Source organism: Podarcis cretensis (assembly GCF_951804945.1).
Source record: "Podarcis cretensis genome assembly, chromosome: 9".
Classification (NCBI taxonomy): Eukaryota; Metazoa; Chordata; class Lepidosauria; order Squamata; family Lacertidae; genus Podarcis; species Podarcis cretensis.
In genome coordinates, this window is record NC_137178.1 from 16,413,791 (window position 1) to 16,535,686 (window position 121,896).

Consider the following 121,896-nt stretch of genomic DNA (forward strand, 5'->3'; position numbering starts at 1 on the left):
TGCATCGATACCCCACCCTTGATCCAAAAAAAGCTTTCAGAGCAGCTTACAAAGATCTGTATTAAGATGACCCTCAGGCTTACATTCTAAAAAGGCACAAGGAAAAAGGAATGGGAGGGAGGAGAACAAGGCAACCTCAGTTGCAAGTTCTTAAGTCACAGTTCTAACAGCCAAGTTAAGAGCAGCAACTCCTCACCAATGTCAGTGGTCATTCTGGGTGTCTTGCCAGTGTGGTGTAGCGGTTAAGAGCGGTAGACTCGTAATCTGGTGAACCGGGTTCGCATCTCTGCTCCTCCACATGCAGCTGCTGGGTGACCTTGGGCTAGTCACACTTATTTGAAGTCTCTCAGCCCCATTCACTTCACAGAGTGTTTGTTGTGGGGGAGGAAGGGAAAGGAGAATGTTAGCTGCTTTGAGACTCCTTCGGGTAGTGATAAAGCGGGATATCAAATCCAAACTCTTCTTCTTCTTTGATAAAGAGTGGTCCCCACTTGAAACGTTCCACCCGCCTCCAGAGCAGATCTCAGAGAAGATCCAGGAGCAACATCAAGTCCAAGAGGACAGGACAGCTCTTCTCTCACACAGCTGACTTGAGGTGGCTTGGAGTGAGAGCAGCGTTGCAATTGTCAGCCAGCCTTGTGTCCCATGCAATGGGGAAAAGTCACTTTGCAGCACCATTCCCCTTCGGCTATTGTACAGGGAACAATGTGGTGCTGATTGCAGCTCCACAACAGTTGTTGCCCACCAAACTAAATGAAATCAACCTTCTCCCTCTCAAAATGCCTCTGCTATTCAGCAGCCATGTGCCAGCCCCATAGCCCATGGAATTAAACAAAAATCGCTCAAATACTCTGGCTAATTGAACTAATTTCAAACCTGGGAATGCAGCAAGCCCCATCTGGTGGGGAAAGCCAGCAATGGGCTTGAAAGTGATATTCTGTGCTGTTGACTTCAAACTTGTATACAGGTGACTCCCCACTTACGCTGGGGTTATGTTGTGGGCATGAAATCGTGTAAAGCGGGGAGCAGCCTTTAAACACCCTCTCTGCTGCTTTCTCTTCAATCCATACCCAAAGTACTGTATCCAAAAATATCCACAACTAGACTATCTCTATATATATGGTGTGTGTTGCTTTGTCTGATTTTGTGATAAAATGCTCCCTGGCCCATTTTGCAAGTACAGTCTGTACTCCTTAAGCTCAGCTGAGAGCTAAGAAGGCGGGGGAACAAGTTTCTATATTTAGGTACATGTGAGGGGGAGACTTAATATATATGTGAGAGCTTTTTAAAGATTCCTTTACTTCCCCCTCCCTGCCACTGAGTTAAAAATTAAAGTGCGTAAACCCAGATGTTCTTCTGATCAGTTTTCCACCTGCATCAGATGGGGAAATGAGAAGGGACTGTGGCTCAGTGGGCAACTTCAGAAGATGGCTTTTCAGGGCTACAGCAGTGGAGGAAATGTTTAAATTCACCCTCTCACCTCCTGTAGGCCTGATAATCATTACACACACTACCCAAACTGATGCTATGTCTTTCTTTCTTTTTTAAAAACACTGCACGGTAGGAACGTTGGTCAATGTAGTTTGGTACTGTCTATTCTGACTGGCAGAGAATCTCCAGGATTTCAGATGGGGTCTGTCCCAGGTCCAGCCCTACCTAGAGATGTTGGGGGTTGGACCTAGGACTCTCTGCAGCATGCAAAGCAGATGCTCTACCATGGAGCTATGAACCCTTGCCCTGAGCTAAATGGCCTTCCAAACATTAAAATCAAATACACTTTTTTTTGCCTTCAGCATCTCACCTAGTATGGAACTTTGTCATTATGCCTAGATCTATATTATATTATGGGACGCAGGTGGCGCTGTAGGTTAAACCACAGAGCCTAGGACTTGCTGATCAGAAGATTGGCGGTTTGAATCCCCACGACGGGGTGAGCTCCCGTTGCTCCTGCCAACCTAGCAATTCGAAAGCACGTCAAAGTGCAAGTAGAAAAATAAGTACCGCTCCGGCAGGAAGGTAAATGGCGTTTCCGTGCGCTGCTCTGGTTCACCAGAAGCGGCTTAGACATGCTGGCCACATGACCCGGAAGCTGTACGCCAGCTCCCTCGGCCAGTAAAGCGAGATGAGCGCCGCAACCCCCGAGTCGGCCACGACTGGACCTAATGGTCAGGGGTCCCTTTACCTTTATATTATATTAGCAGGGAGTGCCTGGCACTGCCCGGGAATTTGTAGAAACCAAAAAGCACTTTTTACATGGATAGTGTAATATCTCAAGAGGCGGCCTCACCTATGGCCAAAAAAATAGGCAAAGTCAGACCAAAGGCACATTTCAGTCTGCCATCTTGATTTAAAATGGTGGTGCGTGTCCAAATGTTTAAAACGACCACGCACCCCAACTCAGGAACCCCCATGCTGAGTTTGGCGAGAGGTGGCCAAACCTATGGACAGCAGATGGGCAGATGGACAAACCACTTATCAAAATATATATATTAGATGAGCCACTGTACCAAGTTATATGAGAGCTATAGAGACAACAGGATCAATTGAATCTTTCACTCAGCCATGATGCTTACAAGCGGACCTTAAGACTATTGCCATCTCTCAGTCCCTCCTACCTTACAGGGTTGTTGTGAAAAAATGAGGAAAGAAAAGACTATTGTATGCCACCATGAGATGCCCTGAAGAAGTGTGGGTTGTTTTTTTTTTTAAAAAAAAAATGTAATCAGTACACTGTGAATACATTGCACTACACTGTACAGCCCTCTTATTTCATCCTCCATATGGGATCCAAAATCCGTCCTCCCTTTTCTGCACCGAAACCAAATGCCAATGAATGATTACCTTGTCCTTTTAATGAACCACTCATGCGCACAGAAAGAAGCACACCAAACATATCTTCATCCATGAGAAATCTAAGAGCAATTATCAGTTGATCTCTGAAGAGAGAACTGTTTTTCCTCTTCCACACAGTTTGCAAAAGACAACATGCCCCTCACAATCTCCTACATGGGCTGAATGAAATACTCTGTGCCCCTTAAATCCTCCCACCCGAGACGAAAAAACGAGCACTGAACACAAATGCTTGATCATTATAAGGAACACTTCAACCAGTAGCTTTTGAATGGTGAGGGGGGGAGATGTGGTGATAAGAAAGCTAATGGTCTCCCCCCCTTTTGACTTCATGGGTGACAACTGGTGGGTTGATTTCTTGGGAAGGGTTTAAATGCCAGGGGGCTGGTGCCATCCAGCAGCTGCAGAAGAAAGGAAGAGACTGAATAAGCCAAGATTGCTCCAAGCTCCACTCTCAGATGTAAGTAAATTTTGGAATGACTGCTCTTAGACGAATCTGTCAGTTTTGGCTTCTCTAAATTTCTCATTTTCCACATCCATTTATAGATATATATTTTCAAAAGTCCTCATGAGAATTCATCAGCATTTTAGAGTGAATTCCTTCTAATACAGTGGTACCTCTGGTTACAAACTTATTTCGTTCCAGAGGTCCGTTCTTAACCTGAAACCGTTCTTAACCTGAGGTACCACTTTAGCTAATGGGGCCTCCCGCTGCTGCTGCCGCCGTGCAATTTCTGTTCTCATCCTGAGGTAAAGTTCTTAACCTGAGGTACTACTTGCGGGTTAGTGGAGTCTGTAACCCGAAGTGTTTGTAACCTGAGGTGTTTGTAACCCGAGGTACCACTATATACATATTTATATGTCATTTCCCATACATTTTTGCACAGCAATTTTCTCTAACACAATGCATTTTTGGAGGCCATTTCCACCAATATCTGTGTTTCTATATGCACACTTTACCAGAGTATATGCATTTTTGTACACATTACTCGTTTGAAGAACTGCATTACAAAATTCAGGAAAATATGTGGTTTTTCTCAGGATAGATGAGTTTCAGTTCATGTATTGTTTTGGGAAATGCAAATGACGTAAGTTTTCCTTTAAAGGCAAATTGAATTGAATTTCTCTGACATCCTTAGTCTACACACAAACAAGCATTTATTTTGTCCTGCTATTATTTCAGATTAATCAAGTTTTGTAGGTTGTTGAAGTGCTACTTACCCACACATCACCTGCAGCAAAACTGATTTACCAGGGGCAATAAAGGAACAAATGTAAATGTCATAGTGGGCAATGCTGTCACACTCACCTGCTTTCAAGGTACCACTCTCAGGAAGCTACCTTGTGCCTCTTTGCTTCAGTCTATCCACTGTTCCCTTGCATTGATGATGGTTCGACACTGATGAGCAGTGTGCAGTGGGAATGTAGACCACAAAGTGAAAGAGCGTGATCATGTTGCCACTTAGAAAAGTTCTAGCAAGTTTGCAATCAGCTCTTCAGCTTTTCTTCTTTTATACATGTAACCTATCAACTGACCATTAGAACATCTTCTTCAGGGGATCTTTCACAATGAAGACTGCTGTGATCTGCTGGTGCCTTTTCAGCATTGCCTTGGCTTTGCCAGTAAGTACATTTGCAAAAAAGCAAAAAGCCAAGAATTGTAAATTTGTCTTAATGGCTTGACAGCAAGAGATCCAGCCCCATCATCTCTTTTTTCTACTTTCTCTCCTTCCAAGATTCACCATGAAAAAGATGGCCATGTTGAGAGGGACTGGGAAATAAAGAAGGTACGTAATGCATCCCCTCATTTGCCTCCTGTGGAAAATGAAGCACAGGCCAGGTGTATGATCACCCTAATCCAGTAGATCCAGTTTAGCAACACTAAGGCAAAGCATTAATAACAATATAAATATCTGAATAGCATTTTCGGGAGTTCAAAGTGCTTAACATACACTTTGTAGTTGTAATCCATATAACAACCCTATGATGAAAATCAGTGTTATCAGATGTGGTGGGAACTGATGCCCACAGACAACAGCCTAAGGCAACATAGGGAGATGTTGATGGAGATGTTGTTCAAATCAGGGACTTCCTGATTCATAGCCTGATCTCTTAGACACTATGCTGCACCAGCACATTGTAGTTTTTACTGCTTCTAAAGGAGCCTCTGGCACACCAGAAAGACTCACATCCCTATGCTACTTCTTGGCAAACCTTTCATTACGGCCTCCATCTTTGATAATCCACTGATCTACAGAATCAGTCCATAAGAACTCAGTGGCACATAGAGCCCATACAGTGAGGGACACAGGAGTGGCGCTCAGGCTCACACATGCCCACCACATGTGCAGAATGCTCGACACATGCTAGTACCTGCCCTTTAGATCCATCCCTGTTGCGTGTAAGATGAATTGCACACACAGGCAAATAACACACAGCACCCTGTGTAAAATTTAGCTTTGCCCCTTTTTCTGTGTGTGGAGACTGTGTAAAGCAGCCATGTTGCAGCTTAAGGTAAGGTGTTTCTTACTTCTTGGTAGACACAATTTCCACATTGTGTGAGTGGCAGTTCCTGTTCTGTTGATTTTGTGAGCAGTTCTACAACCCAAGGAAAAGTTACTGATAGAACAAAATAATGCAGCCAGCTCAGTGGAAACTGCCGTTGCTGTGAGGACATTAATCTATTCAAAAGGAACTCTGTAATTAAGAACATCCCATGCTGATAAGGTTTCATTTTTTTATTATTACTGGTATTGATTTTATCACATAAGGATTATATTTTAGAAGTATTTTGGAGGTCAGTCTTCTCATTGAAAACCCAGAACTTTAGGCACTTAAGAGGCTGGTGCGAAACATGTCCCATCCACTGATGGAAAACTGAACTTGTGTGTATGTAAACATCACCAAACAATCCACAGGTTTTAGTTATGCTCACTGATAACATGAAGATTACTCGCCTCAGGCATATCGTAAGTGTCAAATGGAATACTCATATTAGTACCTTTTCTGTGTTTTAAGAGTGCTGAGGTTAATTCTGATCACCCCGGCAAAGAAGCTGAGGCAGCCAAAGAAAAAACTGAAAAGGTATGTAAAGCTTGGTGCTGAACAAATATGGGAAAGACAACGTCATATTGTGAGATTTATTTTTATTTGCACATTAATATTTGGTATTTGATTTCAGGAACATTGGTTTCTAGAAGGAAGCGATAAAACTAAGGAAGGAAAGGTAAAACCCTAAAAGGACCCTGTTGCACACATTCTGGTCTCCTTAACAAAGGAACTGCTTTAACAGGTTTTGCTCTACTAGATTCTAAACCTCACAAGCACAGGATCACAGTTTTGGAAGGGATCCACAGGTATAATACAGACTGACACATGCACCCCATCCCCAAACACATTGAGTAGTTATGGGAAAGACAATGTCAGTGTGTGTGTGTGTGTGTGTGTGTGTCTATATATATCACATTAATACTTGATATTTGTTTTCAGGACCATTCATCTCCTGCAGAAAGCGATAAAACCAAGGACGAAAAGGTAGGAAATCCTGTTGCACACACCCAAGTCTCCAAGCAGCAAGACATTCCAAGGAAGCCTGTGCTTACTCAATGTTCAGATCCCTTGGAGTGAAGGTCAATGCAGACTGTGGTGTCATATGCACATATATACAACCTGAGCATAAGATTCAGGGGTTCACAGCATTAACACCCCCAACAGCTCTTCTTTCCCCATTACGTTTTAAGAAAAGTCCCAAGTCACCATTTTAGGTACAACACCCCTTCTTCTTCTTCTTCTTCTTCTTCTTCTTCTTCTGCAATCACTTGTAGACGAGTAAGACTGTCTTCTATAAACATGTCCTCTGTCGTCCCCTTCTCCTTATGCCCTCTATCTTTCCCACAATCAGGGTCTTTTCCAGGGAGTCTTCTCTTCTCATGAGGTGGCCAAAGTATTGGAGCCTCAGCTTCAGGATCTGTCCTTCCAGTGAGCACTTAGGGCTGATTTCCTTCAGAATGGATAGGTTTGATCTTCTTACAGTCCATGGGACTCTCAAGAGTCTCCTCCAGCACCATAATTCAAAATTCTAGTAGGTTTATTCTACTAGATTCTAAACCTCACAAACACAGGATCACAGGTTTGGAGGGCACCCACAGGGAGAATCCAAACTAACCCCCACATCCCCAAACACATTGAGTAGTTATGGGAAAGACAATGTCAGTGTGTGTGTGTGTGTGTGTGTGTGTGTGTGTCTATATATCACATTTATATTTGATATTTTTTTTCAGGACCATTCATCTCCAGCAGATAGCGATAAAACCAAGGAAGAAAAGGTAGGAAATCCTGTAGCGCACACCCCAGTCTCCAAACACACTGAACAGTTATGGGAAAGACGACATCATAATTTGAGACACAATTTCCCTCCCCCCCCCCCACTACTTGTGTTTGGTATTTATTTTCAGGAGCATTCTTCTGAATCTGAAAGCGACAAAGCCAAGAAAGAAAAGGTAAGAAACCAAAAACAGCTACTATTTCACAACAGTTGGGAAGAAAAAAGTTAAAAAGAAGTTTGCAAGTGTGAAACTCGCCTTTGTCCCTTTCTCTGTGTTTTAAGCAGGCTGAGATTCATAACGATAACCAGGAGAGAGACACTCAAGCGACGGAAGAGGTATGTAAAATTTATTCCCCGCTGAACTGAGAAGGGAAAGACAACATCATATAGAAAGGGAGGGAAATGGTTTTCCATGCACTAACATTTGATATTTGTTTGCAGGACGATGTTTCTTCAGATGAAAGTGAAAAGATTGATAAACAAGAGGTAAAAAGGACTTTGCACTAACCAGTTTGTAACTGTAATTTTTTTTCAAAAGGCTTTAGCTGGCCCAGTTATACATCCCTGTCTTTGGATCCCCGGTTGCGCAGGTGTGGGGATGGCCTAAAGTTCAGAGACAGCAGTTTGCCTAAGGTCACTGTCATGGGGAGTCTAGGGCAGAAGCAGGAACCAAAGCAGAGAATTCCTGATTTGTAACTAATGTGTTAACAGCTTTAATTTCTACTGCAAATAAAGGAGCATCTTTTATTTGACACGACAGGAAGTGTCATTCAGTTCTATCCTACTTCTCTGGCAATCTGCTCTTTAAAAACACATGGCCTCAAGATCAGCCATCCATTGATTTGTTATTGAATCATGCCTTAAGAACTCCCAGTACCAGTTCACAGAGTTCCCCATGACATGGGGTGCTGGTGTGGCACTAGGGCTGAGATGTGTCTAGTTCAATTGAAAAATGCTCAATAAAGGTAAAGGTAAAGTTAAAGGGATGCCTGACCATTAGGTCTAGTTGTGGCCAACTCTGGGGTTGTGGCGCTCATCTCGCTTTATTGGCTGAGGGTGCCAGCATACAGCTTCCGGGTCATGTGGCCAGCATGACTAAGCCACTTCTGGTGAACCAGAGCAGCGCATCGAAACGCCATTTACCTTCCCCACCGGAGCAGTACCTATTTATCTACTTGCACTTTGACATGCTTTCAAACTGCTAGGTTGGCAGGAGCAGGGACCAAGCAATGGGAGCTCACCCCGTCACGGGGATTTCAACTGCCAGCCTTCTGATCAGCAAGTCCTAGGCTCTGTGGTTTAACCCACAGCGCCACTGACGTCCCTCTTAGTACACACATGCAAATGCCCTGAATAAACACCCACCCATCCTTGTTTTATGGCAGATAGGTTGCGCATACAAATAACACGTGGCAGCTTACATAAAAAATTGTTCATGCCCCACAACCTATGCCGAGTCTATACATTCAAGCCTGTGTAAAACAGCCCTCTGTGTAGTGACTTAAATAAGTAAAAGGTAAAGGTAAAGGTACCCCTGCCCGTACGGGCCAGTCTTGACAGACTCTGGGGTTGTGCGCCCATCTCACTTAGGAGGCCAGGGGCCAGCGCTGTCCGGAGACACTTCCGGGTCACGTGGCCAGCGTGACATCGCTGCTCTGGCCAGAGCCAGAGCCAGAGCCGCACACGGAAACGCCGTTTAGGTAAGCGGTCCCTATTTATCTACTTGCACCCGGAGGTGCTTTCGAACTGCTAGGTTGGCAGGCGCTGGGACCGAGCAGCGGGAGCGCACCCCGCCGCAGGGATTCGAACCGCCGACCTTTCGATCGGCAAGCCCTAGGCGCTGAGGCTTTAACCCACAGTGCCACCTGCATCCCGACTTAAAGAAAGACCTCCCTTATTTCTTAGTGCTGATATTGCCACACTGGGTGTGCAAAAATTCCTGCTTTATTGATTTGGAGAGCAGTTCTGCAGTTCAATGATAAGTCCCTGATAGAATGGAGTGGTATAAAACACAATATTCAGTGGAGCCTGTCTTTCCCATGATGACATTAAATCACACACAAAAAAATTATGTAATGCAAAATAACTTGCTATGCCTCCAAACCTCCTTTTGTTAACCAAGTCCCATCTTTCACCAGGAGAAAGAAGTTAAAGCAGAAAAAGGAAAAACTGAAAAGGTATGCAAAGTTTCCTTTCTGCTGAATAGATCTGGGAAAGACAACATCCTATTGTGAGATGTGATTTATTTACAGTGGTACCTTGGTTCTCAAACTTAATCCATTCCGGAAGTCCGTTCCAAAAGCAAAGCGTTCCAAAACCAAGGCACGCTTTTCCATAGCAAGTAATGCAAACTGGATTAATCCGTTCCAGACTTTTTAAAAAGAACAACCCCAAAACAGCAATTTAACATGAATTTTCCTATCTAACAAGACCACTGATCCATAAAATGAAAGCAATAAACAATGTACTGCAGTCACACAATCAATCAGTAGCTGAACTGAGTTCCACACAGTCACACACCAAAAAAAAAAAAAAACAGCCACAAAAAACACAAAATAAATAGCAAAAACAGACATTCCTCAGAGTAACACTCTAAACGGAAGTGTGGTGCTCGAAACAGAAGTGTGGCACTCAAATCGGAAGTGTAACACTCAAAAAGGAGCACGTTCGACTTCCAAAAAAAGTTTGCAAACCAGAACACTTACTTCCAGGTTTGCAGAGTTTGGGTTCCTAGTTGTTTGAGAACCAAGGCGTTTGAGAACCAAGGTACGACTGTATTTTTTACATGTTAATATTTGGTATTTGTTTTCAGGACCATTTGACTTCAGCTGTAAGTGACAAAGCTGAAGAAGAAAAGGTAAGGAACCTAAAAGGACCACGTGGCACACACCCCAGTCTCCAAGCAGCAAGAGATTGCATGGGACCCTGCACATACCCAAGGTTCCTATCTCTTGGAGCGAAGGTCAGCAGAGACTGTGGTGTCCTTAGGGCATATGGTTTCATATATACACATATATACAACCTGAGCGTAAAATGGAAGGGCTCACAGCATTAACACTTCAACAGATCTTCCTTCCCCAGTTGGTTTGCAGGGAAGTCCCAAGCCACCATATTAGGTCCAGCACAGATCAGCCATGTTTCAGCTTCCGGCATCAGCCAAAACTCTCATACATAGGCTTCCCTCGCCACCAGTCTATTGTTCTCTATTCTAAAATGCTTTGGCATCCAGACGGTTGAAGTGTGAAAATGCCCACCCATTTGTCTCCTTAGCCCTTGTAGAGTTTACATGCTGAGACTGTGAAAAGCAGCCTCCTTTGTAGTACGAAAAGGCATTTCCTGTTTTTTGGTACCAATAATTCAAACCTTAAACACACAGGATCACAGGTTTGGAAGGAACGCAAGGGTATAATGCAGACTGATCCCTCCGGTTCCCCAAACCCATCAGTTATCTGAAAGACGACGTCGTATTGTGAGATGCATCTTCCTCCCCACACACTAGTGTCTGATTTTTATTTTCAGGAGCATTCTTCTAAAGCTGAAAGCGACAAACCCAAAGAAGAAAAGGTAAGGAACCAAGAGAGTTACTATTTCACAAAGGAACTGCTTTAACAGGTTTCTTCTACTAGATGCTAAACTCACAAATACAGGGTCACAGGTTAGGAACAGACCCACAGCTATCATTCAGAGTGTCTCCCCCAAACCTATAACACACTGAACTAATATGGGAAAGAAAACATCATATTGTGTGATACGATTTTTCACATACTGTACTAGTTTTTGATATTTGTTTTCAGGACCATCCTTCTAATGTTGGGAGCGGGAAAACCAAGGAAGATAAGGCAAGAAAATGAAAAGGATTCTATTTCACGACAACTGGGACATTCCTCCTCTAAGCGGTTTATAACTGCAATATTTCAGAATGGTTTCATGAGCTCAGTTACAGATCCTCCTTTCATTGTTAATGTTCTGATAGAGCCCATTTAATTGTTCAGCTTTGGGTTTTAAAGATGTGGATCAGATATAATGCCATACCACTGCTTGGTACTTCATACACGAGTCTTGAGTCGATGTGCTTCTCCCTGTACTCTCTCAAGCTCCAAGCTCCCGGCACTTCATAATTAGTCCAAAGCAGGCTAATGATAGTTACTGCAACCTATATTTTGCCCAGTTTCCATTTGCATTCAGGATCTCAGGAGCTAATGGGAGAGAAAGGCATATGGTTTGGTCCCCAACAGTGGCGTAGCGTGGGTTGTCAGCACCCGGGGCAAGGCAAGTAATTTGCGCCCCCTAACCCATGGATTTGCGCCCCCTAACCCTAACCCCCAGATGTTGCGCCCGGTGCGGCCGCCCCCCCCTGCACCCCCCACGCTACGCCACTGGTCCCCAAGCAGCCAACTATGAATTGGTGTTTGGTATGGGCCACCCCAGCCTTTGAAATTAGCAAACTGAACAGGCCTATTATCAATAAAACAGGCGTTTCAGCTACCAAATCATTTATGTTTCCACCAAAAGGCTTTTTACTAAAACACAGCAGTGTGTTGTGCACAGAGCCGGATTGACGTATAAGCTAAATAAGCTATAGCTTAGGGTCCCACTCTTTTGGGGGGTCCCCCCCAAAATTTCACTATTAATATACTTCTTAATTGTATTTCAGTTCAACAAGTACTTTGATAAAGTTCATATTTTGTTATGTGCAAATGGCTTTAGATACCTATTAGGTCCATAAATTACCATATAGCATATATTCAACACAAAAAACAGTGACAATTTCTTGTTGACAAAGGACAGCAGGACATATAAAGAGCCTCAATACGTTCAGTAGCTTAGGGCTTCATCAAACCTAAATCTGTCCCTGGTTGTGAATGAAATATTAGGGTATGGCAGTTTCATTTTTAAGTATTGCTGATATTTGTTCTTTTTTCTCTGGTTGAAGGATTCTGAAGATAAACCTCCTTCCAAGAACACTCGGGCGCTGAAAACACCGGTGTGTGAAACATCCTCTCCACTGAAACAGAGACATTTCCCACTTTCCCTCTCATTCACACAAGTACTGGAAATGCAGGTGGTAGACTCAGGATGGTCAAAACAAAGTTCTGTGCACTGCACAGAACAAGCATATGAAATGAGCTATATCAGGTGGGTCGCTGGCTTAGAACAGGGGTGGAGAATCTGTGTCCAGCCACGTGCTGTTGGGAGCTGAGTTCCTACGCAGCACAGCCAAAATGGCCAGCAGCTAGGCATGATGGGAGTTGCAGTGCAACAATATCTGGTAGGCCAGGGCTGAGGGCCTTCTGGCGGTTCCCTGACTGCGGGAAGTGAAGCTACAGGGAACCAGGCAGAGGGCCTTCTCGGTAGTGGCGCCCGCCCTGTGGAACGCCCTCCCATCAGATGTCAAGGAAATAAACAACTGTCTGACTTTTAGAAGACATCTGAAGGCAGCCCTGTTTAGGGAAGTTTTTAATGACTGATGTTTTAATGTTTTTTTTAATATTTTGTCGGAAGCCGCCCAGAGTGGCTGGGGAAACCCAGCCAGATGGGCAGGGTATAAATAATAATAATAATAATAATAATAATAATAATAATAATTATTAAGGCCACAGGTTCCCTACCACTGGCTTAGATATTGTTAAATGAGGATAAATCAATGGTGGGTCAGCCATGACAGCTAAATGGCAGCTCTATATTGTGCCAGTTGCTAAGGGGTAAACAATCAAGGTGAGCTCTTGCCTTTGAGCCCTGCATGTTGGCCTCCTGGAAGCATCTAACTGGCCAATTTAAGGCTGGATCTACATTGATCTTCTAAACGCTATTAAATGTAACTTTTATACCGCTTAATGGCAGTTTTCCATCGCCGGTGGCTCGCTGCTCTGCAGTGCCCCTCTGGTGTCACATTTTAATAACACACTTTTAATGTTATAAAAGGGATGCAGGTGGCGCTGTGGGTTAAAACACAGAGCCTAGGACTTGCCGATCAGAAGGTCGGCAGTTCGAATCCCCGCGATGGGGTGAGCTCCCGTTGCTCGGTCCCTGCTCCTGCCAACCTAGCAGTTCAAAAGCACGTCAAAGTGCATGTAGATAAATAGGTACCACTCCAGCGGGAAGGTAAACGGTGTTTCCGTGCACTGCTCTGGTTCGTCATGCTGGCCACATGACCCGGAAGCTGTACGCCAGCTCCCTCAGCCAGTAAAGCGAAATGAACGCCACAACCCCAGAGTCGGCCACGACTGGACCTATTGGTCAGGGGTCCCTTTACCTTTACCTTTAACATTATAAACGACAAGTGTAGATCCGCCCTAAGACTCTTGATTTGACTCAGAAGGTCTCTTTATATTTAATACCATGGAATTCATGGAATATAATATCCCGCCCCAAACTAAATGTTTAAAACAACTGAACTCCTTATCAGTTCTATCAAAAGCATATTTAACTATGTTTTAATTAGCCAAATTTTAGTCTTTTGACTCTATCTCTATTTTCTGACCAAAGTAATTTGTTCAATGAACTACTGAGATTTATCCCTACATTCAGCAGTATAATGCAGAACCTCAAAGCATGCACTGTAAAATGGCATAGAACCCTTTCTCCCTGGTGAACTACAGTGGGAAATACAACCTTCTGCAGAAAAGATAAATTATGACTGGGAGAGCCCTTTGTTTCCGTAATGAAGTTACAGTCTTGTGTGGTGGAGAGAGCTTTAACAGCTGAAAAGTTTGATTTTTGAATACTGATTTTGGTTCTCTTTCTGTGGCTCAGGATGCTGAAAATCAACCTGCTTTCAAGAATCTGGAAAAAGTTGGTCTGGTATGTAAAGCATCATGGTCATTGAACTGCCCAAAGAAATGTAGCAGGAAAGTGCCATTATTGGTGGAATTATGAATTCTAACTTGATAACAAAACAAATATTATTTGGAACAATCACTTGACCGACAATCTAAGGAATTATGGCTAGACTTTTCCTTGCTATGGATACGATTTTATTGTTGATGTGGGCCATATGTGATAGCTATTAACACTGCAACCCAGACCCCACTTACTTGTGGAATCTTTCACCACCTAAGCAGTGATGCAGAAAACTAAGAGCAATCAGTCCAAACAGGGGCCCATCAATAATGTTCCAATGAAAATATCGTGCTTTCAACAGGAGATATATGACTTTCCGCATTCTTGATTTTCAGAAGTCATTTGCTTTGGACGTGAGAGAAGATGACCAGGAGGTGAGATGGAAGAATTCAATAAAGTCAAATGTTTGTCTTTTCTTGTTTAACTATTACAGTAGCAGCTTTCATTATGCATTCATCAGTTTTAGGTCGGATACCCCTTTCAATATTACCATTTACCGTATTTTTTGCACTATAGGACGCACCCGACCATAAGACGCACCTAGTTTTAGAGGAGGAGAACAAGAAAAAAAATATTCTCTCCCTCTCTGTGCAGCACCTCTCCAGCGAAGTGAAGTCAGAACAGCAAGAGGGATCGCTGCTTTCACGATCCCTCTTGCTGTTCTGGCTTCTGGGATAGCTGCGCAGCCTGCATTCGCACCATAAGACTCACACACATTTCCCCTTACTTTTAAGGAGGGGGAAAGGTGTGTCTTATAGAGCGAAAAATACGGTATGTTTCTTCTAATTTTTTTTCCCTTTGCATTTTTTGAAGTAGAATAGTTCCTATCTGTGTTGTAAGCATGTTCCCCGCAGAGCAGGAATAGGAACCTGACGTCCTCCAGATGTTGTTGGATAAATCATGACCCTCTGTTGCTTTTATTAAGTTCCACTCTTATGTGGCGGAGAGAACATTATGAATGGGAAAGTTTCATTCTGAATACAGTTTCTGGTTCTTTTTTTTAGGCTCAGGATGCTGAAAACCATCCTGCTGCCAGACAACTTCAAGCTCTATTAGAAGATTTTCAGGTATGTAAAGTATCTTTGATGTTGAATTCTCCAGAGAAATATAGCAGGAAAGTATCCACAAGGTTCAGGGTCAGGAATTATGACTCCTAACATGATAACAAAAAATATAATAAAATTGGAGCAATAACTTGACCATTAATATGAGGAAATATAGCCAGATTTTTCCTTGCTATAGGTAAAGGTAAAGGTACCCCTGCCCGTATGGGCCAGTCTTGCCAGACTCTAGGGTTGTGCGCTCATCTCACTCTATAGGCCGGGAGCCAGCGCTGTCCGCAGACACTTCCGGGTCATGTGGCCAGTGTGACAAGCTGCATCTGGCGAGCCAGCGCAGCACACGGAACGCCGTTTACCTTCCCGCTGGTAAGCGGTCCCTATTTATCTACTTGCACCCAGGGGTGCTTTCGAACTGCTAGGTTGGCAGGCTTCCTTGCTATAGGTAGGATTTAATTGCTGGTGTGGCCCATATGTGACAACTACGAAGGCTCCAATCCTGACACCATTAACCTGGGATTAAGTTACACTGCATTCAGTAGAGCTTACTTCTGAGTGCGCAGTCTTAGAATTGTGCTGTTTGTTACTATATTACATTCTGAACTAAAAGTGTAGACACTCCTGCCCTCTCGCACCACCTAAGCACTGATGCAGAAATCTAAAGGTTGTTGTTGTTTAGTTGTTTAGTCGTGTCCGACTCTTCGTGACCCCATGGACCAGAGCGCACCAGGCACTCCTGTCTTCCACTGCCTCCTGCAGTTTGGTCAAACCCATGCTGGTAGCTTCGAGAAACACTGTCCAACCATCTCATCCTCTGTCGTCCCCTTCTCCTTGTACCCTCAGTCTTTCCCAACATCAGGGTCTTTTCCAGGGAGTCTTCTCTTCTCATCAGGTAGCCAAAGTATTGGAGCCTCAGCTTCACGATCTGGCTTTCCAGTGAGCACTCAGGGCTGATTTCCTTAAGAATGGATAGGTTTCAGTCCAAATGGAGCCCTTTTCACATAAATCATTTTCAATCAGACAATTGTGCCATTGTCAGGAGAAATAAGACTTTCCATGCTACAGGTTTTCTCTGTATTTTTGGTTCTTTTTATGTGCTCAGGATGCTGAAAACCGTCCTGCTGTCAAACAACTGCAAGCTCCAACGAAACATTCTCAGGTATGTAAAGTTTCTTTGCTGTTGAACTCTCTGGAGAAATATAGTAAGGAAGTATCCACAAGGTTCAGGGTCATCATTGATAGAATTATGACGAAAACCAGGGCCAGATTTAGACAAAGAGGGGCCCTAGGCTACTCTACTTGTGATGCCCCTCCCAATCCCCTACCCTCACGACTAGAAGAAAATGGAAGAGTGCTATAAACAAAATTGATTGAAGCCAAGGATGTGAGGGGTATTTCTCCTCTAAAGGACATAAGATACTATTGTTAAATACCATGGTGGTTTTGGTTTTAAAAAATGCATAAATGTTAAAATTAACACTGAAAAACTATTGCAGCAGCTGAACTTTGTAAACCTTTTATGGAATAAGCATTATTTTTTAGGAAAATGAAGTTGTAATGTTATTCTTTAAAAAAAAAATCCTTGAGTTTACATATTATATTGCCTGGGAAGTGTAAATACCATATTTTCCCATGTATAACACGTGTATAAGATGACCCCTTATTTTAAACTTCAAAAATTTAGGAAAAAATATAGTCTTATACACAGAAAAATACAGTAATATGATCATGGTTACCTGAGAGTGTGGCACTTTTAGAATCTACTTTATGTTTTCATTAAACAGTCAGTTTTAAAATACATATTAAGAAGTAAACTACAACCATCAAATACAGTAAGACTAAAAATGTTTTTTTCTAGCCTTCCTCATAGCAAAATCATCCAAAACTTCATCAAAATTTGTTTGTCTAAGTTTGTCACTTTCAATGTACAAAATGCTCAGTGCAGACAACCTCTCTTGAGACATTGTGGCCCTTAATTCATTTTTAATTCTTTTGCGTCTTGAAGAACTCCACTCTCCTGAGCAGTTAGAAATAGCCGCAAGATTGTTTCCACATTAGCAAAGGCCAGCTGAATTTTTTCCTTGTTTATAATTTGAGAAAGGTCTGTATGAGACAGAGAGTGCTCTGCTGTAAGCCCATGGCTTTGTCTCACTTACAGGTGAAAGTGCAAGAGTTCATCAAGAAGTTTCAGGTCGGTATCTTCTGGGTATGCTTCCATTAACAGTTCAACACCTTGCTCAATTTCTTGCTTAGATGCTGTCAGATTAGCAAGAATGGAAAACAATTGTGCAACATCACTGTACACAGTACTTCTTATTTTAAATTGGCTTCAAGCGCATCTAATATAGGAATTAAGGATTTTATCCTAAACTTATCTCTTTTTTTATATATATAAATATTTATTAGGTTTTTCCAGGTTAATACAAAACACAAACAAAAAACAAAAATGCACAAAGAATAACAAAAATACAGAAAAACAAAACAAATGTAATTTTCATTACTTATTCCATTAACTTATTTCCCGGACCTCCTCTCACCTCCCCCTTTTGTATTCCAGTTCGAGTTCTTAACTCAGCAAATCCTTGTTATAACTTGTTATAACTTATTTTAACTTAATACTCAACCTTTACATTACAGCTGGTAACCACTTAATTTCTGTCCAATATCAATCTAGCATTCATTAATTTTACAATATTTCTGCAAATAGTCTTTAAATTTCTTCCAATCTTCTTCCGCCGACTCCTTTCCCTGGTCTTGGATTCTGCCGGTCATTTCTGCCAGTCCCATATAGTCGATCATCTTCATCTGCCATTCTTCCAGAGAGGGTAGATCTTGTGTCTTCCAGTATTTTGCAATCAGTATTCTTGCTGCTGTTGTAGCATACATAAAAAAAGTTCTGTCCTTCTTTAGCACCAATTGGCCAACCATGCCCAGGAGAAAGGCCTCTGGTTTCTTCAAGAAGGTATATTTAAATACCTTTTTCATTTCATTATAAATCATTTCCCAGAAAGCCTTAATCCTTGGGCACGTCCACCAAAGGTGAAAGAATGTACCTTCAGTTTCTTTACATTTCCAACATTTATTATCGGGCAAATGGTAGATTTTTGCAAGCTTGACTGGGGTCATGTACCACCTATACATCATTTTCATAATATTCTCTCTTAGGGCATTACATGCCGTAAATTTCAAACTGGTGGTCCATAACTGTTCCCAGTCAGCAAACATAATATTATGTCCAACATCCTGTGCCCATTTAATCATAACAGACTTCACCGTTTCATCCTGCGTATTCCATTTCAGCAGCAAGTTGTACATCTTTGACAAAATCTTAGTTTTAGGTTCTAACAATTCTGTTTCTAGTTTCGATTTTTCCACCTGGAAACCAATTTTCTTATCTAATTTAAAAGCCTCCATTATCTGATGATAATGAAGCCAGTCTCGCACTTTATCTTTTAATTTTTCAAAACTCTGCAGCTAAACTTATCTCTTGAAGAAAGTGCATCTTAAGGCATCAGGTGCACTTTTTTTTTTGCCATTTCCTCACTCTTTGTCTCCTTGTTTTGTAGTTAACATTTGGCAAGGTGGCTTTTGCTTGTTTCTCAAGCTCATCAAAATCTTCTCTAATTTTCCTTATAAAATCCAGAATTGAACTGTACAAATTTGCACAAGAACTCATTAACAGGTCTGATTTCTGAAGAGCTTTGCTGACCTTGTGAAAATGACCTAGCACACGGGCCCAAAAATGCAGCATAAACACAAATTCCATTTCTTCCATCTTCTGCAAAAGATTATTAGCTTGAAGCCTGGTCTCCCCCTTCCCTTTAACGTCAGAGTACAAATGACTGAGGGCATTAGTGATAGCACTGTAACGTTCCAAAACAGCTGTGGATTTTGCGTGTGCGTCCCACCTGGTGTCTGACAAATATTTAGGCACTTTAGACTCAGGTCTGCGCATCTCTTTGTGGAGGATGAAAAGAAGGTGTAAATTTCATTGATAATGGCAAAACAGTTCACTGCATCAAGGCAGGAATCCACAGCTGAACGGTAAAAATGTGACTTTCCACACTCTCTTGATTTTCAGAACTCACCTGCTTTTGACTTGACAGAGGCTGACCAAGAGGTAGGATGGCAACATTTAATAAAGTTGAAACTTTCCCCTTTCATAGTTAATTATAAGCAGCTTCCATTATGTTTTGATTGTTTTTAGGTAAGACCCTCTTCCAATAAATTATTTATGTTTCTTCTAAGGGTGGCACTGTGGGTTAAACCACAGAGCCTAGGATTTGCCAATCAGAAGCTTGGCGGTTCGAATCCCCACGGCGGGGTGAGCTCCGGTTGCTCAGTCCCAGCTCCTGCCAACCTAGCAGTTCGAAAGCACGTCAAAGTGCAAGTAGATAAATAGGTACCGCTCTGGTGGGAAGGTAAACGCCGTTTCCGTGCCGTTCTGGTTCACCAGAAGCGGCTTAGTCAGGCTGGCCATATGACCTGGAAGCTGTACGCCAGCTCCCTCGGCCAGTAAAGCGAGATGAGTGCCGCAACCCCAGAGTCGGTCACGGCTGGATCTAATGGTCAGGGGTCCCTTTACCTTTACATTTCCTCTGATGGTCTTTTTTAATCACATTTTTGAATTTTAAATGTTTGGTCATGAGTTGTCAGAATGTTTTCATCTATGGCAGGGATGAGAACCTGTTGCCCTCATGCTGTGATTGGACCACAATTCCCATCATCCTTCACCATTGGGCCTGATGGGAGTTGAAATCCAACAACATCTGGAGAGCCACAGGTTCCCCATTCCTTATCTAGAGTCCAGAATAGCTAATACGCCAATCTTTTGAGACAGTTCACACTTTACATGAGGACAAGTATAAGATAAAACACATTATGAGTGGGACAGCTCTCTGTTGCTTTTATGAAGTTGCCCATTTGTGTGGTGGGGAGAACATTACAAATGGAAAACTTTCATTTTGAATATGGATTTTTGTTCCTTTTTTTTCTTTGGCTCAGGATGCTGAAAGTCAACCAGTTTTCAAACAACTGCAGTCTCCTGCAGAAGCTTCTCAGGTATGTAAAGTTTCTTTGCCAGTGAACTATCCGGAGAAATGCAGCAGGAAAGTGTTATGTACTGAGTTGAATAGGATCCATAATGCAGCAGTCTGATTGGTCCTAGAACAATAGGATTCAGAATGCAGCAGTCTGATTGGTCCTAGAACAATGCAGCAGTATGATTGGTCTGCAGGAGCCACCCAATCCGGCTCCAGATGGAAGTGAATCCACAACCTGATTGGCCTACAGGAGAATTCCGGAATTAGCCAATCACGGGCAGCCCATTGTGTAAATAATGTATATAAAGTAGATGCTTTGAGGGGACTTTCATTCCTCCTCACCACGATGAGCTGAATAAAGAGCATGAAATCCACTCTCGACTCTGAGTATATTTCAGAAAGTAACCACAAAGTCTTCAAGGTCATCAGTGGTGGAGTTATGACTTCTAACATGATAACAAACAAACAAACAAAAGGGGGCCACTAGGGGGCGCATTGGAAGATGGCCAACAATACCATCTCTCCAACCCACATGGGGTAATTAAGAGGCTGTTATGGGAGTAGGCAGCCTGCCTTGTTGCCCCAAGGAAATGGGGAACACTGCCCTTGCCTGCTGTGCCCATAAATCACCCCCTAATTCGAAAGAAGGGGGTGAGGGCCCTAGGCAGAATGCCCCCGTGTGGACCTCGGCTCTCCTGGACGCTGTCTCTGATCGCGCACTAGTTGCAGCAATTTGGAATAATTAATTACAAAAGAAGCAAATGCACATATTTCAAGTGAAGAAGGGGAGTGAAGTCTGCTAATTTAAGTGACCTCTGCAAAAGAAGACGACGGGCTGGAGAAACAGGAATATTTTATGATGAAGATACACCAAAGGCGGGGGGCTGAATGGGGGGGGAACCTTTTTTACTTTCCTTCTATGTGATTTACAAGTACCCCTCCTCATTAGAACCATCGGTTGAACTGACCCAAGCAGGATGATTAAGGTCTGTGTGGAGATAAACTTTAACCAAAAGTATGCTTTATGGAGATCGAGAAGCAATAAGACCTTTTGGGAATGGCGCAGCAATTAATTCAGAGTCGCCATCTTGCCAAAGGATTTATAGCCGGGAGGAAGAATGGACTTGGTTTTCAGACTGCATTCCTAGTGAATCTCCTCAGAGGTTTTGAGAAAGGAGGCAGATTGGTGAAGATTAATGACGCTAAGACTGTTTTGATGTATGGAAGTGATGTTATATGGAAAATGTCTGGATATGGCTACTGGATAAAATAATAATAATAATCACGCAGGATTACAAACTGTTCTAACCAGCTTGCGGAGACTGGCAGAGGTCACAAAGAGAAAGGAAAAATATATGAAAATAACAACAAGAGATGTGGAAAAATAATAAGAAAGGACTGGATAGTACTGTGAACATCATAAGGTTAGATTTGTGGACATTAAAACAGCAGTAAGAAGCAAGAAGTTGATTGGATCCCTTCGGAACTTGAAATATGGGTACCCCCAACAAAAATTTAAAATTCGGCTGTGTAATTTGGAATTTATGTAATTTGGTTTGATTTGATGTGATTGGTCGGTTAATAAAAATTATTCTTAAATAAACAAACAAACAAATATTTGAAGCAATAGCTATGGCAAGACTTTTCCTTGCTGTGATCTTATGACTCGCTGATGTGGGCCATATCTAAGCAGTGATGCAGAAATCTAAGAGAAATCAGTGCAAATGGGGGCCCTTTTCACATAAATCTTTTTTAATCAGAAAATTGTGTACTTGTCAGGAGAAATATGACTTTCCACACTCTTCATTTTCAGAACTCACCTGCTTCAGACTTGACAGAGGTTGACCAAGAGGTATGATGGCAGCATTTAATAAATTTGGAACGTTCCCCTTTCATGGTTAATTAGATGCAGCTTCCATTATGTTTTGATTGTCTTTAGGCGGGACACTACTTTCAGTATTTTCATTTACATTTCTTCCAGCACCTTATTAAATAAATATTTTTTTGCAGTAAAATAGTTGTAGGAATGTTTCCATCTAGAGCCAGGATGGGAAATCTGTGGTCCTCCTGCTGCTGTTGGACTACAATTTCCATCATCCTTGACCATCGACCTTGTTGTTGGGTCTGATGGGAATTGGAATCCAACAACTTCTGGAAGGCCACACGTTCCCCCTTATCAAGAATTTACAACATCTAATAGATCAGCCTTATGGACCACTTCATGCATGATGACAAATGAAGATTTTGGCACTTCACAGGAAGTCTTATAGGATTGTGCTGTTTGTTACTACACTACACACTGAACTAGACGTATGGACACATTTGTCATCTAAGCAGTGATGCAATCAATCAAAATAGGGGCCTTTTCCACATAAATCATTTTTAATCAGAAAATTGTGCCTTTGCGAGGAGAAACTGACTTTCTTCTGCACTCCTGATTTTCAGAATTCACCTGCTTCGGACACCAGAGAGGATGACCAAGAGGTAAAATGGCAGCATTTAATAAAGTTGAAACTTTCCCTTTCCTTATATATTAGCAGCTTTAATTATGCTTTCATTGGTTTTAGGTTGGATACCCCATTAAATACTGCCATTTATGTTTCTTCTAATGATGTCCTTTATCACATTTTTTGAAGTAAAAAGGTTCCTAAGTAAGTTGTAAGCAGGGGTTTTTTCCAGCCAGAATTCACTGGCACAGAGTTCTCTGGTGGCCACAATTGCCCTTGTAAGATAACAAGGGAGGCATTCATGGTGAATTCCGGCACCCCTTTTTCTAGAAAAATGGCACTGGTTGTAAGAATGGTTCCCCGCAGAGCAGGGACAGGAACCTGTGCTCTCACAGCTGTGGTTAGATAAACCATGACCCTCTGTTGTGTTTATTAAGTTCCGTACTGATGTGGTGGAAAAAATACAGGTTTTGGTTCTTTTTCTATGCCCAGGATGCTGAAAACCATCCTGCTGTCAAACAACTGCAAGCTCCAGCAGAAGATTATCAGGTATGTAAAGTTTCTTTGCTGTTGAACTCTCCGGAGAAATATAGCAAAAAAGTATCCACAAGGTTCAGGGCCATCATTGGTAGAATTATGACTTCTAACATGATACAAAGCATATATATATTGGGAGCAATAACATGACCAGCGATATGAGGAAATATGGCAATACCTTTCTTTGCTATGGATAGGAGTTATTTGCTGGTGTGATAGCTACAAAGGCTGCAGTTCTGACCCCATTGACCTGGGAGTAAGCCATACAAATCATTTTTAACAAGACAATTGTGCTGTTAAAATCCACTCTCTTGATTTTCTGAACTCATCTGCTTTGGACTTGACAGAAGTTGACAAAGAGGTAATACGGCAACATTTAATAAGGTTGGGACTTTCCCTTTTTGTATTCAATTATAAGAAGCTTGCATTATGCTTAGATTGGTTTTAGGCGAGACACTGCTTTCAGTATTATCATTTAAGGTAAAGGTAAAGGTACCCCTGCCCGTACGGGCCAGTCGTGTCCGACTCTAGGGTTGTGCGCCCATCTCACTTAAGAGGCCAGGGGCCAGCGCTGTCCGGAGACACTTCAGGGTCACTTTTCCAAACACTTCTTCTCCTTCCATTTTTTGAAGTAAAATGGCAGTAGGAATGCTTCCATCTAGATCAGGGATGGGGAGTTTTTCGCCCCCCAGCTGTTGTTGGACTACAGTTCCCATCTGCCTTGACCATTGATGGTGATGCTTCTCCTGATGTCAGTTGGAATCTAACATCTTATCTAGTAACTTATCACACTGGGTTTTTACAGAATGGACTATGGTTAAGTTGCTTCAATTAACGACTACAAACAATCAACTTGACATGAACACATTTTTGTTCAAAGGTTTTATTATGTTTCTATCAGTGAATATACGATGCCACACATACAAGAATGTATTTTTTTTTATTTCAGAGTTCTCGCTTTGATGTCAGGGCTGGCACCCATGCACAAATGTAACATTCAGTATACAGTCGTACCTTGGAAGTCAAACGGAATCCGTTCCGGAAGTCCATTCGATTTCCAAAATGTTCAAAAACCAAAGTGCGGCTTCTGATTGGCTGCAGGGGCTTCGTGCAGCCAATGGGAAGCCCCATCAAATATTCAGCTTCCAAAAATAGTTCGCAAACCGAAACATTCACTTCCGGGTTTGCGGTGTTTGGGAGCCAAAACATTCGACTCACCAGGTGTTAGTCAACCAAGGTACGACTGTATTTGGGTTTTTCCAACTTAACCAATGTATTGTTTGACCTTTTCACTATGTTTCAGGCAGCCTTGTCATAGACATAGCTTTTGACATTATCCATTTTGCTTTTTCAGAGTGCTCCTTCTTCGGATGAAGCTATAGAGAAGATTGAACCACAAGTAAGCTTTCCTATAGAGAATTGTACAGTGAGTGTGTGATGCTATGAATAACTTGTTCATGAGTAACTTACAGGATTAGTTGTCAAGGTCTTTAGCAGATACAAAACAGAGCAGACCATGGTTTACAAATTGGGAACTAACCTTGTGCATGTGCACTCCTTTTTCTCTCCTTCCCCTCTAAATAAAAATTCCCTTCCTTGCCTTTGCTGATTACTGCTGGTGCACCAATGCTAACCAGGTTTAACGCTAACCATGGTTCCCTTAGAAACACATAAGCACATGCACACACAGAGAATTTGGAGCCCAGAAAGTTGCTTTGTACAGTGTCAGATCATTGGTCAACCTAGCACACTATTGTCTACAATGACTAGTAGTGGCTCTCCAAAATTTTGGATAGCTCTTTCTCCCAGCCCTACCTGGAGATGCCTAGAACTTGTGGAGAAATCCAATCACATTCACATTTAAAGGCAAGCCTCCTTAATTCATACTTTCCAACACAATCTTTTGAAATTCACACTTCTCTGAATTTTGTGACCCCAGCCAACTAAGGTGTATAAAAATGCATATACAGTGTGCTTAAAAATGCATATATTCGGTGCTTTTTTCTAAAAATAAAATGCTTAGGGGTACTCTCATTTTCCTACTCATATTAAAATATTGCCCCTCAATGAGGCCAAACTTAGATTCACAAAATGTTTAGGGGTATGCGTACCCCTGCATCCCCCTATGCAAAACCAGTAGTCTACTAATGAACTCCAGTCCTTCCCTAATGGTTTGAAATTAGTTTGCAACCGTGATTACAACGAAAAGCGATTCACATTAACTATAGTGTCCTTGGAACTCTAAACCACCTTTAACCCTCTTTCCTGACAAGAAAAAGGGAGTTGCTTTAAAAAGGGCAGCACCAAAGTTTTGCATCTGGCAGAACTCTACAGATATAACAGTAATATACTGGGTTGTTGTTGTTTCGTTACAGGTATCCTTTTTAACAGAAGAAAACAATAACGTTGCTGAGCAACCGGTAAAAATTACAACATAGAAATCTAACTCTGCTTCAGTTAGTTCATTATAAGCATCACTTTGGCATTGGCTGTGAGAATGCCAATAGTCAGTATGGCTAAAGTTTAGCCCTCTGCTGGTTTTAGTTTTTTGAGATAAAGTATTATTACCTATAGAAGCACAAATTTAAGTATCCTAAGATTTTAAATGACTGCTTTAATCATACACACACACTGGGTAGCTCAGTGATAACTGCTATAACAAATAAGGCAAATTTAGAAATTCTAGGCAATAGAATATTCTTAGCTTACTTTCCTCCAGAGGTGCACCTTAATGATCACAACTACAGGTAGACTTTAGCCCATCAGGCTTCAACTGGTGGGTCACGGCTTCTAAGTCGTCACGCTCTTCATGTTAACTGTTTAATTTATTAGCAGTAAATGCATTCTAGTAGTTCAACCTTTGGTTTTAGGAGAGATGCTCATTTCTTGCCTTGTGTGCCATCACAGCAGTTTTTATTGATTGCATGATTGTATGTGTAAGTCACTATTTGATGATTTCATAGAATAATAGAATTCTATAAATTCTTTAACTTTTCAGTCAGAATTTTTTTTGGGGGGGGGGAGTGCAGTTTATATTCAGGCCAATACTGTAATTTTATTACATTTTTGACAGGTCTTTGATGAAAGTGAACCATCAGCAGATGTCCTCGGGGATTTCCAGGACAGTGAGGAAGCTGAAGTTTGAAGTGTAGAAGTCTAATATGAAACCTGTGCCTCTAAAATAACTACAATCATCAGAGGTCCTTGAAACTGCCTAGAAATTTCTGCTTTCAAAGCAAGGAAGATTAACGTTAAAATGTGGACACAAATCAGTAATATTCTTTTTCTCAGCTAGGCAGATGGGAAACTTGTTTTCATGTCAACATTTATTTTCAAGAATGAGTTTCATTTCAGTTAGTAAAGATCCAAATACAACAGGCTTTGTTATATAAACAAATTGAAGCCTTTAGTTCTCATTTCCACTAAAGCAATGCAAGCCTTTCTGTATAGCTCATTCTCATTTTCATCATGAAAAGTAAAAGAAAAACCCAGAGAGTCTTCTATGTGATTCACGTTTAATGATTTTAACACTTGAAATAAATGTTGTCTAAATGAGCAGTGTTGTCTATTTTCCAAAGTACACCAAAACATACTCAGGCATGTTGATCTGTTTAAAAACACAAAAGCACCAACCAGCAGGCCAACAACCATCTATTGAAACTGGGGACCAAAGAATGTGAGACTTGCCACTAACGGAAAACATCGCTGTCAGGGACTCAGCGGGAGCGCAGGGAGGAGAGGAGATGGAGAGCGAGGGGGAGCAATCCGAGGGCAGCGTAGGAGAAGATGACAGCAGCCCGATAGATTCCATGAGCCTCTCCAGCGAATCGGAAGATTCACAGAAGGGGGCGCCGATGGGCAGGGCAAGGGGGGACCCAAGGGGGACACCCCAGAAGCAAGGGGCCAGCGGGGACTCCCAGAGCAGCAGTTGGAAATCAGGACCAGCTTCCCCACCAGAGCGTAGTGGGGGGGGAGGAGTCCCAGGTATCAGAGCCCACATATTCACCACCAGCGAGAGAAGATGAGTCAGGGTTGGCCACGCCTCCATCGGAGAGCGAGGGAACGGTCAAGAGGAAAGTTGCAGGCTGGGCGCGCGCGCCAAGTTCAAATGTACAGGCGAGCGGCAAAGAAGGTAGCCCGGATAGGGAACCAGGTCCTAAAGCCCGCCGGAAGGAGGGGGAAGAATCATCAGGGTCAGCGTCAGAGGAGTCCAGAAAGGATGAAACCCTAGCGGGCAGGAGGGCCCAGAGGAGAAAGGAACTTAGGAAGAGGTGGAGCAAGGCGAGAGTCTTAAACTGGTGTGGAAGGGGCGGAGACTCAGACGGGACTTCGCCGGTCTAGGGTTGAGACGTAGAGCTGCGCGCTGCGGCTTTAAAATGGAAACTGAACTTCAATAAAGACTTTTGTACATAACGACAGCCTAGCGTTGGTCCTCTGTGAGCTGGGACCTAGAGGCAGCTCAGACAATCGCACATAAGAAACATGAAAGGAAGTTAGTTAAATTGGACCCTTTTTTATTAACAGTCTATCTCTCAGGAGGTTGTGGACTCTCCTTTGGAGGATTTAAAGCAGAGGTTGGGTAGCCATCTGCTATGGATGCTTTAGCTGAGATCCCCGCATTGCAGGGGTTGGACTTGATATAGAAAAAATAGGGATGGTCGGCTTTTGCTGCCCAACTCCCCAAGGGACTGAGTCCCCTACGTCCATGATCGGTCAGAGATGAATGGATGGAGGCAGGATGCAGGGAAAGCAAGGCAGATCTTTATTTTTCTGTTGCGACAGAGTTTCCTCCCCTCCTAGGAAGGAGGCATGAGAGACCCAGAACCAAGAAGAAGCATCTTTTTTAAGGGTTTGTGTTTTGGCATGGAGAAGAAGGACACCCCCTGTACTGTACAGTCAGAAATTATATCACACGTAAGGTGGGGTTACTGTGGCTCAGGCAGGCCAAGATGTGATATTCCTGAGGATTTAACAAGCTTTACATAGTTCCAGACACAGTTTACACAAAACATTAGCATTTGATAAGATAATCAGGAGGCCTGTCAGACATCCCTCAGTGCAGAGCATCTGGGCAAACAATGACAATTCGTACAAAGGAGCTTCATAGATATAAGAGAGGAATAACCTTCAGGAACTTCCCTGATTGCTATCTGCCTACCTGTTCTCTGGCAAGGGGGATTAAGAAGGCAGAGGAAATATTGAGAGTGTGGTTTCCAACATGGGGCACACACCCCACAGAGGAGCAATTCGATTTTTAAGGGGGACAATTCAAGAATGAATTATTAACAGTTAATGGCCTTTTAGGCTTCCTCCACGTGAACAGGAGTTCACTTTTTGAATAATAAGAATTATATGCCACAGATGGGGACACCAGGATTTTAGAGATGCTTAGGTGGGGCACAGCCAAAGAAAGGTTGGGAACCACTGATTTAGAGTCTTTAGGGAGAGCCAAGATGGCTTTTGAATTGCTCTCCTGTACTGTTTTAATGTGGTTTATATACCTATGTGTGTGTGTTCACATTGTGCAATTATCAAAACTTAATTCTGTATCTGATAATTCTATAACAGACTAGAGCAGGGATGTCCAGCAGCTCTATTGCGATCTACCGGTTGATTGTGGGGCGTCCCTGGTCGACCGTGTGATCCTGATCGGTCACCCCAAAAAAACAAAGCAAAAACTCAACAACTTTGGGTCTTCCTCTCAGAAAAAAATCTCAACAACTTTGGTCTATACAATGGGTAGATCACTGCCAGTTGCTGTTTTTTAGTAGGAGTAGATCGCAGTCTCTTGGAAATTGAAAAATCCCTGGACTAGAGGAACCTTGGAAAGGGATCCCCCGGGGTAATCCTAATCGGGGGCGAGGACGGGGCTGTGTCAGCAGCTCAAATTGCAGAAAAAGAGAGACAAAAACAAAACTCTGATTAGATTCGGAAGGAGCCGCAGGAACTCCGGGCTGTCTGGGGAGCGCGGCTCTTCCCCTCCCCGCAGCTTCCCGGCCAAGAGACACACGCAGCCCGGCCTGCCCGCTTCCCCCGGCGAGGCGGCGCGCTGTGGGCGGGGATGGGGGGCTGGAAGGCGGGCGGTGGAGAAGGCGAAGGCGCTCCCTTCCCGCGCCGTTACTCGGTTGGCCTCAGAGAAAATTTCTGAGGCGGAGGCGGCGGCCTTCGTCCAGGGTCGGGGGGCCATGGCGGGACTTTGCCCTCCCGGCGGCCTGGAGCACCTGGAGCTGGGGCGGCTGCGGGACCCGCCGGGCGGCGGCGGAGTCGTCGTCGTCGGCGCTGCTTCTCCTTCGCCTCCTCCTTCTTCTTGCTCGCCGTCGCCGCCGCTCTCGTCTTGCTCGAGGCAGGCCTGGAGCCGGGACAACCCGGGCTTCGAGCCCGAGGAGGAGGCGGGCGAAGCGGCCAGGGCGGCTGGCGGGAGCGCGGCGGTGGCGGCGGGGCCCGTGCTGCAGATGGGCGTGGTGGAGTGGGGCCGAGGAGGGGCGCCTTCGCCCTCGGAGCCCGGCGCCCGGCGCCCGGGAGGGCCCGCCGAGAGCGGGAGGCAGCGGAGGCGCAGGCGGCGCGGAGAAGAGGAGGAGGAGGGCGGAGGGGAAGGCGAAGGCCAGCGGCCTTGCTCCGCCGGAGGCGCCCGGACGCCGACGCCGCGTTTCCCTCACGAGGAGGCGGGCGAGGAGGTCGCCGAGCAGCCGCCGCCGCCGCCGCCTCGCCGCCTCGCCTGGGCCAAAGGGATGGCGCACCGCCTGCGAGGTGAGTGGCCGCCCGGCCGGGCCCTTCTGTCGCCCTTCCCGGCTCGCATCTCTCCTGCCTCACCTTATTCATTTTATGTTTCTCGCGAGTCAAATAATAATCCATTCAGCTCCTCTGCAATCTCCTTGCACGCCTTTAGCACACCTTTGATTCCCTTTACAGATAGGTAGCCGTGTTGGTCTGCCATAGTCAAAACAAAAAAAATTCCTTCCAGTAGCACCTTAAAGACCAACTAAGTTAGTTCTTGGTATGAGCTTTCGTGTGCGTGCACACTTCTTCAGATACACACTGTGTATCTGAAGAAGTGTGCATGCACACGAAAGCTCATACCAAGAACTAACTTAGTTGGTCTTTAAGGTGCTACTGGAAGGAATTTTTTTTGCTTTGATTCCCTTGTTGGCCAAAGGCTCTACCACAGGCATGCAGGCATGTCCAAAGTCCGTTTTGGGGGCCCCTTCGGCAGTTTATGGGGTAAAATCCTAAAAAAAACACCAACAACTTCAATCCTAAATAAAGCGCAACAACTTCAACCCTTAAAAAAAGCTCAATATTTTCAATCCTAAAAACAGGGCAACAACTTTGGTTGGCCCTCATGGCCCTTCCCTTCATCAAATCTGGCCCTCCTTGAAAAAAGTTTGGGCACCACTGCCCTACCACCTCATTGTCTCCTCTCCTGCTACTAATGCTTTTTTATTAAGAGCCCAGGAAGCTACTTTCTATCCAGTCAGACCTTTCCTTCATCCATCTAGCTAATCTATCTCAAAAAGTTTTAACGCTTTGGGCCAAACTAGTTATAATGGGGAAAGCCAAGCAAAGCAGTTCACTTTTGTCTGCTTCTGTTTGCATCTGATGTGGGAATACACGGTGTGTATTGTTTTCCAACAAAGTTTTTCACCATTTCATGCAAACCAGTAGGTAATACGTATTTGACTAGAAAAGCACATGGGATGAAAAAGATTTCTCGCCCTGTGCTGAAGACTAGACCAGGCTACTTTAAAAAATATTGAAGTTGTTCAAGTTCCTAAGAGAAAATCCAAAGCTAACAGTAAAGATGTTATATGGGAGCCTCCTCAAAAAATGTAGACACTTTACTTTAGACTCCAAGCTGGCAAACGTACATGCAGAATTGCAGTGGCATAGACTGCATGATTTCCAAATCCTCAGGAATCAGTATCCCTTTAAAAACCACATGCAATATGGTTTATACAATATTGTTAAGTTGTTGTACAGTATTGTTAAGTTGTTGCTGTTTTGACCAGGAGACTTTTTGGAGGGGGAAAACAGCAGAAAAGCAATGTGTTTGATTATATATATATAAAAACCTGCACCCTGCCAAGTTTTGCGAATTGCAGCTCCGTCAGAGTATGTTTCAAGCTTTCTGTTGCCTAGTCAACCAGTATTTGCTCATTTGTTCCAGTTCAGGATAACCATCTAGCTACAAATTCCAGAAGGAGAGCCATCTTAGCCCATAGCAGCAAAAAAGCAAACAGTGCTGTGACAGATATTTGCTGGTTTGTTGTGACATGAGCTTTGCATAAGCAATTTTTTCCATGTTTCACTCGCTCCCATTTTTGTTTGGATTAATGTATTCTTTACATAGTCCTCTGTGGACTGGGCACTTTACAGAGTATGAAAGGGGAAAGGGCCTTGTTCAGAGGAACTTACAAACTAAAATTTGACATTGAGCCACTGGAAGGTAGAGTCAGGGGTAGACAGGTAAACAAGACTTGGTTACAAGCTTAATTATAGCAAGTTGTGGGACATTCAGGTTAAGCTTTTTGTGTGTGAGTGTTTTCCTACAAAATATTCCCAACCACTTTGTATAATTTCAACTCCTCCCAAAAAAAGCCCCGGCACTGAGTAGTTTTCTATTACCTTCTTATAAAAGGATGTCACATAGAGGAGGGAGAAAGGTTGTTTTCTGCTGCTCCAAAGAAGCGGACACGGAGCAATGGATCCAAACTACAAGAAAGAAGATTCCACCTAAACATTAGGAAGAACTTCCTGACAGTAAGAGCTGTTCGACAGTGGAATTTGCTGCCAAGGAGTGTGGTGGAGTCTCCTTCTTTGGAGGTCTTTAAGCAGAGGCTTGACAACCATATGTCAGGAGTGCTCTGATGGTGTTTCCTGCTTGGCAGGGGGTTGGACTCGATGGCCCTTGTGGTCTCTTCCAACTCTATGATTCTATGATTCTATGATTCTTGTAACTAGGTAATATGCCAGCTAATCTTTTTTACAGTCACATACTGAAGCACTTCTTCTTGGTGAAGAGAATGTATAGTATTTACTGACGCTTTGATTTTAGGTCATGTTTTGGCATATGTACTACCGTATTTTTCCTTCTATAACACGCAGATTTTTTCTCCTAAAAAGGAAGGGGAAATGTCTGTGCGTGTTATTGAGCGAATGTGTGGTCCCTGGAGCCAAATGGTGCAAGGGGAGGCAAAAAAAAAGCAGGCAAAAATCAAATCGCGCATCTCCTAGAAGGGAAATCTGAAAAGAGGAAGCGGCTGCTTTCCGGCATTCTGCCTCAGGGTCTTACTGCCCGCCCACCTCTGTTTCCTTGCTGTGTTTGCTCAAACGGAACAAAGAGCAGGGAAAGCCCCTCCCCTCCAGGCAAGCAGAGGGGAAAGCTGAAAACATGCAGAAGGGAGGGAGAGAGAGAGAGCGCGAGCTGGCTGGTTTGGGTGGGTAGGTGAGGGAAAACTTTTGCCTTCCTTTCCTCCCTCCTCCCGTTATACCCCTCTCCTGCATTCTTAGCCAGCTGCTTCTCTGCACACCCCTCTCCTGCTCCTTGTCCCTTCTGTGTTTTTCCTTCCCTCCCCACTTAAAATGTGGTTAAAAAGCATGGATCCACATGAATCCTCAGGATCTTTGCATTGGGTCAGCCCAAATTCAGCATCAGATCACATAGCATGTCCATGGCTACAGCTTGCCCCCCAAAAACCACGCACCCACTGTTGCCTGGGGCTGCAATGGTGCAAAAACGTTGTTAAAAAGCATGGATCTACATGGATCCTCAGGATCTTTGCATTGGGTCAGCCCAAATTCAGCATCAGATCACATAGCATGTCCATGGCTACAGCCTGCCCCCCAAAAATCACGCACCCACTGTTGCCTGGGGCTGCAATGGTGCAAAAACGTGGTTAAAAAGCATGGATCTACATGGATCCTCAGGATCTTTGCATTGGGTCAGCCCAAATTCAGCATCAGATCACATAGCATGTCCATGGCTACAGCCTGCCCCCCCAAAACCACGCACCCACTGTTGCCTGGGGCTGCAATGGTGCAAAAACGTTAAAAAGCATGGATCTACATGGATCCTCAGGATCTTTGCATTCAGTCACCCCAAATTCACCATCAGATCACATAGCATGTCCATGGTTAAAGCCTGCCCCCCCAAAATCATGCACCCTCTGTTGTCTGGGGCTGCAATGGTGCAAAAATGTGGTTACAAAACATGGATCCTCAGGATCTTTGCATTGGGTCAGCCCAAATTCACCATCAGATCACATAGCATGTCCATGGCTACAGCCTGCCCCCCAAAAATCACGCACCCACTGTTGCCTGGGGCTGCAATGGTGCAAAAACGTGGTTAGAAAGCATGGATCCACAGGGATTCTCAGGATTTTTGCATTGGGTCATCCCAAATTCACCATCAGATCACATGTCTGTGGCCACAGCATGAAGCACAAAAATGATACATCCACTGTTTCATTCAGAATGTTTTTTCCCTTGTTTTCCTCCTCTAAAAACGATGTGCGTGTTATGGTCAGGTGCGTGTTATAGAGCGAAAAATACGGTAAATCTGAGAAATATTTCTGGCAGCACATGGTGCTAAATTCTTACTTCATTGTTCTTTTTTTTTAACCTTCCATTGTTGCTGATGTATTAATCTCAAAATCTGTACCGTTCAAAACGTCCCAATATTTTAAATGAATGGAAAATATTTACAGGAGATCCAGCAGCAGTTGCTTAAAAGGATAATGTTACCTAAAACACACAGCAATCAATTATGTGTAATGTGTAATGTTTAAGTCTCAAAAGATCCACCAGTTCAGATGTTTTGGAGAAACAGAGTAGAGCGTCCTCAGCATACTCATAGCTCCTTGCCCCAGAACGTTAAAGCCCAAAATGTTAAAGCAAAAATGGTAGATCTGGTAGTTTGTGTAGGAGGGAAATGGTTGCCAGAGCTTATATATCAAATTAAAATCAAATGCACACTTTGACCTGATTGTATAGGCACAGTTAAACATGTAAGTATGTTACATTTCTTACGGTTTTCTGTTAATGCTTCTTTTTCAAGGTCTGTGGGGTACTAGCCTAATGGAAGAAACCACAACCAGAGAGAGATACCTGAAAAGTGTTTTACGAGAACTGATCACGTACTTGATTTTTCTCCTGGTCTTGTCTTTCTGTAAGTAGACTCTTGCTATCACTTTAACATAATAACTAGTAATGACCACTAGTTATGCTTAACAGGTAATTCAATATAGTTCTACTGGGTTGTTGTTTTAAAAGCATTCCTCTTTCAAGACCACAGACTGGCATTGCTCCTAAAATTAGTTAATCAGCTTTAATGGTTATACATTTTCTCTGATTCACTGTGGCTCTACATGGTTAATAGTCCTAGAAAAGAAATAGCACATGTACTAACCCGTCTTGACAATTCATGAATGACCATCTTTTATGGAAAAAGAGAGCCTTACATTATGCTATCAAAATTCAATTGCAGATGATATTATGATTTTGCAAAAGCAACACTGCCACTCACAAAATTGAAGTTCTGTATTGGGTTCAGTTCCTTATCTGTGATAAGGGTTTTTTTTTTTGGGGGGGGGGGTTAAGGAATAATTTTGAGTGTCAAGAACAATATTTCATAAGCCATATTTTCATTAATACAACTTTAGAGTTGTTTTCCTCTCTTCACTAGTGGAAATCAACAAAACAGAGCATATGTGTAAAGTGAGATGTTACTGACAAGTTATTAGTCTCTTCCCTTTTGGAGCACGTCTGGTGCAAGCTCATTTGTGCTTATGCCAATAGCGTTGCTTCCTAAAGAAACATAAAATATTCTGAGAGCACTCTGTCGTTCTGCAGGGCAGGCTTTCTGTGAAGTTTATTGCTGTTAGAGGCTATCCATATCAGCAGCTTAGGCAGCTGATTAACCAGATGTAAATTTGTATGAAATGCATTGCTGTCCAAAGCGGTTTCATGGAAATTGCGAAATTGCCATCCTTTTCCCTTTTAAAAAAGATATATATGCAAGAAACATTTTTGGATAGTATGGACCATTTTGTTTGAATTATTAGAGCAATTTTTAGATTTGCTTGTGGTTTAGATATTTGGAGGAATCAAATATGTATTCTTTCAGCCAGCAGTTAGGTGCTCAAAACTTGGTTGTGACATGATCTAAAGTAGGTTACATAAGCAGCAGCGCCACCATTTTCTTTCTTTTGTTTAAATGTTTTAAAGGACAGGAGAAAGAGGAGAGTACTAGAAAGAGAAGGACAAAGATGGACTTGCGCAGAAAAATAGTCAAAGGTAGATTCCATGATGAGGGTTGAGTTCAAAGGTGGGCCAAAAAGGGTGAAAGCTACTGTTAAGATATACAATATTTTAGGTCTTTCTGTAATGGGGCCACTGATGCTACAGCACATATATTTGGTTCCAACAAGATTGTGGGCATTCCCTTCCCCCTATTCATGAATCAGTATAGGATCAGACCCAGACCCCCATTGGAGTCTGCTAGGTAAATCATAGACTGTTTGAATTAAAAGTTTATTTACCTACTGTGTTCATAACACAGCCTAAAAAAAATATTGTTTGATACTTGTATGGGTTGTATGTTGTTTTTTTTTAAAAAAATACATTTTGACTCTCCCCCCCCTTCCAACTTGTGTTTACAGTGTCATATGGGATGGTGAGTTCGAATATGTACTACTACACAAGGGTGATGTCACAGCTCTTTCTAGACACACCAGTGTCAAAAATGGAGAAGACCAATTTTAAAACTTTATCTACAATGGAAGACTTCTGGAAGGTACTGTGGAATTTGGTTTTTGAGCAGGAATATGTTCAAATAATATGTACATGGTGTGTTATCAGAAAAGTATTAAGGCAATTTTAGTCTATTGCAGTGTTGAAAAATATGTATGATTTGGCAGGAGTTAACGGTACGATTTAATCCAGTCTTTCAAAGAAGCCAGTTAATGAAACTACTACCTCACCTTCTTATTTCTTGTGGCACAATTATGACTTAATTGGGATAAGATTTAGGTAGGTAGCCATGTTGGTCTGATGCAGTAAAAAAAATAAAAATTGTCCAGTAGTACCTTAGAGACCAACTAAGTTTGTTCCGGGTATAAGCTTTCATGTGCATGCACACTTCTTCAGATACACTGAAACAGAAGTCACAAGACCCTTATATATAGTGGGAGGGTGGGGTGGGGTTAGTTAGAATAAAACCAACTTCTCTCCAATATACAAAAGTTTCTCTTTGGATTGCCTGGAAACAGTTCTTGCCATCAACAGGACTAGTTTTCTATAGTATGAACAGATATACACAGAGGATTATGCTGTAATAGTAGAAATTGTTACACCATGCCTATTCTAAAACATTGTTCAGTGATAAAATTGTATCTTTTTAAAAAAAACAACCTGCAGAATCTTAGCAAGAGTTAATTTCCCTGAAACTGCATTCTGTTTCAGTTCACTGAGGGTCCTTTGCTAGATGGCCTGTACTGGGAGATGTGGTACAACAACAGAACGGTGGCAGAAAACAGGAGTTTTATCTACCATGAGAACCTGCTTTTGGGAGTGCCTCGCATTCGACAGCTGAAAGTGAGGAATGGCACGTGTTCAATACCTGAAGATTTAAAAGATGAAATTAAAGACTGTTACGATGTTTACTCTGTGAGTAATGAGGACACTGCACCTTTCGGGCCTCGCAATGGAACTGCGTATGTATTTTTCTCACATAAATATAGCCAACTCTAGCAATCTGGAACAGATTTGGGGGGAATGCAGGAGGCTGTAGGGTGAAGGAGGAATCCATCTCACAAATGGGGGCAGTTCTTCTGGTGGGGGGGACTTTGTTAGATTTCATTCAATCTGTGCTGTAGTCCCTATAAAAGCACTACAATCATACCTCGGGTTACAGCCGCTTCAGGTTGCGTTTTTTCGGGTTACGGACCGCCAAAACCCAGAAGTACCAGAATGGGTACCAGAATTGCAACCCACACGTGCACAGATGCGCAGACACGGGTTGCAAATGCTGTGGGTTGCAAACGTGCATCCCTCACAGATCATGTTCGCAAACCGAGCGTCCACTGTATTTTACCTGAGATCCCATAACCACTAATTTGTTTCTGCTAACATGTGAACAGCCTGTGTAAATTTGAAAAACAACAACCTGTTTTCTTGAATAGTTCAGGTGCATCCATGTCTGCCACAACAGTTTAATTTTGATGGAGAGAGAAAAGGCTGAGAGGGAATTTCCTCCATCTGTGTCAGAATTGTTAACCCTAAGAGTTTACAGTTAGGTTTTCCTGAAAAGTAGTAGACATGCATGAAAAGAATTTCTTCAGTGTGTCTTTTCTGGTTGCATTTCAGTTGGATTTATACCAGTGAAAAAGATCTGAATGGAAGCAGCCATTGGGGGTTGCTTGCAACTTACAGTGGAGCTGGCTATTACCAGGATCTGTCCAGAAGCAGAGAGGAGACATCTGTGTTAATTCTTGGCCTTAAAAACAGCTTGTGGCTTGATAGAGGCACACGGGCAACATTTATAGATTTTTCAGTGTACAATGCAAACATCAATCTCTTCTGTATTATCAGGTAAGTCTGGTATTGTTGGATGGTGGAACACAGCCTTTATGAAGGAGATGGCAGGGTCTGCTTTCACTGTGTAGATTTAGAGCAGGCTTCCTCAACCTCGGCCCTCCAGATGTTTTGAGACTACAATTCCATCATCCCTGACCACTGGTCCTGCTAGCTACGGATTATGGGAGTTATAGGTCAAAAACATCTGGAGGACCGAGGTTGAGGCAGCTTGATTTAGAGCATCTGGGGGTATTTATTCAGAAGTAATTACTATTGAAATCAATGAAAACTAGAGCCAAACTATATATGCAGTAGTGAATGGCACTTCTGACCTCAACAGGTGAATTTGCTGCTGCTCATTGGGACGGGGAGAGGCCAAAAAGTGGCATAGTGCAAACACACTGGCAGGAATACTGAAAATACTTGAATTTTATTAAGGGGACATAAAATGAAATGTTATTAGTCATTTTTTAAAAGAAGTTACTTTGACATTTGAAGAACAGTTAAGTCCAGTTCAAATGCTTCCAGCTTTTTTCACAGGCAAATTGAAGAGGTGCATTTGAGCAACCCTTCCTTATTAAAGTGATATCTGAGTTCACATATTTCACTTCCCACACAGCTGTGTGTATATGTTGTAATTTTATATACAGTAGATATACCGATCCATATACACATGCATAAAGAGCATTCATGTAAAATGAGAGCCTGGACCTTCATTTTAAATTGCATTAAAAAGTCATTTACAGGGAGTTTTTTAAATAATTAAAACTCATGAAAATATTAGGACTTCTGTACGATTTCTTATTGGTAACATCCTTGTTAACTTTTAAATGTCGCTAACACTCCTTTTAGTTTGTTTGTAAATATTTTCCTGTACAGCATACTTGTGGGCGGTGAAGAAAAAATCTTTTTAAAAAATATTAAAACAGTAGAATGGATGATGTTACTCTTCTTTTGCATTAAGTTGTATTTATATAAAAGGGTATTTTACTGTAGTGTTTTAATGTTTCTTGCTCTGGGGTGGGTGAACAGTGAAGAGTGGGTTGTAAATTTTAATAAATAAAAGCACAATGCAGGTGGTACTGTGGTCTAAACCACTGAATCCCTGCAACGGAGTGAGAGTCTGTTGCTCTGTCCTAGCTCCTGCCAACCTAGCAGTTCAAAAGCACACCAGCGGGAGGAGATAAATAGGTACTGCTGTGGTGGGAAGGTAAACGGTGTTTCCGTGCAATTTGGTTTCTGTCGTGGTGTTTCGTTGCGACAGAAATGATTTAGTCATGCTGGCCCCATAACCTGGAAAGCTGTCTGTGGACAAACACTAGCTCCCTCAGCCTGAAAGCGAGGTGAGTGCTACAACCCCACAGTCACCTTTGACTGGACTGAACCGTCCAGGGGTCCTTTACCTGTATATATTTTGCTTGCTTGCATTTTAGTTTGTTTCCAAGCCTTGTCTTTCAAACATTTATTTATTATAAAATTAATTTCCTTTCAGTATAAAAATACTTTCAGGTGGATTCCTGAGCAATAAAACAACAAATTGCTACTAATAACAAGGTGAATTAATTATACGTGTATTTATTTTTTGAAATGCAGGTTATTGGTGGAGTTCCCACCAACAGGAGGCCTCCTTACATCTTGGCAATTCCAGCCTGTAAAGTTGATCCACTACATCTCCACTTTTGACTTCTTCCTGGCTGCCTGCGAAATTGTCTTTTGTCTTTTTGTTCTTTATTACGTGGTGGAAGAAATCCTGGAAATTCACATACACAGACTCTTTTATTTCAGGAGTCTTTGGAATTGTCTTGATGTTCTCATTATCATGGTAAGTGAGATATAAGGACTACAAATCTTTCAACAGTGGCACCTTCTGTCTTTTGAGAGAAGTGCTTGTGGATTGATGTGAAGAGTGAGCTGACTCACTAGTTGTAATGGACACAGACCTTGGGTAATTTGTCTCGTGAGTTCCCCGTGTATGAGGAGGCAATGTGCCTATCTGCTCTTCCAGTGCACTACTTCTGTAGCTGCCCTCAGCTGCCTCTTGCTGGGAAAGAAAACCTCTAGATGAGCTGCCATGATGGTTGAGTTCTCAGTTATCCCATAGAAATGGGAGAGGGAGAGATATTGCAAGACTTGGCAGTTCTATGTCTCACAAGATTTCTGGACAAGAGTTACAGGCTCTTCTTATGCTTTTTTAAGATGCATGTTCCATATTATTTATGTACAGTACTCTTTTTCTGCACTCAGCTATCGGTGGCAGCTATAGGAATTAATATATATCGAACATCTGCTGTGGATAGGTTACTGAAGGAGCTGCTGGAAAATCAAAATAACTTCCCAAATTTTGAACCTTTAGCATACTGGCAAACACAGTTCAACAATATTGCAGCTGTCACCATGTTTTTCGTCTGGATTAAGGTAATTCATGCTTAAGTGATATTTCAAGGCACTTCATCCCATATATTAATATCTTTTTAAGGGAATTTGTATTTGTTATTTTGATAAATCAGTTTACATCCAAATCTGTCCATGGTTTTATTCCTTTAAATATGTGTTGTGCCCTACCCTGCCATAAGACTCAAAACAGGAAAGAGAACATTCCAAACCAAGGGCAAAATCCAGCAAATCCAAAGTTGCTTTTGAAACTTCATATTTTAAGAGCTAAAGTTGATCCAAGAAAGCTGTTGCTAGAAAGGAAGAGAAAACTCAGTTGGCTAGACCACCTGCTTTTTGCCTTGAAAGAATGATTAAACTATTTGAAAATTAGATTTAAATGTAAATTTCCTTTCTAAGTGACTTATTACAACACTGTTTTCTGCTACTTGTGTCATCCTTGGTGTCTAGTGCTACCTAGCAGAGAGTTCCTTTGAACTTTGTTTTACAGTACTAGCATACCACACTCTGAAATAGTTCAGCTGTAAGGGCCAGATATCATTTTTCATAATTTTGGAACCAATACACTCTAATCCTCTGTGGTTTGTGAGTGTCTGCCAAACCAGGACCTGAATCCACGATTTAAAGGTTCAGCAAACAAGGCTTTGGTATAGCCTCTGCACCACTCCAGTTTGCAAAGTTTGACTTGCTTCTATTGTTTAGAATAGAATCCAGGGAATCACAGAGAAGGCAGGAGAAGAAGAAAACCACAAAAACCATGGCTTCCGTGTGTTTGCCTGGAGCACACATTGTGAATTGGAGTCCGTCTGTGATTAGTACAAACCGTGGCTTGGCAGTATGTCTGAACAAGCCTACAGAATTGTTTAATGTTCCTCCTTTTGTGGTTTACAGTATTTAGCAGCCTAATTCTTCTCCCTGTTTCCTACTCTCAATTACCCAGCTCATGAAATATTTTTCTGTTCTTTGACAGCTCTTTAAATTTATCAGCTTCAACCGTACAATGAGCCAGTTATCTACCACGATGTCACGATGTGCCAAAGATGTTCTTGGGTTTGCCATTATGTTTTTCATCATTTTTATAGCCTATGCTCAGCTAGCTTACCTTGTGTTTGGTGCACAAGTTGACGATTTCAGTACCTTCCAGGACAGTGTGTAAGTACAACAATAGAATCTTTAAAAGGCTGCCAGTGGCTTAGCAAATGTCCTCATTGGACGCAGAAGATCGCATCAAATTCATTGTTAAAATTCTGTCCATTTTAGTGAAGTTCTTGTGGATTTTCAAAATTCTAGCATCAAATAAATTTCTCTGACCTTATGCAAAAGTTAGAACCATAGAATTGTAGAGTTGGAAGGGACCTGGGGGTCACATAGTCCAACCCTTTGCAATACAGGAATATGCAGCTGCTCCATATGGGGATCAGACCTGCAATCTTGGCATTATCAGCACCATGCTGTAACCAACTGAACTTTTAGAATCCATAAAATACTTTAATATTTGCAGATATATTTGCATTGCGGCTGGACTTGTTTAGGCTGTTGCTACCAGCCACTTGTCTTCGTGCTGAAAAGAATGTTGTAGACCACTGCCAGAATACAAAGGGGGGTGGGATCAGTTTTGTGTGACTTACTCAAAGGTAAAGGTAAAGGTACCCCTGCCCGTACGGGCCAGTCTTGACAGACACTGGGGTTGTGCGCCCATCTCACTCAAGAGGCCAGGGGCCAGCGCTGTCCGGAGACACTTCCGGGTCACGTGGCCAGCGTGACATCGCTGCTCTGGCGAGCCAGAGCCGCACACAGAAACGCCGTTTACCTTCCCGCTGGTAAGCGGTCCCTATTTATCTACTTGCACCCGGAGGTGCTTTCGAACTGCTAGGTTGGCAGGCGCTGGGACCGAGCAGCGGGAGCGCACCCCGCCGCAGGGATTCGAACCACCGACCTTTCGATCGGCAAGTCCTAGGCGCTGAGGCTTTAACCCACAGCGCCACCTGCGTCCCACTTACTCAACTATTGGCTAAAACTGCGTTGACTTACTCAACTATTGGCTAAAACTGCGTTGTTCTCTTTAAAGTTTTACTCAGTTCCGCATCCTGTTGGGAGATTTTGACTTTACAGAGATTGAAGAAGCTAACAGAGTTTTGGGACCAGTTTATTTCACTACATTTGTGTTCTTTATGTTCTTCATTCTTTTGGTATGTAACCATTTTATTCATAGCCATTTTTGTATTATTGTTGTCATCCTCTCAAATTGAATTTTTTTTGTTTTGTTTTATTATCTTTCCTGGCTTCAATACGACTAATACTCAAAAGGGCTTTAACAGTGTGCAGTTTCTGAGTTGTGTATGTCCACTTGATAATATACTCAATAATAATAATAATAATAATAATAATAATAATAATAATAATACTAATACTAATACTTTATTATTTATACCCCGCACATCTGGCTGGGTTTCCCCAGCCACTCTGGTCAGCTTCCAATAGAATATTAAAATACAAAAACCTATTAAACATTAAAAGCTTCCCTGAGCAGGGCTGCTTTCAGATGTTTTCTGAAAGACTGTTAGTTGTTTTTCTCTTCGACATCTGGTGGGAGGGCATTCCACAGGGCGGGTGCCATTACCAAGAAGGCCCTCTACCTGGTTCCCTGTAACTTGGCTTCTCGCAGTGAGGGAACCACCAGAAGGCCCTCGGTACTGGACCTCAGTGTCTGGGCAGAATGATGGGGGTGGGGAAAAGTAACAGTTGTAGAGTTTGACAGTATGTGCATGGGTGCAGTGCAGGCACAAGTATCCATCCCCAATCTGTTATGAGCTTATTCAGTTTCTGGAATTTGAGACTGAGACTGCTTTGTGTTCCATTCTTACATTGTGAAATACACTTCATAGAGATGGCAGCCTCTATTGTCCATGCCCTTCTTGCATTTTTCAGCTGAGGTGGGTCAAGAGGCATTCATTCTTCCCAAGCTCAGTTTGAACTCTAAATAAACCTAAAACTAAAATCAGTTCATATCCTTATGGAAATGAGTTATGGCTATGAATGCAACTGCCTGTTGTTGTTGTTGTTGTTGTTGCCCCTTATTGTTGTTGTTATATCCTCTATATTTATACACCATGCTTCATCCAAGGATCAAGGGGCCATTTACAGTATACATCTAGTGCTCTTGTCAGAGGGGTGGTGCTGAAAGGGGGAGGGAGAGCACCAAACCTGGCCTAATTTTATTTTTCTTTTGCATTTGGGTTATATATTATATCCTAATAAGGCATGTTCACTCTTTTTGAGAGGACAAGATAATGAGCAACTAGTTCTGGTGGAGCTGTTGCAAATTACCCTCATTGTTCTAGGTCCCCCTGCCTCTCACTTAGACAGAGCTTGTCTTTTTCCTTGAAAGTTACAAAACTTAACCTTAGCATATGCTCAGTAACTATATTTTAATGAAGCCAAAGGCTTTGGGTTTGTTTGTTTTTCAAGCTCCATTTTAAAGTGCTTTGTCTTAAACAGAACATGTTTTTGGCCATCATCAATGATACATACTCTGAAGTCAAATCGGATATGGCGCAGCAGAAATCTGAAATGGAACTGTCGGATCTTATAAGAAAGGTAAAAGCCTTTTACAGATATTTGTGCTGCCTTGACCTTACGGCACAAGCAAGGGGCTCAGAGCCCCTTCAGAATGGTTAGCAAATGAATTCACAATTCCTGATTGGCAAATTAATTTACCAGTTCCTTTTATTAATCATATTTAAACATGGAGCTTCAGCTGGTATTTTAAGAAGGTACCTGAATGCAGCTCCCAGGACATGTCAGGGATAAGGAACTTGTAGGCATTCAGCAGTTGGAACTTGCAACTCCCATCAGCTCCAACCTGTATAGCCATCAAGGATGATGGAAGCTGTCCATCATCTGGAGGGTCCAAGGTTTCCATCCCTGGCAAGGAGAGCTGACAGTCTCTTCCCCATCCAGTGTATCACTCTCTCCTTTACAGTCCTCCACAGGTGGGAGGGCAAGTTTCTGAAGTGGGGAGGCCCTCCCTGCATGTTAGAACCCTGGAAAGTCATTATCTTCATGTGAGTAAACAGAACGGCTAAAGAAGATTGTCATTGATCTCTTTAGCAGTATACTAGAAAGCAGCAATGTACAGGTCGCAGGTCAGTTAGAAAGCGTTTTGTCACACAAAACGTTCCCAAGTTAATCCCCTGATGTGGAGAAGCTCAGTGCATTCATACCAAAGGTAATGTGAGAGGAAAGCATCCATAAAAATACACAGTTCTAGCATATGCTGCTAAGTTTTATAGCTTTGACTATATACAGACTGTATTTCCTATTTCAGGGTTACACTAAAGCCATGGTGAAATTAAAACTTAAAAAAACACCAGTTGATGACATTTCAGAGAGTCTGCGACAAAGCGGAGGCAAATTGAACTTTGATGAACTGCGGCAAGACCTGAAGGGGTAAGTCTGACTGTCCTCCTCTGTAAAAATTCTCCCAGCAAAAGGCTCTTGGTGAGCATAGTTCAAGAACAGTGGTAGTGAGTAGCCTTTTCAACATCCTGAACTTGCTTTCCACATAGTGCATTAAGAAGTAATTAACTTCACCAACCTTTTGTTGTGAGATGGGTGGATTTTGATCTTTTTCCAATGGATTTTTTTTATGGAATGCCAATTTTAGACATACTAGTGATAGCAAATAACATCATGGATCCAAGGAGCAGTTATATAACTGTATTTGCTGATTTGTGCCTGTTCATGCATAATGTTTAACTTCTCCTACCCTGCATCCTTTGGCAACCTTTTGTTGAAGCTTGTGTGTGTGTGTGTGTGTTTTATTTCCAGAAGGGGACACACTGATGCCGAGATTGAAGCCATCTTTACAAAGTATGACCAAGATGGAGATCAGGAATTGACTGAGCTGGAACATCAGCAAATGAGAGATGATTTGGAAAAAGAGAGGGTGAGTTATGGTTTAAATACCACGGGACGACTTCTTGAAATGAACAAATACTGTTTTTATCTGTATTCGCTATTAGAAGTCTGGATTATATAATCCAAGCTACTGCTTTTGCTTTCAGCGAAGCAGTTTTATCTTATTTTTGCTTGCTCCATTTGTACTGTATTCTGCTTGTGCAGGTCTTGGACCAGTGCAAGGCAGAGTAGAACGATGCCTTATGTTTGGCCTTGCCGAGCCACAAATGCCATCGTTAGTTTCAGAATAAAGAAAGTAAAAATGGCAAGGCACAAAGTACACGTGGAGTAATGCTGCAGGAGGCTGTCTCAAATATTCACTTAGGCAGAATTTTGGATTTCAGTTTGTGGCAAGCATGGGTCCCTGGTTGCAACAAGCTCGGGAGGAAAGAGAGCTTTGTGTATTTCTGATATTGTGCCTGCCCTACGAACCTTATAGCCTTTGTTATTTTCACCAAGGAGGACTTAGAGTTAGACAGAAGCTCTCTGAATCGTCCGCTGAGCGGCCGTAGCTTCCCACGGAGCCTGGATGACTCTGAAGAGGACGATGACGACGACAGCGGACACAGTTCCCGGAGGAGAGGCAGCAGCTCAAGCGGGGTTTCGTATGAAGAATTTCAAGTGTTAGTATTAGGCATTTTGGGGTTTTTAAAACAATGTCCTTGTCCAACACAGTTCTGGATATTCCTTTTGAAATGCATCCTAGGAAACGACCTCAACCTGAGCCAGGCCACTGGTCGCCCATCAGGTTCAGTCTTGTCTACACTGACTGGCAGCAGCCTCCAGGATTTCAGGCAGGGGATATTCCCAGCCCTACACGGAGATGCTGGGAACTGAATCCTGGGACCTTTGAATGCAAAACAGATGCTTTAACATTGAACTATGGTCCTTCTCCATCACTTACAAGCAAAGCCCCGCAACAAAACGTTGCTTGTATCCCTTGTGGGTGTGTAAGAGAGAGACTTGAATCTGTTACTTGGGGGGTGGGCATTAGCATCAAAGGCAAGAGCTCCTGCTGTAAGCAGGATCTTCATGGGTTTTGCTTTTGTTTCTTTGTTTGTTTTCAGCATTTATATATGTAAAAAACAGCCTGCATTCAAACCAGCGGGGCATGAGGCTTCTGCTTGCAATGGAGTGCTGGATTTGTCTTGGGAGAAGGTGCAGGGAGAAGGCAGTTGCCAGAAATTGCTCAGAGTTCCATTGGTGGATCACTGTCTACCTTCTTCCCAACTCTGATTTATGAATGTTCTGTATTGCCTCTGGAAACTTCCGTCTCGGAACATAATGTGAAGGAATCCAGCTGAAAAATATCTGAGGGAAAATCCTTCTGTTCCAGTGGAAAACAGAAGGGGAAATAACACTAAATACAGATGGGTAGTAACAACGAGCCATCCTGTGACTAAGCCAGCAAAGGAATGTGGGAGTATTGTTTTTGGATACTTGTTTCTGGACAGCTGTGCATTTATGCTGTCATCCTGCTAGAATAAGCTGAAACACTTGAGTATCCTGACCACTCTCTAATCTTGATATCTTTCTGTTGTGCATTGCAAAGCCTTGCATAGGGTTGTAGCTATATGAGCAGCCAGCAAGCATAGGAGATGATTGTTGCTGATTCTGTTGCCTAGGCATTCTGAGCACGGTGCTGAAAGGTTCTTGGGTTGCTCCTGTTAGTGTCCTTCCACAGTAGTACGTGTAGACTGATCGATTGTCTTCTGAGATGTCCAGATATAGGGGAATTCTACTTGATTATGAATGTTCAAAGAACATTGCATGGTGCCTTTCCTCCCTTTTAATCAAGGCTATTGTATATTCAGCGGTAGAACTATAGGATTTCCAGAGAGCATGAGCTCTCGGCTGTTTTTCTCAATTTAAAGTGGCACCTCTTGTGTGCTCCAGAAGACAGTTGCCATGCAAAGAAGCTGTGGCTCCCATTGCCATGCTCTGTGGAATGTTGTGTGCAGTATTTCACAGACCCTGTAATCAAATAACCATGTATTTATGCTTCGTTGCGGATTTATTTATCAAGGTACTTCAAATGTGTTAAACTGCTGAAATCCATATAACAGCCCTGCAAGGTTGGCTACTATTATTATTATCATTACTAAAAATGGGAGGTTGAATGGGAGTGGCATTCCCAAGGCCACTTCATAGGTCCATGTCAGAGGCAAAATTCAAAGTGAGGCTTCCCTGATTCAGATGCTGCTTCAGTACTGACCACTTCGCTTGGCCGCGGCTCCTTGGGGTTTCTGCCTGTTCTTATACTACTTTTTCATTGGAGATGCAAGAGCCTGATATGTGCAAAAGTACATGATAATGGACCACTAGGGCAGAGGGGCTTTTTCCTAACAAGTATAACATGAATTGCTTGATCATTAAATCTCTAGTCAAAATAAAGTACGCATTGTTTAAATAAAAAACATATCTTATAAAAAAAAATGTTTGGCTCTAGGTTGGTGCGGCGAGTGGATCGCATGGAGCATTCCATAGGCAGCATTGTTTCTAAGATTGACGCTGTCATCGTGAAGCTGGAAGCCATGGAGAGAGCAAAACTGAAAAGGAAAGAGGTGCTGGGGAGGCTGCTTGATGGGGTCACAGAGGTAACTCACATGTGCTGGAAAAATGCAAACAGTTCTTGCAAATTTGCTGTTTCATTCTATTCCTGTTTTCTTAAGACAAAGTATTGTTTCTGTTAGCTGTGTTAGTAATTTTTAACCATTTAAACCACATAAGTGTTTCTTCCTAATTTAAGAATTCATAAAATGCATAGTCTTTGGGCATTCTTTGTATGATCAGACACTATGATATTTGTGCCTAGGACGACAGGCTGGGCCGTGATAATGAAGTCCACAGGGATCAGATGGAGAGACTTGTACGAGAAGAGCTGGAGCGATGGGAATCGGATGATACGGCATCCCAAGTGAGCCACAGACTGGGAACTCCAATGGGGCTCAACGGCCAGTCCCGGGCTAGGAGTTCCCGCCCTTCTTCCTCACAGTCCACAGAAGGCATTGATGCCGGAGGAGGTGGGAACAGTGGGAACAATGTCCATGTCTAGTAGACTTTTTCCTTTGCCTACAAAATTATGAGTATTGCGCACAGTTAGTGATTTGGCTAAGTCACAGGAAGCTCTAAGATATGCAGAGGCAGATTCGGTATGCAGAGAAACAGCCGAGCTGTTGATGCTTTTTTAAATATAAAATTGGGAGACTAAGAAGTGATTTAAAAAGAAAAGTTAATTTGGGGTTGTCTCTAATGTAGCACTCAATTAAAATCACCTAGCGATATACTTTTGTTGGCAAAAGGCTGTTTCACAGAGTAATGTAAAAGTAGGTTGCAGGTAACTTTGTCGCACGATAGATTGTACAGTAGGCTGTGCACCAAGTTTCCACCAGCACAGCTGCTGTATTGGACTTCTCTGATGTGAAATAGCAAAACCTTCACATCTGCTAGTGCAAGAACACTTACACTACCAAACAGAACTGATCCAGCCTTGGACTCGGTTCCAGCTACTTAAGAATCTACAGAAATGTCACAAATTTCTCTGCTTTCCATAGAAAATGAGTAAGCTCAGAACTGTCAGCTCAATAACTAAGGCTGCAATCCTATACACACTTACCTGAAAGTCAGCACAATTGAACACATTAGTAAATATGCATAGGATTGCACTGTTAATAGTTGTTTTACATGTGTTCATACAGATGCATTGAGGCTTCCCCTCCGGACTATGTTCCCTTCAAAAATGTAATTAGCCCTCTAGAGTGAGGGATGACGACCCCTAAACTACCAAGTTTCAATTTGCTATATAAAGTATAAAACACACCAATTTTAATTGCAAATCTTATCTGTATGTTCTTAAAGATAGCAGGATTCTGGAAATCCTGTACTCTTAATAGTATTTTAAAGAAACTGTCCAAATCAAAGGATAATTAGCTGTTGCCTGCTTTCAAGAGAAATAGGTATTACAGTAATTTATCCTAACTACTTGCCAAAAAAGTAACCTCTGCATTTCATTCACCAGAGAGAAATGAAATCACACAATGTCCAGAATAATGTGGCTGGGATGGTATGCTCTTTTTCTTCTTCTGTTTTTCTACATGGAATGGCACAGGAATTTTCTGTTACTCAAGCAAGCAAGTAGTAGTTCTCAAATGGCAAGGGAAGGCAGAGTCTCCTCTAGTTCTTAAAATGCTATTTTCACACAGTGTGCCTCTAAACATGGGTGATTTAATAGCAGTGCTTTTCTTCTAGAAGTTCTTCGCCATGAAGTTGTTACAAGTGCCACATTTTTAACCAGTGCTTTCCTTCTAGGGGAAAAAAAGGTGTCAGTACTGCGTACCTTTGAGTACCCCCCCAGGAAAAAGTACTGTTTAATAGCACCCTGTTTAATAGCTCTGCTTCAAGCTATAAGCAGAATAACAGCTCTGTTTCCAGACCTCTGAAATTCAAATGACATTCCTTTAGCCTGGTAGGCAGTGTCCCCAGCCCCAAATGTTGAGAGGGTGAAGCAATTTCAATTAGAGCTGCATCACGAGGGTGAAGGGATTAACTACACCCTCCCACACCCCTGGGTTGCACCCCAGATAATAAGTGTGCCCCCCATCTTGTTTCTAGAGTTTTGGGATGGGGTAAGAAACTGATTAATGAAATTTGGGAAGGGAAGGGCTAAAATAATAAAGAGTTGATTCCTAGAGAGGAGTATTAACCATAGAGAAGGAAATGGCTGGATGAATCTATGCAGGTCATAACTGGCAAAAATGGGGGGAATGAACAGCTAGATGGCAGGTCACCTACACCTGAGGAAATCGCCCCAAAGCTGAAGGAGGGATACTTGCAGGGTTAGGATGTTTTGCTCAGAACATAATGCAGAAAGTATGTCTATCCTACAGTAAAATTCCACTGTGGAAGCAGCTTTTGTGAGGTGCCAGACTGGCAGCTCATGCCTTTCAATTGAACAGTATTAGCAATGCACCTTGCATTAATTGAAAATTAAAGGGACCACAAGAGGGACCCAGAGTTCTCTTTTTTGGTAGGAAATTTACAACATTCTATCGAAAGGTCGGCGGTTCGAATCCCTGCGGCGGGGTGCGCTCCCGCTGCTCGGTCCCAGCGCCTGCCAACCTAGCAGTTCGAAAGCACCTCCGGGTGCAAGTAGATAAATAGGGACCGCTTACCAGCGGGAAGGTAAACGGCGTTTCCGTGTGCAGCTCTGGCTCGCCAGAGCAGCGATGTCACGCTGGCCACGTGACCCGGAAGTGTCTCCGGACAGCGCTGGCCCCTGGCCTCTTAAGTGAGATGGGCGCACAACCCCAGAGTCTGTCAAGACTGGCCCGTACGGGCAGGGGTACCTTTACCTTTACCTTTTTATTCTTAGGCACTGATTGTGGTTGGGTTGTGGCTTAAATTAGACATGAATTTTTTTTAAAAAACCCTGAAAGGTCATTTAGTGATGTAGCAAGAGCACAAAAGTCAGCAAGTCAGAGTCTTTTAGATTTCTGAAAGATTTTATGTGGTGCATTTCCAAAACAACAACCTGTGTGACAGTATGACTCATAGGGACACATTCAGTTGGCTTTGTTGCTGGGGGCTAGATGTCTTCAAGAGGGTGCTTCAGTCCACAGGGATTTCTCACAGTAGTGCTAATGGCATCCCAGATCTTTCGTGCCATGCTGTCGCAGATGCCAAGCCGCAGAGTGGGAAGCTGCCATTGCAACACGCGCCTTGGCGTGCTTGTTTCAAAAGTTGTGTCTTCCTGTTTGTATTTACAGCCATCACAATCATTATATCTTACATTTGCAGCGTTGCTATAAAAACCAAAATGTTTGCATTCATAATCCTATTTGTTTATATATATATATATTAATATATATGTTTATATATATTGTTGTAACATGTTGTTACTTAATAACAAACTTCATTTTGAAGTGCAATAAGATTTCATGGGTTATCCATGCATACTGACAACGTACATACATTTAGTGTATGACAGCGAAGCTACCTGTTTTTGTATCCCTTTTGTTTCACACAATGGAAGTGTGAGTTACCCCCTGTTTTTCGGTTAATGTCTTAATAGCAAAGGTGTGTTGGAAAGTTATTAGTTATCCACAATGATCAAAGATGTATTGGTTTAATAGTGACCACCTCCCCCCTTAATAAAGACTTTATATGGTTTGCAGTAGTTTGTGTGTGTTATTAGTTGGGGGGGATACAGGCTGGGTTTCAATTTAGTTCCATGGGCCTGTTGTAGGTTGTAGGAATAGGTGGTCTCTTGACCCAGTTCAACTCAATCCATGGATCTTGAACTAAAGCAAAAGTCTCTGTTTGCATAAGGGCAAATTTATATCCCCACATGTGAGCTCCCACCTCTGGTTTGATTTTGTATGGGTAAGACATTGACCACCTTAACTACTGTTTGGAAGGACAAGGCCAATCTAAATGTGACATTGTAGATGATAAATACATATAGTTTTATACGTAGATGGCACTGGTGGGGGAGGTCACAGGCCAGATTAGGACCATGGGGGGGGCACTTTGCCACACCCACGGTCCCATTCGGAATCCCCGGCTATTTGCTAATTGCTAACGGGAGGAAAGTTCCAATTGGCACAATGGCCACTTTCCTTCCACTCTCTCTCTCTTGAAAGAAAGAAAAGAAAGAAAGAAAAGTTTTATAAATCAGCTGTATACTTTACATATATTACATGTTTACCATAAAAATACACTGTAGTGTTCAGTAGGCATGTGTGCCCTGCTCGATTAAGTATACTTCTTAATAAATCTCAATTTCAGATACGCAATAGAGAGGAAAATGATTGTCATGCATATAAGAGCCACGTAATTCTTCACCATGCCCAAGAAAGTCATGTCAATGCCTTGCATCTTCAGATATTCTTCTCCAGTGCATCTAGAAAATACAGGTTAAAGGCAGACGTTTTGTTAGAAATGCATTATCCCTAATTTTACCTAGTTTTCTTGTTTTGCTCTCAATGCTGTTTCTTAATATGTCAGAAGAATGACAACAAAAGATGGAATACAAAGAAGACACTGCTATTAGTTGATTGAGGATGACACAGACACTCCACACACACATACACACACCACACCCCCTACTAAGACTGTAATGCAGTGAAGCCTTCCTCTCCACTCCACCGCAGCCCCCGGTTAATTCTAATGTCCAAGAAACCAGCTCCAAATAACTGTTTTTTTAGCTTACTGTATAGCGCAACTGTTTGCAACATGCCAAGTACTTACATGGTAAATGGACTAGGAGCGATGCAGGTTACGTTGACCCCTTGTTCAAGTTCTGAGCAAAACTTAAGCCCGGTAAATTCATTTACTTGCAAAGCCTTTAAAGACAAACAAAACTGAATTACTTGCTTGTTTACGCTGCTGTTACCTGAGAAGGTTTCCATATTTTCACATCTTTGGGAAGAGGCAAAACAACAAGAAGAATTTCAGTCTTGTTAAGGATATGAAAACATTACACATTATATTTACTTCTCCAGGATTGGTGGAGATCCCAAAAGTAGCTGAGATTTCTCAGTTTGGCTGTCAATCGCTGTGCGCATTAAGAGGCAACCTGTCTGAACAGCCTCACATGCTTTCAAGCACTATTTTTTGCCACAAGTTAATATACCAAGGATCTGTTGGTGCTTTTAAGAACATAACTGGAAAATGTTGCATAAGAAATCCTGCAATTCACACACACCCTTTGTAGCAGAAATACCTATTTCACCTAAAGTTTTATATGCATTTCATTTATTAGATTTATTGAAGTTCTCCAAGTGACTTACAGCAAAAAAAAGGAAGATATACAGTATATATTACCGTGGGGGGAAGTGGGGGGAATCAAATAATACATTAATGTTTCGTATAAAATCCTTTTTATAAAAAAGCCATGCTCAAAGAATAAAGCAATACTCAGACCCACTAATTAACAAATGAACAAAAATGAACAAAATCTCAATCTCCCCCTAGTCCAAAAATCATTCACATCAAACTAACAATGTGGGCGGGGGAGAGGGATATTTGATTCTAATTAATGTACGCCAACACATAAGAGAGTTAACAGGCAGCACTGTGCAGTTCACAGCCTATATCACTAGATGTCACTGTGATATCAACTTTTCCACACTTTCGTTTTGTCTTGTGATCTCAAGTCACAGGTCCAAAAGGGGTGGGGTGTTTTTTGTTTTCACCGCTCATCATGTAGTGGTGTCCAATTCACATAATTCACCCTCTCATTTAAAAGAAAAGGACGTGGAAAGTGTGCTTGTGCCCAGTTCACACATTCAGTAACCAGTGTATGGCAAATGCTTAATATGTGGTAAATGAGAAAGTAAATGAGAAAGGTAAATGTAGTAAATGAGAAAGGGGGCAGGCCTGCAGTTCCACCATCAGAAACAGCCTTCGTCCATTCCCAAACCAGGTATAACAGAGCCATCATCCAGGCAGTTGCTTGATGAAATGAGAAGGGACTCTTAATATTTCTCCAAGAGCAGAAATCACTGAAGGTACATCAATGCCATTGTTGTTGTTGTTGTTTTTTAAAAAAACCCGCCTGCCACACTAGGGTCCTAATCCAGATTGGTCCCACACAATGGCATTTTAATGCCTGCATTTAAAATTAGCGAAAGTAACATGTGGCGTTTAATTAAAATGTGTTTGCTAAGCGAGCAAACATGTTTTTATTAAACACTTGCACATATGGTGCAGCCTTAAGAGAACTTATCGTACCGTATTTTATGTAAACTGCTTAGAAGTTTGGGTGTTTAAGAAGTATTTAAAATTTAAAAAAACAGAGTCAATGTTGAGGGGAAAGATAACGTTCTCTGGTCAGTTATACGAATTTGCAGCCAGGGTTATGATATCTGGTGGCGAGTTCTAAATTTCCAGAACCATTTCTAAAGAAAAAAAAAGGGAAAGGCTGATACCTACATTCAGGCCATAGCGCGGGATACTGAAATACTTCAGCCACAGCAACCAAGGTGAAATGGTTGTGATGTTCACCAGCAAGCCAGAGAAAACCTACAAATGGTAATAGTAGTTTTAAAAGACAGGGGAAAGTCAAACTGACAGAATTTTTTTTTCACCCAGAGCTCTTAAAGGATTTCAGCCATTTCCAGAATTCATTCTCATCGCCATAAATTATACAAAGTGGTTTTGTGGATTTCATGTTTACCAAGACGTTATTCCTCTGGAGCACCCATCATCAGTAAGCATGTACTTTTTGAAGTTCAGCAAACTGTGTATGTGTTTTTTATTCACCGCCCCCATTTCAGGGGTGCATCGTAAGTTAGTTTAATGGCAGTAAACAGTTTTCCTGAGGGAATGAATGGCTATTCATTTTCCATGGGATAAAGAGTCTTAGGGCACCATCTTTGCAACTCCCATTATGTCTGTAAACATGGCATGAAGGCTGGCAACATCAACCCCACTGTGTGGGAATCCCTTGCAGACAACCACAGAGCCTGGAGACAGACAGGTTGCACATCCATAGCAGTGGCCAGAACAGGAATGACCACTGGGAGGATAGCAGAGATAAGAAACCCTGTGGTGCATCTGCAGCAGCACAGCTGGATGCCTTCATCTGCCACAGCTGCAAAAAACCATGTCTCTCATACCCGTCTCAACAGCCACAGCAAGTGCTCTAACTTTTCACAGTTTGACTTCACCCCAAACGGGCACTATCTAGGAGTCTTACAGCCATTGAAGGCAAACTTTAAAAGGTAAAGGTAAATGACCCCTGACAGTTAAGTCCAGTCGTGAACTACTGGGGTTGCAGCGCTCATCTCGTTTTACTGGACAAAGGAGCTGACAGGAGCAGACAGTTTTTCCAGGTCATGTGGCCAGCATGACTAAGTTGCTTCTGGCGAACCAAAACAGTGCACGGAAACACCGTTTACCTTCCTGCCGGAGTGGTACCTATTTATCTACTTGCACTTCAACGTGCTTTTGAACTGCTAGGTTGGCAGGAGCTGGAACCGAGCAACGGGAGTTCACTCCATTGCAGGGATCTGAACCGCCAACCTTCTGATCGGCAAGCCCTAGGCTCAGTGGTTTAGACCACAGCGCCACCCACTTCCCTGAAGGCAAATTTGCTCCCCTATGAATCATCCTGTTCATGTGATAGAACTTTGGGTGGTGGCTGAAAAGTGGCAATGTGGCCTTTTTGCATAATATCTGTCTAAACATTCCCACCCCCACCCAGCAAAGGAGGAGGGGAAAGAGAAGAATCAACCAAAACTCACAATCATAAAAACAAAGCAAATATTTATGATGAGGTTTGCAACCGACGTGACGTTTTGCCCTGTTGCTATTGCCAGAGACATGGAACTGGCTGCGTAGGCGACTAATATAACAGTAATCATCATGGTAAAGAAGGCTACCACAGTTGGCTTGAAACCTGAAACAAATTAAAAATGTTAACACAGTGGTACCTTGGTAGTTGAATGGCTTGGCTCCCGAACAAATTGGCTCCCAAACACTGCAAATCCGGAAATAAGTGTTCCAATTTGCAAACGTTTTTTGAAAGCTGAATATCCAATGTGGATTCCGCAGTTTCTGATTGAGTGCAGGAAGCTCCTGCAACCAATCAGAAGCCACGCCTTGGTTTTCAAAGTGTTTCGGGAGTCAAACAGACTCCCAGAACGGATTAAATTTGAGAACCAAGGTACCACTGTAGATGTACATAAAGGTAAAGGTACCCCTGCCCATACGGGCCAGTCTTGACAGACTCTGGGGTTGTGCGCCCATCTCACTTAAGAGGCCAGGGGCCAGCGCTGTCCGGAGACACTTCCGGGTCACGTGGCCAGCGTGACATCGCTGCTCTGGCCAGAGCCAGAGCCAGAGCCAGAGCCGCACACGGAAACGCCGTTTACCTTCCCGCTGGTAAGCGGTCCCTATTTATCTACTTGCACCCGGAGGTGCTTTCGAACTGCTAGGTTGGCAGGCGCTGGGACCGAGCAGCGGGAGCGCACCCCGCCGCAGGGATTCGAACCGCCGACCTTTCGATCGGCAAGCCCTAGGCGCTGAGGCTTTAACCCACAGCGCCACCATACTCAGCATCAAAATTTTGCAATGCAAGTTTCCCCATGAGCAGAACTGTATACATATGCAGCTTTGCACTAGCATGTCAGCCTTAATATCATAGCTGATTTTATTTGTCAATAAAAAGCATTGTTGACTGTGGTGCTTTTGGTCCTTACATGTATTGTAAACAGAACACAGAATACAGTGTTTTATGATCTTGTTACCTGAAAAGCCAAGAATTTGCCTTTTTAGCAGCAGCTGCACTTTGGGTCAACATTTTCATCCAGCTCTCCACTACAACCCCAAGACTGATACCCTGATCAATCACTGTCCACTCAAATCACATCTATGTATATGTGACATTTGTATTTGCAGTCCAGTGTGCATCACTTTCACAAATGCATAAGAGCTGTGTTTATCCTTTCAGTGCTCAGTCCCCCCAGCTCAGGGGAACTTTTTGGAGCTTTTTGCTATCCCTTTCTGCTTTAACCACCCTAATTCTGGGGTGAGTGGGTCTTAATGAAACCCACAAGCCCATATACAGTGCTTGAGGGGGCTGCCAAGATATGGGAGTTAGCAGGTCTCTCCTACCCCACCTCAAGCATTGGGTATGTGTTTTATATTATTGCTAATTTAGAATTAACCTATTATATATTTTACATCAAAAGTGAGATTTGGTCGACAAAAGGAAAACAATAACTTTACTATTTATTCCCAGAGGAATATACATGTTAGTCTCCTATGGAAAACAACCAATGCATTTGTGGCGCCTTAAAGACTAACTAAATTTTTTTTATGGCATAAACATTTCTAGTATCAAGTCCACTTCATTCCCCAGTTGCTGGTACGGGAGGGTGTGTCTGAATACACACATGGTTTTAAGTGGCAAAATAAGCATATTGTGCTTTCCAACAACAGTGATATGCAACAAGCAATCTGCCTGCCACCATCTAATATCTATATTAAGGAAAAATGAAACATGACTTTTGTAGTATACTTGCCTATCAAGAAATAATTTAAGGAAGTGAGGATGATGCCAGGTAAAGTCCTCATGGGCACCATATCAGCTAATATCTTTGAGAAGAAATATGCAGACACTCTATAGTAGCCACTTATATATTCATGTCTGCAACACAAAATATACACATTCAGGACTTGCACAACCAACAAATGGATTCATAAATGGCAGCAGTTTTCAATCTAGTTTTCAAACTAGTACCAGACATTTCCCAGAAGCTTGTTTCATCTATTTAGAACAGTTATGTCCTGCTTTATAGACTTGTGAGGTTGTCAAAAGTGCTTTATGAAAGATTCCCCCAATATAATCACATTCAGCTTTACTATCAAGAACAGAAATAGCATGGTGTCCAGATGGTGCCAGGATTATTCAGGCAACATGTCCTGTCCTTGGTCTTCCCTGTGGCACAATGGATCAGTGTGTCTGGCTGTTAACCAGGAGGTTGGTGGTTCAAGCCCACCAAGGGCAAGATTCTATAATTGCAGGGGACTGGACTAGATGATCCTCAGGATCCCTTCCAACTCTACAGCTCTATGATTATATGAGGTCACTACTCTGCAACATGCAAAGCACATATTCTGCCACTTAGCTGGGGCCCCATAAGCTTTAATGAAAGTGTGCTTGCTCTACCCAGGTCCACAACGCATCCAGCATGCAACTGCTGAGCTAGTATTTGCTGAAATTGAATATGGGCTCAACATTCACATATTCCTTAGGCGACAAAACTGATGCTATAGAGCAGGGCTGGATGTGGCCCTCAAGGCTCCTTTTTCTGGCCCTTAATACTTTCTCCAGGTCACACACCCTCTTCTCAGGCAATACCTGGTTCTTCCTGGCTGAAATGTGTCTTTGAATTGTGATGATGCCTCTTGCTTGTCCGGTTGGAGGACAGAGAAAGGTGTGTAGAAACTAGTCTATGTTTACAACGGTCAAATTCTTGCTCCTCCCACTTTTGCCCAGGCCCTACTCACCATGGACATGTGACACTTGCATGGTTGCTCAGAAGAGAATGTGGTCCTTGGATTGGAAAAAGCTTCTCACCCTTATTTTAGAGAATTCTTTCTCCCTAAACCCAGAGCCCATACAGACAGCCAAACTTTAATTCAGACTGAGCACTCTTAGCCAGGACAGCGTGGCCATCTGTATCTCCTTACCAAATGAAGAGAAGGCTTTTATCATAACCAGGGGCTGATAAGTAGTATGAAGTGCGGCAGAATGGCCGTGAGCATGGGCTCCATAGGTGGAACTGACTGATCAGTTACTCAACCAAAGAACAGGTAAGCAAATAAGGCTACTAGCAGAAGAGTAAGCTTGGTTTTCCATTACACACAGTTTTACCTACATAAATATCCTTTTTTCTGTGATAAAAAGTTCAACAGTCGTAATACTATTCAAACACTGATTGGTCGTCAAGAAGAACAAAGCGCCAACTCTACAAGAGAACCCAAAAGTGACAGAATTAGAGATACCAAGGCACAGATTAATTTCTGCATCAATCTGCAACTTTAAAAAAAAATCTGTGCAAAAATCCTTACGTATTTTTGTGTGGATTCTTCTAGCATATGCATTTCTGCAAGCAATTTCCCGACCTAATTTAGTTTCGTATGTTATTTCTTCTAATATATTTTTGTGCACACTGTTTCGTCGGAGCAAAACTGAATTGCAGCTTTAGAACTGCATTGCAAAATTTGGCGAAGTGCAAATTTTGAAAGACAGCCGTCCTTCAGTTGGCTTTCTGGTTTAGGTGCAGATTCGGTAGTTTCACAAGAAAATGCATAAAAAAAACAAATTTCTCCCTCATCCTTAGATGGGAGAAATAGATGCTTTGAATTGGGTGGCTCAGCTTTGCTAGAGATGAGTGAACTCTAGAAAGCCCTTCTCAGATAGAATCAGACAATACCAGACTTTTTCTAAAAGGGAAAAAAGCCTTAGCAAAATTACCTTTCCCTGTCCCATGGTTAAATAAACCTTTAAGCAAATATATTGGAGACTGCTGCATAAAATATGTCCTAAAGTAATTTGTTACCTAAACTTTTCTGCACATAAATACTAGCTGAAGATGATGCTACATTGCATTCTCTTTTTTTGAAGCGTTTACTCACCTATTTTGAATGCCAGTGGCATCATTTTTAACTCCAGCGAATACGGATCCTACTATTAGTCCCAGAAAAGTGGCAATACATATCTAGTGCGGGGAAAGAATATTTCATATTGAAAACATGCTGTCTTGGGCAGGGAGGAGTGAGGAGCAGAAGGAAACTTTTGAAAAATAGTGGACTTCATGAAAGTATAATAACTGTTATCTATTAAGTTGCTCTCCTGCTGTGATGATGAGCACTGCACTTTGTTAGGGAAGGATGTGTGTTGATATACCACACTGGTCATGCCTGGCATACTAGTCCTAGAACATAACATTGTATCCAACTAAATATCCAACTGAGCAGACCCACAGAAATCAGACCCAAGTTAATAATTCCCATTTGTTTCAATCAGTCTTCTCTAAGTAAATGGTAGATACAAACCATACTTTGGCATAGGAGAAACCACAGAAGAAGAAGTAACCATATCACTCTAGGTAACTTATAAAAATAGGCTTTGCATCTTTACTGTAACATAGAACAGGGTTCCCAGACTGTGGTCTGTAGACCACCAGTGGTCTACAAGCTTCATTCACATGTCCCACAGCATGTCTATGGATTTGGGATTGAAAACAGGAGAAAGCACACCTGTTGCATTAAATATTAATACTGGTTCTTTAATTACATTTTTATTCTTTCTTTTATTTCTTGAATTCTATGCAACTCCCCCCCCTTTGTAAAATAATGTTTGCTTTGAAATGCTATTAGAAATAATAACTTAAATGACTCAACTTGAATTTGAAAAAAAAACAATTCTACTAAATGTTTACAAGGTAAAATCCAACAGAGGTGTGTTTAAACTCTGCCAGATTTTGGAACAAACCAGGTATTGTTAAACACATTTATAAAGGTAAAGGTAAAGGACCCCTGACAGTTAAGTCCAGTTGCAGACGTCTCTGGGATTGCGGCACTCATTTCCCTTTACAGGCTGAGGGAGCCGGCGTTTGTCCGCATACAGTTTTTCCAGGTCATGTGGCCAGCATGACTAAGCCGCTTCTGGCACAACGGAACACCGAAACCAGAGCAGCACGTGGAAATGCCATTGACCTTCCCACCAGAGTGGTACTTATTTATCTACTTGCACTTTTTTGGCGTGCTTTCAAACTGCTAGGTTGGCAGGAGCTGGGACCAAGCAACAGGAACTCACCCCATCATGGGGATTCGAACCGCCAACCTTCTGATCGGCAAGCCCAAGAGGCTCAGTGGTTTGGACCACAGCACCACCCACATCCCTTTAAACACATTTATACAGAGCAATAAAATTGCCCAGCCAATTTACACACACACACACACACACACACATTTATATGTATCTCTCTCTATATGAAATATACAGAGAGAAGGAGGGAGAGGACAACGATCAAACTGATTAAAAACTATGCTTTGCTTTCTTAAGAACAAGCAAAAGTGATGAAAATCTCAGCCAAGATGACGGTAACAGCCTGTTCAGTCGTGTTTAAGCAGGAGGGATTGCCTGAGCCTTAACACTAAAAGTGCACTTGATACATGGTACCGAAGTGCTAAGGACTTGTTGAAAGGACCAAATGTCAGGGATAATTCTACTGCTAAGCCAGTTGAAGTGGGAAACAAAGATCATATCAAGACCAATTTAAGAAGATTACCAAAAAGGAAAAAAAAGGCTTAATGAAATGTGGAGTCTTTTTAAGAATGCATTCAAAATCCATCCCTAATGAGGTTAGGGAGATAGAAATGATTGTGAGAAAAAAGTCAGGCCCATTAACCCTGGAAGATTATAGGTTCTTAAAATCCTAATTCTTGTCACAAGGTCAAGCTTTTACAAAGCAATTAATAGGGATCCCCATAATATCAACATACACACACAAAGCTTTTAACTTCACGGCCTCTGAACAGATGATTAGCAATCACTACATATCTTTGAAAACTGCTGCAGAATTCTTGACAAATTTGCAGCAGAAGTGGAGGTCATAGCGAAAGGAATGGACACATTGTGTGAGAGGGAAACTCAAAGAGTCCTTCGGATAGAATACCTGCTGGAACAGCAATACATTGTTGTTTGCTGTTTTCTACGGCTCTCTTCAGACATTATGACCCAGTGTTCAGAAAATCAATGAGGAGGACAGTAGGGACGACAATGTTAGCTCTGCCCATGCCTGTCCCTCATCATTTCTGTCACATTCAACTTGTGGATGTTTCTAGTACAGGCGTGTCCTTGAAATGTGCTTCCCAGGGGAAGAAGAGGACACATACAGTTCAGGTATGATGGAGTGGTTGGACGCAGAGGAGCGGCGGGAGCCACCAGCTGGGGAACCCCCAAGGGAAGAAGGCTCGGAGCCTGGGCATTGGTGGTGGGACAAGAATGAGTGGTCAGAGGGAGAAAAGGGAGCTGACTGGGAGGAGGAGTCGGAGTCGGAAGCTGAAGAGGTAACAGGGTTTAGTGAGCAGGAAGGGGCTGTGGCAGAGAGCAGTCTAGAACCAGAGGAAGAAGCAGAGGATGGAGGCCAAGAGACAGAGATGAGGCAGGCTGCTGAAGAAGCTAGGGAGTCTCCCCCTCCGCTCTGACCAGCTCCCTTCCCCACTGGTCTCCCAGAACCCAAAGAGGTATGAAGAGGGCGGAGCAAAGACAGCCAAGACAAAGGAGTCTCAAAGTGCTTGGGAAGGAGCCAAGGGAGAAGGAGACTCCGGAGACTGCCTGCTTGGCGCAAGATCTGCTGGGAAGTATTGCTGTGCTCACTAGGCCTGAGCTATTTTGTTTCTTTGAATAGTCCACTTCACTGACACCATGTAAGTTATGTCTGTCCTCTCCCAACACCCACCCACAGTATATCAAATGTAACGATTCCTATAGCTCTTGGTTATTTAAATTAAATTCATTTTTAAATAGCCCGCATAGCTTCCTAGTAACATTGATCTCCCCCACCAAAAAAAAAAAGGTTTATTTGGGATACCTGGGCAGTGGAATTTTGTGGATTTCCAATCAGATTTTTGAATGTGCGTTTGGACACCCATTTGAGCTGATGAAGAAAGGGTGTGGTGTACGGAATTCCTTTATAAGCTGTCGTCTTCTTTTTATCGTCAGAAGATAGTGCATCGAGGTCTGCCATCATTTGTTTGTAGTAAGCACTTCTGGTAAAGCGTATGGCTAATCCTAATGCAATGCTGTCAGTGTCTTCCATGTCATTGTCTTCATCAATGGCTGTTTTGGGTGATAATGAAAACTGAGGTTACTCCTTTGCAAATGAGCAACAGGTGCAAATTAAATCACAGTTTGTGTACTCTGAACTATCTTAGGTTGTGTACAGACTGACCATCTTGCAACAGATCCAAAGCTACTTCTGGGTGAACACTGAAATGCTGCGTTTCACAGTCTACGGCTAGCAAAAATACTGATGGTAGTTCTATGCCCACAGATCTTTCTATGGGCATACCGTATTTTTTGCTCTTATAAGACTCACTTTTTCCCTCCTAAAAAGTAAGAGGAAATGTGTGTGCATCTTATAGAGCGAATGCAGGCTGCGCAGCTATCCCAGAAGCCTGAACAGCAAGAGGGATCGCTGCTTTCGCTGCGCAGCAATCCCTCTTGCTGTTCTGGCTTCTGAGATTCAGAATATTTTTTTTTTCTTGTTTTCCTCCTCCAAAAACTAGGTGCGTCTTGTGGTCTGGTGCGTCTTATAGAGCGAAAAATACGGTAATTGTTTCCCCAGTCCCTCTGTTGCTAGCAGAGCTGCTCTACACAGGTGGAGAAGCACCTCTGCCCCAAACTGAAAGCACTCCAGCCAGAGGATCTGGAGAGTTAGGAATACTCTCTAAGGCTGCATACATACCATACTTTTAAGGCACATTTAACATACATGACTTCCCCCAAAGAATCCTGGGAACTTCAGTTTGTTAAAGGAGATGAGAATCATAGCTCTGTGAGAGGTAAACTGTATGACCCACAATTTGTTGGGGAAAGTGATGTGCTTACAATGTAATATAAATGAACAGTGTGCATGCAGCCCAATATTGTCTTAGGGCTGTGATTGATTAGACCAGAAGCTACTTAAATCTGGTCTAGTAACTCTGCCAATTCTATTATTTTTGACAAAAAAGTAGAACCTCCTATCACATTTTAGGGCCAAATGGATAAGTACTTTTAAAAAAACACAGAGAGAAGTGGTTTGGTGCTGATACACACAGATTCATCAAGGTATGGTAACTCTGAAGACTTTCAGAATACATACGTATAGTAATGATGGTCATTTTACTCATTCCAACAGCAGTTGAATCTTCATTAATGATGTCCAGGAAAAAATCAGCAGGGTTGTTATATGGTTCGCACAAATAACCTGTGAATAAAAGATGGTTTATTTTTACATAGCCGGCAGCTGAGGCAGCTTTAATGAGAACACATTTACAGGTAGTGATGGAACGAATTGTCACTTTCGGTTCTCTCAGTTTCTCATGTTTTCAGTCTTAAATTCAGTTCTCCACATTCTGCACTCTTCCACTGTCTCCCAAGACAGAGGGATGCCAACAAAACTAAAGGCCCATACTTAGGGGCCACTGCGGTCCCACTCACCGGACATAATGAACTGCAACCGCTGCCCACCCATGGACTGGGTAAGCAGCCATTATGGCCCCTGCTTGGCTAATTCAACATGGGATCCTCCATTAGATTTCAACTCTTGCTGGATCCAGGAATTTGAAAAGACTCATGCTCAATTCTGGGTCTAAATTTAACATAAAGGTAAAAGGTAAAGGTACCCCTGCCCGTACGGGCCAGTCTTGACAGACTCTGGGGTTGTGCGCCCATCTCACTCAAGAGGCCAGGGGCCAGCGCTGTCCGGAGACACTTCCGGGTCACGTGGCCAGCATGACATCGCTGCTCTGGCCAGAGCCAGAGCCAGAGCCGCACACGGAAACGCCGTTTACCTTCCCGCTGGTAAGCGGTCCCTATTTATCTACTTTCACCCGGAGGTGCTTTCGAGCTGCTAGGTTGGCAGGCGCTGGGACCGACATACCACATGAAAACTCACCAAGACCTTTGAAGTATGGAAGAGCATTTTCACACGGGCCATGATAAAGAAGTCTTCCAGCAGCAAGTAGCGTCAGGCTGTCAAACAATTTGTAAATAGAGTACCGGGGCTGATGGATTGAGAAGATTATTGTTCTCCCTTGTACCGCCATCCTGAATGCAACACAGGAAAGACCATCAACTACTGTAATTACCTGTTGTTTTAATGTTCCAAACCATTCACAACACAAATGGACATAACACTGGGCTCTTGCATTAAGCAGCACTGTAAGCAAAATTCTTACCAACCCCTCTTCATTTACCCAGATCCACTTAGCATGTCACACAACTCACAACATAACCATAACCTAAGTGCTGTCTTGTGGGAGTTGGAGGCATGGGGAAAACTATTGCATAAGAAAGTGAATATAAAAGCTGTGACGAAATACCAAAAAAAGGAATGCTGTCTTTAAAAACAATTGCCTTGTTGAAAAACAAACCAAGCCAAGGAACATCAGACTGTCAATATTCCAGCCCTGGCACAGGTTTTCACCCACCCACCCCCGTCTGTCTGTCTCTTGCTTCAATCTAGAGAGTACATCATTAGCCATAAGGTGCAGTCTCCAAGAGTCTAGCACAATTTACTTTTTTAAGAGAAGCAGGACGGCATTGGCTGTGCTGGCATCCAGTCCAGTTGTCGGCTCATCTAAGAACAATACTGTAGGGTGTGTAATGAGCTCTAGTCCAATGCTGGTTCTTTTCCTCTCTCCCCCGGAAACTCCACGGATAAAATGGGTGCCAATCTAGGTACAGGAAATGAAGTTTCAAAACGAGGATCCTCAAAACTATGAAAATGTTTCAGTTAGCACACAGGAAAAATCTCTGGACCTCTTCCCCCCCCCCCATAAGATGTCATTACCCCTATCTTTCAGGTACCTCTCTTACAACCAGCAGCGGTTTTAGGGCAGCTCCTCTTGGGGCTCTGAGCTGAGGGGGCACAAAATATGCCACAACTATGACATAGTGCGCTTGAGAGTATGCACAGAACAGAAGGCAAGAGGGAGGTGGCGTGAAAATAAGAGATATTCAAGGGGGGTGTCAAATTTTGTCCTTACTCAGGGCACCATTTTACCAAAGTCCACCCCTGCTTATAACACATCCATTTCCCAAGCCACAGGTCTTTCTGGAACTCAACCCATAACCCACCCACCCTTCCTTTCTTTCTTTCTTTCTTTCTTTCTTTCTTTCTTTCTTTCTTTCTCTCTCTCTCTCTCTCTCTCTCTCTCCCTCCCTCTCCCTCCCCCCCCCCCACTGCTGCTCAAACTCTGGCCAGAGGGAGGGTAGGAGAACTAGTTGCTGTTATAGACCAGCCAACCTTAGTCTGGGTCTTTTATCTTTGTACTCTATGGTACCTTCCAGCAAAAGCCTAAGGTTTTCTATACACACTCATCCTCTCTATCTTCCATCCATCCATCTAGGCAGGCAAGCCTGAGGCATGAGTATAGTTCAAAGACACATTCTAGCACTTGAAGAGGGTATGGTGCAGGACTGGTGAGAGTGTGTGGTCGAAAGAGGGGGCGTGGCCTGGGAGAGCCCCAAAGACCAGACAGAGCGGTCTGCAGGGCTGCATTTGGTCACCAGGGCTGCAGCTTCCCATCTCCACAATGGGACAATGCCAGAGTGGTGAGGTTTCTCTCCCCAGCCCAGGGCTCCTCAGCTTACTCCAGTGGCATAGAAGGGAGATGTGCTGCAGTATCTCCCATGCTACCAGCATCCCATAAGAAAGGGGCTGAGATAGTCTCATGATCAAGTAGCAAACAATGGGCACTTAGACTCCCTGCAGAGGTAGGTAGAGAGAATCACAGAATTGTAGAGTTGGGTCCTGAGAGTCATCTAGTCCAGCCCCCTACAATTCAGGAATCTCAATTAAAGCCTCTGTGGCAGATGGCCAGAGGGGCTGCATAATCTGCCACTATTTATAACACGAGTTCTGACATTAACCATTAATGTTTGGCAGTATTAAATGCCACTACACAGATACCTTGGAGTCTGCAACTTTAGACAAATCCAGTTCCTTGAGAACTGTTTCAACTCTCTCTTGCTTTTCCTTTTTGCTCATAGACAATGGTAGCCGAAGAGCCGCTGAGAACTCTAAATTTTCTCTGACCGTCAATGTTCCCATCACTATGTCATCCTTATTGATTAAAAAAAAGATTTTCAATTGAACATTATACTAGGTTTTATCACTGCTGCATAATTGTTAGTACCTCGGTTTACGAACATAATCCGTTCCTGAAGTCCGTTCTTAAACCAACTCCGTACTTAAACCGAGGTGCGCTTTCCCCAATGAGGCCTCCCACCACTGGTGCCCTTCCACCGTTCGGCTTCCATTCGTAGACCGAGGTAGAGTCTGCAAACCAGAACACTACTTCCGGTTTTGCGGAGTTCATAAACTGAATAGTTTGTTATAACAGGGCTGTTCGTAAAACGAGGTACCACTGTATGCATTAACATAGTAAAGAAAGTGCTACTGTGCTGTGTCAAGAGAAGAGGCTGCTATTTTTTGTTTTATGTATTGATTGATCGCTAAAGGGCACTGAAGGTCAGTTGACATTACCAGAGTTGGCTAAAGTCGCCTGCTCAGAAGATGGTTATTTCATGAGCACTGATGACAGGTGGCTAATAGCTATGGCCCACTCCATATGTCCAGGTACAAGGTAGAATGAAATCAACAGCCAGTGCAAGAGAAAACTCTAGCTTTGCAGCCTCCGCTATATGCCGGGGGCAGCTGAGCCTGCCGCCTGGTTGCTCGCCCCCATGCCCACTCACAATTCTCTGACTGAGCAGATGGGTGGGATCCATGGGTGGGATCCAGCAGGCGAGGTGGGTGGGGAATGCTGGCACGCAATGGTGCCCACCAGAGAAGGTGAGCGGATTTACATGATTAACAGCAATCATGCACAGAAAAGGAGACACTGATAGCACTGGCAGACAATTAACACATGAAGTATCATAACAATCCTTTATCTAAACAGAATAATAGCTATCACACCTGTACCGTGATAAAAGATCTACTACAGACTTTATTTACCTGAACTACATATCCGGAAATGCATTTAAAATTTGAAGGCAAAGGGAAGCCATTGATCAAAATGTCTCCTGTCAGGCCTTTAGGATTTTTCCTTGTAGCTAAAATGTCCAGGAGCCTATAAGGAAAATCAAAGGACTCAAGAAAAGTTACTTGTACCAACATCTGAAGATCATACTGTTACAAACCTAAGAAGAGCCCTGCTGGATCACCCCAAAAACCTGTCTAACCAGGTACGCTAACTCTAGGAAGCCAAGGTGTCTTCGGCCCCCTCAATACTTGTTGGAAGGGAGTCGGGGCCCCTCAATGTTGAGGGGGTGGAGGAGGCTGACTATGGAGCTGAGAGCAGCATAGCTTCAGTGGCCAGCTCCTCCAGAGTGCTCAGCGTCCTCCGGACAATGTGACGTCACACACGCAAGTCACGCATCAGGCCCCCTCAATCTTGGGGCAATTTGGTGCCTTTGCATCTTGCCCAACATCCTCTTCTCATGCTAGCCGACCAGATGTGCTCAAGCACAACCACACTCCCTACTCATGTCCCCCTGCAACTGGTATTCAAAGTCCTGCCATCTCCATTATTAATCTAGTATTATCTTTTTATGAATTTGCTTAATCCCCTTTTAAAGCTATCCAAGTTGGGTTACCATCAATGCACCCTGTGGTTGAAAATTCCAGAGTTGAACTATGTACTGTGTGCAGCAGATCTTCCTTTTGTCTGCCCTGCATTTTCCAATATCCAGCCATGTTGGATAACCCAAGTTAAGGTATTATAAGAGGAGGGGAAAAACACTTCTTTTTACCCATTTTCTGCACACCATGCTGAATCTTTTTACCTTGCACTTTTCTGGTTTTGATTGATGCCATTTTGAAAATGTGTCTTGAGTTTTGTTCCGATCAAATATGCACATTCATTACAGAATCTCACTTACTGGTTGTGAATGTAAAAAAAAAAACCTGTAACAATGTTACATTTAATATTATCAGAAAATAGATCTTTACCCATAAGTTAACACTTACGAAGATTTGCCGCAGCCTGTAGGTCCTAAGATTGCGTTGAGACCAGGTTTCATGACACCACTGTAAATGAAAAGCAATTTGTCAGTAGTCAGTTGTTTAATGTGTAAATCCATTCCAACAGAATGACATCTTTGGTAAAATAGTTCACTTTTGCACAAAAATAAACTAGTTCTTTCTTCGGAGTTTGAAAACGAGTACTTTCTTAATAATTTGAAAACTAAGCATCTTTCCCCCCACCCCTTTAAATTTCAGTGTACAAGAGGCAGAACATGTTCTACAACTGGAAATATCCTGCAACTTTCATCAGCCTTAGCCAGCATGACCAACGGTTAAGGATGATGGGAGTTGTAATTAAGCAACATCTGGTAGGTGACAGGTTCCTTACTCCTTTTCTACAAGATTATGGGTTATATGCCATAAATATTCATCTTACATTTGGGTTTAGTTTCTCTATATGGGTTGGATCCAGAATGTCCCTCTTCTTAACGGATGGGATCCTTCTGTTCATGGAGGGACCTAAGAGGTTCCTAGCTAGGGATGATGGGAGTTGTAGTCCAAACGCAGCTGCAGACCCGAGTTTGGGAAACCCTCTAAGCAGTGCTTTTTTTCCTGGGAGTACGCATACCCCTAAACATTTTGTGAATCTAAGTTTGGCCTAATTGAGGGGCAGTATTTCAATATGGGTAGGAAAATGAGAGTACCCCTAAACATTTTTTTAGAAGAAGAAGAAGAAAAAGCACTGCCTCTAGGTGAAACAAGTTTGGCCTCTGTAACACAGAGAGATGGGTTCAGGAGGGCATCTCTTGACAATGAGTATTCCAGCTGCAGAGTAGAACGTACATAAAACAATACCAGGGGCAGGAATGGACTGGTAAGAACATAGAATGCTGCCTCATACCACATGATACTGTGGATCCATTTGCTCATTACAGTAGTACCTTGGGTTAAGAACTTAATTCGTTCTGGAGGTCTGTTCTTAACTTGAAACTGTTCTTAACCTGAAGCACCACTTTAGCTAATGGGGCCTCCTGCTGCCACCGCGCCGCTGGAGAAAGATTTCTGTTCTCATCCTGAAGCAAAGTTCTTAACCCGAGGTACTATTTCTGGGTTAGTGGAGTCTGTAACCTGAAGCTTCTGTAACCTGAAGCGTCTGTAACCCGAAATACCACTGTATTTTCTATGTCAACTGTTTGTAGTAGCTCACTAGGGTTTCAGGTGGGGAATCTTTCCCAACCCTACCTGGAGATGCCAGGGATTGAACCTGAAACTTTCTGTATACCTGAAGGAGTGTCTCCACCCCCATCATTCAGCCCAGACACTGAGATCCAGCGCTGAGGGTCTTCTGGCAGTTCCCTCATTGCGAGAAGTGAGGCTACAAGGAACCAGACAGAGGGCCTTCTCGCTAGTGGCGCCTGCCCTGTGGAACGCCCTCCCATCAGATATCAAAGAGATAAACAACTACCTGACATTCAGAAGACATCTTAAGGCAGTCCTGTTCAGGGAAGTTTTTAATATGTAACACTGTATTGTTTTTAACATTTGATTGGGAGCTGCCCAGAGTGGCTGGGGAAACTCAGCCAGATGGGCGGGGTATAAATAATAAATTATTATTATTATTATTATTATTATTATTATTATTATTATTAAGCAGCTGCTCTACCAATGAGCTGCAGCAACTTCCCCTCCAGTGAAGCCACTCCACACCTTGCTCTCCGTACATGGAACAAGCAGGAATTGCACCCCAAAATAAGTAAGCAATGGCAATTAAGCATACCTGACATCCGTCAAGATATCTTTTTTAACCACTTTTCGAAAGCCGTAGTGGCCAGTCTTCAAATGCACTCTGTAGCTGATGTGATGAAAGGTCATTGTGCTTCCTTCAGCAAACCCGGATCCTAGAAAATTGATTTTCTTCTTCCGTAGGAAACCTGCATCTTCCTCATCACATATACTTACATGCTTTTCAATTTGTCTGATTTTTGATGCAAATGCTGGTGGTGGCAATAAACAAATGAGTGATCAGAAAAGTCACTGTAGGTTTGTAACAAACAAGGAACCAGTAGCAACAGGTAGCAAAAGTATATTGTGAGCCCAATTCTAATCTAACACCACCAGCAATAAAAATTTTACGAAGGCAATTTAAAGGAAACAAAACGAGGGCAGGGCATCCAAGTTTTCTAAATTAATTTTCTGTTACACTCTCTCTATTTGCGTGGGCCGTGGGGATTTCCAAGGGCACCGGTTATCAGGGTTTGGCTTCCTTTGATAGAGAGGGCTTATGGTGTTTCTGTAATATTTGTTTAACTTAAGAAACACTGCCCCATCAGATCCCTAGAGAGGCGTTCCATCATCTTATGCCTTTCAGCCTTCTGGTAGCTGTCTGCCTCTCTATCTTGGCCTATGTTCACACCATACATATAAGCACCTGACTTTCCCCAAATAATCCTGGCAACTGCAGTTTGTTAAGCATGCTGGGAACTGTAGCTATGTGAGGTGGTAAACTACAGCTCCCATAATTATTTGGGGGCAGTCATGTGCTTTAAATGTATGGTGTATATGCAGACTCTGTCTCAAAAATGAAGTTGTCTCTTACAAACAACTTAAGATCCAGCTGTGCTTGGGGAGTGGGTGCGAGTGTGTCAATGTCCCTGAGCTCTGTTGGATTTCTCCATTCAGAATATTCTAGGGAATCTTCCAGTTATTTATGAGTGTCCAAGTGATGCACAACTGTACACACAAGCATCATGCCGAACCAGAAGTGAATTTAATAATTGCAAAAACGGCTCTAGAAGAGCCCAGAAATGGGGAAAAGGAGTGAAAACAGCGCCTATCTATCCCAGGAGCCTTGTAAGAGGAATCCTAGGAGCCCTTGCGCTGACCATTGAGGCCTGTGGAGTTTGAGAAGGTTTGTAGGGAACAATTGTGGTGGAGTTTGGCATTGGGTAAGCACTGCTGGCTTTTTAAAGGGTTTTTTTAAGGGTTTACAGAGGTTTCAAGGGTGTGTTTGCAGGTTTTTCCAATGGTGCTTCAAATATACACAATTTCACTGACGCGTACAGTACCTCGAAACATAACCCCTGTGTAAAATAGTTTTGTATTTGGGAAAATATAGTTCTTCCTACAGGCATAGAATTCATTGCTATTATCATTGCTCTGTGGACTATGGCTGCATGGATATCATGAGCACCTGCTGAATCTTGTCGGCAATTTCTGCCCTCGGTACAATCCTTTAATTTTATTCTTTTAAATTCTTTAGGGAGCTATGTACTTCCCACTTCACAACTCCCACACAGGAATGAACATTTACCCAGATCTTTAAAACGATGGCTAAAGGAAATAACTAGGTTGCCCATTTATCCCACAGCAAAGCTGGCACCAGTGTGCAAAACACCCATTCCCATTTTGCAACTGTGTTCCCCTCATGCATTTAGCAGAGAGAGAATGACAGAGATTTGGAGTAACAAATGCAACTTAAATAGTTTGTGTTTTGTTAGCCAACTTATGTACTCTGGAACAGAAACATTTTGACAAAATAAAAAACCCGAGCCAGTTGCAGCTACTAAAAATGCAAAGTAAGAACCGAAAAAGACCTGTGCAACCAGTCACCACAGAGCACCTACTAAAGGCACACCCTTGACAGCAACAGCCAAGGTGCACAATTATTTGGGGCGTAGTTATGAGAAAATACATACGTATATAATTGTCTCTCCCTCTGAGGTGAGCATCTATGCACACTGTGTATGTGTTTTTAGGAAACATTTTACATACAAATGATCTTATTACACACTGAATGCATCGGGAGTTTACCGGTATAAATGGTTTTATTTTTATTTTTTAAAGCTACAACGAGCAGAGAAGGGCCATGGTTAGAATTTATGCCCCCCCCCCCATTTTTTTCTTCAAACACCAGAGCCCTTCTTCTACCCACCCCAAGCAGTGGCGGAGCTTCATGCTTCAGCACCGGGGGGGGGGGGACAGAGAGCAGGTGGGGGGCTGGCTGCCCGCAGGGGCATGGCACGTGTCCTGGGGGCGTGGCGCCCAGCGCGGGGGAGGGGGGCAACTGTGATGGCACCCTGCTGGGATCACACTGCAAGGGGCGGGGCGCTCCCCCCAAACTCCTCTTCCTCCGCCAGTGACCCCAAGTTATGGATTCAGGGTGCATGTAGCATCCCAAAACCAAAACATCTGAATATTTTATTCAGTGCTTTTTTTTTTTCCTTTAAAAATGTTTAGGGATACTCATTTTCCTACTCATATTGAAATACTGTCCCTCAATGAGGCCAAACAAAACATTCACAAAATGTTTAGGGGTATGCCCCCCCATTATGTTTTTTTATGTGTTGGAAAACCGCCCAGAGTGGCTGGGGCAACCCAGCGAGATGGGCAGGGTATAATCATCATCATCATCAGGCCTACAGGCATTTCAGAGCCACTGAATCTGCCTTGCCCCACCCTCCAGTCTCTGCTTCCCAATTTGTATTGTATTATTTTATGCTTGCCGTCGTTTTATCGACTGTAGTTTAGAAACTATATATTGTACTTGTTAAGAGTGGATTTCTGTTACTTTTTATATGCTGATATTTAATATTATTCTATACTATTCTAATGAATGGTGAATGTTACTTTATTTGATGTAGGTTGCGTATTTTAAAGTGATGCTTTATTGTCACATTTTTGTATTGCATTAGATTGGTACAAGGCGTACATTCTTTTGCTTCTTCGGCTTGTAAACCGCCTTGGGTATTGTAAGATAAAAAGACGGTATACAAATTAAAAGGGGTGGTGGTGATGATGATGATGATGAACGAGATTTGGAAATTCAACCCATTTTGATGAGCGCCCTTTTGCTGTTTTCCTGAGGGATTCCACCCAACCCCAACCCCACCCCTCATGAAGATTCACTTCCCCCCCTCAAAAAACCACGGGATTACTAGAGGGCAGCCTCCCCTCAACTCACACACTTCCCCTCTTTTTCAAAACCTTTTCCAGCCACACCCTCCGTCCCTTTTTTGTTTTTGTACTGTTTTGTTACCCATTCATGAAGGCGCCGGGGCGGGCGAAGTGCCGCGCATGCGCTAGCAGCAGTCCCTCCACTCCGACGGGCCGAAGGGGGCCCAGGTGAGCGCCTCAGCAGGTGAAGGCGGCAGACAGAGAGCGCGCGCGCGCTGAGGTCCCGCTCCGGCTTCTCCTCCCTTCCCCATCTCACCGCAAGCCAGGAAATAACGGCTCCGCCGGGGACGTTCCATCGCGGCCCGTTCGCCCTCCCTCCACCTCGCGGCGGCGTGGGAGGCGGCAAAATGGGGGGGGGGCACAAAAAGTAGACGTCATGGATGGGGCTAAGCTAGGATTTATGTGGGGGGGGGCAGGCTTCATGTTGGGGGGTGGGGGTAGAATCTCAATTAAGTTGTTTTTTTAATTGATTTACTTGATTGGGAGGCAGCCCCTCCCCCTTGGCTACACCGGTGGGAGGGAGGGCTCCTGTTTCTGGGTTATATGGGCTGCCCCCAGTGGCGTAGCGTGGGGGGGTGCAGGGGGGGCCCGGGCGCAACATCTGGGGGTTAGGTTAGGGGGTGCAAATCCACGGGTCAGGGGGCGCAAATTACTTGCCCCGGGTGCTGACAACCCACGCTACGCCACTGGCTGCCCCCGCCCCAATGGGACAAGGTGAGGCGACAGGATCCCCAGGGTTAGCAGGATCTTTTATTTTCTGCATTTACATCCCCACCATTTTTCTCCATGCAACTCCAAGGGGACTTGCCTAGTTCGCCTGCCCCTCATTTAATCCCCACAACAACCCTGTGAGGCAGGTTAGGCTGAGAGGTAGTTGCTGGCCCAAGGTCAGCATCATGGCCGAGTGGGGAATCGAACCTTCGTCTCCCAGGTCCAAGTCCAATGCTCTAACCATTGTACCACCACTGGCTCCCCCTCCTTTGTTTCTGGTTTCGATCTTCACTCACCCCTTCTTCTCCCCTGAAGTGGGAACCAGTGCGGGGGGTGAGTATTCTGTGGTTTGCCTCAGGTGCCAAAATGGCTTGTGCCAGCTCTGCCCCACCCCACCATGCATTGTTCTTTTTCACAATTAACACCATTACAGTGGTACCTCAGTACATACGCTTCAGGTTACAGACTCCGCTAACCCAGAAATAGTACCTCGAGTTAAGATCTTTGCTTCAGGATGAGAACAGAAATCGTGCTCTGGCGGCACAGCAGCAGGAGGCCCCATTAGCTAAAGTGGTGCTACAGGTTAAGAACAGTTTCAGGTTAAGTACGGACCTCCGGAACGAATTAAGTACTTAACCAGAGGTACCACTGTACTTAACCAGAGGTACCGCTGTAGTTATTATTTATTGAGTTTGTTTATTTTATCCGGAAGGTGGAAAGATCAAAAGAATATGATATCCAGCAGTGTGGATTAGGTATGTTACTGCAGCGTTAATTAAAATGTGTTCCGTTTGCCCTCACGGTACATAAAGAGAGAGTTAAGCTACAGGGAACCAGGCAGAGGGCCTTATCGGTAGTGGCGCCTGCCCTGTGGAATGCCCTCCCATCAGATGTCAAAGAGATAAACAACTACAGTTGTACCTCTGGATACGAACGGGATCCGTTCCAGAGCCCCATTCGCATCCAGAAGCAAACGTAACTAGCGACGATATGTCTGCGCACACACGCATCGCTTTTCGCCGCGTCTGCGCATGCGCGTGGCGTCATTTTGAGCATCTGCGCATGCACAAGCGGCGGAACCCGGAAGTAATGCGCTCCATTACTTCCAGGTTGCCGCGGAGCACAACTCGAATGCGCTCAACACGAAGCATGTTAAACCCGAGGTATGACTGTACAGTGCTGCCTCGCAAGACGAAATTAATCCGTTCCGTGAGGCTCTTTGTATAGCGGTTTTTTCGTCTTGCGAAGCAAGCCCATTGACAGCTTAGCGGATTAGCGCTATTAGCGGTTTAGCGGCTTTTAGCGATCAGCTGATAAGCAGCTTAGCGGCTTAGGAAAAGGGGGGGGAAACCCGCAGGAACTCGCAAGACATTTCGTCTTGCAAAGCAAGCCCATAGGGAAATTCATTTTGCGAAGCTCCTCCAAAACGGAAAACCCTTTCGTCTAGCGGATTTTCCATCTTGCGAGGCGTTCGTCTTGCGGGGCACCACTGTACCTGACATTTAGAAGACATCTGAAGGCAGCCCTGTTTAGATAAGTTTTTAACGTGTGACATTTTAATGTATTTTTATCTTTATTGGAAGCCGCCCAGAGTGGTTGGGGAAACCCAGCCAGATGGGCAGGGTACAAATAATAAATTATATTTATTTATTTATTTTATCATTTAGATCTCTATCTATCTATCTATGCTAAACCAAGGACAAAATCAGTCAGCACCTAGAAGCCAACACTACAGCAAGACCTCCAATGAGGCTTATATCGTGGTGACTGCTCTTTAAATTGTACTTTAAAATGTGGTAAACCCAACCTGGTGCTTTTTGGTAGTACTCTTGCTTGTTTTGATGAGTGGGAAGCCCTGAACTTCCACCGAAATGGCCAGAGATTGCAGCATCACTGTTTAGGGAGCAGCAGTTTGCACTCATTCACTGGTCTTCATTTGGTGGGTCAGGACCATACATAGCCTGATCCAAGGTGGGTCGCAACAGGAGCACTACCACCATATATGGTTTAAGATTAAGAAATGGGTCCCCAAATGCATGTATGTGTAAAAGGTGGGTCCTGTATCTGAAAAGGCTGATACCAAAACACATTCACTGCATCTATTATTTGTTTGTTTATTTTCAGGGTACCTACAGAAACAAAATGCTGTACAAGTGTAAGATGACAGTCTGCCCTTGTTCCCTAAGGCCCACACTCATCAGTAAGAATATCAGCACACAGCAAAGTTGAAAGTAGATTGAGGGTGAGTTGAAGTGATAAAGCTGTAAGCCATTCAGAGTCCAACTCAGCTCATGAGGTTCTGCCCCCTAACCTAAACTCAGAATGGGGCAAAGAGGCTACATAACAGAAAGGAAATATTTATCATTTTTTTAAAAAAAAATCATTAACCATAATGCTGGGTATCTGTAACCGATTGCACTTCAAGGAACACAATCCTTTTCATAAAGTGTATAATAAGCAGTTATTGTTCAACTATTTAGTTACAATTCATATGCAAAACTTTCCCATGCGTGCCCTAAATAAAAGCATTTCTAAATTAAATTTGAGATACGCTAATTCCTTGACTAGCTCCTATTTGGGGCAGGGGGGGAGAGAAAGAAGATATTTCACAAACTACATGCAATGAAATAATAGCTTGAATTCTGATTTAAATGAAAGTGGGCAAACTGATTCCAAACACTGGATGAGAAGCCATGGGGGGGGGGCGTAACCTGCAGTGAAGAAAATAAGGAGCATCCTTTCTCCCAGCTCTCTGCCCCTCTTAATCTGTACACACATTCACCCTATCTTCCAAAGCTGCTTTTCTTAAAAATAAAATGAAGCAAACCTTGTTGAGATCCTAGTATATGCTGCTTTGCATATCTGATACACTGGCTTAACGGGTTTTCACATGACACTCTAGCTCACGTTCAATAAATGCATGAAGTCCTCCACCCCAAAGTCAATGTTTTGTGCAATGTCTGAAAAGGAAGGTGTGTGTGTGTGTGTCTGTGTCTGTGTCTGTGTGTCTGTGTGCAAAAGTATGCATGACAGCCTCTCCTTTCCAAACACCATGCCAAGTGCATGGACACCAGGGGGACAAGGCCAGAAAGGGGATTGGGGGGGGGGTGAAACTTCAGTCCTGCTCTTTCCTCCTTCCATTCATGCACCAAACATAAGGGAAGGTTCATGGGTGTAATGCTAACCTGTGTGACATGCTCCAAACACACCAAAAGTGCTATCAAAGCAGTAATAGAAGTTGTATTCCAAAGCCATGTGAACGAAAAGGGCTTCATTTTAAAAACCCAATTTTCTTCCTAAGTTGAATCTGTTTGCCTTTACACACTTCAAAATGTGAAGGCAAACCTCTCAAAAACTGTTCTGAGTTCTAATAAATATTCATCTTTCCAAACTTAAACACTTTATATCCTATTGGTTTCTGTTGGAGAATTAAACACATGATGAACTCTCTCCCACTGAAATTTACAGAGCTTACAAGTGGTCAGTCTTGATTGGATCATGTTAGTTGCAAATAACTGTTCAGGCATTTGCCTGCTTGCAGTTGGAAGTGCCACTAAATAAGTATAGCAATATTGAAAGAGAATATTTTGGTGCGCTACAAATGCAGACGTTTGGCAATGTTTTTCTCCATTATGTGTTCTAAGAAAGAAATAAGACTGCCAGCAGAAGAGAATAGTCATGCCTTTAGCTCTGCTACTTATGACACCTCCAGGGCAGCCTGGATCATAGATCTGTTTTCCAAGGTGTTGCTTTTTAAGAGAACTTTTTCATGAAACGCAGCTTCATGTATGAAATCGTAAGGAAAGTTACGGTCATGCAAGCAAGTGCAACATGGTTCTGCCACAGGCCCCATGCAGTTGGTTCGATGCCTTGGCTTTTGAGATACTGTTCTCCAGTGCACCTACAAAGAAGTACAAGTAGACGTTTTGAGAATTAGTCCTAGAATTGCAATATATTATAAGTGTCCCCTTCCCCTCCAGAAGTAGCCAGCGACTTTGTTCCTTAGCACAGAAAGAGCACATAGCCCTTTCCGAATGGTAAAATAAGGTAAAGGGTAAAGGGGCCCCTGACCATTAGGTCCAGTCATGACCGACTCTGGGGTTGTGGCACGCATCTAGCTTTATTGGCTGAGGGAGCCGGTGTACAGCTTCTGGGTCATGTGGCAAGCATGACTAAGCCGCTTCTGGCGAACCAGAGCAGCGCACGGAAACGCCATTTACCTTCCTGCCGGAGCGGTACCTATTTATCTACTTGCACTTTGACGTGCTTTTGAACTGATAGGTTGGCAGGAGCAGGGACTGAGCAACGGGAGCTCACCCTGTTGTGGGGATTCGAACCGCCAAGCCCTCGGCTCTGTGGTTTAACCCACAGCGCCACCCTAGAAGGTCCCAGTTTCAGTCCTGGGCATCTGCCGTAGTGGAGCAGGAAAAGATTCCCTATCTTAAACTGAAGAGCCACTGCCATCAGTGTAGACAGCACTGAGCTAGATGGACCACTGATCTGACTCATTATAAAACAAGGATAGCTAAGCTTTTTGGCCTAAGGGTGCATCTGTCCTTAGCCAACACTTTGGGGACCACATGGCAGCAGTAGTTTTGGCTAAGAATCAAGGTAGACACCACACAGAACACAACCTCCATCCTCACCTGGTCAGCTGAAGAGGGATACTGACCCCTCTGCACTCCATGGATGATCAGTCTGATAACCAAGGAAGACTAAAAAACTCTCCACCTAACCCCAGTGCTGTATATAATTTTAACTTCTTTTTTTGACATTACTGCAGAATTAGTAGGATCATTTGGGGGAAGGGATTTGCTTGGGCAGTGGTGGTGAGACCACATCAGCCACCCCTACCCCCCAGGTATAAATCAGCTTCCTATCAGGCCATCCAACATGACCGAGATTAAATTCAGCACAGAAAAGCGTTCAGACTATGCATGGATTTTCTATATGCCTACAAGTGGGCAGTAAGCATGATCCTAGTTTCATGGTTATGAATTATCTTGCAATTAAGACAGCTGTTTTTTGTATGTACTTAATGAAATAAGATATATACAGTATAGTGAAATGTCCCTCTGACCTGATTTGGCTCAGGGGTTTCCAGAATCCCTCATTTAAAGGGATTAGGCTAAAACCATTCATAGTACCACTGCTATAATAAATAGTGTAGCGTCAAAACAGTAACATAGCAATTTCTTTCTAATGCCTTTCTTCTTCTGGGAGACATCCAAAACAAACAAACATCCAAGGCTCACCTAGGTCCATTCACATTGCATTAAACTATGGTTCAGTATGTCTGAATGCAGTTGTCATATTAATGTGAACAGTACTCTTGTGGGGGTTTGTAGGTGCCTCCCGCTAATTGGGTTAGATCTAGTTAGAATGAAAATATATTTTACTTACATCTGTAATTTGCTGAGATCTGTACAGTTAGAATTGCTCCAATTTTCATTCATGCTTACATTGCAAAAATTGAGATCAGCAAGTTCATTAACCTGCAGTGCCTTTGAAAGTAAGAAGAAAAAAATGATATAAAGGCATAGTAACAGCAAGAGAGTTGTTGCAGTGTAGTTTCATGTAAAACATGTTGTAGTGTGCAGACTATTCTTTTCTCACTAGTATAGGATAGAAAATGAGCTGAGAGTTTGTTTTGCTGATTTAGTCCTCATTTCAGCTATGACATTTGTTGGGTGATATCAGACAAGCCATTATCATTCAACATTCCCTCTTCCGTTTGCAATATGGGAGTAATATTGTTGTAAGGAACACAAAGGTTGTATGTGAAATGCTCTGAGCATTTGGAGAAAGTGTCATATATATTTGCACATTTATTATTATTTACAACCATATAATGGGGATAAGGTTTATTTGAAATTGGTGGCTCCCAGACTGTAGACTTTTTTGTGGTGGTGAGTATAAAGGAAGCTATTCTTCAGCCCAGATTACTACAGCTGGAACAGCTCAATCAGTAAATCATGGGGCTCTTAATCTCAGGGTCGTGGGTTCAAACCCCACATTGGGCAAAAGATTCTTGCATTGCAGAGGGTTGGAGTAGATGAACCTTGCGGTCCCTTTCAACTCTCTTGATTCTATGATTCTAAGTGACTTAGTATGCAAATGTTCCAGCAATCCATGAAGTGCTTCAGCCCAGGTCGACTTTAGGGGCAGCTGTTAACCGAGGCATTGCAGACGGCTTCAGGATTATGTTGAAAGTGATATGTCCTTTTGCTTTCAGTGGATCTTAACAACACAATTCTGTGCATGCTTATTCAGGAGTATGACCTACATTCAGTGGGTAGACTCTCTAGCAAGTATGTTTACAGCTGTAACCTTAGTCACAACTCACTTTAGCTGCTGGATTGATGAATATATATGCCTGTAATTATGGGGCAGAATTTCCAAGGGCTTGAGCTTGTCTTTCACCATTATAGGTAGAATAGTTACTTTTGGGGGGAAAATGATTCTTCGCATAAAGCACTTACTGTCATCCCATATCGAGGTATACTGAAGTACTGGAGCCAGGCAAGCCAAGGCAGTATACTGGTGAGATTTACCAGCAACCCAGAGAAAATCTGCAGACAAAACCATAATCAAAAATTCAATCCAATGACGCTTTGTAGTCAACAATCTGGATTTACATAATAAAGAATTAATAAGCCATTTTGTTACAAGGAGTGAGATGCAACATAACCAGACAATGGTACAATTGTACAGTTGGTACAAAATTGTTTGGGAATCAGCCCTTCTTGAAAGATTTAACAAATAAACTGCGGCTGACACACGGACAGATCAAGAAAGATGGCTTTACTCCAGTGTGGTTTAATTTCATAACATATGCCAGTACAGTGGTACCTCGGCTTACGAACTTAATCCGTTCTGGAAGTCCATTCTTAAACCGAAACCGTTCTTAAACTGAGGTGCACTTTCCCTAATGAGGCCTCGTATTCTTTTCTTGGACCGAGGTAAAGTTCGCAAACCGGGACACTACTACCGGTTTTGTGGACTTTGTAAACTGAATCATTCTTAAACCGAGGTACCAGAAAAGGACTGTTCTTAAACCGAGGTACCACTGTGTTCCAGAAAACGAACCATCCCAGCCCCCATCAGCATTTGGCTCAATCTGATTGATCTAAATTTAAACATAAAGTATTAGCTTCACTTTGAAACCCCTTCCCACATCCATCAATTTACCAAAACTTTATATTGTTTCATAGGTAACGTAAGAGGAAAAATGACCATTTCTCATACTTAATCTAAGCACAACCACAAGGGCGTTTAGTTATGTGATGTTGAATGTTATCTGTTAACTCATCTATCCTGTTTCCCCGTTGTTTTTGTTTAAACCAATTCAGGAACCAAGAACTTACACGTTGACCACTAATAATGAACCCTATGTTGTAGATCGCACTGCAAATTTATTATGCTAATTTTGTGATAGACAAATGACATGAGAAAACGTGGTCTATTTATTTGTATTGTTTACTATCCCTGTGGTCCTTGTTTATAAAACTCAATAAAAAGTGATTCCGGCAATAAAGTTTTAGTTATTAAAAAAGGGGGCACCCACCTGATTCAGTTTCCTAGCTGCTGCAATGCCAGCAACTTCCTATCAACCATTTAAGGATACTCACAATCATAAAAACAAAGGTGATGGTCATGAGTAGATTTGCTACAGCCACGACACTCTGTCCTGCGGCAATTGCTAGCGCCATAGAAGTCGCTGTGTAAGATACCATCATCAGAGTAAACATCATGATAAAGAAGGCCTCTGCTGTTGGCTTTAGACCTTAGAGATCGAAAAGAAAAAGCGTTTTGTTTGATGAAGAATATACAGTCAAATCTTGTACCATGTTACTAGTTTATTACGCATCATAGACTTTGCATACACTTTATTTTCATGATGTTGCATCCTTATATTTAATAACATCTGCATGGGCGAAATGCTTTCTACTCCTTGTGCAGTTTACAACGAATAATATGAGGTTGCTCATATTATTTTAGTTTTAGGTGGAAAGCTGAAAGAGGGTGACTTGCCAATGGCCCATTCAGACATTACTTGGCCTTTGGAACAAGCCTGGGCGATATATCGCCCTGGACTGATATAAGGGGCAGACTGCGATGACAGCTTCACTCAGCGGTATATTGCAGATGAAACTGCTGTCTCCAGAATCCCTTTACAACCAGCGCCTAGCGCACCGAGGGAGCAACAAGCTGCAGACGGGCACTGGAAGCAGAGCAGCCGCAGTTTCACCCAGCGATAAACCGCTGGGTGAAAGCACCATCCCACTCTGCCCTCATACATCTCAGGTTTGCAGTAGTATGGAAAAAGTACGGGAGTGGGAGAAACAAAAAGGACTAAATTCAAGACAAAGCTCCAAAACACTTCAATGAGGACAAAGCATGGCAGCAATCATGAAATGATGCCTATCTGATTGGGGTGCCAGAGAGTGTTATTTTTCTTGAAAAAGAGGTGCCGGAACTCACATGAACTCCTCCCTTGTTCTCTTATAATGGCAATAGTGCCCACCTGAGAGGTGCGAGTTCTGGCGAGTTCCAGCTGAAAAAAAGCCCTGGTGACGGAGGGATGGAATATCCTAGTGTGTAGGGTTGATGGGCTGGAAAGCGGAACAGGAGCATTTGCACACGACAAAATTTTGTTGCAGGATCCACTTGGCAAGCTTCAAGGACAACATACTTACCTAGCATGAAATAAACAATGCTGGTGAAGATAATGCTTGGTAAAGTCCTCATGGGTATTAAATCAGCCATTAGCTTTGAGAAGAAATATGCAGAAATTCTGTAGTATCCGCTGATGTACTCATGTCTATGAATATAAACAGTACAATATTACCAGGTAAAGTTTTAAAGTACAGTGGTACCTCGCAAGACGAATGCCTCGTAAGACGAAAAACTCGCAAGACGAAAGAGTTTTTCGTTTTTTGAGTTGCTTCGCAAGACGGATTTCCCTTGTCTTGCAAGTTTGTTTCCTTTTTCTTGAAACCGTGCATTTAGGGGGTGCAGTTGCGACTTGACAACTCATAGCACGCGGTGTGGTAGCCTTTTTTGAGGTTTTTGAAGACATTGGTGATTTGAAGCTTTTCCAAAATCCGTGCTTCGCAAGACGAAAAAAATCGCAAGACGAAAAAACTCGCAGAACGAATTAATTTCGTCTTGCGAGGTACCACTGTACTCAAATAATTTCACACAATAAACAACCAAGATACATTGTATGCAGTTTGGCAAAACTTTGATGTTCCCATAATAAAATCATCCAAAAAATAAAAAAGTACATCTGTTCAGTCTTATTTATCAGTCTTTCAAGAAAATGTTATGCTAGGATTAAATCGTTTTTTTTAAAAAAATTACCATAAAAATATACATTGGGGTCATGCAGACCAGAGATGTAAAACAGTTACTTCCTCTTCTCAGGGGAGGCTGGAAATTGTAGTTTGGGTTAGACTGTAAGACTGTCTCCTTCCCTTTAGAACTTCTTGGGTGTTAAGATCAGCATAGGGTAGAAGTCTTGGTAGTTCACTACCCTCAGAATTTTTTTTTGGGGGGGGAGCAGCCTGGAAGAGGGTGAACCCTATGCTGTAATAATAATTTTATTTGTACCCCACCCACCAGGCAGGGTTGCTCCAGCCACTCTGCGACTTCCAACAGATATAAAAACATAGTAAGACATCAAACATTAAAAAACCCTATACTGTAAAATTACCTCTCCACAGAGGTGTGTCTGGGACCTTTCTGTCTCAGGCTGAAGATACACCCTCTTTTCCTGGCCTTATATATTAGGACCCACCCTATTCCTGTGACTCTTAATATGTTTTGAACTCATTTTAATAATTACGTTTTTAAATTGCAACCTGCCTTGGGACCTTATGGTGAAGGGTGGGTAAGAAAGATGATTCTTGAAATAAATAAAATAAACAAATAAATAATGTAAATAATAATAATAATATACAGTGTTGCCTGTTCAGCAGTGTTCTACTTACATAAATATCTTCTTCTCCACAACAAAAAGTTCAATAGCAGAAATGCTGCTGAAACACTGGTTGGTGGTCATAAAGAACATAGCACCAATTCTATGGGGGGGAATAGGGGTTGTCACTGTAAAGCCTTTGAAAAAATATTTGATATTCACAAAAAGGATCCCAGAAACCCACTTTCTTAGCAAGCTCATCCTTGGACGGCCCCATGTTCTCATCTTCACCACTGCCTCACCCACCGGGAAAAGAGCTGTAACCTCCATTTCTGGTAGAAAACAGGCATTTACAGTGTATACCCTTGGGTAGCTGCCAATTTATGTTAAAGATACTATCCCCTTGGGAGGTAAGTTGAGGCAGAATGGGAGGGGCCAGTACCCCGCAAATAAATAAATAATAAATAAATAATAATAATAATAATAATAATAATTTATACCCCGCCCATCTGGCTGAGTTTCTCCAGCCACTCTGGGCAGCTTCCAACGGAATATTAAAATACAATAACCTATTAAACATTAAAAGCTTCCCTAAACAGGGCTGCATTCAGACGTCTTCTAAAAATCCGGTAGTTGTTTTTCTCTTTGACATCTGGTGGAAGTCCGAAATTTAAAGGAGGAGCTGCCATCGCCTGCTTTTACAAGACGGAGCACTAAGATACTGGCTGGTTAGCAGTCCTATCCAGTTAAAGAATAAAAGAGATGTATAAAGTCCAAGCAGAAGCTAGTATTTGTTTTACAGGCTGTGTTTTTCAATTGACAAGAGCTAAATTTCAAGCTTCAAAATGGGAGGCATCAATGCTTCTGAATGCTTCCAGTTGCAGGAAACCACAAGAGGGGACAATGGGCTCTTGGGCTCAGATTCTGCTTGCTGGATTCCCACAGGCAAACTGTGATGCTGGTAGGAGATGGGCCATGGGCCTGATCCAGCCTGATCTTCTTATCTTCTTAGAAGAAGAGTTTGGATTTGATATCCCGCCTTTCACTCCCTTTAAGGAGTCTCAAAGCGGCTAACAATCTCCTTTCCCTTCCTCCCCCACAACAAACACTCTGTGAGGTGAGTGGGGCTGAGAGACTTCAGAGAAGTGTGACTAGCCCAAGGTCACCCAGCAGCTGCATGTGGAGGAGCGGAGACGCGAACCCCGTTCCCCAGATTACGAGTCTACTGTTCTTATCCACTACACCACACTGGCTTAAGAAGTCTGAAGATTTCTCTAGAATCAAAAACTGCCGCCATTTTCTCCTCACACGGCCCCCAGATTGCTCACCTGTTCTGCAAACCAATAGTGTCATTCGTTACCCCAAAGAATATGGCACCTACGACTGCTGCCAGGAAAACGGTAACACAGATCTGAAACATAAACGAAATATACAGCAGTGTTATATCACATACAGTCGAGTGCAAAAATCACTAGCTGTCAGCTACAAAATTGAATACAAATACAAATCAAATTCCTTCTGAAAATTGGACTTGGCAACAAAACACCCTCCAGCAGCTAAAAACCGTGCTTTTTCTTTAAGAAGGCATTTGAAATCGGCTCAAGCTGTTTATATTTTGCAATTGACTTTTATTTTTCGGATTATGGCTGTTTCACTGAGGTCTCATCTGCTGCTATTTATTTTGTGGGTGCACGATTGTATTTTTGTGTGTGTGTTTTTTACCGTTCAATAGAATTCTATTCATATCTACTCGGAAGTAAGTTCCTGGAATGCAAAGGGGCTTCCTCCCGAGCCTGGGAAATAGAATTGCAGCCCCAGCGTATTTTTATTATTCAATTTCTTAGCATGATCTACATTTGAAATATTATTGATATCATTAATAAAATAATATTAGTGATAAAATAAGTATCATAACTGGCAGTGGCCTGTGATGTATGCAGCAGACTTTGAAGAATGGTGTTGATTCAAGGCAGCCCAAATAGGTTCAGAATAGGGTTTCCCAAACTTGAGTCTCCAGCCTTTTTTGGACTACAATTCCCTTCACCCTTGACCACTGGCCCTGCTAGCTAGGGATGATGGGAGTTGTAGTTCAAGTTTCGGAAACCCTGGTTGAGAAGGGTTTTTTATTATTACAGTGGTACCTCTGATTACGAACTTAATTCGTTCTGGAGGTCTGTTCTTAACCTAAAATCATTCTTAATCTGAGGTACCACTTTAGCTAATGGGGTCTCCCCCTGCTGCCACGCCACCGCTGCGCAATTTGTGTTCTCATCCTGAGGTAAAGTTCTTAACCCGAGGTACTATTTCCAGGTTAGCAGAGTCTATAACCCAAAGTTTTATATGCCTAAAAAAAAAAAAAAATGGGTTATAGACTCTGCTAACCTGGAAATAGTACCTCGGGTTAAGAACTTTACCTCAGGATGAGAACATATAAAAGTTATGACGCTGGAAGATGAGCCCCTCAGGTTGGAAGGCGTCCAACATGCTACTGGGGAAGAGCGGAGGGCAAGTACAAGTAGATCCAGAGCTGATGAAGCGGCTGGGCCAAAGCCGAAAGGACGCTCAGTTGCGGATATGCCTGGAAGCGAAAGGAAAGTCCAATGCTGTAAAGAAAAATATTGCATAGGAATCTGGAATGTAAGAACCATGAACATGGGTAAGTTGGAGGTGGTCAAAAATGAGATGGCAAGAATAAATATTGACATCCTGGGCATCAGTGAACTAAAATGGACGGGAATGGGTGAATTCAGTTCGGATGACCATCATATCTACTACTGTGGGCAAGAAACCCGTAAAAGAAATGGAGTGGCCCTCATAGTCAACAAAAGAGTGGCAAAAGCTGTACTGGGATGCAATCTCAAAAATGATAGAATGATCTCGATACGAATCCAAGGCAGACCTTTTAACATCACAGTAATCCAAGTTTATGCACCAACTACTGGTGCTGAAGAAACTGAAATTGACCAATTCTATGAAGACTTACAACACCTTATAGAAGTGACACCAAAGAAGGATGTTCTTCTCATTATAGGGGATTGAAATGCTAAAGTAGGGAGTCAAGAGATAAAAGGAACAACTGGCAAGTTTGGCCTTGGAGATCAAAACGAAGCAGGGCAAAGGCTAATAGAGTTCTGTCAAGAGAACAAGCTGGTCATCACAAACACGCTTTTCCAACAACACAAGAGACGACTCTACACATGGACATCACCAGATGGGCAGCATCGAAATCAGATTGATTATATTCTCTGCAGCCAAAGATGGAGAAGCTCTATACAGTCAGCAAAAACAAGACCTGGAGCTGACTGTGGCTCAGATCATCAGCTTCTTATAGCAAAATTCAAGCTTAAACTGAAGAAAGTAGGAAAAACCACTGGGCCGGTAAGATACAATCTAAGTCAAATCCCTTATGAATACACAGTGGAAGTGAGGAACAGGTTTAAGGATTTAGATTTGGTGGACAGAGTGCCTGAAGAACTATGGATGAAGGCTCGTAACATTATACAGGAGGCAGCAACGAAAACCATCCCAATGAAAAGGAAATGCAAGAAAGCAAAGTGGCTGTCCAATGAGGCCTTACAAATAGCGGGGGAGAGAAGGCAAGCAAAATGCAAGGGAGATTGTGAAACATACAGGAAATTGAATGCAGATGTCCAAAGAATAGCAAGGAGAGACAAGAAGACCTTCTTAAACAAGCAATGCAAAGAAATAGAGGAAAGCAATAGAAGAATGGGAAGAACCAGAGATCTGTTCAAGAAAATTGGAGATATGAAAGGAACATTTCGTACAAATATTTCCATAATAAAGGACAAAAGTGGAAAGGACCTAACAGAAGCAGAAGACATCAAGAAGAGGTGGCAAGAATACACAGAGGAATTATACCAGAAAGAAACGGATGTCTCATATACCCCAGGTAGTGTGGTTGCTGACCTTGAGCCAGACATCCTGGAGAGTGAAGTCAAATGGGCCTTAGAAAGCACTGCAAATAACAAGGCCAGTGGAAGTGATGGTATTCCAGCTGAACTATTTAAAATTTTAAAAGATGATGCTGTTAAGGTGCTACACTCAATATGCCAGCAAGTTTGGAAAACTCAGCAGTGGCCAGAAGATTGGAGAAGATCAGTCTACATCCCAATCCCAAAGAAGGGCAGTGCCAAAGAATGCTCCAACTATCGCACAATTGCACTAATTTCTCACGCTAGCAAGGTTATGCTTAAAATTCTACAAGGAAGGCTCAAGCAGTATGTGGACCGAGAACTCCCAGAAGTGCAAGCTGGATTTAGAAGAGGCAGAGGAACCAGAGACCAAATTGCAAACATGCGCTGGATTATGGAGAAAGCTAGAGAGTTCCAGAAAGACATTTACTTCTGCTTCATTGACTATGCAAAAGCCTTTGACTGTGTCGACCATGGCAAACTATGGCAAGTTCTTAAAGAAATGGGAGTGCCTGATCACCTCATCTGTCTCCTGAGAAATCTCTATGTGGGACAAGAAGCTACAGTTAGAACTGGATATGGAACAACTGACTGGTTCAAAATTGGGAAAGGAGTACGACAAGGCTGCATTTTGTCTCCCTGCTTATTTAACTTATATGCAGAATTCATCATGCGAAAGGCTGGGCTGGATGAATCCCTAGCCGGAATTAAGATTGCCGGAAGAAATATCAACAACCTCAGATATGCAGATGACACAACCTTGATGGCAGAAAGTGAGGAGGAATTAAAGAACCTTTTATTGAGGGTGAAAGAGGAGAGTGCAAAATATGGTCTGAAGCTCAACATCAAAAAAACGAAGATCATGGCTACTGGTCCCATCACCTCCTGGCAAATAGAAGGGGAAGAAATGGAGGCAGTGAGAGATTTTACTTTCTTGGGCTCCATGATCACTGCAGATGGTGACAGCAGCCACGAAATTAAAAGACGCCTGCTTCTTGGGAGAAGGGCAATGACAGGCCTAGACAGCATCTTGAGAAGTAGAGACATCACCTTGCCAACAAAGGTCCGTATAGTTAAAGCTATGGATTTCCCAGTAGTGATGTATGGAAGTGAGAGCTGGACCATAAAGAAGGCTGATCACCGAAGAATTGATGCTTTTGAATTATGGTGCTGGAGGAGACTCTTGAGAGTCCCATGGACTGCAAGAAGATCAAACCTCTCCATTCTGAAGGAAATCAGCCCTGAATGCTCACTGGAAGGACAGATTGTGAAGCTGAGGCTCCAGTACTTTGGCCACCTCATGAGAAGAGAAGACTCCCTGGAGAAGACCCTGATGCTGGGAAAGATGGAGGGCACAAGGAGAAGGGGACGACAGAGGACGAGATGGTTGGACAGTGTTTTCGAGGTTACCAGCATGAGTCTGACCAAGCTGCGGGGGGCAGTGGAGGACAGGAGTGCCTGGCGTTCTCTGGTCCATGGGGTCACGAAGAGTCGGACACGACTAAACGACTAAACAACAACAACAACAAATAACCCAAAGTGTTTGTAACCCGAGGTGTTTGTAATAAGGTTACCAGATTTTTTTCAATGAATCCGGGGACACTTTTCAACTTCAGTAGGAATGATAGGATTTTATTAGGGGACTGATTTATAAATACGGGGACTGTCTCCGGGAAACGGGGACGTCTGGTAACCTTAGTTGTAACCCGAGGTACTACTGTATTATAAAGTGTGATATATGGTGAACATTATTTCTCTTTTTAGCTGATGAAGTATCTACTGGTATACTAATGTACTTGGAGCACACAAGGCTATATCAGCGGTGGCGGGGACTGCTGAAGGCAAGGATAAGTGTTTGAATGACTGAATGACTACATGAAGGCTTCTCTAACCCGCCATCCTGATGTTGTTGGACTACAACTCCCATCATTCCTGGCCATTGGTAATGCTGGCTAGGGCTGATGGGAGGTTGGAGGTGCACCAGATCGATGAAGGATGCTTTAAAGTGTTGGCCATTGTGGGTAGGGCACCGTTTGGACTCAGAATGTGTTGGGCTGGTACTTCCAGAATGGTTAAGACCGCATATCAAGAATTAAGTATGAATGATTAAAACTACGACCTATGTGATGGTATCAGGCAGTTTGGCAAGAGCAGCCCTCAAAACGCAACAGAGGGCCCTCCATACATGGTACCGTGATGTTAAGAACCTGCCGAAAGGACCAAATGTCAGGGATAATCCAAGCACTAAGCCAATTGTAGTAGAAAACAAGGATCATAGCAAGGCCCAATTGAGAAGATTAAAAAAGAACTGTAGGGCATTTGGAGACCGCATTTCAAATCCATTCCTAATGAGGTTAGGGAGATCAAAACGATTGGAGGGGCTGGGGAGTCAGGACCCTGGAAGATTAAAAAGCTCTAAAAGGGCATTATTCTTGTCACAAGGTCAAGCTTTTACAAAGCAATTAAGAGAGATCTCCATAATATCAACATACACATGGAATCAAAGGCCGTAATTCTAGGAGATTTTTGGCTTGTGGACAGCAAAAGTTTAAGAAGGAATCAAATGGATCTAATTAGATGTTTTATAGAGCCCCAACGTCTAAGGGCCAAATAGGTTTGCTGAACATCTGAAGCGCAAAGGTGGGAGAAACTTAAGCCTTCTCGTGGCCTTCCTCTTCTCCCCTGCACTCCCCTCCCCAAGATAATCTTCCTCTTTCAGCACACCCAGATGCATATTTGTTGGGGCTCAGAATAAATGCAGCTGGGGAAAATACAGGCCTAAAGCTGATTTGGGATAAGCAACATTTCCTTGTTTACCACTTCAAATCATATCCCGCCTCAGCCACTTTTTTGACCAGGAGCAGGGAACCTTTTTATTTTCTTCTTTTTTATGCATAGCTTTATACAGTGGTACCTCGGGTTAAGTACTTAATTCGTTCCGGAGGTCCGTTCTTAACCTGAAACTGTTCTTAACCTGAAGCACCTCTTTAGCTAATGGGGCCTCCTGCTGCCGCCGCGCCGCCGGAGCACGATTTCTGTTCTTATCCTGAAGCAAAGTTCTTAACCTGAAGCACTATTTCTGGGTTAGCGGAGTCTGTAACCTGAAGCATATGTAACCTGAAGCATATGTAACCCGAGGTACCACTGTACTATAAACAATCAACATGTGCACAGCAGTAACTCACTAGCTGCACAGGTCAATGCAAGTATTGTATCACTGGGGTGTAGATTAATGAAGAAAGCATTTTAAATGACCAGTATTACCTGTGCAATGGAGGCTTGCGGGTTGCCTAGCAGATTTTTGAACGTGCGTTTAGAGACCCACTTGAGCTGGTGAAAGAAGGGAGTGGAGTAGGTGATTTCTCGGAAAGAGGTTTCCCTCTGGCTCCCCAAAGACAGCCTCTCTAATTCTGCTTTGGTTTCTTGGTAGTAAGTGGAACTGGAATACTTTTCTGCCAATTTCTCTGCCAGTGTCTGATCACGACTGATGTGTTCGTCAATGTTATCTTTGGAGAGATGGAGAAATACATTTAACATGGTCTTCTGGATCTTTGGAGTTGAGCTAGAGCACAAAACACAAAATGTAGCATAACATAAAGATCAAGTACTTTATATGATGCAGGTAGCGCTGCCGTCTAAACCACAGAGCCTGGGGGTTGCCGATCAGAAGGTCGGCAGTTCGAATCCCCGCAGGAGGGTGAGCTCCCGGTCCCTGCTCCTGCCAACCTAGCAGTTTGAAAGTACAAGTAGATAAATAGGTACCGCTCCAGTGGGAAGGTAAATGGCGTTTCCGTGCACTGCTCTGGTTCACCAGAAGCAGCTTAGTCATGCTGGCCACATGACCCGGAAGCTGTACGCCGGCTCCCTCGGCCAGTAAAGCGAGATGAGCACCGCAACCCCAGAGTCGTTCATGACTGGACCTAACAGTCAGGGGTCCCTTTACCTTTACCTTTACTTTCTATGACATAAGCTTTTGTGGACTAGGGTTCATACCACCCAAAGAGGCGCTTTGCTCTTTGCTTTCAGTTTGGTCCGCTGTTTGAATGAAACGGACACAGGAAGAGCCTCAATTTTCCACCTAGTCCAACATCCTGCTCTCAGCAGATACGCATGGGAAACCCACAAGTAGGACTCAAGCGCAAGAGCACTTTTCCCTCCTGCAGTTTCCAGAAACTGGCATTCAGAAGCATTACTGTGGAAGCAGAGCATGGCCATCATGCCTAGTAGCTGTTGATAAGTAGATCTTCCATGAATTTGTCTGCTAATGCAGCCTAAGACTGGAATAGCTGCTTCTTCTTTTTGCAGCCATGTTGCATTGGTGGCCCATGGTCATTTTTGTTGTGTTTGCAGTGTCCCATGCACAGCGGAATGATGAGGAATACGTGCACATACTCTATATTGCTTTATTTACGTTTCAAAGCTGGTAGATTACAGAAAAACATCTTGCCTCTGCCGGAGCAGAGAAAGCATCCTCTCTCCTCTAATGCACGTAGAGAAGCACTGACTGAGAACAGTGAAAAACAGGAAACCAGTGTACGTCACATCCAGTCTCCTTTCCCGTGAGAAACTCCAACAGCAACTCTGACTGGAATGTAAACATTGCCTCGTGACAAGCACTTCGCTGCACAGTGAAGAGAGCAGAAACCAACATCCTCCCCCTTTCTATGAACATCACTGGGCAGCGTGTTCGCACAATATCAGTACAAACCCAACTTCTGCACATAGGTACAGTGTTGATCCCTTGATACAATCTTGGACAATACATCAGCAGGAATTTCATTACCTGGCATATAGGACACCGTTACGAGTCCCTTCTGAATACGTTCCCTAGCATGTTGCAACTTCAATTGCAAGTGCTTCGTGCTTTGCTTACAACCTTCAGAATTCAGCAAAGCCAAACATGCTTTGTTGTCCTGGTAAACCTGGATTGGACATTTGACAGGAATTTTCATGTCTTTGCACAATTGTAACAACCATTCACAATCTTTGAGTGAATAAGACAGTGCATTCAGTTCAGCTTCACAAGTACTTAAGCTAACTGTTGTTTGCTTCTTGCATGACCAATCAAATAGACCCTGATTGTACATGTAGCAAACTCCAGACGTGCTTTTCCTGTCTGTAGTGTCACTTCCAAAACTTGCATCTGCAAATATCTCAAGACCACCAGACTTCTGATGGTTAAATCTCAGTCTGTAATGCATAGTGCCTTTCAAATAGCGCGCTATGCGTTTCAGAGCTTTCCAATCCTTAACAGTAGGATTGTTGACTTGTCTGCTTAGCAAATTACAGCTAACAGCAATGTCAGGTCTTGAACATCTGGCAATGAAGTTTAGCTTGCCTAGCACACTTCTGTACAGTGTAGTGTCAGAAAATGCTTCTTCAGTGTCATCTACCCGATAACCTGTTGTCATCGGTGTGTCTACGGGGTTAGCATCCATCAGGTTTAGTTTGCTTAACACATCAGCAATTTTCCGTGACTGGTGTACTAGAATGTTACCATCTTGATCTCTCTCTATTTCAAGAGATAGGTAGTTGTTTACCTCACCAAGATCTTTCATGTCAAAGTGCTCTTTCAGTTGAGCTAGGGCGTTATTGTACATTGTGACATCATCCCAAAAGAATAAAAGATCATCAACATAAAACAAACAATACAGTTTCTTTTGCCCCTCCTCTTTGACAAATACACATGGATCAGCTTTCCCTTGCTGAAAACCTAGAGAAAACAATACTTCAGTGAGTTTTGTGTGCCAACACCGTGCACTTCGTTTGAGACCATAAAGGGCACAAACAAATCCCTGTTTTACCTGTACGCCATCAGGTGGAAGCATATAAAGTGATTCACCTAGAGATCCGTACAGAAAAGCTGTATTCACATCGTGGTGACTAATGTGTAAATTCTCCTCTGCAGCTAGCTTGAGCATAAGCCTAATGCTCTCATACCTCACTGTGGGTGAGTAGGTCTCGTGATAGTCTTCACCTGGTACCTGTGCAAAACCTCTGGCTACCAACCTGGCTTTGTGTCTGACTACCTTGCCATTTTGATCAGTCTTCGCTTTGAAGACCCATTTGCTTCCAAGCAGTTTCATTCCTGGAACTACTGGAACAAGTTCCCATGTTTTGTTCCTTTCCAAGGAATCAAGCTCAGCCTTCATGGCATTTAACCATGGCTCAGCTTCCTTTGAATCCAAATCCTGGATTTCTTGGAAACTTGAAGGTTCAAATACCTTCTTGGAGCTTTTAACAGCTGTTACTGCTATCTTGGCAAACTCATCAGCAAATCTCTTTGGAGGTCTACCTTTTGTGGCTCTTTGTGACCTGCGAATTAGCCTTAGGTCTTCAACACTCTCCTCTTCCTTCTTAGGAGAAAAGTGACCTATTGTGAACAATGGTTCTTCCAATTCTTGATCAGAGCTTTCAGAGGGTCGCATAGAGGCTTTCACACTCTTGAAATCCTCTGAATCACCTGATTCAGTTTCAGACTCAGAATCAGAACTTTCAGCAGTGGGTGTGGGTTGCTGTGGTTGCTTTTGACTATCCTCAGTCTCATCACTGTCATCAGGGTAACATTGGAAAATTCCCACATTCTCCCCCCACTTGGCATTGTACTCAACACTTCTTGTGAGCTTAATGGTCTTAGAGTCAGTCATCCTTATTCTGTAAGAACCTTTCTCATAACCTAGAAAGATACCATGCAAACCACGCTTGTCTAACTTGGAATTTTGTGGTGAGTGAACCCACATGTCAGAACCAAAAATTTTCATGTGTTTGATGTATGGCTTTTTGCCAAACATCTTCTCATAGGGGGTACAACCAATCGCTGAAGATAACCTGCGATTATAACTGTAAACAAAACACGAGAGAGATTCGGCCCAATAACTCTCTGGAAGATTGGCATCATGCAGCAAGGTTTTTAACCCTTGAAGCAATGTTTGATTTGCCCTCTCGCAAAGTCCATTCTGCCATGGCGAGCGAGGACTAGACAAATCGTGTTGAATTCCTTTCTCAGACAGAAAAGCTTCAAACTGCTGAGAAGTGAATTCCCCCCCGCGATCAGTGAAAAGAATTTTTATCTTCTTACCATGCACATTTTCCAACCAAGCACAGAATTCCTTGAACCTAGGAAAAGCCTCTGATTTCTGCTTGAGATTGTACACATAAATATACCTGGAAAATGCATCAATGAGAACCATGAAGTACCTATTTCCACCCAAAGAGGGCGCTAGGGGTCCAACCAAATCAGCATGAACAACCTGGTATGGTTCTGTAGCTTGCCTACTAGACACCTTACCTTTCGCAGCCATTTTCACCTTGTTTGCTGCGCATGCCTTGCACTTCATGTGGTACCTGCAGGGTTTAATAGTCATACCTTCAACCAAGGCAGGCATTTTAGATACTGCCTCAAAATGCAAATGACCAAATTTTCGATGAAAATCGTGAATACATTCTGCATGCAAACTTTTGTTAGAACCTGCAATGCAACAAGTGTCATCCTGCACAGCATCATCATAATACAAAACATATAAACGATCAACATATTCAGCATACAATACATAATCATTTTTCTTTGTGATGATGCACCTTTTGTTCTTAAAGGAAACGTCAATTTTCCGCTCATTCAGCTGTCCAACGCTGAGCAGATTATGTTTGGCATCTGGCACATAAAGTACATTCTGTATCGATAAGTCCAAACTGTGAAGAACAACAGTTCCGTAGCCTTTACTGGGGATTGTGTGGTCACCCGCCTGGTGAATCGCACCTTCCTGCGGTGTAAAAGACACGAACAGTCGCTTATCGTTGCACATGTGATGGGTTGCAGCCGAATCAACAACGAAGAAAGATCTAGACGTCTTCTGGACCTCTGCAACTTTTGGAGTGAAGCATGAGACCAATGCCTTGTGCTGCGTTGTCCTGGACACCGGACCTTTGCCTTTGCCTCGGCCTTTTCCACGCGATGAGCTTTCGCTGCGCTGCTCTGTCTTGGCCCTGGGATATCTGCATTCCCTCTTCATATGGCCTAGACATCCACACGAGTAGCATTTCACTGCCTTCAAAGCTTTGGCGCCATCTGGTGGTTCCACTGCACTCTGGGATGACGTCTGTGAAGACTCCCCCTTTCCCATGCAGCTATCACCCTGGCGGTCTGCTTTTTTCTGAATCATGGCAGTATCACAAGCTACTCTGAGCTGAGCATGTGGCTGATTGGCATCAGATTCCCCACGTGCATCAGCCAGCCTTCTGCAGCTAGCCATCATGACTCTGGCATTAGCCTTCTGCATCATCTCTGCTGCTTTAAACAAGCTGCTTTATACAAGCTGCGTCTGTGCTGCTTCATTCCAAAAGCAAGTTCAAAACAGCCTCTGCCTGTGAGCCTGTGCCACTCTGCTTAACTGCAGCTGCCTCAAACCTCATTCCAAAGGCAAGTTCAAAAGTGCTTTCTCTCTGCTGCCTTAAATCAAGCTGCGTCACTGTTTTCTGCAGCTGCTTTATTCCAAAAGCACTTTTAAAAGTTACTTTCGATTTCCCCAGCATAGGAACTTGAGCCTTTGATCCTTTGCCTGTGCCCGGCAAACGGACATAAAATTGCAAAGTCCAGCCATAAAGCCATTAATTAGATGCTGGCAGGCTGCCCGGAGCAGTAGCACATACCTCATCAATCATCTTGACGCGCAGAGATAGCGTCCGATCCGTCCCTCTGCCGCTGTTCCGATTACCGGAGCCCATGCCCAAGATTGATTGCGTTCTTCTGGGCCCGGAACCAAAAAATGTTGTGTTTGCAGTGTCCCGTGCACAGCAGAATGATGAGGAATACGTGCACATACTCTATATTGCTTTATTTATGTTTCAAAGCTGGTAGATTACAGAAAAACATCTTGCCTCTGCCGGAGCAGAGAAAGCATCCTCTCTCCTCTAAAGCACGTAGAGAAGCACTGACTGAGAACAGTGAAAAACAGGAAACCAGTGTACGTCACATCCAGTCTCCTTTCCCGTGAGAAACTCCAACAGCAACTCTGACTGGAATGTAAACATTGCCTCGTGACAAGCACTTCGCTGCACAGTGAAGAGAGCAGAAACCAACAATTTTGTGGTCAACTAAGACACCTAGATACTTTTCACATGTACTTGATCTCTCAGGTGACATTCCAAAGTTGGGACATGGTGACAGAGAAGAAGACCCTGTCCCATGTTCAGCCTGACCCTAAAACTGTGGTGGCCAAACTCAGCCCTCCAGATGTTTTGGGACTACAACTCCCATCATCCCTAGCTAACAGAACCAGTGGTCAGGGATGATGGGAATTGTAGTCCGAGGGCCAAGTTTGGCCAACACTGCCCTAAAGGAATGACCAGAGTTGTATGATAGGAGCCAATCCTCCAGGTATTCTGGTCCTAAGCCATTCAATTGCAATCCCAACCCTCTTTGTGCCAGGATGAGGTGGTTTTGGATTGAGTGGAGGCCTTTGACGTCTTCCAGCCACAAAGTAACACCAGAGTCACTCTACAAGGGCAGTTTCCCCTTTTCAAGCATGTGAGTGGGCAGAAGAACTATTAGCAGGTCCACATCACCACCAGCAGCATACAGAAAGCACCAAAATGAGGCAGGGAGGGGCTAAGCAGGCCCAGGATGTGCTAGCTCCCCAGCCAACCCAACTGCCATCATTTGACAGCATCAGGTCCAATTGCTGCACCAACTCCAGGCTCGCACAGGGATTTATGCCTACTTATGCCCCTGCTAGCATGAGTGACAGGGGTCTGGATGCAGTGGTAGCTTGGCAACACTTCACTGCTGCCTGGGCAGCATTTGAGCTTCCTTGTCAGGCTGGTTTGAAACCAGCTCTTTGTTGCTCTGATCCAACAGTTATTTATAGAATCATAGAACTGCAGAGCTGGAAGGGACCACGAGGGTCTAGTCCAACCCCCTGTGATGAAGGAATCTTTCGCCCAGTGTGGAGCTCTAACCCACAACCCTGAGATTAAGGGTCTTATGCTCTGTCGGGTTGTAGGTGCCGAGACTTCACCGTGTGTCAGTACCAGCAGTGGCGTAGCGTGGGTTGTCAGCACCCGGGGCAAGGCAAGTAATTTGCGCCCCCTAACCCGTGGATTTGCGCCCCTAACCCTAACCCCCAGATGTTGCGCCCGGTGCGGCCGGCCCCCCCTGCACCCCCCACGCTACGCCACTGAGTACCAGTGGGAGGTAGGCGGTACGTTGAATGCACACAGATGCACAGCTGAGTGCCATAATCTGCACAACAGATGGGTATGATCTCTGAATAGATTGTTGTGCTGGCACCGGCACTATACAAACCAGTGGTCTCTGTATGGTATCGTACAGGAGCAATTTCTCTATGGCAAAGCTAACCAACGCAGAATGCATCTCTTCATACAGCACACCAGGCAGTGACTCTAACAAAGAAACCGTGTTTTGCATACCTATTTCAATTTCACCAGTCTTGTTTGAAGCCACAGCCGTCGAGTCACCATTAATGACATCCAGAAAGAAGTCAGCAGGGTTGTTGTACGGTTCGCACTCATAACCTACAAAGAAATAAAATGCTTGCAGGTCTTTCAATAAGCAGGTGGTGAAAATGTATTGCAAAGTACTTGGGATCGTGTATTCAAAATCTTCAGATCTGGGTCCCCCCCCCCCCAAAAAAAAAAAATGTCTCCAGATTATCAAACAGCCTGCAGCCATCCGTGCTCTGGTAACTTCAAGACTAGGCTATTGTAATAAATACATCAACCCACTCCCCTGTAGCAAAGCCAAATTGAGCTGACTTTAACAAAACAACAACGGGGAGATATGCTCACATATAGCAGTCCCCACTATGTTCAGTAGAGAGTCTTCAGAAACCTTACCACTGGATTTGAAAAATTCTATGGCGTTCTGAGCTGCTCCATGATAAAGCATCCTTCCTGCTGCCAGCAAGGTCAATTTATCAAACAGTCGGAATATGGAGTAGCGAGGTTGGTGGATGGAAAAGATGATTGTTTTCCCTTGCCTGGCCATCCTGAACAGAGTAGGCAGTAAGAAAGGTGTCAACCGGCTTAAGGTTTTGTAAAACATGGTGTTACTCATTCAAAATCAGCAAGCTAAAAAACCCCCAGCAATTCATCTTAGGTCGAAATTCTCAAAATACAGCTGTGCAAAGTGAAGAGACCACCTCTCTCTGTGTTGCCCCACCTCTTCTCTTCTCCATAGCCCAGTAGCTATGACTACTTGCATAATGGGCACTGAATTGATGTTATAGCTACCTGAGAAGCTGATTTCACTCCCCAATTTGGCCCAGCAGATAGCTTCTGCCTTTTTTCCAGCTCTGCTCAGTGTTCAAAACTCCCATTGTTCTAGGCGCATTTTGTGACAGGGAATTTCATGAGCATGAGTGGTTTCTGAGCTCTGGGTGCAGTACTGTGCCTAAGATTTCAGATTAAAACTGCAGAGTGGAAGGAAAAGAAGGCCTTTTTCTGCCTCCCCACTTCCAGCTGCTCTCTGAAGGCTAGAGAAGAGACCCCTCTTAAGAATATTAGGGGAGTGGGCAGGGGATGGACTAGACCATGTGAAAAAAGGACATAAAATTTTAGCTGCAGCTCATTCATTTTCAGCTTTGTATTCTTATTAAAAAGCGCGCCTAGACATTTCGTTGTTGCGCCCATAACCTAGGTTTAAGGTGCCGTTTAGCTCCTAGCTTTCATATCTCAGTTTCTAACCCTGGTTCTGCTGTATGGCAAGGTAAACCTGGGAGTAGGCTGTCAGAAACAGCTTGGGAGAGGGGTTAGGGTTTTTTTATATTGTTAGGTTGCTAGTACTTCTTGAAGTGTGCCTGCTTCTGCACTTCCATAATACCTGCTCAACTGCATACCTGTGAAGGAAGAGATTATGAATGCATTGCACACCTCCAGGAAAAGGAGGCTTGTTAAAAGCTGGCTACAATTCCCCAATGTCAGGTGAGCCACAGAAAAAAAGGGACCTAGTTCACGAGGCCTAGTCCGTTCTTTCAGCAGCTACACAGTTTGCATTTATTATCACCGTACTTTCCCCATTTGTCTTGTTATGAGGCTGGGAGTATTGTAAGTCCCATCAAAGAACTATAACATTAAAAAAAATAATCAAGTGCTGTTACTGTATCCAAGATTGATTCTCTGAAAAACACTAAACCTATTTAACAAAACCTCGTTTATTTACTGTACCGTATATGACTTTCCCCCAAAGTACCTCTGGAAAGCACAGATGGGTTCCCCTTGCTCAACGAAAACCTGTGAGGTGGGGCAGGCTCAGAGGGAGTGACTGACCCAAACTCACCATGTAAGTCTAACCAGTTTGGGTCTCGATTTTCTAGGAAGAATGCTTCCTTCCATATAAAACTTCCCAGCACTTAAGATCTTCCGATGATGCCCTGCTCAGGATTCCATCTCACGGGGAAGCTAGGTTGGCCCTTGTTTTTGCAATTGTGCCTTCCAAGAGAAGTTCTTGTCACTTTTCTGCAGAAAACTATTTGTCCCATCTGGCCTTTTAAAGCTGAAGTTGACTACCTCATCCTCTGTTTTCTGGCTGTTTTGCTATATTGTTTTTACTTTTTTGACTGGTTTTAGAGAAGTCTTGGTTTACTGTTGTGCTTTAATATTTTGGACTACCGTATTTTAATATTTTGTTGGAAGCCGCTCAGAGTGGCTGCAGCCAGATGGACAGGTTATTATTATTATTATTATTATTATTATTATTATTATTATTTTAACATTTGGAAATCCCTGCAATACATTGTACGTACAGTGGCACATAAATAATTTTAAATAAATTGTGGTGTCTTGTATGTATTGCAGTGAAGTGCAGAATTTAATAGTCAAATAAGACTGATGGCTGGCTGAAAGACGAAAGCAAGGTTTATTACTTATAGCAAACAAAGCCACATGTCAGCTCCAAGCTTACATGTAGCCAACATGGAATCAAAAATTTAACAATAACTGATTTGGAGAAGCAGGAAAGACAGTGGCGTAGCGTGGGTTGTCAGCACCCGGGGCAAGGCAAGTAATTTGCGCCCCCTAACCCATGGATTTGCGCCCCCTAACCCTAACCCCCAGATGTTGCACCCGGTGCGGCCAGCCCCCCCTGCACCCCCCACGCTACGCCACTGAGGAAAGAAGTAAAGCATGAGAAACAATCTACATATCAACAAGCAGTTCGTTAAGAAGGAATCAGGAAGGGAAGAACAGCTTGCCTTTTCGTCTACTTCCCCCACCCCACCCTGGTTCAGGTAACTTATTGCAAGCATTGTTATTTCCTAGCATAAATAACATGGCTAAGTAAAACTTTGGACACAGGTGGTCTCGCCATCCAAATTCCAGCCCTGTCAACTAAATCCCAGTGGCTCACACAAGAATCATACTTTGGGCATCACAGTTTGTTGCATCGATGCTGAAGAAAGTGCTATTGTTTCATCCTATGCATGGCCAAAGACACGCAGTACCTTTTCTAGAAATTACCTTTTCAGGAGCAGCAGGACAGCATTGGCTGTGCTGGCATCCAGTCCAGTGGTTGGCTCATCTAAGAACAAGATTGCAGGATCAGTAATCAGCTCCATGCCAATATTGGTCCGTTTCCTCTCTCCCCCCGATATGCCACGAATGAACTGGGTTCCAACCTAATGCAAAACAAGAACTTGAGCGATATTGTGTACATCGATGGTGCCATATAAATAAACGTTTAAAATAATAAAGATTAATATTTCATTAGAAGAATTTCATTTATAATGAAAGAGAAGGGGGAAAGAAAGTGAGAACGGGGAAGAAACCCTTACATTACCGTACATTAATATACAAATGTGTATATTCTTATTAACCTAACACACATATAATTGTCAATAACCTAATAACTTCTGTGTAAACTCATTTCAAATATCATTGTATTCAAAGATAGTCTGCGTCTATAAGCTATCATGTTATCATGTTGTCAAGCCATTGATTAAGAGGAATCGTATCTCTATTCTTCCAATCCATCAGTATCAATCTCTTGGCCAGCATTAGGGCATGTAGAATCCATTTTCACTGTCCTGTTGTCAATTTCAATGCAATGGGTATATTGTTCAAAAGAATATTCACCCCTGAAAATCTTAATTTTTTTCTGTAGTGTCTTGTTGATATAAGTTTTTCTCCCAGAATTTAGTAAGTGTGGGACATAGTTTTGGAGATGCAATGATAATATTGTCTGACTGTTTTGAAAGTGCTTAAAAAAGAGCCTGCCCATCTAGTCCAGCACTGTTCACAAACCTTTGAATCTGCCACTTTTGTCAAGCCCAGCTCCTTGAGGATCTGGTTGATCCTATCCTCCTTTTCCTGCTCCCTCACAGTCTTCGGTAATCGGAGGGCAGCTGAGAACTGGAGGTTCTCTCTCACGGTCAAGGTCCCCATGACCACATCATCCTGGACAAATCCAAAGGAAACAGATAGATTCGCAACTCAAATCGGGAGCTCCAGTTCACATACCAAAGCCACAAATCACGTACACAGCTCCAGGCAAACCTTCTCTATTCCATACATTTGCATAAAGCAAACTGGAACTATGCATCGGGACTGGGCAACCCCAATTTTAACACTGGATTTTGTAAAGGGTAAAATAAACAGAGTCAGAGACTATCGGTGGCTTACCTGTACAACATATCCAGAGATACATTTAAAATTGGCAGGTTGAGGGGCTCCATTGATTAGAACGTCTCCACTCAAGCCATGGGGATCTTTCCTTGCGGCTAAAATATCCAGTAGTCTAGAAGAATAAGGCAGAACTACATCACACAGGACTCCCCACCCACCCACCCACCCACCCACACAATTTTTTAAATTTTTTGTTGTTGTTAAAGCACACTGGGAGTCAAAATGGATTTGATTGTGCACAATTTTAATGGAAATAAGTCATCCCAGCCCTTCCCAAAAGCAACTATGTGAACAAGAGGAAAGCTTCTCTCCAGTGCAAAAGTGTAGCTGGGGAAGATTTTCATCAGGCCCAAGGTATGGAGGGAAAGTAGTTACACACACACCCCGGTTCTGATCTGATTCCACTTTTCCCTGGTGTGGCTGCTATTTAAGATTTTTATTTTAAAAAGCACAGATCACCAAATTCGTAGAGCCATAGAATTGTAGACTTAGAAGAGACTACAAGGGTCATCTAGTCCAGCCTAGTGCATCTCAGAAATCTTTCGCCCAACATGAGGTTCGAACCCACAAACTTGAGATTAAGAGCCTCATGCTCTGCCGACGGTGTTGGCTCCTGAAACCTATCATTTTACTTCCCAAGAAAAAACAAATTTCTATCCATTTAACCAAAATATCTTTTGAATTCCCAAGCCACGTTACAACTTTTTAGCACCCCTTGTTTGGGGAAATTGAAAGCTGAAAATTTCAACACACCCTATTACCTGATGGGATGATCTCCCCTCCCTCCAGTGCTGTTCTGGGTGGTCTCCCAGTCCTCCATAATAGTGTGTGGGTGGGTGGGTGGGTGGGTGTGGGTGTGGGTGTGTGTAGGAGGCATATGGTGAAGAAAGGAATCCCCATTATTTTAGCCGGAGTCCTTCTGCCGGCTTCTGCTAGCAGAACAGGGTAGATGAATCCAGCCCTGTGTGTTGGACATAACTTGCAGTTTGTTCACACAGATGTCTTGACTCAATTTATAGACTGCTCTGCTCCTCTGTCTGCCTCTGTCAAGACCATAATAGCATAATCAGCATCGTTTAGCTAGTCCCACTGAGAAACGTAACTGAGGACATGCTCACAACATTATACCAGAATTGTAGGAACAGGCTGATCCTCCAGCAAAATTATTTCAGACCAGACTATGAACCCCTTCTGGGCTTTAATATATGAAGCCATGTTTTCTGCCTGAAGGGCTTTCTTTTAGTCAAGGGTAGGAGTTAACATGTAGCCGCTTTTGCTCACTGCCATGAAACTTACGAAGACTTGCCACAGCCGGTTGGCCCCAGGATTGCATTCAGTCCAGGCCGCATTATCCCGCTGCAACACAAAACCAGCACATTTCTTGTGAGTTGTTTCGCCTTCGGTACATTGCATCTATTGGTCAAACTTAAACAAGCTGCAGATTGATTCGAAGCCTGGGTTTGAAAAGGCTGAAGGCCTTAAAAAGTGCATCCGTACAATATTCTCAAAAATGCCCCTGCGAGTGAACATTGCAGCAGCAATGCTAGACAAGCTGTCCTTCAAGATAGCATACATACATACTTTATTATTATTACAGTTGTATTGCACCATTACTTCAAGGAGCTCAATGTGGTATAATTAAGTTCTCTCCCTCCAGCTGTGCCTCCGGTCTTTTCAAGGCTTCCTCTGCCCTCACTGAAGTACTCTTCGGGCTCCACAAGGACTCTCCAGCGCTCTGCTGCCAATTCCAAGTCTGAATCCATTTATTTATTCCCAGCACTGCATGTGTATGTGGTCATGCACGAGTTGATCACACACATGTTGTGGGGGGTGGGTGCCTAGACTTAATCCAGCACTGATTGCGGATCCATGGGGCATCCCTGAAACTTACAAATCAACCCTATGGGTCCCTAGGGTTAATAATGACTGCTTTCATAACACATTATTTCAGTTTATCTAAGGGCAAGCTACCAAATATTCTGTAGGGTGTGGCCCCCTGTTACCTTTCACACAGGGAACAATATAATTCGGTTAATTATTCATAGTCATATTACGGTCTGTTCTCATGTAGCATTGAACTTCACAGTCAATTGCGCACCATTTGCAACCACAGCCGTGTTTGCTTGATCAATTTTTGTTCCCAACATAGGTCAATAAGCGAGCACTGGCAGATTTCCACAGTGGTGGCTGCCATTTTAGATCCAGAAATTCCCACAGAAAGTTTGCCATGCCATCTTAGGCAGAAGATCTGTTAGCACTGCCATCATGTAGCTGCCAGAGGGCCACCCTTCTTCCACCTATGCTTTTTAAGGCAAAAAATTGTCCACTGAAAGGGCTTTGGATAGTGCAATGAACTCTGAAACCGTTTCAGTCTCCTCTTCCTAATTTATATCACCCAAGTTCCCAGTGGATTTCGCAGGGTCTGGTCTTCACTGACAGCTAGGCCAGCAGATAAGGAACTTGGTTGTGGCTGGTTTATCAGAATATTTGACACCCATCCTTCATGAACTCACTCAGTGACCTTAGACACTGCCCTTGATCTGTATTATGGGGATAATAATACTGGCCTACATAACAGGGCTGTTGTAAGAATTACTAAGATAATGTAGGAGAAACACAAGGGACCCTCTCAAAGTATACACACACATATATATGGAAAGTGAGTGCACATTCCGGCTGAGAAATACGTACTTGATGTCTCTCAGAATGTCTTTCTCAACTGTTTTTCGGCAACCTATGAAGCCAGACTTCGTCTTCACTCTGTACCAGATGTTGTGAAAAGTGACTGTGCTGGCTTTCATCTGCTTCTTGCCTGGGATGCCGTTTGTACTGGTCTCGGACATGGGGATGCCAACTTGTGGGTTCTGAGCCATCTTTCCGGAGGTGCTTTATCCCTGTGAACCACAAGATGAACACAGACAATATAAGCAACAAAATTCAGGTAGCTCCAAGCCACCCCTCATTAACAGACTTTTAAATTCTTTATTCAGGAGAATGTTTTTCTGCTTCTGTTGTTTTACTGGAAATAACGAATCTCAAAGAGAAGCTATATTTTGCTGCATGCTAACAGAATACATGGGACGCAGGTGGCGCTGTGGGTTAAACCCTCAGCGCCTAGGACTTGCCGATCGAAAGGTCGGCGGTTCGAATCCCTGCGGCGGGGTGCGCTCCCGCTGCTCGGTCCCAGCGCCTGCCAACCTAGCAGTTCGAAAGCACCTCCGGGTGCAAGTAGACAAATAGGGACCGCTTACCAGCGGGAAGGTAAACGGCGTTTCCGTGTGCGGCTCTGGCTCGCCAGAGCAGCGATGTCACGCTGGCCACGTGACCCGGAAGTGTCTCCGGACAGCGCTAGCCCCTGGCCTCTTAAGTGAGATGGGCGCACAACCCCAGAGTCTGTCAAGACTGGCCCGTACGGGCAGGGGTACCTTTACCTTTACCTTTTAACAGAATACAGCAGGCTTCCTTAACCTCGGCTCTCTAGATGTTTTGAGACTACAATTCCCATCATCCCTGACCACTGGTCCTGCTAGTTAGAGATCATGGGAGTTGTAGGCCAAAACCATCTGGAGGGCCAAGGTTGAGGAAGCCTGGAATACAGTATTAGGCACTCCCGCTCCTCTTTCTACTGTTTTAAGGAATATGATTTTTGCTGCTATTCTATGTGTGTTCTTTGACTATATAAAGTTCAATAAGAGCTTTTGCTATTTATCTAAAATTAATAAAGAAAACGATAACGGGAATATGTTTTCACTTTTATCTATTTTTATCTGCAAATTTTAGAAAATAAAAGAAGGGGAAAATATTGGTTTTGCTTATAAATATTCCTTGAATAGAGGAATATTTATGGTCAAAAACAGGGTTTAGGGATGCATATTCATTTTAATTACTGATATCCTATCAATCCAGGATATACAGAGAGATTTCCAACATTCCAAATATTTCTCAGGCTTTTTTATATAATAGCTCTTGGTTGATTTTGAGAATTTCTATTGAATCATTTGTGCCATATCCCTAGGCATTTTACTGATTTAGTTCCTCTGTCTTTGATATTTGTGTTAGTTTGCGTGTATGTGTGTGCTATCCTAGAGGTTTATCCCATCCATTCTGACTTGCTATAGCTTTTGTAACCAGAGATTTTGTCATATTGATGCAGTGAATGTTATTTCTCCATAGGAACTCCAGGAAAGAAATAACACAGTTTTAAGGGAGGTTATATGGCAGCGAGCATTCATCCCAATTTGTTTGCACAAAGCTTATATGAGTTTTTGCAAATCAGTCCGTATCCCACACTTCTTAGTGTGTTTCCCCATCACTCTCCTCCTTGCAAAAAGGTCATTTTTAAAACATGAATTTGTTTCATCAGGGCACTTAAATCCATTTTAGTTGCAGAAGCATAGATTTCCAATCCCACAAAATAGTGATAATCAGTCCCATTAAGCTCATTGAGAAATGTTAGTCTACTGCTTTCATTGTCTAATGTTTACTGGATAGTGCCAATACTGAGAAAATACGTTGTACCCTAGTATTATTCATTTATTGTAGTGAAGGCACTGAAGCACTTTATGTAAGATATGAAATATAGACACTGCCTGCAAGTTTGCTGCCTAAAGGAGACTGAAATTAGGGTGAATGAAATAAATGCGTATGGAAATGGGAGTGGAGGATCAGTGAGAAAATGCCCAGTTACTTCAGCACATTATGCCAAGCAAAACACAGCTATCCAAACAAAACAAAGTTTCGAAATTCACACTTGTCCAAATTTGCTATGCAGCGCTCCAACCAAACATTTTTTAAAAGGGGGAAATGAGTATTATTAGGAGAAAGTGTGCATAACAATGATGAAATGTGTACATTAGTGAAAACTGCTGTTAAAGGAGAAATTTGCACTAAAATGCAGGTGAATTTCCATAAGGATTTTTCCGATCGCAAATTGATGCAAAATGTGGAGAACTGAATTTAATAATGGGACAAAAATACGGAACTAAGAGAACCGAGACTGACAGTCCCTTCTATCCCTCAGTCATCAGCAGCTGCCCATTTGTTTTTAGTCTGAATTCAAGGCTTAGTCAATGACATATAAACCCCTGAAAACCTTGAGAAATGATGGTTCCACAGAAAAGACCTTCACTGTCACCACTATAAGTCAACAGCAGAACCTCAACAGAGGATATCAGAGACCAGAATCAGCATATTGGAGAAGGCACTGCTTTGGTTGCCCTTAGACAAAACAGTAAAAGACTGCAGCCTGCATAACTAAGGGCCACATACTTTGTTGCATTAATCGTAATGCAAGTATTTAGAAGAATGATAGCACATCAGATTTCAATAGCATATAGCATCTCTTCCTTTAAAAATATACAGAAGCACCAGGCAAGACAGGTCCTGCTCTCAGCTATTTTAAATGGCCTATTGAAGACTGCTACACCTGCCCAAACTACAGATACATTTTGATGTAATATTGGGGGTGGGGGGAGCAATGCTAAATGGAGTTTTCTCATATAATACTAAGAATGCTTTTCAGGCTGAAATCTTGTGTACACTTTCTTGGGAGAAAGCCCCGTTGAAAACAGTGGGACTTATCGTATTTTTCGCTCCATAAGACGCACCTGACCATAAGACGCACATAGTTTTTGGAGCAGTAAAACAAGGGAAAAAAATATTCTGAATCTCAGAAGCCAGAACAACAAGAGGGATCGCTGCACAGCGATCCTCCCTCTTGCTGTTCTGGCTTCTGGGATAGCTGCGCAGTCTGCATTCGCTCCATAAGACACACTCTGGCGAGCCCAGAGGCACACATTTCCCCTTACTTTTTAGGAGGGGAAAAGTGAGTCTTATAGAGCAAAAAATACGGTACATGTGGGTCAACATGCATAGGATATAAGGAAGCTGTTCTCAAATGGTGCGGCAAGAGCAAACAAAGAAACATTTAAACATTTCAGTGTAGTGCAGTTCAAAAATAATTGTTTTATGCTTTCTGGGTGTCTCACAATCATATTACAAAGTAATTGTGTTCTATGTTATGAATCAAGAACTGCGAAGAGCTGTTTGTTTTTGTTTCCCCGTGTATTTCTTATCAATAAAAAAATTCAGTGTGGCGAGCAAATGTCTATTCTGAAAGCATGGCCCAGAGAAAAAAGTTAATGAACCACTGGATGAGCCCAAAGGCCCATCCAATCTATCATTGTCTTTGCCCAGCGGCCAAACAGTTTCCTTTGGGAAACCTACAAACAGTTCATGAGCATTGCTGTTAGTTTTGTGTGTGTTACTTTTGAATGTTGTTTACGGGGAATTGGAAACAGATGGGTCATTTTCAAATTCAATATACATTTAAAGTCCCTGAAATGTTTATGTTTGAATTACCAACTTTTAAAAAATGCAAAAGCTCATTTAAATGGCACTCCTGGTAGCTAGTTAAATCTACACTTTAGTGTCCACATTATTTAAGCAACAATATATATATATATAAATATTGAGAAAGCAGCCTGCATTTCCAAGAAAATTCAAGTTGTTTCCCTCACAATATACCAGATATAATTTAGCCAAAAAAATCTTAAACTAATTCAGGAGAGCAGGGGGAATAATATCTCTTATGCTGCTTAGTTGCCCTCCCATTGATTTTACTTTTAAGATACATTTAGATACAGTAAGCGCTGGTCGTCTCCCAGGGAAGTTGCTTAATTCTTTCTGACTTTAAAGTAATTGGAATCAGTCCATTAAAAAGAAAAATACTAATGTTTCCTATACTTAAAAGAATAGGTAAATCCTGTCGATTTCTGTTTCTCTGATTTCCCCACTCTTTGTCATATTTCTTATGTGAAAAGTCCTCACCAAAAAATAATCAGCGTTTTAGTGCACATTTCTCTTAAAGTAAATTTTAAAGCAACTTGTGCACATTTTGCAAGGAATTTAACAGCAACATAATACATTTCTCTTTGCTCTTGTCAGCAGCATATGCATTTCTATGCACATTTTACCCTACATGTAATATGTTCTTTGTTGGTTGTTTGAACAAGTGCACCATAAAATTCATAGTACTGTACTGCAGATTTTGAAGGATGGCTGTTGTTTGGCTCTCAAATTTTTTGAAGAACTGTGAATCGACAATTCAAGAGTTTTTGTTATGATTCTGTTTGTTAGTCCCCTAACACAGGGGCATTTGCATTCAAGATTTTAAAAATTCAGAATCCGTCTAATGCTCATATTAGTTCTGAATAGGTTTCAATCACCAAAACATCTGTTTCTGCCCCTTTCTGCCCCAATTACACTCATTTGCACCCAATTATATATTCCCGTCATTCTGAGTAGCATAGTGGATCCCTCCTGTATTTGCCACTTTCCACCTTAGAGGCTGGTTTTAAATCTCGGTTTCCTTTTAACCTCAATCTGTGAATCCTATTCTCAGATTAAAAGCTACCTTTCAGTCGGAATAATCGGCAAAGGCAATAGGCAATAGGTCCAAATCGCCCCAATTTCTACCTTGCTATCAGCTTGGAGCAGCTGTGAAACACACCAGTTTTATTTCAGTCATGTAACTGTAGCGCATAGTTAATATTCTCCCTTCTGTACCCATGGTGTGCTTGAGGGGGGAAAGCCCCACATTTGAAATAAAATTTTAAAAAGCAAGAAAGCTGGAGAACGGTTCTCAGAAGTCAACTTTGGGCTTACCTTTTGTGCGTAAGAGGCAGCAGCAGATAAGGATATTAAAAGCTGGATCAGGTTGAAGAAACGCTGTCCGATGAGGCTTAAATTCTAGGCTTTTGAACAGCTTGCAAGAAGGCAAAGTCTTCCCCCTGACTGGGGCACCCAAGGGACCACTCTCTGTGGCATAAAGCGCTAATCCACAAAGCCAGCTAGGTTCTCCCACTTTCTCTCTCTCTCTCCCAGGCAAGTCCTATTGTAGGGCCTTGTAAAGGAGGCAGCTCACCCCTCCCCTTTCCAGCTGCAGTTAAGGGAGGGGTGAAAGGTCTGCTTAGGGAAGGGCGAGCCCAGAAGCACACTTTCTCTTGTCTGAGAGCCAAAAGTGCTGCAGGAGTAGCCCAGGATGCGTGGAAGAACTTACTGGTATTCGATCACACACCCAATTCCATCCTGTTGCTAAGCCAGGAGGACCCCAGCAGGACTAGGCCTGAAGGTCCTCAGGCTGGAAGGCAGCAACTGTGAAGGAGAAATTAAAGCTAAATGTATAACCATCCTCCTTGAGGATGCTTATGCAGACTTCTTTCCCTGCATCTCTGTGTCCAGATCCTGTGTGATTGGGCTAGAGCCCAACAGAAGCAGATGAGAATAAGCCATGCTTTGAAGAGTGAGCTGGTGTTCCCCCGATGCTACAAAGGAGCTTCTGCAAGTTAGAATTTGTGGTTTGAGAGACAAGAGAGAAGAGTGACATGCTCTCTCAAAAACAACAGCGTTTCTCCATGCACGTGCATAAGCAGGAGCAGGACCTAGCAGGGTGTCCCAGAGCAGGTAAGAGGACCAGGACCATATGAATAAAGAATTTTGAAATCCCAAGGAGTCTGTGCCAATTATAGGATTGACAGAACCCGGAGCATATGGAAATAAATGAACTAGGCCTCTGGCCTCCAGAATGAGCAAAACAACCTGGGCTCCTCCAAATGTTTTGGACTACAATTCTCGGCCAGCATGGATGATGGAAATTGTAGTCCCACATCAGAGGCAATTTTCTCCTAATGTCTCAGATTTGAGCAAGCAATTTCCCCTGACATCACGCTTTTTTGCATGTTAGCTTCACTATCATCATTTTAATGCACATTTACCCCTGACATATGCTGTTCTGCAAACATTGGTTGGAGAACTAGATTGCAAAATTCAGAGAAGTGTGAATTTTGAAGAATGAATACGTTTTGGTTCTCATGTTGTTTTGAACATAATCAAATCCCCTCCTCAGTTATGAGTACTTCATGGAATTAGTAACAGTTATTCCAGCTTCATTTATGTGTCACAACGAGGCACGGTTTTCTGTAAAAGAACTGAAGATATTCTTCTCCCTGTTAATAAAGCAGTGTTCTTTTCTGCTAGATATGCATGACGGCCACTTGTATAACCATAACTATACAGCCATGTAATAAAAATGGATTGTGCCCATCAATAGCTGGTTATATAAATTTGACCTTTTGCATCAGGCATTTATGATGATTTGTACGTTGTGTAACAGCTTTTTCCCTCGAAAGGCATGACTGAGCTATGAGAACTATTCTGAGTGCTAACCAATTAGCATAATTTCATATAATGCATAAGATTTGAAGCCAAGATACTGCTCTTAAAAGTCGGCCAGCCTAACATAGGAGGTATAGAATCATATCAGGGTACACTATTTAGTATAAAGTTCTTTTAAGAGATTAGTGACTCCTTACAGTGCAATACTATACAGTGGAACCTTGGGTTATGTACCGCCCTCCTTACGAATGCTTTGGGTAACGAGCTCCGCTAACCCGGAAGTAGATGCTCCCGGTTGCGAACTTTGCCCCGGGATGCGAGCAGAAGTCGTGTGGTGGCAGTGGGAGACCCCATTAGCGAAAGCGCACCTCATGTTAAGAACGGTTTCAGGTTAAGACCTCCAGAACGAATTAAGTTCGTAACCAGAGGTACCACTGTATTACACATGTCTACTCAGAAGTAAGCTCCAATGAGTTCAGTTGGAACTGCTTCCAGGACTGCAGCTTTAATACATAACACTCATTGGGGGGGGGAAATCTTGAGTATCTTATGAAAGTGAACATTGGGTGTTAGCAATGAGTAAGAAAAACAATCTGAGAGTCGTGATGAGGATGAAGTGCCTATGTACCAGCTAGCCTGAGGCATGCCAAAGTCACTTCCCATTTAAAGGTAAAGGGACCCCTGACCATTAGGTCCAGTCGTGACCGACTCTGGGGGTGCAGCACTCATCTCGCTTTACTGGCCGAGGGAGCCGGCGTAGAGCTTCCGGGTCATGTGGCCAGCATGACTAAGCCGCTTCTGGTGAACCAAAGCAGCGCACAGAAATGCTGTTTACCTTCCTGCCGGAGTGGTACCTATTTATCTACTTGCGCTTTGATGTGCTTTCGAACTGCTAGGTTGGCAGGAACTGGGACTGAGCAACGGGAGCTCATCCTGTCGCGGGGATTCGTACCGCCGACCTTCTGATCGGCAAGTCCTAGGCTCTGTGGTTTAACCCACAGCGCCACCCGCATCCCTTTTAGATTACAACAATGGGGCTGCCCTTGAAGAGTGTTCAGAAGCTGCAGCTGGTGTAAAATGTTTTATAGACTTAGGGCTTATCCACACTTCCTTTCCTCTACCATTTCCAAGCACAGTCCACATTTTAAAGCTCCATATCCGAGAGCCCCTTTTCCTTTTCACTCCAGAGCTTTTCCCCTGCAAAAACCCACTCTCTAAAGCTCAGTTGGAGCAAATGGCAATCTGCAGAAAACCCAAATTGGTGCTTGCTACAATTGAGCGCTAAATAGGGGGTGGGAAAGCTCGGTGGCAAAAAAATACAGACACAGAACTTTTATGCAGGAGTCTATGCCTGGAAAGGGACGCAGGTGGCGCCAATAAAGCGACATGAGCGCCGCAACCCCAGAATCGGCCACGACTGGACCTAATGGTCAGGGGTCCCTTTACCTTTACCTATGCCTGGAAAGAGCAGCGCAATAGGTTAAGTGATAAGGGTAAGTGCTCAGATTGGCAGGACAATGAGACTTGCATCCAAAACATCTGTTTTTTTTTATTATTATTATTATTAAAATTTTTATTACATTTTCAGTTTACAGAAAAGAAAAAGAAGGACAAACCAGAAAAAAGAAAGAAAGAAAAACAATCCAACTTTCAAAATACATTTTTAAGTTACTAACTGGACTTCCCCACATCTCCCTCACCCTGCGTTCTTTACAATAAACATATCAGCAAATTATTACCTTGTTTCGTATCTTATTTATATCTTTCAGAGTGTTTTACTTCTAAATTTAAAGTACCTTTTGTCAAATATTTATACCTTAAGATAATACATAAAATAACTTTAAATTTCAACTTTTTCTTACTTATAACTTAACTTTCTATTTTCCTAATCTAATTGCAGGAGCTAAAATTTCCAAGTCATGCAGATTCTTAACATTCATACAACTTATAATGTTTTTGTAAATAGTCCTTAAATTTCTTCCAGTCCTCTTCCATTGTCTCTTCTCCCAGATCTCGGATTCTGCCAGTCATTTCAGCCAGTTCCATATAGTCCATCAACTGCGTCTGCCACTCTTCCAGCGTGGGAAGGTCTTGTATCTTCCAATATTTTGCAATGAGTATTCTTGCTGCTGTAGTTGCATACATAAAAAAAGTTCTATCCTTCTTTAACACCTTTTGGTCCACAATGCCCAGGAGGAAGGCCTCTGGTTTCTTAGGGAAGGTGTATCTAAACACCTTTTTTAACTCATTATAGATCATTTCCCAGAAGGCCTTCACTTTTGGACAAGTCCACCAGAGATGAAAGAATGTCCCTTCAGCCTCCTTACATTTCCAACATTTATTATCAGACCGATGATATATTTTTGCAAGTTTGACTGGGGTCATGTACCACCTATATATCATTTTCATAATATTTTCCTTCAGGGCATTACATGCCGTGAATTTCATTCCAGTGGTCCATAACCTTTCCCAGTCTTCTAACATAATGTTGTACCCAATATCCTGAGCCCATTTTATCATGGCTGATTTGACTATCTCATCCTGGGTGTTCCATTTAAGCAGCAAGTTATACATTCTCGAAAGCGCCTTGGTCTTAGGTTCTAACAGTTCTGTCTCTAATTTCGATTTTTCCACCTGGAATCCTATTTTTTTGTCTGACTTAAAAACCTCTTGAATTTGAGCATAATGAAACCAGTCTTGCACCCTATTCTTTAATTTTTCAAAGCTCTGCAGCCTCCAATTATCTCCAATTTTTTCTATTATTTCCCAGTATTTCGGCCATCCGGCCTCCATATTGGTTTTTTTTCGAACCTTGGCCTCCGCTGGTGATAACCACCTCGGGGTCTTACCTTCCAATAAGTCTTTGTATTTTGTCCAGACCATAAATATAGCTTTCCTGACAATATGGTTTTTAAACATTTTATGAACCTTTACCTTATCGTACCACAAATATGGATGCCATCCAAAAACATTATTATACCCTTCCAGATCTAGGACGTCAGTGTTCTCAAGGAGTAACCAATCTTTCATCCAGCAGAAAGCCGCAGCTTCATAATATAACCTTAAATCTGGCAGGGCAAACCCCCCTCTCTCTTTTGCATCCGTTAATATTTTAAATTTTATTCGGGGCTTTTTGCCCTGCCAGACAAACCTAGAAATATCTTTCTGCCACTTCCCAAAACACTCCACTCTGTCCACGATCTGTAGGGTCTGAAACAAAAATAACATCTTCGGCAATACATTCATCTTTATAGCTGCAATTCGACCCAACAAGGAAAGTTTCAATCTTGACCAGATCTCTAAATCTTTCTTAATTTCTGACCAGCATTTTTCATAATTATCTTTAAATAGATTCAAATTTTTGGCAGACAAGTTTACCCCTAGGTATTTTACCTTTTTAACAACATTTAACTCTGTCTCTTTCTGAAACCCATCTATTTCCAAAGGTGTCAGATTTTTCTCCAAAACCTTGGTTTTTTGCTTGTTCAGTTTGAACCCCGCTACCCGACCAAATTCATAAATTAATTCTAACACTCTCTTCGTACTAGATTCTGGCTCCTGTAGTGTTAAAACCAAATCATCTGCAAAAGCTTTCAATTTAAATTGTTTCACTCCGACCTGTATTCCTTGTACCAACCGGTCTTCCCTAATCATGTTCAAAAGCACCTCCAGAACAGAAATAAATAACAGAGGGGATAGGGGGCAACCTTGTCGTGTTCCTTTTTCAATTTTAAATTCTTCTGTCACCACATTGTTTACTATCAGTTTAGCTTTCTGCTCTGAATAAATTGCCTCTATTCCATTTTCAAACCCCTGTCCCACTCCCATCCCTTCCAAATTTTTCTTCATAAACCTCCAAGAAATGTTATCAAAGGCCTTCTCCGCATCAACAAAAATTAACACTGATTTTGTATTAATGTTGGTTTGCAAAAGTTCCAAAATATCAATAATATTCCTAGTATTATCAGACAAATGTCTTCCTGGGAGAAAGCCTGCCTGGTCCTTGTGAATTACTTCATTTAATACTTTTTTAAATCTACTTGCCAAAATATCTGCAAAAATTTTGTAATCCACATTTAGGAGTGAGATGGGACGGTAGTTCTTAAGTTGAGTCTTTTCAGTTTCCACTTTAGGGATCAATGTGATGAAGGCTTCTTTCCACGATTCCGGTGCCTTCTTCCCCTCCAAAATCTGATTGCATACCTCCATTAATGGTTGTATCAAATAATCTTTCAATATCTTATAATACTTGGAGGTAAGCCCATCCGGACCTGGAGATTTGCCTAGTTGCATATTCTGGATGGCACCCTCTATTTCTTGTTGTGTTATTTTATGATTCAGGATTGTTCTCTTTTCCTGGGCAAGTTTTGATAAACCATTTGTTTTCAAAAATTGGTCTATCTCCTTCTCCTCTTGTGGCCCTTGAGTATAGAGCTTTTTGAAATATCACTGGAAACACTTCCTAATTTCTTCGGGTTTCTGGATATCTTTCCCTTCAATCTCTAGATTGGTGACTGTATTCAATTTTTGTCTCTTTTTCAATTGCCATGCTAATAGTTTCCCACACTTGTTAGCTGATTCAAATGATCTTTGTTTCATTTGTTTAATTTTCCACTCAACTTCTTGATTTATCAATTTCGCGTACTGTGCTTGGTAAAATTTAATTTCTCTCAAGATCTCCTTCGATTTTGGCTTAGATCTCAACTTTTTCTCTCCATCTCTTATCTTCTCTAAAATCTTATCTTTTTTCCCATTCCAGATTCTTTTCTTTATCGTGTTCTGTTGTATCAGAAACCCTCTCATAACTGCTTTGCTTGCATCCCAGATTGTTCTCCTTTCCACCGTAGTATTCAAATTTATTTCAAAATAATCTTTCAAGGTTTTTTGGGCCTTCTTCACAATCTCCTGATCTCTTAATAGGGTGTCATTCATTTTCCATCTAAAGGAGCTGATTGGAGTAAGTCTTAATTCCATTTTCATAGCGTTATGGTCGGAGCAAGTTTTTGGGCAGATTCCCATTTTTCTAATCATAGGTGCCAGCCTTCTAGTTGTCCATATTTGGTCTATTCTTGTCCATGACAGATGAGCCTCAGAAAAGAAAGTTCCTTCTCTACCTAAGGGATTCTTAGTCCTCCAAATATCAATTAAGTCCATATTGTCAGTTAGTTCAAAAAAAGTTTTGGGTAGTCTGCCATCTTTTGTTAGACTTAGGTCTTGTGACTTATCCATATTTGTAGAGACCACTCCGTTCATATCTCCCATCATAATGATGTTAGTGTAGTCCAAATAGTCCAGGATTGTCTCATGCAGTTTCCTATAAAATTCTGATTTCCCCTCGTTCGGTGCATAAATTCCTAATAGCAAAAATTTTTCTCCTTGGGCCTGTATTTCAATAGCCAAAACTCTTCCTTGCTCATCTTTGAATAAAAATTTTGGTGACAGGCTCTCCTTTGCATAAATCACCACTCCTCTTTTCTTTACTTTATCCGATGAGATGAATTCTTGGCCTAATCTTTTATTAATCAAAACTTTTCTATGGAGCCTGGTCACATGTGTTTCCTGCAAGCAGATGATGTCCAATTGTTCTTTTTTCAATATATGAAAAATTCTTCTTCTTTTCTCTGGGGAATTTCTGCCATTTATATTCCAACTAAGAAGCTGCAGAGACATCCTGGGTCAATCTATTGGTCCTGTGGTGACGTCCCTTTCTTTTGGTCCTCTGGTCCCGAGGGTGTAGGTGCCAGTATAGGTGTAAGCGGTGGCGGTGGCCAGGCTCCTGTTGTCCCTTTCTGTAGATCCTCTTCGTGGTCATTCAAGAACTTTTGTTGGTCTTCTGCTGTTCTAATTTTAACTTTCTTTCCTTTGAAATTAAAAGATAGTCCTTGAGGAAACTCCCACCTGTAAGGAATTGAGTTGCCTCTCAGTAATTTTGCAAGTTCTATATACGTCGCTCTAAGATCCAAAAGCTGTTTTGGTATGTCTCTGTAAATTTCAGCTCTGTTGCCGTGGATGTCAAGTGATTTTCCAAAATGAAGGCCTAATATTTTATCTCTCTCTTGCTTAGATCTTAAAATGATCAAACAGTCTCTGGGTTTATCCCTCCTCGTCACTCTTCCCAATCTGAAAGCAGTCACAATTTTAAAATCCTTATCCTCTTCAATACCCCAGAACTTTGAAAATTCTAATGTCAGATAACCAATCAGATCTTCCTGTTCAAGTTCTGGAATAGCTCTAAGTCTAAGATTGCTTTCCCGATTTCTCAGTTCAGTCATCGACCAGTAGGCCTGCTGTTCACTAATCTGTTTATGCAACGGCTTCACCTCCACCTTTAATGCCTCAACTTTCAAGTTGGCTTCCTCTGCTTTTTGTTTGGCTTCCTCAGCCAGTTTGTGATTCTCTGCTGTTGCTTCTTGAAGATTCCCAATTGCTTGTGTGTGTTGAGCCACCTGGTCAGTCAATTTATTTATTGAGGATGTGGCTTGATCAATTTTAGTCGAATGTTCGTCCACCTTTTTATTTAGAATTGCCAGTTGTTCTAGGATCTGATTTAAAACTTTTTCAGATCCTCCTGAAGCCATATCCCCTGTAGATGTCTGCTCAACAGCCCCTTTTTGTATTTCTAGAACAGCTGGGACAGATGATCTACGTGGTTGGGAAGTCAAAGTTGTTTGTACCAATTGTTTTGCCTTTATTTTAGCCAGCCTTGTTTTCCCTGCGTCACTCATTCCAATCCCGTCTGTGTATCAAGGTCAGACTGTATGTGTTCCCATGAGAGAGACAGTTCCAAAGTATAAACAACCAGGCAGCAGAGAATCAAAACAAAATATAGTTCCCAGAGAATTATAAATCCAAAGTCCTCTAGGGGGAGTAATAAAGTTCAACTGAAAGAAAGAGGTTTTTCCTTCTTTACAGTCCCAATAATCCAAAGAAGAAACAACTGAAGTTCTAAAAGGTCTTTTAGTTTCTTTTTAGCATTAAGCTTTTCCCAACTTAATACAAAGTCTCAGAGAGGGTGCAAGAAACAGTTTCCCTATTTCTTCTATGGTGTAACGTTTGCATGCAACACTTTCAACCTTAAAAACAATATCAGCAGTTTGACAGTTTGACAGTTCTTCTTTACCCTGGCAGCCCACGGATTTGGTTTCTTCAATTATTTATAAATCCCAAAGGAAGAAGGAAGATCCAGTCAGAAAATCAGCATAGATACTCCGAAATTGTCTCTTTTAATCCCTACCAAAAGTTAAATAGTCTGCACGATAATCCAATCTTTTTTATAGTTCTTTCAAAGCGCTTCCCGCTTGTCAAACTTTGCTTTGATCTCTTTAGCACGGTCGGGAAACGGACTTCCTGGTTACGTTTCCCGTTTTCAGCCAAATTAAATACTTTAGTCCCGATAATTTTTAAGTCCCCTTACTCACGGGTTGTAGTTGCAAATCTGATGTTCCAAGAAGAAAGGTCGGCGCTCATCAGCAGCCGCGCGGCTTTGCTTCCCACAGAAAGAGCGATGAACTCACAGCGCCACTCCCCCTTTCACGTTCCGGAGCCCCTTACGGGGTTCCTTCTCCGTTTCTGGGGGGGGGGGCTTCTGGCGCCCGCCGAGTCCCACAGCCACGAGCTCACTCTGCCCGTGGTTTTTCTTGATGGGTCGCCGCTATGCCGCAGCGAACGACCCTTTTCTGCGGAGCCCCTCTTCAGAGCACGAAGAGGACCGCCATTGCTGTTTTGCGCCGCCTCCGGAAGTCGCATCCAAAACATCTGGAAGGCACCAGGTAGGGGAAAGTTGCTGTAGGGAATAAAGCCTCTTGATCACAGTGGGACATAGAATCAGAAGGGTCACAAGGGTCATCTAGTCCAACCCCCTGCAATGCAGAGATCTTTTGCCCCATGTTGGGCTTGAACCCATGACTCTCATGCTCTACCAGCTGAGCTTCCAAATATACATGCAGAAGCTCAGGCTGGAAGTTTTTCTCACCACTGCTGTGACAGCTGTCAGAAACTGTGTCTGGGTGGAAATCAGTAAAATGCATTCATCAGTCACACTATGAGTTCCAGTGTGGACCAGCCATCAAGGTCCACCATGTCTGTGAGAGGAATACCTACAGTAGATGCAGCTACAACATGGTGAGTTGCGGGAGGTGAGAGGAGAGATTTGCAGGAAGCTGTGAGGTGTAAACTACAGCGCCCAGAATGCTTTGCGGGAAATAATGTGCTTTAAATGTGCTTCAGAGGTATTGTGTGGACAAGGCCTAAGTACCTTTTGGGCACATAATAACCCATTAGTTTCCAAGGTATAGTGGCTGGTATTCAGCTGAGTTTTACTCAGAGCAGACACAGAAAAATTAGGTGTTATAGGAATTCTAGGGTCTCGAATATAAAGATCCTATGTTCATAAATCTACAAGGCAAACACATACATAAGTATAGAACCGCATGTCTGAAATAGTACAGGAGAGCAGTCCTGAAACCATTTTGGCTCTCCCAAACTGACTTCAGATATTTCTCTGCAAGGAGGAAGGAAATGGGAAAGACTCTCCATTGTCTTTTGCTTACCTGTCTTAAGGGTATATGAATAGGGTGAGCTATTTAGTATCTCAGGAGGAATGGCCAGGCTGCCCAGGTGAAGCAATCAATTGACCATTATCAGTATCCTGCCAGACAGGATTTGTATTGTAGATGGCCCCTTGTGATGTATTTCTACTGTAGCCCGTCTCCTTCTGTGATGTATGTGTGATGGGGGGGTGGTGGTCTCTGGCTAAAGGGTGGGCAACTTCAAAAGTCTATATTAGGGTTTGCGCACCATTGTTCTGGGTCCCTCCTGCCTCCTGCATGTGGTTGTGAACACCCTGTTGCAACAGTTAATAAACATCAGGCTTACTAGCTGCCTTGCTTCTCAATTTTCTTTGGTTGGCCTCTGTTCTTTTCTCCTACCAATAGAGAAACTACTCAAGGACTCTATACGGGCTCTTGTTGTTGTTGTTTAGTCATTTAGTCGTGTCCAACTCTTCGTGACCCCATGGACCAGAGCACGCCAGGCACTCCTGTCTTCCGCTGCCTCATGCTGGTAACTTCCAGAACACTGTCCAACCATCTCGTCCTCTGTCGTCCCCTTCTCCTTGTGCCCTCCAACTTTCCCAACATCAGGGTCTTTTCCAGGGAGTCTTCTCTTCTCATGAGGTGGCCAAAGTATTGGAGCCTCAGCTTCAGGATCTGTCCTTCCAGTGAGCACTCAGGGCTGATTTCCTTAAGAATGGATAGGTTTGATCTTCTTGCAGTCCATGGGACTCTCGGGTCTCCTCCAGCACCATAATTCAAAAGCATCAATTCTTTGGCAATCAGCCTTCTTTACGGGCTCTTAGATACCCCATAAGGGAAAGGGAGCAGTATTTTTCTTATAACATATGTTTTTGGGAATTATAGGGACAGAACTACCTAAATTGTATAGAAATTTAGTTAGGTATGCTACTACGTACAGCAGCAAGAATGCTACTCGCCCCCAAATGGAAAGAAGCAGAAGTCCCAGCAAAGGAAGAATGTATACGAAAACTTATGGAACATGCAGAAATGGCAAAACTCACCGGAAGAATGAGAAATCAAGATAACAAAACCTTTTATAATATGATGAAAATGGTTTATTGAAAATTTTCAGATAAAGTACAATCAGATAAAAAAACATTGGCAGGATTATTGTAATAACCTGCATAACAGTTTGTATTTAAATTAGATAATTAAATGAATCTGGATATGCAGAAGATATTAAAAAATAAATTTAAGGAACTACAGAAAGAGGGGGGAAGATGTCAAGCTTTGAAATGTTAAAATGATTGTAAAATTAATGAAATGTATAAATTTGAAAAATATAAAATCTTTTTTTAAAAAAGAAGAAGAAATTTATGTGCATGGCTAAGTTAGGCCCTTTCATTTCATTGGTCGGTCTACTCTGAGTAACACTGAGTTGAATACCACCCAGTGTATACACAGTGATTGTGACCCTCACCAGTCGGAAAGCCTGATGTTATCACAACCTGCTGCTGCTGAAGGCTGAAACTCAAAACTCCCAGTTCCCATTATAGCCGCTAGATGGAAGCATCTATTCTTATATTGCTGAGCGTTGAAAGATTACTGTGCTGTATCATGAGAATTATGAACAAGGGATGGGTTTTCCCCTCCCTTCTGCACTATTGCTTAGTACAGATCCCTAGCACAAGAGAAGGTATGTTTCCTATCCGAGGGAGCTATATCCATGTGAATGAAAAGCTAACTCTCCCTTGGTCCCAATGAAATTAAAAGAATT

The 121,896-nt window shown here is 42.9% G+C and overlaps 4 protein-coding genes and 1 long non-coding RNA gene across 11 annotated transcripts; 3 read left to right on the forward strand and 2 right to left on the reverse strand.

Annotated features, from left to right (window-relative positions):
• The first annotated feature begins 3,195 nt into the window (after positions 1–3,195).
• LOC307224414 (uncharacterized protein) lies at positions 3,196–26,653 on the forward strand. The gene is made up of 21 exons (XM_079991284.1): positions 3,196–3,310; positions 4,393–4,473; positions 4,587–4,637; positions 5,869–5,934; positions 6,032–6,076; positions 7,131–7,175; positions 10,694–10,738; positions 12,108–12,158; positions 13,928–13,975; positions 14,350–14,388; positions 15,019–15,081; positions 16,175–16,231; positions 17,231–17,263; positions 19,154–19,192; positions 20,077–20,133; positions 21,928–21,966; positions 22,560–22,598; positions 23,054–23,110; positions 24,453–24,497; positions 25,474–25,518; positions 26,172–26,653. Exons 1-21 carry the CDS (start codon positions 3,224–3,226, stop codon positions 26,241–26,243), a joined length of 1,104 nt encoding a protein of 367 aa, XP_079847410.1. The 5' UTR covers positions 3,196–3,223; the 3' UTR covers positions 26,244–26,653.
• Positions 26,654–27,552: 899 nt separating this feature from the next.
• Positions 27,553–51,187, forward strand: PKD2 (polycystin 2, transient receptor potential cation channel). Of its 2 annotated transcripts, none has more exons than XM_079990769.1 (16): positions 27,553–29,845; positions 34,152–34,262; positions 35,755–35,888; positions 36,557–36,807; positions 37,460–37,684; positions 39,263–39,491; positions 39,914–40,084; positions 41,031–41,212; positions 42,129–42,249; positions 43,559–43,657; positions 44,388–44,509; positions 44,891–45,008; positions 45,482–45,642; positions 47,469–47,616; positions 47,835–50,074; positions 50,391–51,187. In XM_079990769.1, exons 1-15 carry the CDS (start codon positions 29,284–29,286, stop codon positions 48,072–48,074), a joined length of 2,874 nt encoding a protein of 957 aa, XP_079846895.1. In that variant the 5' UTR covers positions 27,553–29,283; the 3' UTR covers positions 48,075–50,074; positions 50,391–51,187. The 2 variants fall into 2 exon arrangements, with proteins under 2 accessions (XP_079846895.1, XP_079846894.1); XM_079990768.1 differs by having other exon boundaries at positions 27,554–29,845; positions 45,479–45,642.
• Positions 50,502–73,567, reverse strand: LOC307224216 (broad substrate specificity ATP-binding cassette transporter ABCG2-like). Of its 4 annotated transcripts, none has more exons than XM_079990854.1 (17): positions 73,490–73,567; positions 70,058–70,274; positions 68,284–68,343; positions 67,270–67,384; positions 66,220–66,372; positions 64,824–64,981; positions 64,201–64,352; positions 63,406–63,510; positions 62,131–62,378; positions 59,168–59,250; positions 58,408–58,497; positions 57,049–57,173; positions 55,267–55,421; positions 53,954–54,043; positions 52,268–52,362; positions 51,737–51,920; positions 50,502–50,820 (listed from the first exon to the last, which is right to left on the reverse strand). In XM_079990854.1, exons 1-16 carry the CDS (start codon positions 73,527–73,529, stop codon positions 51,773–51,775), a joined length of 2,034 nt encoding a protein of 677 aa, XP_079846980.1. In that variant the 5' UTR covers positions 73,530–73,567; the 3' UTR covers positions 50,502–50,820; positions 51,737–51,772. The 4 variants fall into 4 exon arrangements, with proteins under 4 accessions (XP_079846980.1, XP_079846979.1, XP_079846981.1 ...); XM_079990853.1 differs by having other exon boundaries at positions 51,726–51,920; XM_079990855.1 differs by lacking the exon at positions 73,490–73,567 and adding an exon at positions 73,316–73,483 and having other exon boundaries at positions 51,726–51,920.
• A 1,050-nt stretch (positions 73,568–74,617) lies between these two features.
• On the forward strand, positions 74,618–80,604 carry LOC307224422. Its single transcript, XR_013842498.1, has 3 exons — positions 74,618–74,699; positions 76,069–76,186; positions 80,376–80,604. It is a non-coding gene; the product is annotated as an uncharacterized lncRNA (long non-coding RNA).
• On the reverse strand, positions 77,430–120,289 carry LOC307224221 (broad substrate specificity ATP-binding cassette transporter ABCG2-like). 3 transcript variants are annotated; one of them, XM_079990870.1, is made up of 16 exons: positions 120,156–120,289; positions 105,124–105,326; positions 103,729–103,788; positions 102,430–102,544; positions 102,052–102,204; positions 101,269–101,426; positions 98,650–98,801; positions 98,224–98,328; positions 91,063–91,304; positions 85,195–85,277; positions 83,940–84,029; positions 82,644–82,768; positions 81,576–81,730; positions 80,427–80,516; positions 79,348–79,448; positions 77,430–77,845 (listed from the first exon to the last, which is right to left on the reverse strand). In XM_079990870.1, exons 2-16 carry the CDS (start codon positions 105,303–105,305, stop codon positions 77,698–77,700), a joined length of 1,959 nt encoding a protein of 652 aa, XP_079846996.1. In that variant the 5' UTR covers positions 105,306–105,326; positions 120,156–120,289; the 3' UTR covers positions 77,430–77,697. The 3 variants fall into 3 exon arrangements, with proteins under 3 accessions (XP_079846996.1, XP_079846997.1, XP_079846998.1); XM_079990871.1 differs by lacking the exon at positions 120,156–120,289 and adding an exon at positions 110,098–110,321; XM_079990872.1 differs by lacking the exon at positions 103,729–103,788.
• Between the last annotated feature and the right edge of the window lie 1,607 nt (positions 120,290–121,896).

Coding starts and splice junctions, on each gene's coding strand:
- LOC307224414 (XM_079991284.1), top strand. CDS start 3,224: ATGCCAGGGGGCTGGTGCCATCCAGCAGCTGCAGAAGAAAGGAAGAGA. Junction 20,134..21,927: donor CTCCTGCAGAAGCTTCTCAG/GTATGTAAAGTT, acceptor CTTCATTTTCAG/AACTCACCTGCTTCAGACTT. Junction 21,967..22,559: donor TGACAGAGGTTGACCAAGAG/GTATGATGGCAG, acceptor CCTGATTTTCAG/AATTCACCTGCTTCGGACAC.
- PKD2 (XM_079990768.1), top strand. CDS start 29,284: ATGGCGGGACTTTGCCCTCCCGGCGGCCTGGAGCACCTGGAGCTGGGG. Junction 29,846..34,151: donor GATGGCGCACCGCCTGCGAG/GTGAGTGGCCGC, acceptor TTCTTTTTCAAG/GTCTGTGGGGTACTAGCCTA. Junction 45,009..45,478: donor ATGATTTGGAAAAAGAGAGG/GTGAGTTATGGT, acceptor ATTTTCACCAAG/GAGGACTTAGAGTTAGACAG.
- LOC307224216 (XM_079990854.1), bottom strand. CDS start 73,529: ATGGAACGTCCCCGGCGGAGCCGTTATTTCCTGGCTTGCG. Junction 55,422..57,048: donor CTTAAATTATTTCTTGATAG/GCAAGTATACTA, acceptor AATTTGTTTCAG/GTTTCAAGCCAACTGTGGTA. Junction 52,363..53,953: donor TCCCGCGCTATGGCCTGAAT/GTAGGTATCAGC, acceptor TTGTCTTTAAAG/GCTTTGCAAGTAAATGAATT.
- LOC307224221 (XM_079990870.1), bottom strand. CDS start 105,305: ATGGCTCAGAACCCACAAGTTGGCATCCCCATGTCCGAGACCAGTACA. Junction 81,731..82,643: donor CATTGTTTATTTCATGCTAG/GTAAGTATGTTG, acceptor TCGATCTCTAAG/GTCTAAAGCCAACAGCAGAG. Junction 79,449..80,426: donor TACCTCGATATGGGATGACA/GTAAGTGCTTTA, acceptor TTACTTTCAAAG/GCACTGCAGGTTAATGAACT.